At 38.3% G+C, this 121,896-nt stretch overlaps 10 protein-coding genes across 16 annotated transcripts; 8 read left to right on the top strand and 2 right to left on the bottom strand.

The window, feature by feature from the left end:
* The first annotated feature begins 2,082 nt into the window (after nucleotides 1-2,082).
* Nucleotides 2,083-6,085, top strand: mterf2 (mitochondrial transcription termination factor 2). 2 transcript variants are annotated; one of them, XM_079465798.1, is made up of 2 exons: nucleotides 2,083-2,399; nucleotides 2,858-6,085. In XM_079465798.1, exon 2 carries the CDS (start codon nucleotides 2,930-2,932, stop codon nucleotides 4,058-4,060), a length of 1,131 nt encoding a protein of 376 aa, XP_079321924.1. In that variant the 5' UTR covers nucleotides 2,083-2,399; nucleotides 2,858-2,929; the 3' UTR covers nucleotides 4,061-6,085. The 2 variants fall into 2 exon arrangements, with proteins under 2 accessions (XP_079321924.1, XP_079321925.1); XM_079465799.1 differs by having other exon boundaries at nucleotides 2,849-4,938.
* On the bottom strand, nucleotides 5,439-8,542 carry LOC306899505 (dihydrofolate reductase). The gene is made up of 6 exons (XM_079465803.1): nucleotides 8,112-8,542; nucleotides 7,292-7,341; nucleotides 7,059-7,164; nucleotides 6,779-6,905; nucleotides 6,503-6,618; nucleotides 5,439-6,397 (listed from the first exon to the last, which is right to left on the bottom strand). The coding sequence occupies exons 1-6, from the start codon at nucleotides 8,210-8,212 to the stop codon at nucleotides 6,319-6,321; spliced, it is 579 nt and encodes a 192-aa protein (XP_079321929.1). The 5' UTR covers nucleotides 8,213-8,542; the 3' UTR covers nucleotides 5,439-6,318.
* Nucleotides 8,543-9,905: 1,363 nt separating this feature from the next.
* Nucleotides 9,906-15,979, bottom strand: cry1b (cryptochrome circadian regulator 1b; the record flags this gene model as incomplete). Its single annotated transcript, XM_079465795.1, is given in 13 exon segments — nucleotides 9,906-10,591; nucleotides 10,697-10,781; nucleotides 10,899-10,940; nucleotides 11,043-11,120; nucleotides 11,226-11,336; nucleotides 11,669-11,972; nucleotides 12,991-13,022; nucleotides 13,102-13,242; nucleotides 13,352-13,670; nucleotides 13,838-13,980; nucleotides 14,127-14,164; nucleotides 14,167-14,234; nucleotides 15,822-15,979. Coding segments are annotated over 9 exon segments (1,266 nt in total). The 3' UTR covers nucleotides 9,906-10,591; nucleotides 10,697-10,781; nucleotides 10,899-10,940; nucleotides 11,043-11,120; nucleotides 11,226-11,273.
* A 2,115-nt stretch (nucleotides 15,980-18,094) lies between these two features.
* On the top strand, nucleotides 18,095-61,785 carry btbd11b (BTB (POZ) domain containing 11b). 2 transcript variants are annotated; one of them, XM_079465781.1, is made up of 17 exons: nucleotides 18,095-19,124; nucleotides 46,154-46,297; nucleotides 51,723-51,927; nucleotides 52,677-52,829; nucleotides 53,127-53,292; nucleotides 54,451-54,540; nucleotides 55,588-55,689; nucleotides 56,280-56,373; nucleotides 56,484-56,619; nucleotides 56,707-56,927; nucleotides 57,544-57,722; nucleotides 58,789-58,894; nucleotides 59,742-59,844; nucleotides 59,996-60,077; nucleotides 60,202-60,270; nucleotides 60,423-60,536; nucleotides 60,645-61,785. In XM_079465781.1, exons 1-17 carry the CDS (start codon nucleotides 18,260-18,262, stop codon nucleotides 60,852-60,854), a joined length of 3,039 nt encoding a protein of 1,012 aa, XP_079321907.1. In that variant the 5' UTR covers nucleotides 18,095-18,259; the 3' UTR covers nucleotides 60,855-61,785. The 2 variants fall into 2 exon arrangements, with proteins under 2 accessions (XP_079321907.1, XP_079321908.1); XM_079465782.1 differs by lacking the exon at nucleotides 55,588-55,689 and having other exon boundaries at nucleotides 18,104-19,124.
* A 2,444-nt stretch (nucleotides 61,786-64,229) lies between these two features.
* mlc1 (modulator of VRAC current 1) lies at nucleotides 64,230-69,821 on the top strand. The gene is made up of 12 exons (XM_079465796.1): nucleotides 64,230-64,469; nucleotides 66,012-66,256; nucleotides 66,348-66,437; nucleotides 66,528-66,581; nucleotides 66,717-66,818; nucleotides 66,929-67,030; nucleotides 67,368-67,436; nucleotides 67,519-67,635; nucleotides 67,721-67,777; nucleotides 67,978-68,100; nucleotides 68,615-68,770; nucleotides 69,075-69,821. The coding sequence occupies exons 2-12, from the start codon at nucleotides 66,017-66,019 to the stop codon at nucleotides 69,153-69,155; spliced, it is 1,191 nt and encodes a 396-aa protein (XP_079321922.1). The 5' UTR covers nucleotides 64,230-64,469; nucleotides 66,012-66,016; the 3' UTR covers nucleotides 69,156-69,821.
* Nucleotides 69,822-71,996: 2,175 nt separating this feature from the next.
* On the top strand, nucleotides 71,997-75,618 carry panx2 (pannexin 2; the record flags this gene model as incomplete). The annotated part of the gene is made up of 5 exons (XM_079465792.1): nucleotides 71,997-72,225; nucleotides 73,346-74,460; nucleotides 74,597-74,735; nucleotides 75,044-75,235; nucleotides 75,329-75,618. The coding sequence occupies 5 exons, from the start codon at nucleotides 71,997-71,999 to the stop codon at nucleotides 75,616-75,618; spliced, it is 1,965 nt and encodes a 654-aa protein (XP_079321918.1).
* A 2,597-nt stretch (nucleotides 75,619-78,215) lies between these two features.
* On the top strand, nucleotides 78,216-84,215 carry trabd (TraB domain containing). Of its 2 annotated transcripts, none has more exons than XM_079465801.1 (10): nucleotides 78,216-78,603; nucleotides 79,250-79,304; nucleotides 80,884-80,941; nucleotides 81,648-81,814; nucleotides 81,933-82,073; nucleotides 82,224-82,334; nucleotides 82,542-82,681; nucleotides 83,004-83,176; nucleotides 83,371-83,467; nucleotides 83,557-84,215. In XM_079465801.1, the coding sequence occupies exons 2-10, from the start codon at nucleotides 79,281-79,283 to the stop codon at nucleotides 83,726-83,728; spliced, it is 1,083 nt and encodes a 360-aa protein (XP_079321927.1). In that variant the 5' UTR covers nucleotides 78,216-78,603; nucleotides 79,250-79,280; the 3' UTR covers nucleotides 83,729-84,215. The 2 variants fall into 2 exon arrangements, with proteins under 2 accessions (XP_079321927.1, XP_079321928.1); XM_079465802.1 differs by having other exon boundaries at nucleotides 78,233-78,603; nucleotides 83,374-83,467.
* A 2,607-nt stretch (nucleotides 84,216-86,822) lies between these two features.
* Nucleotides 86,823-92,195, top strand: selenoo1 (selenoprotein O1). Of its 2 annotated transcripts, XM_079465787.1 has the most exons (10): nucleotides 86,823-87,002; nucleotides 87,121-87,609; nucleotides 87,966-88,169; nucleotides 88,279-88,456; nucleotides 88,804-88,934; nucleotides 89,119-89,396; nucleotides 89,597-89,768; nucleotides 89,934-90,119; nucleotides 90,645-90,801; nucleotides 90,924-92,195. In XM_079465787.1, coding segments are annotated over exons 1-10 (2,016 nt in total). In that variant the 5' UTR covers nucleotides 86,823-87,000; the 3' UTR covers nucleotides 91,143-92,195. The 2 variants fall into 2 exon arrangements, with proteins under 2 accessions (XP_079321913.1, XP_079321912.1); XM_079465786.1 differs by lacking the exon at nucleotides 86,823-87,002 and having other exon boundaries at nucleotides 87,004-87,609.
* Nucleotides 92,196-92,230: 35 nt separating this feature from the next.
* Nucleotides 92,231-97,823, top strand: mapk12a (mitogen-activated protein kinase 12a). Its single transcript, XM_079465800.1, has 12 exons — nucleotides 92,231-92,496; nucleotides 93,626-93,755; nucleotides 93,865-93,923; nucleotides 94,378-94,489; nucleotides 94,570-94,599; nucleotides 94,852-94,899; nucleotides 95,032-95,146; nucleotides 95,272-95,343; nucleotides 95,470-95,549; nucleotides 95,643-95,721; nucleotides 95,899-96,072; nucleotides 96,259-97,823. The coding sequence occupies exons 1-12, from the start codon at nucleotides 92,378-92,380 to the stop codon at nucleotides 96,330-96,332; spliced, it is 1,092 nt and encodes a 363-aa protein (XP_079321926.1). The 5' UTR covers nucleotides 92,231-92,377; the 3' UTR covers nucleotides 96,333-97,823.
* A 2,727-nt stretch (nucleotides 97,824-100,550) lies between these two features.
* mtss1la (MTSS I-BAR domain containing 2a) lies at nucleotides 100,551-121,425 on the top strand. Of its 3 annotated transcripts, none has more exons than XM_079465783.1 (15): nucleotides 100,557-101,114; nucleotides 104,062-104,123; nucleotides 104,290-104,363; nucleotides 113,630-113,714; nucleotides 114,939-115,030; nucleotides 115,112-115,186; nucleotides 116,205-116,362; nucleotides 117,061-117,168; nucleotides 117,368-117,465; nucleotides 117,605-117,737; nucleotides 117,817-117,891; nucleotides 118,433-118,561; nucleotides 118,841-118,993; nucleotides 119,111-119,279; nucleotides 119,818-121,425. In XM_079465783.1, exons 1-15 carry the CDS (start codon nucleotides 101,046-101,048, stop codon nucleotides 120,606-120,608), a joined length of 2,271 nt encoding a protein of 756 aa, XP_079321909.1. In that variant the 5' UTR covers nucleotides 100,557-101,045; the 3' UTR covers nucleotides 120,609-121,425. The 3 variants fall into 3 exon arrangements, with proteins under 3 accessions (XP_079321911.1, XP_079321909.1, XP_079321910.1); XM_079465784.1 differs by having other exon boundaries at nucleotides 100,902-101,114; nucleotides 117,820-117,891; XM_079465785.1 differs by lacking the exon at nucleotides 118,433-118,561 and having other exon boundaries at nucleotides 100,551-101,114.
* Nucleotides 121,426-121,896: the final 471 nt, after the last annotated feature.

The raw sequence follows: 121,896 nt of genomic DNA on the forward strand, positions 1-121,896 counted from the left end.
TTTAGGCATATTTCACTTGTGAAATGACAGTCCTGAATATTGGTTGTTGCTAACATTTTGAAATTAGCTTTTCTACTTCCTCCGCAAATTGAGAAGAGCAAGACCCCCAGCCCCCATCAGGTGCACCATCGAGAGCCTTATGACTAGCTGCATCACTGTGTGGTATGGCGCCTGCAACGTGTCCCGCCACAAATCCAACGCATAGTGAGAACCGCTGAGAAGATCATTGCTGTCCCTCTCCCCTCCCTCCAGGACATTTATGGAACTCGTCTCACCCTCAAAGCCCTCTGCATTGCAGGTGATCCCACCCGACACACAGCTTCTTCAGGCTACTGCCATCAAGGAGGAGACTGCGGAGTCTCCAGGCCAGCACCAGCAGACTAAAGGAGATCTTAATCCACCAGGCAGTAGGAAGCTAAACTCCCGTCCCGTCCCTTGCCACATGTACCACTGAACTCTAACCTCATCCCCAGGTCCTTCGATCCCCCCCCCACACACACACACAACATACACTGACCTGCACATTATTTTCTATAGATTTTACGATTTTCTTTTTCCGTTTTACCATTTAAAAAGAATAAGCAAGACATGTAGTTTAAATCAAGTAATACTTTTATTTCCTACTGGTCACATCATTAAATGTCATGGAACACAGTATATTTGTCCATTTTAATACCTTTCACAGTTTTGCATTGTTGCAAAGCAGCTTTACAGAAAGAAAAACATATTAACAGAGACATAGGAAAAAGTAAAGAAATCAGTTTAGCCCTTTTTAGCACAAAAGCAGTAGAAATGTGAGAACAAAAATGTACAGAAATAAAAGTATATATCCAACCAGTATGATAAAAATACATGATTACTATTTTAACTGGTCAGCAAGATTATACAGCAAGCAGTGCAAGCATGAAGTCAGACAGGCTAACTGTAAATTGCTATTTTTTAATGTGGAAAGGATTTTAAAAGTAACATGAATATTACCTCAAACATTAAGTATGACATAGTTGTCAGACTTCTGAGTTGAACTGATACTTGGTTAGGACCGCAAGAAATACCTCTTCCAAGTTCACTCCCAGCACAAGGTCATAAACCTTGAAGAAAGTATATTAATAAATAAACCTAAATACAAGTTGTACAACAAACTCTTGAACAAACATCAAGACAATGTGCATGAAATAATTTTTAAAAGTGGATTATGGAAGTTCAACCAGTAGAAGTAAATAATGATTGATGCTCGGGTAATATTGTTAATATAATATTTCTTTTAAATATGAAGTAGAGTATATACATTTGACTTTCATAAATAATTGATAAAGCAGATTCCCATAATTACATACATAACCATAGAATTTCGTAAATTATTTAAAAAAGGCATAAAATATATGATTAAAAAACAGTCTGAGCTGTGTGATGTATCAGTCTGTAGGCACCTCGGCGGGACTGTTAAATCTGTTTGATTCTTTCTGATTCAGGACCAACAACCAACCAGGAGGCAGCTTCTAAATAACTGATTTACTTTAATACTTTAAGGAAAAAATAACTCTTTCCCAATACCAAAACCATTTCAGCTGGAAATGAGTTCTTCAGAAGACATGGTTCTAAATAGAACCTTTACCATCATTAAAGAACCTTTTTTATAGTGATGACCCTGCTCACTTTAAACAGCCTAATAAGCTCTTTGCACTACCTGCCATTACCTATCTTCTTTTTGTCTTTTTAAATATCCCTGCTTGTAAAAGTTGTATTCTACATATATATTACAATTAGTTTTTATCTGAATATTTTCATATATTTAATGTTATTTGTATGCACCATGAAACTGAGAGTAGCGCATCCTTTCAACCCTCCATGCACTGTACGTGTGGCAAAACAGAAAATAAAGCAGAATGTTACTTTGACTATCCAAAATTGTATATATGTATCATATTAATGCTAGTTTTAATATTTCGTATACGCTTGTTTTAGTTAAATGCGTGTTTATTTTGTTTTATTACGTTCTTCCATAGTTCAAATTCCCTATCGAAATTCATGAATAAAAACGATTTATACCAATGATCAGAGTTCCGTTTTCCTCCCGTGCTGACAAGGGCGCTGTGATGCGCTTTCTGCTCGACCGTCGCACCCAGAACAAGAGATGCGATTGTCGGTGGCTTGCTTCGAGTGATGGCGCATTTGAAGGCCACTTTGGGGGGACATTCATGACAGCTATGTTGTTATGTTTATAAACCTAAGTAAAAACGTTGTTAAAACTGTGTTTTGAAGGGCAGTTGTTTGAGACGGCTCTTAACTCTCTTAGCTGTTTCTGATGAGAGTAAAGCCTTCGGAGGAAAAGGGCATAGCAATGATCACTTTTGAATGGAACGCGCCCCACTTCTGAAGATCCCGAAGCTGTCATTGCGCAGGTATATATATATATACAGTGCTCTCTTTAAACATATACTTTAGCAACAGTGGTTAACTATAAATGCACATTTTCTCTGCCTTGAATCAGCTCTTATGTAAAGTTCTCCATGGCTTTATTATTGTGCAGTGTAGTAACATATTTGGTATTACCATAGTTTTACAACAAATGGTTGAACTACAGTATGTCTACTTTAGTAAGACATTTGTTAATTTGTGGCTAGTATGGCTTCACTACTGCAGTAGCCCATGATTGTTAGAAGATTTAGAAATAATATGTATTTCAAGAGCCAGTGATCTGGATGACTGACTGACTGAACATCCGAACACAATTTTCATACATGAATGCTTAAGGATTCTTCTCAACAGCTTTGCATGAGCTACACATGATTGAATGGTTAATATAAAGTTTAAACTAGATGCATACTAAATCTTTTATCTGTTTTTCCATACACCTGAGCATTGGAGGCAAAAGTTCGAAAACATTTAGACGATCAACTAACAGTCTTTGTGGACCTTGGATCGTGCAAGCATGTTGCGAGTCGTCACAGCCTCACTGTACCTGCGGAGCCCGCGACCTCAAGTCATGCCTTTACTTCATGTTCGGCCCTGCACCTCAATCATCCAGCAAGAGAACACTGTTGCTGTGGACGCATTGTACAACCTGTGTGTTGACATCAGCAAAGTTCGGAAGCTGAAGGGTTGGGTGTTGCGACAGAGCCCTGCTTATGTGTCCGAGACTGCTGCCCTGCTGAGGGATATGGGGGCTAGTGAAAGCATCATCGCCCGTGTCTTGGAGCTCTACCCAGAGGCCATCCTCTGCAAGCCTGAGGAAATGGACGAGCAGAGAAAGCTGTGGATGTCAGTGTGCCCCAAGCCGAAGGATTTGGTGGGAATCATTGAAAAATTCCCTGCCTCGTTTTTCACTTCATCTTCTGATCACGATAACCAGAAAGCAAATATTCTCTATTTTCAGAGCATACATCTTAACAAACGTATTATTAGTAAGCTCATGGCCACCGCCCCTCAGAGCTTCAGCCGACCTGTGAAGCAAAATGAGCAGATGATCCAGATGCTGCAGAAGACCTTTTTGGGCTTGGGTGGAAGGGAGGACAATATGAAGGTCTGGCTTCAGAAATTGATCACTCAGAATCCTTATGTGCTTTCAAGGGTACCGGAGGCCTTGCACAATAACTTAGTGTTCCTGCAAGACAATGGCTTCACCAGCAGTGAACTTTTGCAGCTGCTTGCCAAATTGAAAGGGTTTGTCACTGAATTAAACCCCGAAAGTATGAAACTCTCCCTGAGCTATTCTCAGGAGATTCTGGGATGCACAGAAGCAGAGCTCAGGCAAATTGTACTTGAGTGTCCAGCCTTGTTATACTATCCTGTGGCTATACTAGCTGAACGGTTTAAAGATCTCCTCGATGCTGGAATTAGTATCGAGCAGATCATGGAGACGCCCACTGTGTTGGAACTGACAACCCAGATAGTTCAATATCGCATTCAGAAGCTGCGTTCTTATGGCTACGATGCACGAATGGGTAGCCTTCAAGTTCTCAATGGCACCAAGAAGGACTTCGAGAAGAGCTATGGGCAGCTTCATCTCAGGCGAGAGAGACCGCTCTTTAATCCAGTAGCACCTCTTACCGCAGAGGATTAAGGTACATTTGCATTAAGTGAAGACGTGCTACACTCACAGAATATTAAATATCCTTGTTATTTGATTTTATTGCGTGCTTTTGTCAACACGGTGCATGGTGATTTTATCAGTGTGCTATGCTCAAAGGATGCAGTTCGGCCTTGAGTTTATTTCAGACATATATTTTGTGGTTGTTGAATGGCTTATTGTTTGTATGCTCTCAAAAACATAGACATAATAGTTTAATCTTATGAAATGGTTGACAAAGAACCCTGTTTAGTGCCACATTATGAAAATGTATCATTTTACATTTTACTTTTTCCAATTTACTTGTAATTGCTATGAAGATAATGTCAAAATGATAGAAAAATCTTAATATTTTTTTTTTCATTTGGGGTAGAATATGACCTTTACAGTGATATGTACTTCACAGATTTTGTAAGGATGCTAGCAAATAAAAAAAATCTGAATGGTATTTTTATAAAAAGCCTTTAATAATGAACAATATACGTTTCTGATCAATGATGCATCATGTACTGTAGATTAATATTCAGATCAATGAATGTTTACCAGTATGTTGCTGAACTTCATGCTGGCTGAATCTCATTTGCAAGCGTTTCCCTTTATTTTGGCCTCTGGGCAATGTTTTGAGATCATTCAGTGCTTTTTAATGATTAGACTAAAGACTTGGTATCTATAATGAAGTTTCATTACATTCTGCCTTGTGGCGTGTGCTGTTTATGCAGTGGAGTTTATGATTTCATTAATAGTGAAATATTACATTTCACAGGCTTCTAGCCTCAGTTGAATCAAATTGTGGTTGCTTTTTTTATTCTCAAAAACGGATTTCAGTTCACCCGACATTGATTAATTTATGCAGTAATAAATAACAATTTTCTCATCATTTTTTGCTGCTATGGTTGTTGTTTCTGCCTTTTCAGATTTTTCTTTAATCTCTTCTAGTGTAAGGTGCCAACTGGACTTTAGTCTTTAAATGACACTGTGAGTTATGCCCAAATGCATAGAAGGTTAATAAGAGGGGGTATAAATAGCTCTTTTTCATTTGAAATGTGACAGTGGGTATTATTGGCAAATGTTACACACGGATTTTATGGGGCATAACTCAAGAAAAATATGAAAATAGATGACACATGCAATTAAAATCTGTAATTTCCTGTCGTGGGCACTGTGGGATATTAAGGTGGTAAATATTCTGTGTCTGAGGTCATGCAGATGAGGCCGAGCTGATAGCAGCACTGAGCAGCGTTTCGCTGTCCTCTATGCCGTCTGCTCTCAGCTTTGGTTCAGTATTGTGTTCTGAGTTGCACATCTGATGCTTGTTAATGTGACATTTTGGATTCAAACGCACAAAGAGGTAAATTCAGTCAAACGAAGATGTCAAATTTGTAGGTTCTCACCAGTTTTTTTATTTACAGTGCAAATAATAGCAAAATAAATTGTACTGTATAACAATTAATGTTAACTGTTAGCATTCATTTTGTTTATATTAGGTTTGCTTTTTTATTTCTTCACCCCAGACTGACCAGCATATTGGTATGATAGTCTCTTAGCTGCCTGCTCCATCTAGTGGAGAGGAAAATTTTCTCACTGTGAAAGTGTGCTAAATACATAAGTTTCCCACTAGTAAATGGATTACAATTCGAATGGAACTTGAATATAGCACCACATTTCACTAAAAAAAAACATAGTAGTGTCTAGCATGAACAGAATGAAGAAATTAATACATACACATCCCATAGACCGACGTTTGGTATAAATAATAATACTGACTCCAGCAAGTTGCTGAGCAGATATTAAGTAGACAATTCATTTGGGACCCCGACCGTCCCATCCCCCTGATCTGGTTTGAGTGGTAACCATGGTGATATGAGTATCAGTGAATCTGGTGAGTGGTCAGAAACCCTTGCATGTGTCATTGTGAGTGAAGTGGTGTTCATCACCAGTGGAACATTCATCACCAGATATCCATCTGCTGTTTGTATGATGTGATTTCTTAGGTAATAATAAAGCAATGATGATACACCCAAATGGGTATCTTCTTTCATATGGTGTATGTGAAACAGCTTGTTTGAAATTGTAACAATTCGGATGGCAGTGAAGTGCCATAGACATACGTAGAGCCCTTGTGCTAAAGTGTGCAATAATGCTTGGTTAAAGAGAGCTTATGTCTACTGCATTAAAAACCTAGATCATGTAAACATCTATTTCATCTGTCATGTTTGATAGCTTTAAATCGTTTTGTAACTGGTTTAGTCTTATTAGGTTTCCTTCTTGAAGACTTGAAATTGAAATTTGATGCCATTTTCTTCATGGATTTCATCTGGTACTCCAGGAAAACTTGAAGGAAAATCAGCAGTTATTAATTTAATACAGTACAATGCAGTATTAGGAAATGGATATTTATCAGTGGACTTATATTCACAGAACATAGCATAAGCTCACCCGTTTCGTTTCCTAAAAATGTTGCGATTAAACCTCGGGAAAAAGACGTCACAGTCGAAGTCGGCCATGATGTCAGTTAGATAAATGAGATCACACCATGGATGCTCAAGACTTTCCTGATAAAAAATGTAATATCAGTCAATTCAATCTAGACAATAATTCATTTGATTCATTTAAACAAATACCTAAACGTTCTGACACTATTTCATGCGGATAACATTTAATTTTTTGGTGAATCTTATTTAAATTAGAACGAATAACAAGCTGGTCTCTCACCTTATACACTGCCTGACCTCCTAAAACCCAGATGGTCTCCACAATGTGACAAAGAGGAGGTTCAGAGACGAGGCGAATAACTGACCCAAAATCTTTACACAGATAGTGGGCATGTGTTGGCACTGCACTGTAATATTTTAATGCATAACCACACAAATATGTACAAAAGATTAGATGCAATGCATGAAGGCACTTTTACATTTACACTTTTCATGACGTTTCTAAGCATTTCAAGGTACAACTAACCTAACCTGACCTGTGTATAATTGAATATGCTTACGATAGGGTTCTGCTCAATACCACATTGAGGCAATTGGCAAAAGGAAGGATCCCCGCAGGACACGAGAACCAAGAGCCTCGTCCCCAGATAACCAAGTTCTTCTTATCTGTGTTGGACCAGAAAAAAAGTTATACTGAAGTTATACTGTCTCTCATTTTTTCTCATTTATCTATATTCTTGAGGTCAAATGAATGACTCTAAAGTTGAACAAACTTTACTCTTCAGCCACTCACCAGGTGTTGACACAGCTGTAACTGTATCCACAAAGAACTGAAATTCTTTCCTGTGGATAACATCAGCACATGACATGACTATTAAAACATCAGCCTAATTCAACTTCATAGTGGGTGAAATGCAATTTGAAATGCATGATACATGTTTTTGATATGTTAGGGTTAGATTCCTTTGATTCTGGTTTAACGTGTATGGCTGAACAACTTCACCGACACAGTTCTACACCAGAGCAAGACATATACAAAAATAAAACATTACTCCCATCCAAACACCGTCTCAGATATGCTGAGAAGTATAAAGCTTTTAAAAAGGCGGTTCCGGTCCTTGATTATGATTGGATAACCAGTATTACTGCGGCTGCGTTGCGTCAAACACGATAGACCTATACACCGGAAGTAGGGAAAACGCTTCTCTGGTCAATGCGCTAGCTCCGTCCACTACACAGAACAGTTGCGGAGACCTGAAGAAGTTCCCTTTATGTGAATTTGTCTAACATCAGACCTTGATAAGAAATACAGTGCGTTATAATTTCCCCTCGCCAATGTCAATTTAATTCCATCTGTGTCGTTTCTTATCTCGGAGGGGCGGGATCCGGGGGTCTCGATCTTTCCACTCCCTTCAAAACAATTCAATTTCAGGTCCAAAAGTCGATCCAATAGAGCAAAACTTTGTAGATTGATTTGTTAAAATGACACGCTGCGATGTATTAACGTTATATGTTTAACAACAGACAATCGTTTGGGTCGATCAATGATGACGGAGGAACTTGAAAATACAAAGATTCCGTTAAAACTATAATGATAATAATGCATTTCTTACGGGAGACTCCACGGTAGCTGCCCGTTCTTTCCTATGCCCATATTTCTGCATGCAGCCGCGATGAGCCGGATCGGCTTTTGCATCTGCTCACTTTTGTCCATATTTTACACGTTCACTTATAACATTTTAACTAAATACAGATTTACCGTAAGCCAGCGCCTTCAGTGGTCTTTCAGTGTGTAAAGAGACGTCTACTCGTTCTCAACCCGCCTTTATAGGGGGGCGGATCGATCCTGAAGTATGAGGTTGAATCGAAAAGGATCAATCCTCACATACAAATATAGTTAACAATGTGTTTTTACTACTGATTTTATTGATTAACTGATGTTGCTAATAATTGTATTATGAAGAAAAACGATTTCCCATATGCCTACATTTCTCCCCCTGCCCTGCTGTGTTTTGTATTCCGCTATCACATGACGCAACAGCGCAAAGCGCAAGCACGCACGCAGGTGCTGTCTGCGAAAAGAAGAGGCGCAGTGGGCCTTTGGGGGTAAAAAGTCAAAGATTGAGAATGAAAGTTCTTTCATATTTAAGCACTTAAAAAGTGTAATGAAAAGGAAATATTGTTCTACATAATCTAAACATAACACTGAACAAAAACGGAAAAGCAGTTTTAAAATATTTGTTCTTCAGTGATAATTTTGTGCACTTTGTTTCTTTTAAAGCTAGAGAAGTAGCACTGGGATAGGGAGAAATAGTTTTGTAATATATAGTTTTTCTGTTCTTGTAATCTGTTATTGTTACTATTTTCCAGTAATAATTTGGTGCAACGTTCATGTTTGCGAATTCTACAGTGATAAATAAATATATTGATTTGGTTTAAACTATGTCCCAAACATCTACATGATTAACTAGATGAGTTTAAGAGCACAAATCACAAAATATTTTAGTGGTCGTGAAAATGTATTCAGATTAAGCATATGATGCATTCATCTCAAAACAATGACATTTAATTTACATTAAAGTAAAGACTGCTTCTAAAAGTAAAAAGGAGCGGCGGATTGGCCATGGGGCAATTCTGGCAAAGGCCAGAGGGCCCGGGACCATTCTTTAAAATGTGGGCCGGCTGGCTACACTTGTTAAGCTTGAATTACATGGCAGAAATATCAGTAGATAAGGTGTAATTTAAGGTAAACACTGTTCACTTAACAGACTGAGACTGCTGTAGGCTACTTGTGATATAGTATAGTATACACGTCAAATACCTAGAATTAAAGCCGTAGTACTGTGGACATTTCTGATGAATTTAACTTATGCCATAATATTGAAATAAAACAGTGAACACATGCATATACTGTATAGGTTACAGTATATAATTAAACTAGTGTGGAAAATAGGCTTTTTTTACAAGCACATAAATGCAATAGTTAGATGAGGTATAAGCCATTGGCTAACTTATACTCGTTCTTATCTGAATTGTGTGTTCATCTGTTCAAAAAAATAAAATGTTGCTGGACCCAGTGTAGACAGCTGAGTTGTTGCAGTAGAGTCAAGTGCCATAGAGGTAGGAATACAGTAAATATTGGATTACATTTAAGAAATATTAATAATGTAATCCAACCATAATATTGATATATTTACATACTGAACACTAAAAGGTAAAGCTAAAAGCAAAACATGCATTTAAAAACATTTTTGGTGTAACATCCAATGTGCCAATACTTAATAAAATAAATATAATAAACATAAACAATATAAACATATTGTACTAAATGTGAAAGTCTACATCACAAAAGGTCTTTAGACTTTTACATACAATTTGCATGTGTGTGTTCATGCTTTAAACAATCTCACAATAAACTTCATGTTTTATTGGTGATTTATAAAAAACACATTACAATTCAAACAAAAGGTATTGTTTCTCATAAAAAAATATAACATCAGGTCTGTAAATAAGCAAGAAAATCCATGTACAGTGATCTGGAGATTGGTTTACTTTCAAAACATGTTTATATACATAGTACACCTTGGATTCCATGTAAATGTGTTCAAACAAATCCACTTGTGCTTATAAATCACAACGACTTTTCCCTAATTCTTATATTCTGTAATTAGAAAATATTTTTTCAATTAAATGACTTTTTGACCATGTCTAATTTATCACCTCAATAGTTGATCAACATAAACTTCACAATTTTAGGCATGGGACTCCTGGTGTCATTGTATTTCAGGTATTGCCAAAAAGTTAGACAACAGCACAAACAGTGCTGGACACTAGATGGTATGCTAAATACTGTACATAGATTTCGAATAAGAAACTGATGCATGACATTTAGATTATGGGAATACAACAGTGCATGATCAAACATCAAAGTTACAAAAAAATGTCCTCCACAATTCATAAATATACAGTGTGCAAATAATGTAAACATGTAAATGCTGCAACTACACATGATGTCATTTCTCACAGTTCATGAGCCAGGCTTAGTTCACAGTTTCCTCGCACTTCAAGTAACACTTCACTGCAAGCTCAAGCTCTAAAAACACAATCACAAAGGGCATAGCAATGGTATAAAGGAGTTAATGACAGGGATGGTAAACAGGTTCTGTGGAAATGTGTGTACACATGCCGGTTAACAGACCTGAAATGATCAGTTACTGTCCCGCCTCAACATCTTTGATGACTGTTTGAAGTTTGGTTTTGGGTATGGCGCTTTAAAATACTCCCTGAAGACAAAACAAGGTCATAAGACTGTTACAGCACAGACAAAGAAAACAGGTATAAAGACAAACATGGCCACAAGATGAATAGAGAGGGAACCTCAACGTTATGATAAAATGTACCTTATTGTGGCAGTTTGTGAGGTTGTCCCCCTCCGATGTAACCTAAGATTGAATAAAGATGGATGCTACTTAAACAGCCATTATACACTAAAGAAATACAACAAAATATTACAAATGTTTTTTGGACTAGTACTGTGTACACACCTGGCTGTGTTTGCACACTGTTGACGGACTGCTGATCACACGACGTGGCAAATGATGTGAACTGTGCTCGAGAGCTTGCTGGCGAAGGGTGCGCGTAAATAAGTAAAAATAAAGGTAAATATAATCAATGGCATGATTTTTCTCAGAAAAGAGAATAAGCAGAGAAGGTTCTCAAGTGTGTACCTGTGAGAGTGTTCTCCTGTGTGTCACCTACAGAGGAAGGACCTACTCCTAAACCTGCTTCATTACCATCACCTTTGTTAATTGTGATGGATGGGAGAGTTGCAAGGAGCCCTAAGAAGAAACATGAGAAAGTCCATTAAAACTTGTAACATCACAGACTATCCCAACCTCAAGACTCTCGTTCCTTAAAATAGCTTGACTGATCCATTATTCCTCCATTATTCCTCTTTAATCCAACAGCACTTTCTTATGTCACAAATAGAAAAAGTATGAATACATGAAAGACCATCAGCTCGGTCTTCATAATAAGCACATTTTAAATAGAATAATAGGGTATATGGTAGGGATTCAACCTTATATAGTCTCCATTGGGATCTGTACGTCGACCGAAACCCACTGGACATTACCTATGAATCAGAATGTATAAGATTCCTTTGCGCTACCTTCATGCCCTCTTCCCAGTTGATCCATAGGTCTCCACGTGCGAGGAAGCAAGCGACAGCATGGCTGGCCAAATGATGGATCCATCCCTCCTGCATCAGTTGATTCATGATGGCATCAATCCATGGGAAACCAGTGCGACCCTCAGCCCACTTTGCCAAGGCTTCAGGGTTTTTGTCCCATGGGATCTGCACGCAGATGGGATTGCCTTCCATTTTGTCAAAATGTGGGTTGTTAGTAGCAGATGTGTAGAAGAACTCACGCCACAGCAGTTGACCGTCAGAGATGGCAAAAGTACACACATCCCTTACTTAAGTAGAAGTACAGATACTCATGTTTAAAAATACTCTGGAAAAAGTTGAAGTACTGACTAAATTTTTTACTCAAGTAAAAGTAAAAAAGTATGTGCTCTAAAATATACTTAAGTAAAAAGTAGCCATTACTACTACCTGCTTTACCCTATATCCATGAACAACTGCTATAGAGAACACAGGCAGACAAAAGTGAGTTACATTGTTAATTATACTGAAATGCAAACAAGAGTGAAACTATCATTATAATTCACACCTCACCTAGTTTACCAGATGACAGATTAATAGGCCTAGTGAAAATATTATAAATCATTACTGCTCAAATTGGCAACTTTCTAGATAATCCTATTCGCTGGCTTAAACAATTTGTGCTAAAGACTGAATATTAAAGTGTGTGCCAACAGCACGAACAGCACTAGCAACATCCCTTTAACAAAACTGAAAAAATTGGAGGGAAAAACTTAACAACAGATAACAGGCAAGCAACACTACATTAAGTTATTGTGTGTGTTTGCCGGTGAGTGTATGTGTGTGTTCTTTTTCTGGTCAAAAAAGATGCGAAGTGTGAACAATGAAAAACATCTAACTAACACGCTAGCAAAATATGAATTCATGATAACATTACAGACTTAGCAAACATAGAAAATAGACTATAATTAAGGAAAACATTGACTTTGCTTATGACAAGAATTTTAACACCGACAATTTCAAACATCTCCCGAATATATGGCCATGGGTGATTAGGAATGACTCACCTAAAAACCGATATACCAACAGGCTTCTTTTTTAAAAACGGCGCGCATGACAAACAATAATACAGATTTAAGTAACAAGTCTGGTTTGAAAATGTAAGAAGTAGAAAGTACAGATATTTGGTTAAAAGCGTGAGAAGTGAAAGTAAAAAGTTGTCAGAAAAATAAGTAGTGAAGTAAAGTACAGATACCAAAAAAATCTACTTAAGTACAGTAACGAAGTATTTGTACTTCGTTACTTACCATCTCTGTTGACCGTACAGGGACAGAGGTGGGACACTGTTCTTCTTAACCTGCAATCAGCAGAGGAGTAACGTGTCAGAATGTCTGATGGTAAACAGCCATTTATAACTCCCAACATGTTGCATTTACCTTTCTATAAAGGTCTGTAAGTTTGAAGTAGAAAAGTCTGCAGGACAGACAGCCAAAGCGGAGGTAAGGGCTCAGGCCTGTGGGGCTGGCCAACAAGGAATTAGCATTCATTCTAGGACGCTCGAAATTAGCGACCCATGCCTGCAACAAAACATTTTGACTCAACACAATATCAATCAACGTATTTATATTAAAACCTAAACGGGGGTGTAAACCTTATGATTCTTCTAACCATTAACTACATGTTTACCTTTCTCTCCAGGTGTCTCTCTAGTCGAGTAAGCACTTCGGTCTCTCCACCAGGCCATACAGCCGTGGACAGTCCTTCTGTCTCAAAACCTGGAGCACATACAGTGTTCTCATAAGCAAAGTCAGGTGCCTTACCGAGCTCCTCCAGTGAAGGCACACCAAACTTCTCGTCGTGGTCATCACTGATGGGCGTGGCACATTTCCCCATGATGTCAGCTGTGATCGTGACTGCTGGTGTTTCCACAGGCTCCATTCTGCTGATGAGTGCCTGAAATCGTTTATAGGTGAGAGGAGATTGCCCTCCATTCAAATCTATGACCCTACAGCGTGACAGAACCATGATGAATGATCAGGACATATTGACAGGCTGTATGGCAGATGCTGTCATGATTCCGAAATTTCAATTCATTTCAATTTTCAATATTTCAATACCACTGACAGCCACCAGGGATCACAGGGATATGGCACAAATGACAAAAACACTCACTTGTTCAGATCGTAGAGTGTGTGGGAGATCCTGACAAAGACTTCCACCCCTGCCTCAGTGGCCAGCTTCCTAATAGCTGCATCACGATCCTTCCCAAAGGGTTCGGAGTCATACTCATATGACAGTCGGTTGATTTTCCATTCCTAAAAAAACAGAAAGCATGGATTCACAAAGGGAAAGTAAGAAAGTCAAAACAGGAAAAACACACTGAACCGCACTGTCCTTGGCTTTACCCCCACAAATAAACAGAACTGTTCCTTGTCAGATAATTTTGGGATAGTTCACAGACCTTAAATAGCCTTGGAAAGACATCCGTGGGCTGTCCCTGATGACGAACGGGCGATAATTAAGTTTACTAAGGCTGGCATATAAATCCTCCAAACACTGCAGCAAAAACATTCAGACTTATTGTGGTCAGTGAGAAACCAAGGCTTTAACAGATCAGTAAGGTAGGTGGATATTTTGAATTGTTTACCTCTGTCAATATCACACATGCTTATCCCAAATAATGTTTTGTAAGGGATAAAAATCAGACATGCTTGCAGTAAAAGAAGCGTCCATTAGAGGGCACTTATAGACTACTGCTGGTCAAACTTGCATTCTGGATGTCTATGGTTTATTTTATGCAGCAAGAAAATAGTAGGCATTAGGCAACGTCTATATCTCAGCTAGATAGTTGCCATATAATCTTATAATTTTGCATTAAGTGTCTATGAAACAAATCAGCAATGCGATATGCACATACTTTACTTTATGGCATTACTGTATTCTACTATGCGGTGTGCTTGTTATGCTACAGGTGGAAACCCTGCATGAATTTGAGTGTACTGTACCGCACCTTAGTGTATAATAATATAATAATTTTAATAATAGTGTAAAATCCTGTCTGAGCTACAGTTGTGCCGACTAGAGAGGTCTTTCTCAGCAGAACAGCACAAAGCTTAGCCTGTCTGCAAACCTTCCTCAAGATGTCTGATCCCCCAGGTGATCCCCAGGTCAAGGGGAACGTGAAACAAAGCCCTCCTCTCTAATGTCACTGCTTATTTATTTTTAGTATTATCTGTATATAAAACATATTTTAAAGACAGTTGGGACATCGCTGGCTTAATATAACCGAGGTTCCGTTAAGACAGGGCATTCAAGGACACCTCAACAACACGTGACAGCCCGACAAAAAGCCTCTGTGTGGGTTGCAATTTTGGCCTTGAATGTTTAATGTCTACAGATGGAATAAAGGAGTGGTGGTGGAGGATGTTTGAAGCGGGAAAAGTAGGTCATTGCTGCTGAAAGGAGGATGAGGTAATAACATCTACTGACACAATGACCTACTTCTACATGTCCTGTGCTGGGAAGAGGAGAAGTGGCTGAGCTGTTACATCATTACATCAGAGGGGACTCTTCAAGCATTCCACAAGGATATCCCACCACACTTTGAACACACATTGTTCTTTTAAATACAGACAGACCATTTAATGGCCTTGACAACTAGGGCTTTCAAAATGATTACATTTGGCGATTAATTGTCTGTTTAAAAGCTTTGACAATTATAACGATTCATGACAATTAATTAATCAAAGATATATCAATAAATATAAAAGTTTGTAAATAACTTGTAACATTCTCTATATAGTGACCTTAACAGAAAACCCTGAGATATAAGGATGATGTTGTCAATATCATGCTGTTTAGAATCTGGAATATAACCACTTTAAAGAGTAAATTCATCCCTAAATCAAATTTGTGTGATCACTAAACATCATCAACCATGCACCACCATTATACAGTTACGCTTTACATCCTTGCAACTGTATTCCATATTCAAGGCAAGCAATTGGCATCATCAACTAAACGTATTCAGATTTAATAGTTTAGAAGTTGCATATGATTGTTCACATACAGTAGTGCAGTATACATACAGTACCAACGCCACTCAATCTAGGTCCAGGCACACACGTGCAACATGTATGTTTCAAAAGTAACTCACCTCCACCGGCTGATTCCTACATTGGATGATCCTGCAAACCGTGGATCCAGTATGTAAACGCATCTCAGAGTATCCACTCCGATTAGGGAGTCCAGCAGTGGTGGGTTGTCATGGAAGCGTAAGCCCTTTCTAAACCAGTGGACCGTGTTGACCACCATTCTTCCAAATATACTGTAACCTCTTTAAGATCACGAATGTTTAAAAAAACATGTGCCCACTAATGTGAAATCCATACCAATACATATTATGTTAGTAATGCATGCATGTACACTTTTTCACGCATACATATAAACTTTCAGTTTTAGACTTTTAGTTTATATTGTGACTGAAAAATCCCTCCATACACGGCTAATGTTGTGGACCAACATTTTTATCTTCAGTCACTCTTTGTCGTGCGCCTTTTTTAAAAATGCTTTATTGAACATTTTGTTATAACAAAACAATGTTACAACAGAAACTTAACATAAAGAAACACTTGGATTAATGAAGAGAGAGAAAATAAAACATTACCATGGCTCGAAACAGACAAGACAAGACAAAAAATAAAGAATAATAATAAAACAAAACAAAAACAGGATATAATCAATAATACAAAATAAAAAAATTACAAACACGCACGCACGCACGCACGCACGCACACACACACACACAAACACTCAAAGCATCATAGAATATCTTTGTTGTCATTGTACAGCTGTACAACGAAATGTTTGCTCTCCGTACAAAAAAGAGGCAACACACATAAACACATATAAGCAAAGACATCTATAGAAAATATAGAGATATATTATAGAAAAGAATGGGGAGTGTAGACGGTCAAAAACGGTAGTGGTGCAGGTATGCATCCACTACAGTCGAAGCTAGTGTAAATAGTAGTGTATAATGCCTGATGCAATTAATAATGTATATTTTAATGTAACACTGTTGGATAGACACGTCAGACGATTCATGTTGTCGGTAGGCTGAGAACCCTTATTATTTGCGGTTTATATAGTTACTAATTAAACCGTGCCATTTTGTTTGCAATAGTTTGTGAGTTTAGATGAACACTAGATGGCAGTGTACTACGATATTACAAACAGTAATGTCATGTTTCAGAAAACATGTTGTCCCAAGAGGTCACTGTTGAGTAAAATATTGTTCCCTCTTTAGGAAACAAGGATGAAAACACTTGAATGGTGAAGTATAGGCCTACTTCTTAAAAGCATAATCTTGTTTGCATATATGTTACAATGATTTATGCATTTGTAGTCTTAAATCTTCAAACGTCTTCAATCTTCTAACACTATAATTTTGAGTTATTTTTCTTGTGATTTATTTATTATTTCTACTAAGCACTAGCACACATAGCTACATTAAAACGGAAAACAAGAGATGCTGGCTTTCATCTTTATTTTTACATTTAATAAAATGAATGACCTTTACAGACTGTCGGAGTGAAGTTCACAAGAACCCTCCATTCAAGATGACTGATATATTATGCATACTCTTCATTATTAATGAACAGGAATCTCGTTACTCTGAGCTCCTTCTGAAAGGGAGAATGGGTAGAGGACAGGTGTTCATTTGATACCTTTCTTTTTGTCCTCAAACATGCTGCCCGGCTTGGTCTGCTGGATCGGAGCAGTTTCATGCACGATGACTACTAGTTGTATTAAGTCTATCGATGTGTTTTGGCCATCAGATCTAGAGTTTTGTTTTCACTCAGGAGGTCCACTGCAGTTGTTTAACAGATGTAGTTCTCGCTTAATATAAAAGGTTTTTTAATTAACAGTGCACTAATAAATAATATAAACCATCGCTGAAATTCGAATGGATTTATTGCTTTTAATGGGAATTGTATTGGTTTTAATTGAGACTGTGACGGTGTTACTAGCAGGACGGCCCAAGAAGACACACCAAATTATGTGGTGGTTTAAAAAGCTGATATCTCGTAATGGAAACCAAAATGCAACTGGGTATAGAAGTTTCTCAGTAGGGCTTCTAAAAAACTCAAAAGGAATACGGAGCAAATAATTGAGATAACATGAATTTTTTTTACATGGGGTATCTTTAAAGTGAATCACAAGGGTATTTCTAGAAATGGTAATTTCAGTCTCTTTGAACGAGATGTAATCAAATGAACAGTAATGAAACAGAGTCATCATGCAGTCCCATGCAAATTCAAAACCAACTTGGATGCAGTACTGCCTGTGGCTCCTCCTCCAACCGATGCTTCAAACACACTTGTGTGTGCCATAACCACACCGCTTCTCCTTCGAAGTTGGGGGCGTATTTTCAGTGAACGCAACAATTTTGAAGTCGCCTGCATCTATGCTCTTCACTCTCCCGTGTCATTTAAAACATCGTGGATAGCAGATGAAGTCGGACAGTGGTATTTCTTTGCAAAGGAACATTTCCCGTTGGTTTGAGGCTTATGGACAATATGAAGTGCAGTCATGGCAAAAAGGGGTAAATCCGTGGTGAGGACCCTGGAGGATTTGACGCTGGATTCGGGTTACGGAGGAGCCGCGGACTCCTTCAGGTCATCGAGCTTGTCTCTGTGCTGCTCCGAGGCGCACGTCTCCTTTGCGCATGGAGGGCACAGCTGGCATTTGACCGACTCCATGCACAGTCGACACAACAGCCTAGACACCGTCAACACCGTCCTGGCCGAAGACGGCGAGACCCTGGAGTGTTCCGGAAACTGTGCGAAACTTCCCGAGCTTGAGGATGTGCCCTGGAGCCTCGGGGAGGTGGAGAACGCGCTCAACAAGGAGGAAGAGTTGAGGTTCGGGACAGTATCCGCGGATCTGTTGGCACGGCTCTCTGCGCTCGTGACCCGCGCAATGGTGAGGATCGCCAGAGAAGCGCAGAGGCTGAGTTTGCGCTACGGCAAATGCACCAAATATGAAATACAAAGTGCCATCAAGATGATCCTGTCGTGGACCATCTCGGTGAACTGCATCGCCGCGGCGCTCAGCGCGCTCTCCATGTACAACATGAGCACTGAGGACAAATTCAGCCGGGGGAAATCGGAAAGATGCGGCTTGGTGTTTTCCGTCGGGAAGTTCTTCAGGTGGATGGTTGACAGCAGGGTCGCGGTGCGCATCCACGAGCACGCGGCCATATACCTGTCCGCCTGTATGGAAAGCCTCTTCCGAGAGGTCTTCACCCGGATGCTGAATAGCTCGGTGGTGGAGAAAGATAACGGGGTCCCCAAATTTACACTGGAGTCCTTTGAGCATGCTCTGAGCAACGATTCAGAGTTATACGGCCTCCTTTTGCCTTATCAGCATCTAATATGTGGGAAAAATGCCAATGGTAAGTTGTCCACATGAAAAGCAATTTAGCAAAACAAATGTCCCTTTGCTCTTCCAAATTGATTGGATGTTTATTTGTTTTTTATTACTTATTTTCAGGGAGTACACTAATGTTTTATTTTTTAACCGGTTTCTACCTCAAATGTGTAGATTTTAGCTATAGTAATGTACTTTTTTTAAATGATGAAAAAAACGTTACCAGCTCTTGTGTTTATACAATGAAATGAACTTTTAGGCCCATTGCCCAGACACTGACATCATCTGTGTGTATATATTACCCAGTCTCATTAAGAATGTTTGGCTCTTAAAGCTCAGGGATGTGAGATAACTTAATTTTTCAGAGATGTGCTTTGAATATAGATTTGCGTGTGTTTGCGTGCACAAACAAATGTTTGTTGTTGCACTAGGTACATCATAATGTGACAGAGAGTGCTCAGCTGCATTTACATGGTAATTGTTTCACAGTCCCATTTTGTTCTTTTTAAATGTATTAGTTGTATGGTTACAGTATAATCATTCATCATACTGGATGTTTTCAGGCAGTAGTGTTGTAGTTCATGTGCAGTGATGGACCCTGGAGCAATTCAATGTATAGCCTTCCAATAATGTTTGTGTTACAATTTGGACTTGACAGTATTGCAGCACTCAGTAGAGTGATGATATCATTGATTTAATGCAGCTGCTTGGCAGAAGCGCTGCTCTACATCACTGTGTTCTATTGGTGTCCATGTTACGATAATTTATAGACCAGTACCACTTGCAATGATGTCTATCTAAATAAATAAAATATATATATACTATGAAAAATCCATAGGATGTGTCAGGCGCATACATGCTTTGCGAAGTCTCTTTGACGAGTTTTTTATTGGACACACTTTATCCTATTACTGCATTCACTGTGTAGGAATGTTTCATTTTGCATATCTTAAGAGGTGTTACACCGAAACAATTATGAGGAGATTACATCTTCATAGTAAGGCACATTTCCTCCTCAAGGGTTCCTCAAAATGGGTTGCCAGATAATAGCCCACCCTTTGTTCCTCTCAAGAGAGCTGTTTTAATTTAACTTTGTTCTTATATGGCTAGAAAAACAAAAGCACACATCTGTTTTAAGTTGCGTTAGCGGTGGCAAGTGTACATTTTAGCTATACGCAACTGTTACACAATATCTCGATTTCCTTGAATATGCATAACTGCATTAAACGCGTTCCATAATGGAATTTGCGAGCTTCCTCCAGCGCGCTCTTCTGTAGATGTGGAGGCTGTTGGGTTCAGCTGCAGAGGTGGTCTGCTCTGAGTTACCGGGTCTGTTTTGTGCCTTTGCGTTCTGTGCCAGGCACTGAGGGGTGTATTTGTATATGTGTGTTGAGAGAGGCATGTGTTAGGGTGCCTAAGCATGAAACAGCTCTAGTCGTACCAGGCTCCTCCAGGACACAGTAAATTCATTGGTGTCTGGAGATTAGTGCGTTAGGGATTTCGTCTGGGTTTGCCGGAGGCATTAGCACAGTTAAGGTTGTGTTGGAATCTGAGGTAACTGATTTGGACTCGAACATGTACTTTCACAAATTGTTCTTTGGTAGTTTAAATCTATTCATATTTTTAACTAGTCTGAATATATATGCTTGGATTGTAAACTTAAACATTTATTTAACACACTCTGGGCAAAATTCTGTGAACATTTATAAGTCTGTTATAGTCTTGTCATAATCTCATGTCATAAGATTGCAGGCTGCGCTGTGTTATACATTTTTTTCAGGTTCTTTTGAAGGCTTTTGGCCGTCAGATTCTCTGCCCACAGACTATGCTGAAAGTGCAGAAAGAAAATCACTATGAAACTCGCATTCTGCAGTGCAGAAATCCAGCGGGAAAGACAATATAGATAATGCTGAAGTAGAAATACCTGCCTCACTTGACTCTGTAGCGGACGGTTTACCTCATAGCCAGTGGAGGTCATGTGATTTACTTGTACAAACCTGTCACACAGAAACACAATGATATCATATTTTTGTCATGCAGTATTGTGCAATATTACACAATGTTTGTTTTCAAGAGAAGTCATGTGGGTGGGGTGTGACCAAAATCTTACAACACATAATGTATAATTATGTACAGTAATTTTACGTATGTACATAGTATAGTTGTAACTTGTATGGTTTGCTGGACTGTAATGATAATCATTTTACATTTCAAAACCATGTCATATATTATAAACAAAAATAGACAGAAATGTGACTGACAGACACGAGTAAACACATTACATAATAACATTAACAATCAAAGACAGAGATGTAATGTTTTTAATTCAGATTCTGATTCTGTTTATTGAGATCAAGGCCATTGAGGCATGTAAAGGTTAAGAGAGGCATCTCATAGTGGATATGAGAGTTTACAGAGGATGGGATGATGTGGGCAGATTGTTTGGTGTGGGTGACAACTCTTATTGTAGGAATTTTGGCAGGTAGGCCTATTGAGAGATTGGCAACAACCGAGATAAGACGTTTACAAGTCATGGGCCATAGTTTTAGTTAATTTTTTTCAGGAATGTTTTCACTGATCTTTGAGATGAAAACATCCACTGTCAGGTTTCCGACTGCCTAATTTTGTAAACTGTGCAAAAGCTACACTAGACCCAACAGTTCGTCTGTGAGTACTGTTTCATATGAGTGTGTTTACGTAAAATCTTTAAAGGCATAGTACCAAAAAGTGATGTCATTTCTAGGGTCAGAGAAAGAATGGGAAATGGTCATGAACTATACTATGGCATTATAAGCAGACATCAGGGGAAAATGATAAACAAACCTCTGCTTTTAAGTAAGCTTAGTGTCTGTTTCGTAACAAAGTTATACATTTTGTATATGTTAGATTGATACAGTAAAATGATGATCTCTAGCGAGCATGTGAGCTAGACATAAGAGCAAAGCCCAGTCACACATATGTCTCTCAGCATGGCCGATGTGACGGTCCTGAGGGGAGCACTCCTCTATTCTTTGAAATGTACTGAACTATAAAACATAATGAGCTGAGCATTAAACACACTGTTTCTCACTCAAGCACGGCTATGTGGATTCACCCACACACATATGTGCGAGTACACACTCCAGCACCTGTAGATAAACAGACGCACATATGGATGCATGGCAGGAGTGACAGCACCCACGTTTACACAAACAAACACGTTAAAACAAAAACCTTTCAGCTATATGTTTAAACGGTGGACTGACTTGGACATATACATTTAGCTTGCCACATAACTAATAATGTGCTTACAAATAAAAAATGTCATTTTGTTAGTTATAATTTATTATAGTTATTATATATTTATTATAAAAAATAAGATCTGTGATTAACAAATGCTAATGATGTTTACATGTTTTGTCTATCAAGATCATCTTTACAGAAAAACACAATATTAGCTATTTTTGAAGCCTAAATACAATCGCCAGAAGTAAAAAGCTTACACAATGCTATAAACAGACTACACATGGTCGCTCAAAATCAACGTCACCACCACCAAGCCCCCGAGTCGCTTTTAGCAACTTGTTAGCAACCGCCGTTTTAAAGACACAATAAAGGTTTAAAAAATAGCAAGACGGTTATAACTGGTGTGTCTTATGTCATAGATTAAAACGTGAAAATATTTAGAGGTTTTGTTAGCTACAGGCCTTATTTCAAGCCATTTAACAAAAACCCATTCAAAAAGCCCATAGACTTTGGGGATATGAAACCAAAAGTCTTAAAACGCTTACTCGCTTCCCGGGGGTTGCATACAAAAATACGTCATCTCTGAGCCACTCCATATACGTAGCTATATAGTAATTATGTACGTATTTATATGTGTGTGTGTTTAAAATAATATTATTAGTCATTGTAACAGGTCTTTTTCAGTCATGTGATAAGAAAACCATTAAACAGGAGACTATAGCCAGGTCAAGGTCAGCATGCCTCTTTAATCAATACATATGAAATAACCTATGGCAGATAATTCTTAGGCAGTGTGTTAGAGTATCTACAGACACTAAAAGCGTCTCCATGTGATTCCCCAGTGACCATGTGAAGGTTAACGGCAATTCTCACTGCAACACATTTTCCATACAGCGGTTCAGTATAATTGAGGAGATCTTTCTCAGTTAAATGTTTAGACTATTGTTATCACCATTACAACAGTTTATTGAAGAATAACACTTAAGATGGAGCACTATTAGAACACTATTAAGATCAGCCTCTCTTAACGCACAACATTCTTTCAAGCCAAGGTCAGACAGCCTCCTTGAGTAGGAATCAATACCACTGATGGTTTCGGCTTTCTAGTTTGTTGCTATGTTCAATAAATCTAACAAGGTTCTCATGGTATGTTCTATTAGGTGTATCTTTCTGTATTTCTTTACATCGTATATTAAAAGAATGTTCTAGGGTCAACACAATTCTTTAAGAGCATCTGCGACATGCTGTCGATCATCACAGATAATTTCAACTTCAGTATGTTAAAACAAGCAATAATTGTCATTTACAGTAATGCACCTACAGTAATAATAGTGGGGGTAATGTTCCAGACCAATTTAAAGGTAAAATGACTAGCTCGCATATACAAATATCTTTTTATAAAAATGTGTGAGGGATGAGTCAAAGATGTAATATTTATTAAAGAAAAGTTGAAGTTTGAATGGCCTTACACCTGTTTGATTTGTTACTAGATGTTCTCTACTTATCTGGAAGATGAAGTTACTGCTCTCATCCCGTGGAGATCTCTTCTCTGTGAGTGAACAGAGTGGTGATCTTGTGAGAGCGAGACACAAAGAAAACAGAGACAGAGGTAGAAGTCTTTTCTCACATAAGGCAGGTACTGCAGATTGCCTGCACACAAAAAAGGCTTAATGGAAAAAGAAAAATACAACCTTTTCTTGTCAGAGTACCAAAGTGTGTGTGTATTTAGTTCATGAACGATTTATGTGTGGGAACCTGCCACGTGCACGTTATAAATTGCCTAAACGTCCATACCGAATCTAAACAACAGAAACCAAATACCATATTAAGATGAATGTACAGTTCTTTTACTCCTGACTTGGAAAAGCAAAAGTGAATCGTCTTGTTTGACCGATGGCCACGGCTTCATCCTGTGCAGCTGGCATATGGTTTATATTATTTCAAGGTGTGTGTGCATGTTTTTGTCTTGTTTAAGGACATCTTTATTGCAAACACATGCTCTATCCTGAACGAGTCTTATTTCATGTAAAATGTGGTGCAGCTTTAAAGAAAGTGGATTAAGTGAACATGATAAGGCCTGTAGCATCATAGGTCACTTTTTAGAGAGAACTGACGCTGATGCCTTCAATAAATGGAAAGATTTACCACAAGTAATACTGCTGGAAATTAAGTTTAAAAAGAGACTACTTCTCTTCTTCCCCGTTCACACAAGAAATCAGTTTTGCAATCAATGAAGTTGGCCTGTGCTTTCCTTCATTCTGTTTTTCATTATTGTGGCTACTAACTACCGTCCTATTTACTTGCATACTCTAAAGGCATCAAGCATACAGTAGATGGAGACTTTTTTGAAAATGTTGTAATATATTTTAAGGGTCAGATTTTTAGTGCCAGAGGTGCTGTCATTTATACTTATTTTATACATCTGAAGCACTATAGGTGCTGCCATCTATAATTAAAATTATTTCTGATATAATATGTTCTTATATTATACATCTTATTCCTAAAAGTATTATTTTATATTGTCTGTGATTAAGTGGAAGTCAACTAAAGTTATGTGTATCTTTTATATTGATATATTCCTTATAACTTAAATTCAATGGCATAATTGTTTTCTGTATATTTCTTTACTGCATTAGATTGACAGCCAATTAGAATTTTGTAGAACAAAAATATGTGAACTCCCAAAGTTTGGGACACATGTCTTAGAATACTGGCTTTTACCTCATCTGCAAGTCGCTTAGGACCAATGCGTATGCCTACTGAGTAAATGTAAATGTCTTGTCAAAGGTCAGTTTATCTTGGATTTTTATCACAAACTGCTGTCAATTCTTTAGCCCGTTGTGGGGAAATAGGGTGTAAGTGTCATGGGTACAGTATCATGTCTTGAGATGCAGTGTTTGTGTAAATGTTCAATTCGTGTATGACATTTACATTTATTCATTTGGCAGACGCTTTTATCCAAAGCGACTTACAAGTAGTTTTATACAGTGGCACATTACTGCAGAGCAATCAGGGGTAAGATGCCTTGCTCAAGGGCCCTTCAGTCATGACCTGCTGGCACTGAGATTAGAACTGGCAACCTTCTGATCACAAGCCTGCTGTCTCTGATTGATGACAGAGGGTGTGATTTATGCAAACAGAGAATCCATTAATGACTCAAATACTGCAGCACATTGTCTGCATTGTCAAACATGTCCGGATCAAAGTTAATTAATTGTTTATGTTTGAGTGTGACTGACTGGAAAAAGTTCTTTAGATCTGTTGTGACCTTTTTTAAAATGACAAACAAGCATTTGGTGGTCTTTGTTGTGTGTACTGTACAAAATGGAATTGCACGAGGCAGGTCTAGGGCTAGAATCGCAGATACTAGCTTGTGAATTATTTCATAATATTTTCTATTCAGCGTTGTTGTTTTTTCAGGTTAAACAACGTTGCTGATCTTAAGAGTTTGGGATTCCCTAATAATATATTTTGTTTACCAGTTTGCTCTTATTGTTATTATTTATTATTGTGAATATGTTGTTACCTTTAGTTATTTGTTGTGTGGCGATGTTGAAATCTCAGTTTGTTTCTTTACTTACCAGTGTTTGTTGATTGTGACCATCGTTGAGGTTTGTGTGTTTAAGTGTCTTCTTGAAAACACTGCATTTGTATCTTTGCAAGATGATTGCTCTATTGAAAGCATGGCATCATTTCATATAAGAATACAATAGTTTTTTATATTGGCTTGTTTAGAATTGAACGTTGAAGATACTGTTGTTGTCTTGACAAAAAGTAACTGGATAAATGAGACATTTAGTATTGTAACAACAAACTTGGCGGAACAAATTATTTTTACTTAATATTATTAGATCATTTATAAGATAGCTCAGAAATCCCAATGCATCATGTTGCTTTGATTTTTTTGTGTGAGGACTACATAAACAAAACTAATTAAATGTCATGATCTATTCTGTTGCCTATTTTTGGTGACTCAGAAATGTAAATGCCCCTCATCCTCCTTTATTCGCTCACTATTATTAGTTCTGTAGTGTGGGCTGAATTTATGAAGTCGTTCTCACATGTTACAGATGTTTCAGGGATGAATGTGTACATTTTACTGCATAATCGCTTGTCTGCTTGTCTTTGATGTAAAAAGTGGTCTACATGGCAGATGGTTTAAATCATCTTACCAACATTAATCGTGCATGCGGCCATCATTCCTAAAGTCTTGCTGTTTTCCTGTTAAACAGCTGTTTGAAAATAAATCCTACATGTGACTAATGATTTTCATTTCCCTAGTTATGTAACACCTTCTATAGGCTTTAGTTGTCTCACTCTGAATTTAGTTTACGATGCAGCCTTAAAGCAATACTCTAACACGCGAGCATGCAAATAAATGACTGCATGTCCGGGCAAGCTAGCTAATGTAATCCGTAGCATGCTGTTTAATATGCATCATCAGAGGTGTACGGACTCGTAAAGTCAGTATTGATCTGAGCAAAATATTTTCAATAATTCTAGTCTACCAGATCAAAAGTAAAAACAAAATTCTCCCCAAAATTAAAGGTTATATTGTAAAAAAATGGCAAATCCTTTGGAGCTGTGGATCATGTTGACTCAAGGCTAACTTAAAAGGATCGTTCACCCAAAAAAATAAATTCTGTCATCATATACTCTCCCTCCTGTCATTTCAAACTTGTTTGACTTCTACAAAAAACAAAAGAAGATATTTTGAAGAATGTTGGTAAATGAACAACAGCAGTACCCATTGACTTGCATTGGTTTTGTGACTATACAAGTAAATGGGTACCGCCGTCGATCGTTCAAGCTATTTTCTTTTGTGTTTTGCATGTGAAAGAAAGTCAAACAGGTTTGAAATGATAAGAGGTTATAGTTAATGATGACAGATTTTCATTTTTTTCATTTTTATCCCTTAATGCACACTGAGATTATTCCTTATCTCCATATCAACATACTTCCATGATGTAGTTATAGCCGCACTCTTTCAGAAAGGTACTTAACTTACTTGCTCCATCTGTCTAAAACTAAAAACGATAAACAGCTTTTCTGCTCATGTGTATACAGAAAACTAGACTGTCATTCTGCATTTGTCTCCAGACGGTATGCTTGCTGGGTTTTTGTGCCTTTAGGATCTAGGTTATAGTCTGCCATTGAATAAGAAAGAAGTTATATTCCTGTGTATGTCTGCCTGACCAACCAAAAGCCTTGTGGTGAACTGTAAGAGTTCCTCGCCTGCACAAATGAGTAAAAACGTTTCCATCCAATTTAGCCCATTCACTGTCATAGCCGAGGCCGAAAGTAGGCCAGCCAATGGCTCAACACTGAGCTGAATGCTTTTTTTCCCAAGGGAATGATGGAGTTGGAGCTGGCAGTTGTTTTGACCTGGACTGGATGGTTGCGTAGTCAAATGAAACATATCCACAGAAAAGGCGCTCACCGTAGCTTCACATGCACAAGACCACATTCTTTATTGCGGCTGTCAAAAAGAGAGTGACCATCTGGAAACAAAGTATTTCCTTTATCCACATCAGTTTAAAAGTGGGCAAAACTAGCAGGCAGGGTCATATTATGCGGAATCCAAAAATGCTTCATCTATTGAAATGAAGCGGCTTGACATAATGCATAGTGTAACCTTCCTTTGTGAATGCAAAAGCGCATTACACATACGAAGAGGGCGGTTACATGAAAGTTTTAAAAGTCCAGCAACATAAAATGCATCGTTTAGTTCTAAGCACCAGAAAGATGGTGGAAAATGGTCATAAAAATGTTAAATTATGATTTCTTTTGGCGCTTAAGCTTTTGAAAGTTGTGAGTGGGCCTCAAGAATAACAATTTAATAATAAAAAATGTATGATATGACACCCTTAAGACAAAAGTAAATAGACTTAATAAAAGTAAAAAAACTTGTCTTGTTGCACACTTTTATAGTTACGAGTGAGAAAAATAAAGTAAATTAAAGAGAGCAGCTTCGGTTAATTGTAGATGGTTGAAACCGTGACTCAGATCCACTCTCCTCCCACATGAACAGGCGTTCTTAAGTGACAAACGTGTGATTTCTGTTTATTTTCCTGGGGAATTTTGCCATTGTTACAATCGATGACAAAAGCAAGATATTGCACAAGATCAGTCACAAGAGGAAGAAGTTGTTAACTGCTTTTGATTTGCTCTGTTCTGTTTTGTGTTAAGATAAGTGAGGGAAGTGTACTTGAAATACGGTTTGACTCAACCAGAAATCACCTTGTGCTGATCAGATGTTTGACTCAATAAAGGAACTTTCAGGGCTTTCTTAAAAGAGAATAAGAGGAAGAAGCAGGGTTTCTCAATTACTGAAGTGCCAATGAATCTCCCTTTATGGGCTTAAATATACAGCAGTTAGATCAGTGAATGTCATCGTCTGTGACATTATTTTCGTACTATGAGCATGATACCATGTTTGTACCATTCTGTGACATGCTTTAGAGTACTTGTAAAATGAAATACCATGGTACAGTACATGAATGTGTTAAACTTTCATGGTATACATCAAAGCACCTCTGATTCCATCACTGTACAGTACCATGGTATACAGCAGTACAATTTGTGTAATGGCGGAATAAAGTTCTGCTTTAGAAACGGTTCATGTTGAACAGCGTTTTCTGTATGTGGTGTGAAATCTTTAGGTGATCACTGTCACTTTAACATTCGGCCCAAATGTATGATAATTAGAAAAAAATCTATATTCCAGTGATTGAACATTCATACTTGACCTCTACCAGCTGAAGCATGAAAGTATAATCATTTTACATTAATGTCCGATCCATTCCAACAGTAATACCATTAGTTTTGTAATTGGTTGATTAGCATTAGATTCGGTCGAGCGTGAACTTTTTAGTTTCTGTAGGATATCAAGCACGGCAACACAATGTGTCAAAAAAGAACACACTCAAATCATTTGCAGATTTCATGTTGCATGCACATTGATGACAAAGTAAGTTGAAAAATCTTGGGTGCGTTTAAAGGTCCAGTGTGTCATTATGTAGAGGATCTATTGACAGAAATCCAATATAATATACATGAATATGTCTTCAGAGGTAAAAAAAGACCTTACATAATGAAGCGTTATGTTTTATTACCTTAGAATGATCTATTTCTATCTACACACACCGCGGGTCCCTTTGCATGGAATTCGCCATGTTGTTTCTACAGTAGCCATAAACGGACAAACTCTCTACAGAACGCCATTCGTAAATACCTTATGTCTTTCGGCAAAGAAATGAAAAAGTGACGACATCTTAGTTCTTTGTCAGCCACCGCAGAGGGGTGGAATGAGCCATGAGTTGCAATATGCAACCTCATCACTAGATGCCGCTAAATTTCATACACCGGACCTTAAAAGAGATCAGTTCTAGTAACATTACAATATTTATTTTAAGTAATTCTTTCCCCTCTTTCTTGTCTTTCAGGAGACATTTGAGTCCCTCCTTTGAGAATGTCGATAGATGTTGACACACAAAAAATAGCTCAACGTGCTAAAGGGGCCCATGTCAAAAGACATCAGTGAACAATAAAGCACAGCCTCAGCCAATCCCTTTGGCTTATATTCAGGACTCATGCAACCATCCCATCTGTCCTAAGATGCTCCCCCTGAAACCCTCCTGCCTGGCTCCCTTCTATATTAATCTTCCTGCCAAGCACAGCATTTCCCTACGGTAGAGTTGCACTGTATATTGGAAAAATGTGTTGTGCGTATGCTAATGAAGAACCACGCAAAAGGCCTTTGTGAGGTTTCATCTTCATCTCTGCAGTAAGATGCTTTAAAGCCAATTCTTTTCAGGTACGCCTGAACTGCTGTCATGTACTTGATTCAGGATAGAGCGTATGTGAAGGGGATTTGGTTATAATGGTTTCAGCATGAGAATGCGAGACAGATATTCATGCATGAATTCTGTCCGACTGAGGATCTTGTGCGAGAGACAGCCGTGCCTGTCAACTAGCAGTCTCGCTTCGATTTTGTTGTTAAACATTGTTTTTTATACATTGCCTGAAATGGTGGCATATCCCCTTCGGATAAACTATGTAGAATAGTTTGGTTGAACATAAGTTATGTCACTGCAGCTTTTTGACATGTTTGTGCATTTTTCTGTTACAGAATATTTTACAGTCTCTTGATGGTTACAGGAGAGAAAAACAAGCTACAGAAAACTTATTTTTTCTGTAATCAGATACTTGCAAGACTGATGTACGCTCTTTTTTTTAAACTATTGTTGCTTGTCAGATTGTACGATCTGTCCCCATTGGGATCTTGGGTAAAAGCCAGGACAGACTCTGACATTAACTGTCTTGCACATCAGACTGTGCGAAATACATCTTAACTAAGCCAGGCTTTGGTTGTGATTGACAGCATCGACTGGGCTGTCTGGTCTTATTTGAGACACAAAATTGAAAAGGCACTGCACAAACCCGAGCAAGCCTTTAAACTAATCTTGGCATTGTTTTGCATGAAAAATTTTAAAAGCTGAACAGAGTGCACAAGCTAGTGCTTTTAGCATTACATGATAGTATGACTAAAATGTAAAGGGATCTCCGTCACATAGACAAACTAACATCAACATTTTTTCAGTTCAGTTTATTTGCTCACTCGGATTCAATTTAAGGGTGCTTTATTGCCATGTACAAGGGTCAATAGCGTATAACAGGCACTTATCATGTGGTACATCAATAATATTATAAAATTATAAGTATAATATATCAAAATTTTGTGGCTGACATCTGAATCTCTGATATTACTCGACTCTCAATAGGTAACCAATTAAAATATTTAAAAATGAAACTATATCAACAACTAATAAAGCCAATAACTATCCTTATCAATTTATTTTAAAACCTTTGTAATTTATCTGCCCAAGCACAAGACAAATCAGACATCCATGAAATACACGCATATTCAAAATGACATTGCACAAGACATGTTGCTAGTAGTTTAACACTTTGTTTATATAAAAAATAACGGATATTCCTGGCTAGAAATGATGTAGAAATCCTTGCATTCATCTCACCCAAAGTTTTTAAATCCATACTTGCACCACTCAAATCATTATCAAGGACACAACGGTAGTTTCCAGGATCATTTCTATTTCCTTTCTTGAACAAGGGAATTATTTTAGCTAATTTCATGTCAGATGGGACTATACCTTTTTGTAGAGAAAGATTCACAATATAGGTAACTACTGGGGCAATAATATCCACAGCATCTCTTAAAAATCTTGCTGGAATGCCATCTAATCCTGTTGCCTCAGACACCTGAAGATGTTCTAACATCTTAAAAATGTCATCTACTGTAACTTTGTTAAAAACAAAGGAGTTTGTGCAGAAATAGTGCAGAAAAAGGAAAACTATAAATGTATGCAGTGCAAAATTAACGTGAAATAGTAATATACAGAAATATATAAAAAACTGAATCTCTCTCTCTCTCTTACACACACTGAACAAATGTCATCAGCCGTGTTTCTCTTCTATTACTCCACTTGCTTTCTAGTGTAGTGACCTACAGTGCACAGGGTCGTTTTTTTACCTGAGTTAACATACGCCATTTTTGAGATTGATTCCTGTTTGTTTGACCACATACGGCTGGCTCTAAAAATAAACCACCGACAAGCTGCTCCTCCCCTGCTCAGCTCAATGTTGTGGCATTTCTCTGTGATCTTATTAGGTGTCCTCTTCTTGCTAATATTCATTAAATAGAATGTTAAACATAAAAGGTTATACACACGTCTTTTTGTCTGTCGATCAGAGATTATAAAATGAGTCAAAGTCTTATCTTCATTATTTGATAAAACACAAATCGTCATGCTTGATTGGTTGATTTACTTCATTTCTGTGTTGGATTGTAGTCTAATGTTAGTCATTCATCGCCGGCGGCGGAACTTTAGCAACATTTAAACTCCATTTGGGCAGCATGAAGCGCTATTAACATAATCCTCAATTCGATTGTAATTGCTTCATTTACAGTTGAATGAAAAGAGATTATTTATTTGTGGTTGCATGCTAGCAATTCAGACTTTCGATTTAAGCTTTTGGCAAAACCTTAAAGCCTAAAGCTGCAATGCACTTATAGACGGTTCCTTCATTCAGAGGTCTGCGTTTATGATTAATGTTATATGGGCGATACATTAATTTAGCTAGGCTCCCTGAAGCTTCATTCGTTTCTGATGTCACCAGTTACAGTATTCCCTCCTTTTGGAATGGCATGGAAAATTCCGCTTCTGTGGCCGCACACACTACATGACTGGAAACCATTGAAAGAATCTCTTGCTGACACCCAGCAAAGTTACATCATCACTTAAATATCCCAAGTAAACAAAATGTTCTGTAGTACACCATACGAACTTAGTTTGTTCAGAAAACGCAGTGGAATTTACAGCCACATTATGTGTTGTTGTTTCAGAAGTGGATGGATAAACCACTGCTTATTATACAGTTGTAAAAGTACATTAGATCCTGACTTTGGGGTTTCTGAGGTTCCAGTGTGATGGTGATGATGTCATTACGGGCTAAACCCAAAACTCTGAGTTAGACTCTCTGTTATAGTTTCTCATAAGAGGTGCGTATCTGCTAAAGTGGTACTGATGTTGCTGGTTTAAACTGTTGGTTTTGAATGCGTTCTGTTGATGTATTTAAACGATTGAAAAACCACTGAGAACGACTTTTGCCCTTACGAGGTCTATCGGATGCTTTTTCTGTAACAGAAAACAAAAATAGCTTGTCCTTGATTTGATCTCCAGAGGCTGTATTTATTCCTGTTTTTTGTAAATATGCCTGCACCAGGCTGGTTTTCCCACACTGCTGTCAGTGCCATATGGAAATTATTTTCCTATCCACCTGGCACCACGCTGAGCCAAAACTGATAAAAAATATAAACCATAATCTAACTGGACATTTGTGACTTTATGAAACCTAGCAGAGCAGCCGTCGGTACATAATGATGAGGAGAACATACTGTACGTGTATCCAGTGCTCATGTACATGCTTATGTTTTGTCTTTAAGAGCATCACAGATAAGAAATAACCAGGGTTTCTCAATCATATGCTTATCACTTTGAGTATATGAGACTTGAATTGTATCATCAATAACGGCCAAAGCTGTGTCTGTCATACTTGTGGCTTTTTCATTACTTACTGGCCAATCCCGAGTGCCTTTCGGTAAATGACCTTTTGGGGATGTCAGCAAACTCAATTAATTCAACAAGGATGACCAGACTGTCAGGTTTTCCAAGCACAACCTCATTTATAAAAACTCTTTCATAACCTAATTAAAATTTCTCAGTAGATGTACTAAAATAAAGACGTGTATCAGACATGCAGTGACATGTGAAAATAGTCTGAAATATTGCATTGGTGGGAAAACAGAATGTCTTATCAAACTCATCTCAACGCTGTGTATTTGATGTGCCTTAATGGGATTTTGCCTTTATGACTTTGAATGTAAACGCTCTCCTTTTCTCATATATTCTCAAACTAAATGATAAAATTAAACAATGGATTCGTTAGACAGATGCGTTTTGTGAAGGTCAATGAGGTTTTTTTTTGTTTTGTGGTTTTGAAAACTGCTGATGCACTCAGCACTGCAGCTGACAAAGGGCTGATTGTATTTCATATGCTCCAGCAACAAATCCCATGCTTTTCTGTGCAGGCAAACCTCATGCTTTCCTATGTAGACTTTTCTTGTTTAAAGGGTAGCGATTAGCTACCTTGCGTCTCAGCTATAATTTAGCACTACCCACCTTCTCATAGCATTTTGTAGGTCACCATGAGGTCAAATATCCTCAGAAAACCCTTTTGATGGTCTGAACAAGACCAAGCTCTTTCTGTGTGAAATTTGTAGCTGATAAGCATCTTTAGAGAAGAGGGACGGATACATACCTTTGTTTGGCGGCCCTGCGTTCATACAATTATAATGTTAGATATTTGCATAAACAGTAATAGTTAAAGTAATGTTTTAGCATCTGAATCATTTCTGTGTATGACAAGAACTGTAAGTTACTTAAGGTCTCGCTACTTAAGCCTTTAAAGGGATACCTCGCTCGAATATACAAAGTCTGACATCATTTATTCACAAAGAAAATATTTTGAGAAATGTTTCAGTGGTTTTGTGTCCTTACAATGGATGTTGGGGTCCAGTATTTTTTGGCTACTTCACAATAGTGCTGTTCCACGATCAATCACAAATAATTGCATCCAGAATAAAAGTATGTGTATTAATTATAATATATATCTGTGCACTGTGCATATTATTATTGAATTTATAAACACATACACATAAATGTTTATATTTAAGAAAGAAATGTGTTACACTTTATATTAAAGTACAGAAATTCACCATTAACTACTTGCTTATTAACATGCATATTAGTTGTATATTAGTATGCATAAAGTACATATAAATGCCTTATTCTGCATTGCTTTATTCTACATCCCTTAATCCTTCCGCATACCTAAACCTAAAAACTACCTTATAAGCAGTACTCAGGGGTTTATTGAGGCAAAAGTCTTAGGTAATTGTTTGTAAATAGTTAGAATAATCTTCTTTTATGTTGTGGAAGAAGTCAAACAGGTTTGGAATCACATGCGGGTGAGGAAATTATGAAGGTCTTGGTTGAACAATCCCTTTAACAAGCAGACAAATGTCCACAGAGGATCTGGAACGACTGTATTTCCCATTTGTTATAAGTTAAGGCCCGCTAAAAATACTGTATAAATATAGGCAATGTTTTGAAGCTTTATTATGGTACAATTTTTCAAGCACGTCTGCAAGTGATTCACCTTTCCCTTGGGGTGTTTGATATCATCACCTTGTGTAAAATATTTTTTCATTACCATGCGCTACTGTATAAGCAGAGAAGATGTATTGTGTAATGGTTGTTAGTCATACCCTCTTCTCATTTTTATTAATTTGTGCTGTAATACACTGTTTCTCTACACTGCAATTGAGCAACTCGAAAAAAATGACTCAATAAAGCTCTCTGCTCTTCGAAAATACAGCAGTTGATAAGACGTCATGTTAACCTGAAGATGAACTGTAACGTTACGCGTCTCAACAGAAACGCTGATGCTAGGTTTACATCTTTCTTGATTAAACGTTCAATGATTAAAAAGTTCAAAAAATGTTTAAGAAACATTAAAAGCAGAAGTAAAATCATTAGTCATAATTTATCCCGATGCTTATGGCTTGTGGTTTGAAAAAAGTACATGACACTATTTCTATTCACACTCGTGGCTTTACCAGGTACTGTATTTTGTTTCAGCAAATGTGGTTTGTTGATTCAATTGAGACCTTGAGCTGAGAGAACACGTTTTTTCCCATTATCAGCCTCTGTTTTATATTAAATGATTGTGAATTATGAGCTATTTTAATCTTAGTTTAGTTAGATCTATCTGTCATAATAGACTAGTATGCATTATGCTAAATAGTTAGACATTAAAAAAAACAATTTAAGTAGCATTAGATAACCATCAAATCCTTGCCAGGATAAAATGTGTATAGATCAATCACGCTTAAATAAAAACACATTACTTTTAATTAAAACAGGACCTGTGTCTGTCCTCAAGTGATGTATTTTGTTTCAGACCGTGTGGTACGTTAATTGAATTAAGACCAGAGCTGGAAGCACAGAACATAAATTTATCCACAAACACTGTTTCCATTTATAGACCCTCTGTTATGAATTAAAATGGTGGATTTGTTGCCATAGACTCTAATCTGTATTTACTAGTAACATCTCTCAACTCTCATCATTGAAAATTTAAGAAGACTGTCATTTAAACAAGTTCAGTCAATGGGACCTTTGTGGACCGACTGTCCATCTCAAGAGTCTGTTACACTGCACAGTAGGGAGGACGGATGTCATGTCTCATCTGACAGTCACAACCCTATCACATTTAAATAGTAGACGTTTCACTCTTTTTGACTGTCTAATGCAATGACTCTTAAACAAACAAGACGACTTAGTTACAAAGCATATTTAAAAAATCCCCAAATTATGTTCATATAAAATCCAAGTGTACCCAGAACTATAATTGATGTGTTTTACTATTTGGCATGAGCTGCACAGGTCTGCTCTTTGTTCTTTGTGGGTTTTCTCTCCACTTCTCCACACCTCTGGAAAATCCGCAAAGCCTTCCAACATCAACCTCTGCTGTAATGGCTCAACATTAAGCCGGTCTCAGCACCTCCAAAAAGTCCTTTATTATTCAAGCATTTTCTACAAATTCTGTACCTTGTAATTATAGCAACTTTTCCCAGCCTTATTCATTGCCTTTCATGCCTCATAATTGCTGCAATCACGTTTTATGAAAAGTGTGGTTTGGACTATACTGTCTAAGCATAGTGTGTGTGTTATTTGTGCTTGTGGAGGGTGTAGGCATCATAAAATGTGAAGGATGGGATGGGAAGGCATTAGCCGTCACCGAAGCAGAAGCCTTTCTTCACATGCTGTCACTTACACACGCTAAGCCGCAAAGCTGTTGCTCGTGGGTGTAAACAATACCAAAAGCAGCGTGGCACCCACATGTAATAAAGACAGGGAGATGTTTTGTGTGAATGTACGAGCAGGGTGTCGCTCCAGGTGCTCTTTGTGTAATTTTGACGTTGGGTCTTTCGCTTTAACTTCCACTATTTGGATAAAATATACACATTTCTGTCTTGTTCTTTCTAAATTGTTGTGTCAGAGACCTTTGCAAATCTTTTGGTTGCTCATTCAGGAAGCAATTTATGTAATTTCTATGCTGTGGTTTTTTAAACATCCCTTTTAAAAATATTAATGTTGCACAATTCGTTAAAGGGGAAGTTCACCCAAAAATCAACTTTGTGTCATTTTTTACTCACCCACATGATGTTAAACACGTTTAGAGAACTTCCGGCATCTTCGGAGCACAAATCAAGATTTTTAGATGACATCCAAGAGATTTTCAGGCCTCCTCATAGACATAATGGTGTCATTTTTTGCCAAGGTCCAGAAATGTTCTAAAGATAAATTGGTCCATTCGCGTGGCTCAATTGAATTTTTTGCTTTATGTGCGAAAAACTAACCAAAATCCCAAATTCTAGCGATGTATACTCATATATATTGTCAGTGTACGGAGCGCATTCACGAGAGCACTTATTCTTCATCTTCTTCTTGGATGAGAATACACATGCCTTAAAGTGCTCTCTTCCAAGAAGAAAATCGATTAAAGTGTGTATTTTGGTATGTTTTTCACACATAAAGCATTCTGATCGCTTCAAAGAAATTCAACTAAGCCGATTGAATTAAATGTGCGGATGGACCAATTTAACAATGTCATCTCCTTGGCAAAAACTGACACCATGATGTCTATGAGGAGGCCTGGAAAACTCTCGGATGTCACCTAAATATCTTTATTTGTGCTCTGAAGACGCCAGAAGATCTCTAAACATGTCTAAAGTCATGTGGGTGAGTCAAAAATCACTCAAAAATGATTTTTGGGTGAACTTCCCCTTTAAAGCATGTTGTCACCACCACAGAGCTGCAGTAAATACATTGTGAAGCTATTCTGTGAGCTTGTACGGTTGCCAAATGTGTCATGCAATTGAAAAACTACATTAAAAGGAAAAACATACGATGGAAATGATGTAATCATTTTGCAGTTCTGCTTAATGTCTACAGACTGTGAGGTTTAGAGCTGGGATCCAAGGGTTGAGAAATATTAAACCTTACAAAAATCACATTAGAGAAAACCTTTTGATCCTGTTATTTGACATATAATGAATTACATGATGTAATTTGTTGAGCTTTTAGAGAGTTTAATACTTAAGGCTTTAGGATTGAAGTTCATCGCCCAGACAAGCAAGTTAAAGGTTGATGCATCAAACAAGCCAACTAAACGCACGTTTCCAACAGCAATAATGTGTGTTTTGATTTGACAGATTATGTGGAATAAAGGGAGTTAAGGAAGGTCTACATTTTGCCTAAGCATATATGTATGAGTCATTCCATTAAGTCTACATGACTTTAAATGGAGAGCACTAGAAACAAAAATGCTGTTAAGTGCTTTGATATTTTAATTCAAGAATTTTTAATAAATCCACTGTGTAAATTATATTATAACTTTTTCAAGTTGAAGTAACATAATATATCCATTCAAGCATTTAATAGACATACAAATCATTTTATTTGTTTTTGCTATTAACTGTTTATGTCATATTATTCATCTTGAATTCTAATCATTTACATTAATACATTGGCAGACGCTTTAATCCAAAGCGATTTACATTACATAGTAATATACTTTTGTTTCTGACTATGTGCAATCCCCTGGGATCGAACCCATGACCTTGCCGTTGCTAGGGCCATGCTATAACAACTGAGTCAAACAGATCTCTCCTCTAATGAGATCTGCTTGATAACATTTATTTAGCAAATGTGTTTATCCAAAGCAACTTGGAATTGTGAGATTATTTAACATTAATGAGTGTAGGGTACCATGTTTACAAGTAGTAGATCTTAGGCTGAAGCAAGGGAATATGAACATCAAAGACATAGGCATAAACAGCTTTTTTTAAAGAGAGCAGCTGTCATTTAGTTATTCAAACATATCGTTTTTTATCAAATTAATTGGTGAAGGCAAAATGTTATCTATTTAATTCAAACCACCTTAGATTGCTTTTAGATGTTTAAATGTTTAAAATCATAGATCCTTTAAAAAGCACCTTTCCAAGACGGAAAGGGTTGTCGGTTAATAGATGACACAAGCTAGCGTTCATACACAGAGGTCTGTTGATATGAAGCCCACACGAGCCCACAAATCTAATGAGCAATCCACAAAATTTGATCTGCCCGAGATGAGGCTTCAAATTTGGAAAAACTCCTGGAGACTTTTCTTAAGGGATTTCCACCCTCTTTTCAAACAACATTAGCTGTGACCTGTCTGGCAGTCAGTTCGGTATTATGTAATGCGTGTGAATATGCCATTGAAACAGTTTTAGCTTTAATGTTTTTGGCCGTCATGAATAACACAAACATTAAAACCCAGGGGGGGGGGTGTAAAAACCTCAAATGCCTAAAAACACATTTCTACCTTGAAACATTGCCTGTTTGTCATAAAAAAGTTCAGCGGGTGCAAATATGTTGACCTTTAAACTGTAGCTAAGATGCTCTGTTTCCAAGCATATTTTTCAGTGTTGTGTTGTACAAACCTCACCCAGTTTTGGCTCATAGCTTGGGGAGTTTGCTTAAAGGGTAGAAATGAGGGAAGATGAACATTTGGAAAACAAGTTAACACTTCATCTACTTGAGTCTTGGGTTTGGATCTGATTACTGTTAGACGACATCTACAGCCAAACGCAAGAATCAGGATGACGCTGGTTGAAGATCTGCTTCCAGGCTGGTACGTTCTGAAATGTCCAACAGATTGTTACTTACACTTTTGTTCCACAAACACACTTGTCGTAATGGACAGTTTAAAGCCCCTCGCTTGCCATAGAGCAGCAGCTGCTGTTATACACGCTTAGCTAACAATATAGAGTTTGAGTCAGAAAATGTGTGGTGTCTCCGAGCACACCAGAGCTTATTCACACCATCAGTCACATTCATTAAACAAGCACAATTTACCAGCTGAGCCCCTTTATTCTATCACACATTAGGAGTTTTACATGGGAATTGAGGCATAGAGAATATAACAATTATTCCTTTTGGTCATCTGTATTGTCTGTGTTTGTGTTGGTGGGAGGCTTGGTTAAGAGAGAGCTTAGTTTTGCTATAGTGACATGCTTTGTTCAAGAGAAAACCCGTCATAAACTATGACATAAAAATCCTTGATGCTATGAAATAATCATCTAAATCCACATTGCTTAACAATATTTTTCTGTTTTTCAACAATCCCACCTCATTTCTATACAAACCCTCACGTCATTCCAAACCGGTGTGACTTTCTTCCCCAGAACACGAAAGAAGATATTTTGATGTTCCACAGAAGTAAGAGTAATCTACAGCGATCCGAGGAGTTCAATGTAGACATTGTTAGTTTTGGTTGAGCCCTCCCTTTAATGCCATTCATTTAAAAAGCTTTTGTGTGTTCATTCATATTTACTACTATACTTTCAGCTCATTTGAACACATTTCAAAAACCCTTTCCTCAAAATTATACAGATTTTTCCGCAAATCAACTTTTAATAGAATTTGATTTCCAAGCCCAAGGCCCTTTGAAATACGTCAAATGACCATTTTAACTGAGATTGACATGAGAGGTGTGGGTTATTCTTCTGTAACCGGGGCTTGGTTTCAAAGGTGCCCCTGAATGCATGAATCAAATCACTCTCTGACGTCGCGCTCTGCCCACGTTTGAAGCCCAGCAACACCAAGCGCAAGTCAAAATGATGAATTGCACAGATCCAGTCAAACAATTACTGTGCAATTTGGGGCACAGTTGCTTGCAAATTACCACTCCACACTGGGAAGAATGCAAAGAGTAATGAGCGTAGACTCGAAGGAAAATAAACTTTTCAAATATGAATGCCTCGGAGGAAATCCGTTAGCTCCTCGGAACTGTATTGCCATCTGGATCGGGAACATTTCAAACAGAACATCTTTCTCTTGCGAGTTCTCTGAAATCTTTTGGCCCTCTTTCTGAACGCCCTGAGATTGATCTCGGAGGGGGTCTGTTGATATTTCTCAGTCCCAGATTGCTGATAAGAGGACGCCGCATGTTTTTTACTGTAGGTGACAGGGAGGCTGACATCAGCAGGGGAGAGAGGACAACACGTGTGTCGTTTTTGGTGATGTAATCAGGGTCACTGCAGGAGGCAGTGCTTTCCATTACGAGTTGTTTTGGAGTTTCCGGAGTAAAGTACCGCAGGGCCTCCGGGCTGCCTATGACACAGACACTTAGCTTGGTATCACTTTGGCACACGCAGCAGGTGTACGCAGCATGGTCAATACCTAGGAACCATTGGCAGGGCGTGATAGCACTTGTCAAAATGAGCCTTTCATGTCTTCTGATAACAGTTATTGCGTAATTTTGCAGAGGCGTTGCCTGTGAATTAATTTTGTCTCTGACTGTGTGCATTATTTTATTTCTGACTGTTTCATTCACTAATCCGCTGTATTTTTCTGTTATATCTATTGTCCTGTTCTGAATTGTGCTTGATTGATTCGGTATAAAACTATCAATGACAAACATTTTGAAAAAAACATTCGGAAAAGCAGTCCCCTTTAATGACTAAGGGAAAATAGACACTTTGCATTTAAATAGAAACAGTTAGTGGGAGCGGAAGAAGAAAACAAAGCTTTTGTGAGCCCCTGTGTTTGTGACCTGCAATTCAAGAGAGAAGTTTGGGTTATACAAAAGTCAGCACACTAGCTGTTTATATAACCCACAACTCACAGTCAATCTTTCTTCCATTCATGTTGTCTCTTATATTTCCCTTGTGTTTGATTTCCTTAAAGTGATTTTGTCATCATTTATTCACCCTCATGTCATTCCAACCCTGTATGATTTTCTTTCTTCTTCAGAACACAAAAGAAGATATTTTGAAGAACGTTGGGCCCCCCATTGACCAACAACATAGGCCCCCCATTGACTTCCATTCTATGTTCACAAAACCACTGAGACATTTCTCAAAATTTCATAAGATAGGACATAAGGAAGACGAGTTAAATAAAGATTTTTCAACTATACGTAATGGTAAATAAATGATTGCAGTATTTATATTTTTAAGCAAACTATCCCAATAATATGTGAGAAGTTCATGTATGTGTGTGTGCTTTTGCTTTGAGGGAGTGTTTAGTGGATGTGTACTGACTGTTTCCCTGACAGTCATGTAAGTATTAAATTCAAACAGACGTGTGCCGTCAGCAACAAATCCGATCCAAGTTTCTGATCACTGAACAAATCTACGGGTCTGCTTCTAAAAATCATTAAAGGGCTGCGGTCAGCCAGCGCCGGAGCCATACTGTGCAGTCACACGGCGATTGTAGACACGACTCACGTACCTCCCCTCAATCCCCGCCCCCTCCCCTGTCCAGAAATGCAGTATTCCGCATTGCTTGTACATATGGCCTCCATCTGCTAAGGGTTGCCAATATGATACTGGGACCTAGAGTCGGTCGTCTCCATGAGCATGTGTGATTTAACCTATTTCAAAAACACTCTGAACTTTTGTATCAGTTGTCTGCCACACGTTTAAACGGACGCAAAGATTCAGGTTGGAAGGTGTTTATTCTTGGCGTAGGAAAGACCACCGTTGTGTAGTTATTGCACAAGTCTTTAAATACAATCCTGTGCAAGAAATATTGGATATTATTTTACTCATGTGTGGGTTTAGTAAAGCAGTTGACCAAGCACATAGCTTCATGGGTTGTTGTGGGTGTAGCTTTACATGGTGTTGCTTGAATCGCTTTCTTGAGGTTTTTTTATGCTGGCATTACTCTGTGAGAAATTCCCTATGTCATTTTTCCACATTTCTGTTGGAAAGCGAGAGAGAATGTGTGTGAATGCATCTGTGTAAGTAGAAACACTCAGGCTAAAAGAGGATGCCAGGCTTTACTGGCCTTTAAAATAGATTTAAATACAGAGACAGAGGCCCAATGAGGTCAGTGGCGTATCCGCACTCAGCACGCGTGCCTGGGAAAGCTGGGAAAACTGATCTGGCCCAGTGGTTCCTCCCCATGGACTGCTCAAGCTTACAAGCCCGTGCTAATGTTCTGTTGTCGGCCTGTCAAAGGGTTTTTGGGCAGCAGGTCCGCTTGGAAGCATGCAATAAGTAGTGTAATGCAATTGTGGCACACTGGAGGTAAAATGTAAATCATTTTCTAGAGCCTCTTATCTGAGCCAACCTGACTCTCCTATGGATGCTGTGTTTTTCCTAACCAAAGCATGTGATGTTAGCTAGGATGATGCACGTTTTGACATTGTTGCCTGTTTAACCACAATCCTCTGCAGGCTCAAACCTGCTGCACGTATTTCTCAAGCTTTTATTAGACCTTGTGTTCATTGCGTTGCAAGATACAAAACATTGGTCTACTGTAATGAAACTACATTACATTAAAACTACATCACATTCTCTCACTCTTATCACTGCTTGTAATAACACAATTGAGTCATTATGTGGGATCTAAACCACAGTCCAGACTAAGGAGGTCTGTATCTTTGATGGTAAAATGAATGAATCCATTAATGACCATTCAAAACAAGCAGTATACTCAGTAAGTACTGTAAGACTAGAGAAAAAAACACCCGAAGCTGAAGTTTAAGCTGTCTCCTCATCTCTCTATATCACTACACAGACTTGTTGAGAATACACACTTTGCAGTATGGGTATCACTTTGAACATGCTTTTAATGGTTTTTTCAAACCCACAGGCAAGTTGGAGAAGGTTAAGGTCTTAATCTACAATGACACTGGCAGACACTGCACACTTGAGAAACACGAATAAGGAGCTTGGGGGACAAACATTTCACTTCATGACTCTGCGTCATGATCATTCATTTAGTACTATGCAGCATTATGCAAATGCATTTACACACTGATCTCCATAACTCTTCACACCCGTGACTGATGTAGAGCAGGCACTCCATTAATGAAAGAGTGCTTTCAGGGCGTTGGGGATTTTTTTTCTGCGCACTGATGTTTAGTTTGTTCCGCTAGGTTAGTCCATTTTATATTCAAAAATACACATTTCTAATGAATAATACTTTCATTTTTGCAGCCATTTTGTCAAATTAGTCTCAAGGTCATTTTTAGTAAACAAACTCGGTTGCCTTCTAGTTCAGTCTGTAAACAGAGGTGGTGGATTTACTATAACTGAAAATTATTATTGAACAATTTTTTAATAAAATGCTTCGCATTAAGAGTTCTCGTGCTTTTTTCTTTAAAACAAATGACTCATCATTGATCTGATATTTTATTATCTAGTGCAATGACATTCATGCCTTTTTATCTTTGATCCGAGTGTTCACATACATTTGGAGCCACTGTGAAATCCAGCCATAATAAATGATTCAGCACAATTTCTTTTCAGCAAACAGAATCAAACAACTCAAGTATTCGGGGGAGACCAAGCGAGCCAGTGTGTGCGCACCTATCTGCGTGTGAAGTCTTCATAGTCGTCCTGACCAATGTTTGAGGAAGTGTGGTTGAAATAAAGCAAGCGAGATGCCAGTCTTACCACCCGTCGCTTTAAGTGTTTCACGCTGGCTGCCACATTTATCTGTTACAAAAACCCGCTGAGAGTTTTAATAAGGGCTATGAACTCGAGATTCCAGGGAATGAGGGGGAATTCTGCTCCGCTCTGGGATTTTTTACACCTGTCAGTCATTTCTCATTTAGCTAAGAGGTGGGAAATGGATCGAGAGGTTTTTCCAGAGGTATTTAGAGCATCTTCCGTGCTGGGTAAACAAATGTCTTGCGTTGTGCGATTTCTTGAAACAAATTCAGTTTGATATTATACAGTATTGTAGGGTACTAGGCCTAGAACATAAAAACGTGAGGTGTGGCCTTGCATCTCTAAACACCTGTACTTCCTCCCCTGCCGCAGGCAAGTAACCATGACTCCACCCTAGCCTTGTCTCCATGGCAACCTGGTGCAAGGGTTTTTTTTAAGCACTTTACTGTAAGATAGATCACATCATCTACAACACAGCAATTATGTAAGCGTGCTTTTTTAATCACATCAGTTAGAAGCGCTATAATGACTTTGTCAAGAGATATGTATATTTACATTAAAGTAAATAATGTATAATGCCATCATATCTCCGCAGGGAAACTGATTTGGGATTTACATCATTCTTGTTCTCGCAGGCAGCCCAGAAAATTACATTTGCCTCACGAGAGTAAATGAGACGGATCAGACAAAAGCCCTGCTGTCAGCGGACAGCAAAATAAAGTAATTTGTTTCCGCCACATCATAATTTAACACACTGCCGGGTCCAGAAGTGCTCTGTAACACTGCAAGTGATGGAAACACTAAGATGAGAAAAAAATCTAATTTTCGTGGAGACCACCCATCCTTTTAAAAACAATATCCACTGTGATACCAACGCTAACAGAGTCTCACCTCAGCGGTTTGAGTGAAAAACGGACGAATGGCTTTGTGGAGGTGCAGCAGAGCCTTCAATGATTGAGCCTTCAATCTAACGGTTTCTGATTTCTAACACTGCGATGTGGAGGGTGTTATCGGTACAATGTAGAACCTATTGATGTGCCATGAATGAAACCTTAGCTTTAAGATACTGTATATGTGTCTACACCCTAGTCTGCAACCACAATAAGAGCATGGCAGCTCTTTACAGTAATTACTGGTTGTCCGGAAATGTGATACTCCACTCCAAGGCAAACAACACGCCAAGTTTCTCACCTGTTACCGACTGCTGTAGGTCATAGTCCTGCCAGACCTGGAGATGTCTTGTTTTTAAGATAGCCTTGGGCTGGATGAAAGGATCAAGGGGGGCTGGTGTCACAACCCCTAACCGAGCCGCCAATGTGACGCCCTCTATAAGCTCATACTGTCCATAATGTCTACTATACATTTAAGAATATTTTGCATTGGTCCAAACACAGAAAACTGAACTAAAACTGTTTAAAAAAAGGAAATGAAACCAACATTTTGGGTTTTGATAGTTAAGTAACTTCCAATGTCAGTTCTCAAAAGCAATACAACTTAAGCGAAATAGCTAAAGAGTCAAAGCATCAAATAAATGATGACTCATAAAACCAAAAAGCAAAACAGTCATAAAATCATTGAATTAAAAGAAATAAAATAAGTTGAAGTTTTGTTATGTCTGTTTGTTTTCTTTTCCTTGCTGAATTTCTCTCCCTTGCTTTGATTGTTTTGTCCAGGAATCCTCAATTTGCCGGACAGTTTGAGCTTGCACAGGAATCAGCAGCGTTCGGGTAAAGCCGGAGATGCTTACAGCCAGTCGGAGCAGCGTACTATTGAGCAATCCCTGCTGGCCACACGCGTGGGTAGCATCGCCGAACTCAGTGAGTAATCGATCTGCTGTTTGCTGAATAATGGTACCTCTATTATATCAATCATACCTTAGAAGTTAGAACAGCTCAAAAATATATAGTGTAAAGTGATGATTCACCCAAAAATGACAATTCTGTCATCATTTGCTCACCCTTTTGTCATTTCAAACATGTATGACTTTCTTTTTTCTGCAGAACACAAAATATATATTTTTTAAAGTTGGTGAAAAAACTGTGCCGGCACCCATTCACTTCTATTGTATGGACACCAAAACAAATGCAAGCGAATGGGTGCCAGTTAACAACATTTTTCAAAATATCTTCTTTTTTGTTATGCAGAAAAAGAAAGTCATACAGGTTTGAAATGACAAGATTGTGAGTAAATGATGACAGAATTAAAATGTTGGGGTGAACTATAACTTTAATATTGATGACTGATTTACGAGCTTTTCCTCAGTACAGCAGTATGTGTGGTGATATACAGCTCAGATTTTTATGTACAGCATGTATTTATAGTACTCAGGAACTGCCTTGTAGCGGTCAGACTCTTGAAGACGTAAATTTTGATGCAAATTCACTTTTCGTTTGAAGTACTAGACCCAGGTTGCAGTCATTTCACAGTGAAGCGGTTTGCTTATAGAAATGCATCTGGTCAGGAGTCTGGTCCACCCCACTCTCACCTCAAATTTGCCCTTAGCTCTAGACATCCCATGTAACACAATCCACTTTAAAGACTTTTAAGTGATCTCGTAAAAGGACCATGAACTCTATTTTTCAACCCATTTCTCTAGAATTGCATTTTTTCCAGGTACTGAGTGGTTCAATAAACCCCTTAATAAGACAGCGTACAATTTATCCTAATGTAAGTGCGTCTCAACCTGGTTCTATTGATTTACTGCATAAAAAAAAGAACATGCAACTGAGATATAGGGTATATTATTAATCTATAACTATTATTCTTGACACACGGTTTGGTATCGATGTTGACTTTTTTTACCCTCTAACTGTGAGTATTAAACTTCCTAATAAATTCAACATGAACTGCCTAATGTACTATAAATACGCCATTAAAACTTTTGCAAATAGTTTAATTGTTAGTGTATCGGCTTTAGTTTTTGTTCATCAATTTACAATCAGTCAAAAGTTCTCATCAAATAGCTATGATGATTGTAATTGTTCATCAAATTTGCACTTATTTAATCATGTAGAACTATATATAATAGAGACCTTTACTGTGCACAGTGACATGCATCCAACTGAAAACAAGACATGTGCCGAGCGCCATGACAATGGCAAAGAGGCGCTTTTGCTGCATTTTATTTATGCCGAACCAATTCTGAAACCCAAGCTTACCTAAACATTCAACACTAACCTTTTGGTGCTGTGCAAACACTGATATTTCCTTTAGGAAATGCAAATGTAATCTAATGTGAATATCTCTTACTCAGGAGATTGGTCTTGGTAATGTGATTCAATGTGTTATACATGAGCTTGTTCTATTCTTGAGAACATTGATTTTAAACGTAATACTATACGTGCAAAACATGGCCACAGAATAGAAATGTAAATTTAAATGTCTAGAAATATAGACTCAGTGTCTTGCTTTTTATGAACTCTGTAGCAATAAAGACAAGGAACAAACCAGAAACTGTGAGAATAAGTGAGAACTTTGGACCTGTAATGGAAAAGTTTCCACGGGTAGTTGCAAATTTGCACAAAAGTGCGTTTCTTCAAAAATGTCTCTGCTATGCAAAACTTAATTTTTAGTCCAACAGTACTTTTTATAGACACTGTATCCATGGAGATTTAAATGAAATGTTTCTTCTATTTCCAGCATGTGTTTTCTGTCCATCTCGGTCTTTCTCTCGTTCCCTGTTTCTCATGAATGTCCTCAGTGCCCCTCAGGCGAGGTTTAGGGCAGTCTGAACTCTGGGTAGGACAGCAGTTGTCCGTTGCTTCGCACATTCAGGCTGCAGCCTCTGGCAAGGGCAGGAACAGCATCAGTCACAAAGAGACTCTTTCTGAATGCGCACATTCAGAACAGAGCACTCTTAAAGGGCACGGCTTATTTTAGAAGGCTGAACTTGCAGAATGCAGATCTAATTATTAATTTCTTTGTTATAATGGCATTGATACATTATTACAGTTTACTTGTATAAGCATCCTTGTTACAGTTTTGCCAGTTAAATGGCTTCGTTCTGTTGTCAGTTTCAGGTAAACTAACCCTTAATACCTATAGTATTTAGCAAAAAATGGCAACACTTTAGGGACCAATTCTCACTATTAACTGGTTGCTTATTAACATGCCTATTATTAGCATATTGCCTGTTTATTAGTACATTCAAAGCACATATTCTGCATTACCATATTGTACATCCCCAGTCCTACCCAATACCCAAACCTAACAACTAGCCTACTAACTATTAAAAAGCAACAAATTATGAGTTTATTGAGACAAAAGTCATAGTTAATGGTTTGTTAATAACGAGAATTGGACTTAAAAATAAAGTGTGACTGAAAGAAGAAATGCTAGATATTTCATGACGACAATTCCAGAGGAACTGTATTACATTTTATAGGCATTTTCAAATCGATTTGCTTTTATAAAAGTTTGATCGAAAAACACTTATTGTCTTCTTTAACGTTATTCGCTTTTAAGAATTTTACCTTGGGCTACGGCCCTTACTCATCCATTAACGGCTTATTGGGCATTGTACGTTTGTTGATACTCATTTTTGCATTAGTCTCCAGGGATTTTTAGAGCAGCCCCTAAAGGAGAATCGCTTCTCATGCAGATTTAATAGGTGTTTATGTCTTGTCTGTTGGGCTCTGGCTGGATAAAACCACCCAGGCAAAGTACGAATTTTTTTGTGTCAGCCAGATACCAGTCAAAGCCTTTCCTGGCTGGATTGTCATTCCATGTCACACGTATAATTTTTTCTCTGTTTTCCTGTTTCTTAGCTCTCATTTGTTCCCTCCTGCTCCATAAAACACTCATTAGGCTTCATGGCTCTGCAGCGCTTCTGGTGCCTAATGATTGGTTCCTAATTATTTGTCAGCAGCGCATGATTTCATGAAGAATTTCCTTTAGCTATGAGGGATGAAGGGATATATGTTTCTTGGGCATTTCTGGAGAATCCAGGTGCGTTATATTGCTGGGAGGGGACCCAGACTGAATGATGAATGTCAAAAATTTGGCTTGAATTTCTAGGTTGAATTTACCCCCCCCAAAAAAGAGAAAAGAAAACAAGAATTTATATTTTGTGGTACGAAAGAAATCTCAATCTGAAGTAATACAGTATTCCTATACATTGGATGCTTATTGTTTGCTCCTTAGACAAAATGTATAGCGCTCTTTTGTTACGTTTCTTTGGATAAAAGCATCTGCTACTGTAAATGTATAAATGTAAACTAAATGTAACATGTGGAATGTAAAGAATTGTAAGTGTTTTTTTTTCAGAAAACATTCATGAGAACTGAAAAGAAAATGTGATACTGTACTGTATCATATCACAATGCCATACATGGTCTAAATAAAACATTCTCTCTTATCTTTGGGATGAAATATAACCTGAATATGGTCTTTATAGGATCCGTTCATGTTTTATAAAAAACAATTCTCCAACATAGGATGCAATTCAATTTTTCAAACATTTCAGATAAAACAACTACATTCGTTTGAGTGATCCATCTAATCCCCAAGTTCTTAAAAGGCCACAAACTAAACAATGCACCTTCCTCTGTCACTTTTCTCACACGCCTTTTCTTTGTAATTTATGTTGTGGTTGAGGAGAAGACAGCCAATCGATTCTCCTCATTTTTCACAGTAAAACAAATTACTGTATCCTCCGTTCCCAACCTCTCGTTCTCAGGCTGGAGATGAAGGGCACCTTGCATGCTATTACAGATCACAGTATCACATTTATCATGAGACACACAGTCAATGTGTTGTGTTTTCTTACATTGCCATGTTTATTCATTCAAATAGCCTGTAGGACCTGTTGTTCGTTTGGTAATGAGGTGTACAGTTGTGCCATCTAATAAATGAAGACCTTTTGCCAGCATTGCGTTTGCTTAGAGGGTTCATCTTCGGCATATCTCTCAGTCAGTTTCAGCGCGGTGCCTCTGACTTGAGGAAATGTCACACGCTATCATGAATAAGATATGAGTGTCGGTCACAGAAGAGCCCCAGGTGGCTTCCAGCTCCTCTCGAGAACCTCCTTCCACCACCAATGACTGTAAACGGGTCTATTCTTACATTTAATTGTTTTGTGCATGGAAATGCATTGGCTCCTGACATTGTCTGCATAACCTTACAGGTTACATAACCTTACTGTATAATGTCAATCTGCTGCGCTGTCTCTAGACCCCATAGCCTCCATTCAAACCCATCACTACAGTGGCTCTATTCTTGCTGTGTTCATTGAACCTAAAGTCCTGGCATCAGAATTACCATTGTAAAACAAAACATTTCTCTAAATGAGTGACTGTCTCGCAGGCGGCTGCTCTGGTCATTCATCTGGAATTACAATGATGTGAAATGTGAACAAGTGTGACTGCTGCAGTTAAGTTGCAGTAATAGAGGCTGTTTCCCAGCATGCTTTGCAGATAGACAGCTCCTTACTGCACTGAATGGTGACAGCAGTGCAGTGGTGTTCAGTTGAATGCGCTGAAGACCTCGCACATTTAATGTAACCATAGATGACCTGAATGCTTTCTCTATGAAAAGAATTGGCCATTAGCACAATAGTGGAGTGTTTAATGTGTGTTATGAACCTGGAGCTTGTTTGACCCCTGTTTGAAAAGAGCTTTGTGACATACCTTGTTTTTAACCATTAAATAGTCTAAACTTCTTGTCTCTTTCAGATATGCACACAAAATACATGTATAAGCAAATCTAGTCTGTTTTATGTTCTAATGTATTGTAGATAGAAAGGATAAAGGGGTAGTTTCTCCAAAAAAGAAAATGATTTCATTGTTTATTCACCCTCATGTATGGCTCAATAGAATATATTTTGAAGCTCTTTGGTATCCAAACAACATTAGACTCATTGACTTCCATTGTACAGTCACGAACTACCAAGACATTTCTTAAAATATCTGCTTTTGTGTTCCACTGAAGAAGAAGTTATATACAGGTGGAGTGACATGAAGTTGAATAAATGATGACAGTATTTTTATTTTTGGGTAAACTGTCCCTGTGTGTTATAAGATATAACAGTTATACCATGGCACTGTTACATAACAGGTCTGGGTGATATTCACCTTGATGGCCTGTTTGAGAATTTCATTACCATCAAAACTACAAACAGCTGACTTGCAGACAAAGATTGACAGCGTGGCTAATTGTTTATGTTGTAACATCAATGCAACGACAGCACTGTCCTTCATCGTCTACATAATTTCAGCAAACCAAAGGTCTGTTGTGCCCTGGCAGGTGATTTGGTGTCCAGAGCCATGCATCATCTCCAGCCTCTGAGCATAAAGAACCACAGCAATGGCACGCCGCTCCCCCAGAAGAGCACTCTGATCCACTGGGAGCCTGAGGCTTTATATACACTCTGCTACTTCATGCACTGCCCTCAAATAGAGTGGGAGAACCCCAATGTGGAGCCCTCCAAAGTCACGTTACAAATGGAGAGGTGAGGGACTGTAAATATGGCTTTTTCTCTGGGTGTTTTCTGAATAATGCAGGATTTGCTCGGGGCATTTACCTTCAGCGAAGTTGTTGTTTATTCAACTCGACACAGTAATGTGATGAGATGCAAAATAGTGGGAATGAGAAATGTTTTGCAATCGACTGCAAGGAAAAGGAAATGCATTGAAATAATGAAACATTATGAATAAGTGCATTACATCCAAAGCAGTCACTTCCTGTATCGGATGCAATATACATTCATTTTAACATTGTTAACATATTTATTGTATTATTTATTGTATTTATTTATGTATTAGTCTACTGTATGTATATATTCATAAATGCATTGTTCATTATTTGTTCAACTATTACTATTAACAAAGTTTGATTTAAAGGGATAGTTCACACAAAAATGAAAACTCTGTCACCATTAACTCACCGTCTTGTCATTTCAAACATGCATGACTTTCTTTGTTTTCCGCAGAACACAAAAGAAGATATTTTGAAGAACAATGTTACCGAACAGCGACGTCACCCATTCACTTGCTTTGTTTTTGTATTCATACAATAGAAGTGAATGCGCGATGGCGCTGTTCGGTAACATTGTTCTTCAAAATATCTTCTTTTGTGTTTTGGGTTTGAAATGATAAGAGGTGAGTAAAAGGTGACAGAATGGCTATTTTTGAGGGAACTATTCCTTTAATATATAGTTTTTTTTTAATAAGAAATGTCACGTTTTGTCTCCATCTGCAGGCCGTTTCTAGTACTGCCTCCTCTCATGGAGTGGATACGAGTGGCTTTGGCACATGCTGAACACCGCCGTGGCTTTTCAGTGGATAGCGATGATGTTCGGCAGGCAGCCAGACTCCTGCTGCCCGGGGTGGACTGTGAACCCCGCCAGCTGAAGTAAGCATGTTGCCATTACACTAACATCCAGCTACCAGATATCAATACCCATCATGAGAAATATTAAAATTGCTCATAAACAGTCTGTGCAAGTAAGCATTCCCAGTCCACCCCACCTAAACTATTAACTGCTTCAAAACCGCTGTTTTATTGCTATTACCCAGAGATGAAATAATAAAATGTGTTTTAATGAAAGAGAACCTTTAGAGAACATGTTTAATTTGTTCGTAATACGTGATTCAAGTTTGTTGCAGAGGATAAAGATGTCAGAATGATGTTATTGTGTTTGTGCCTCAGGACGGATGACTGTTTCAGTGTGTCACGTAAACTGGATGCTGCCTCCACAGAGGCCAAGTTCCTGCAGGATCTGGGCTTTCGAATGCTCAACTGCGGCCGGACTGACCTTGTCAACCAAGCCATGAATTTACTAGGGCCAGGTGGAATTAATAACATGAGTGAACAGGTTTGAATTGAAAATGCACATTGAATGTCATTGCACAAAAAATGCTACACGCACTACTCTTTGCTTGTGTTAAAGGGATAGTTTACCCCAAAATGAAGTTTTTCAAATCTGTTATTAGATATTAAATCTTGATATTCTGAAGAATGTTTGTAACCAAACAATTCTGAGGCACCATTGACTTAGTTGGAAACTATAACCACTATGGTAGTCAATTGTGCCCCAAAATGGTTTGGTTTCCTACATTATTCCAAATATCTTATTTTGTGTTCAACAAAACAAAGAAATGTATACAGATTTTAAACAACTTGAGGATGAATAAATAATGACAGAATTTCAATTTTTGGGTGAATTAACCCTTTAACTAGTCTACTACACATTTCACAAACAAAAGGACATTCTTTCATTATTTACTCCCCATCTTGTCATTTCAAATCCATATTACTTGCTTTCGTCTGCAAATCACATAAGCAGATACTTTGAAGAATGTTGGTAACCACACAACATTGACTTCCATTGTATGGACACAAAACCATTTCATTTCTCAAAATATCTCCATTTGTGTTCTGCAGAAGGAAGAATGTCATACAGGATTTGAAGGACATATGGGTGAATAAGTGACAGAATTTGTATTTTTGGGTCCACTATCCCTTTAAATGCGCTACATTTCCACAGCTATTGTCCGTTTCTCTTTGTAGAATCAGTTGGTGCTGCCGATTCCTCTCTAATAATCACAATGTTTTACGGTTGACTGTGTTAATCGGAACCAGCTTGTAGGGAATACACTTGCTCTTTTTCCTTTACTGATTGCTTGGCTGCATATTTGAGATCATTGAGTGGAAACATTTGCCATTTCCATTGTGTTTAGCTGATCACTCCTGTCATGTGATTTTCCATCTCTTGATTTGAGTAATGCTAAGGCTTTCCGGGAGATTGGTTTATGTCAACGCAAGGAAAGCTATTTTATTGCTCAGATTTATGGTTTTGTCCATGTAAAATGAAGTCATCTATTTTAATTATATGCAGCATATTGTTACCTATAAAGTCGGTTACTGTTATTGGCCTATAATCAGAAGACATAAAATACACTATCGATCAAACCGTGCCTCGCCAGAATTTTTATAGGTGTGATTTGATTGTTGGTCTTTTTGTCCTCTCCAGGGCATGACCCCTTTGATGTACGCATGTGTCCGCGGTGACGAGGCCATGGTTCAGATGCTGCTAGACGCGGGAGCTAACATCAACAGTGAGGTCTGTGACTACATCTTAACTGCTTTCCTGTCTTATATAGACATTCACTACACCCATCCTGTTCGTTCTCATAGTACCTTGTGTATTTTTATGTATAGTGTTTGTGTCTTCAGTGTTGTGCTTTGACAGGAGAAAACACATTGCTTTGACTCAGAGACATTTTTTTAAATCTCCAGGTGTTCCCAGACTCTGCCCTAGATGCTAGCACAGACAGATATTCCTCTAATGTAAACATTCACTATTCGTCACTGTTTTCAGCTTGAAGGAGCATGTTTCATAGTAGTCATAGTTTCGGTCACATGCAAGGAAATCAGATTGTTTCATATTTTGAAACTTTCGTAGACATCATTTATGAATCAGACTGTTTCCACTTACTCACAAAGATCAATACCTATAGAGATTCTCAGACCTCAGAAGTTTAGCTTCTCAGAAGTTTAGCTGTCGGTTTTAGGTTATCTGGACCTTTTACAGTACTTACAGTCTTTGTTTACAAATGAACAAAAGTCCAAAAAAACAAATCCCAAATAAACGTTTTTTTTATTGAAATGAGACAAAAGATGCTATGTTTTCAGATCACGAATACTGCAAAAAACTATTTCAATGCTAATAATGTTTAACATGGATTTTTAGTTCAGTTCAAAATCAATATTTGATGAAATAAGCCAGATTTTTACTCACAGTTTTTATGTCTTGACATTCTGTCAGTGTTTCACATTGCTGTTGGGTATCATTGTTTCTTTTGAAATTGACACTTGACTGAAACTGATGCAATATGTCTAGAAATGCTTATTAAAAGTAAAACTGGAGTAGTCCAGTTAATTTTTTACAGTAGCTGGATATATAAAAACATGTATACATTGCCAAATATCCCAACACCCAGTTACAGTGCAGGCATTATTTTAGAATACAGCATCTTTAAAGAGGCAGTCTCCTCTCCTATTTCCATCATTCCAGCTTAGCGCAGCATCTGTGCTTTTCCCAGAACAGGACTTCAAAGGTCTCCATCTCTCTCTTTTTGTCCTGCTCTACCCCCTGTACCTCCCTTAGGTGCCAAACACAGTGCACAAGTTCCCCTCAGTCTTCCCAGAGACCCGGCAGGCCACGCCTCTCACCTTCGCCGTGCTCCACCAACACATCCCCGTGGTGCAGGTAGTGACCTCTTTCGCCCACCTTGACCATTCGGCACAGATTGCGAGCTAATGAACTTGATAGAGTTGTTACCGTTATAAATGCAAAATCTGTAGTATGCATCAGATTTCTCCTGATAGTCTTGTCTGCGTGTATTAGGTGCTTGGTGTCCTCATTTTGTCATTATGTTCCATTTAAATTCATTATGCATTCGGTTATTAAATGTTTTTCATTGTCACGGTCTCTAGAAGCTTCATTACACTGGTATAAGTTATATTGCATAAGTTGCAAATTGCAATTTGACTGTTAAATTACTGTGTCGACGAATCACAAAAAGACGGTCAAGACAATAATAACATTGGCCAGTTATCTAAATAATGTACACGAAAAATTGAATCTCTTAGTATGAATTATTATTATCAATGAATGTTTGAAAGTCTTCATGAAATTGCGATGTTGACAGTTATGGTTAATAAAAGTGAACAAGGAATTATTCAATTAATTGTATCCAATAAACATAAAGTATCTCAATAATGATTTTAAGTGTTTTCAGGTTCAAGCAAGCAAGGTTTAAGTTTGGTAACCCAAGTACTCTCTCCCTTTACTCTCAGCTCTTGCTGGATGCTGGAGCTAATGTCGAGGGCTCTCTGCAGGACGGGATGGAGAACTACACGGAGACGCCTTTGCAGTTAGCTTCCGCTGCAGGTAAGAAAGCTCACGCTGCAGACTGGAAATCAGTGTCTTTTCCTTCCCGGATTACATAATTATCGGCCGGCAAAGCCACAAGAGAAAACTCAGCACTTTATTTGTTGTAGGGAACTTTGAGCTGGTCAGTCTGCTTTTGGAGAGAGGAGCAGACCCCATGGTTGGGACCATGTACCGCAACGGCATCTCCACTGCGCCACAAGGTGACATGAACTCCTTCAGCCTGGCCGCCGCACATGGACACAGGTACAGCACACAAACGTGCACACGCAGGCTCTTCATTTATTTATTCAAATCAAATCAAATTCCTTTCATCTTTTCCTTGTGCTGCAGGAATGTGTTTTGCAAGCTGCTGTCGCAGTCCGAGCAGGGAAAGGCAGATGTGCTTTCTCTGCAGGAGATCTTAGCTGAGGGTTCAGATATGGAAGAAGGGAATTCCCTAAAGAGGGAAGCAACCCGCACGGGGAAGGCCAAACTCAAAGCTCTAAGAGAGGCAATGTATCATAGCTCTGAACACGGCTATGTCGACATCACACTGGATATCAGAAGCTTAGGTTAGTGACCACAGTATCTACAGTTATCTTATAATACTACCACAATGGATTTATAGCTCAATTTAGACACAATACTCTGGTAATGCTTAAGTGAAATTGCATTTATGAACTAATTGCATATGACAAAGATGAATTACAAGCATAAGCTTGTTAAGGCATCGTTGCTAATGATTGTGTTTAGGGATTTGAACAAACCCACTAACCAAAAATATTAAACTTTGTAACATTTTTAGGTGAACTGTCCCTTTAAGTAGTGTGCAAAGTTTATGAAAACATAGCCCTGGGTAATGACTACAAACCTTTACCACACAAAATGAGATTAACAAATATTAATAACAGATAAAATTAAAATAAATCAATGAAATATGCACAAATAAAACCTGGTTTCACTGAATTTTCTCATTTTGCTAAATAATATTGTCCAATAAACACCTTCAAAGTTAAGTGTTTTATAAATGTTTCCCCCTCATATACTTCCTATTTAAATGGTTTAATCCCACCTGAGAGGTCATCAATAGCAAATATTATACAAATAACATCGCTTTTGGCCGCTACTGTCGCTGGTCACACAAAACTACTTATTAAAAGTATACGCGTTGTTGGTGGTTCATAACAGGGGTGCCCTGGACGCTGCACACCTGGCTGGAGTCCCTGCGAACTTGTTTTCTTCAACACAGGCGACCGTTGATTCAAGGGCTGCTGAAGGAGTTCAGTACTATTGAAGAGGAGGAGTATACAGAGGAGCTCATAACACACGGCCTCCCACTCATGTTCCAGATCCTGCGTGCCAGCAAGGTGACCACGTGCAAAATTCGCCACAACAAAGTGCATGTTTCCACATCTTGCATTACAGTGTTAAATTCGGCACACACTTCTGTTCAGAACAGCTTACAGTGCAATCTTGGTATTCACTTGTATTTGTGTATCTGAATAGAACCTCTGATCCCTAACCATTGCAGAGTCATTCACATAGTCTCAAATACCCAGATATGTCACAATTTGATTTGAGCACTCGAATTGGTCAGCAAGAATAATGCCCTTGGGTACATGCTGGATCTCTAGAATAGGACGTGATGGAAGAAGCTCATGTATTTTAGATCGAGCAGCATGTGGATATCCTCCTACAGTATTATGTAATACTAAGCTTAAAAGCTCTGGAAAGTGTCCTTAGCTGTGTTTACAGTACCGTTGACATTGAGACTTGGACCTTCCCCATATGTCCATATTTACTGCTTCTAAAGGAAAGGAAAAATAAAGGCAGCTGTTTTAGCGGTGGCTCAGGGGGTCTTGGTTTATACTGTATATTTATGATATATATGGAAACATGTTTGTCAGGATTGATATATGGTGGAGTCAGACAGCTTTACTCTGACCCCAACAGAAATGACTGACAGTTTCTGCTCCCTGCTCAGCCTTCACAAATAGTGTGTATGCTTGTTAGAACAAAGAGAGAAACAGAAAGGCACAAAAAGAGAGAGAGAGCAGTACAGTGCTGACAGCAGGTGATTTAAAGAGGCAGAGGCAGGCAGGGTGAGAGAAATGTCAGTTGATGAAGAAAGTCGTTCAGAAAATCTTTCAGAGAAACGGATGCTGCCAGCTGCAAAGAGAGTGATCTGGCAGGGATGTATGCGCCATCCTGCGTTTTGGGTATTTCACCTAACCTAGCAGCGGCAGTGTGCTTTTCCGAAAAACATCCTGCATTTATACTTCACAGATGCTGAATGCTGTCATTTTGCTATGTAGATGATGCACGAATTCAAAACATTTCAGAAGAGGCATTTAACAACCTCAACGCTGACATGTTATTTTGTAATGGTGCAACATAAGAGAGGTTTTCCTGTTATTTTCTTATGGGTTACAGAATGAAGTGATTAGTCAGCAGCTGGCTGTAATATTCACTCAGTGCTACGGCCCGTATCCCATTCCCAAACTGACAGTGATCAAGCGGAAACAGAACTCAAGACTGGGTATGTATTGCTAAACAAGTTTTTTTTTTGCTGTCTGTATAATATAGTGAGATGTGTGCTTTAAATCAACATTATTAAACATATTTCAAGCTTACTTTATTTTAAAAAGCCATTTAATTTTCTATATGTGACCCTGGATCACAAAACCAGTCTTAAGTAGCACGGGAACATTTTTAGTAAAAGCCAAAAATACATTGTGTGGATCAAAATTATAGATTTTTCTTTTATTCCAAAAATCATCAGGATATTAAGTAAAGATCATGTTCCATAAATATATTTTGTAAATTTTCAACCCAAAATATATAAAACAACTTCAAAGGCGATTTTCTCAATATTTAGATTTTTTGCACCCTTTACTTCCAGAGTTTAACACTCTTGTATCTCCACCAGATATTGTCCCATCTTAACTATGCAGCTTTCAGTTGATGTAAAAATCTCAATTTCGAAAAATTTACCCATAAGACTGGTTTTGTTGTCCAGGGTCACATATTATGTTAGTGTGCCTACACGCTAGAGTTAACATTGCATCACCTGGGTTTAAAGCAATTTAAGGGACAAAGGAAAGTTTAAAACTATTTAACCTATGCTGCAATGCGCTGTGTAGGCATCCGTTGACCCATGATTATATCAAAAGGGTGGGATGAGCTGTGATATTCCTTTACATTCTTGTGATGTCCCATTCTTATCAAAAATATGTTTTCTTTGCAAATAAAAACCATGCCACACATACAATACAATATAAAAATACAAATAAAAACCACCCTACACAAAAGACGTGCCATACAAATTATTGCATTTCTTTTAAACGTTCGCTTCTATTGTTGTACGTTTGTGTTTTGTGAATCAGATCCCCATTTTCTAAACAATAAGGAGATGTCAGACGTGACCTTCCTGGTGGAGGGAAAGCCATACTACGCTCATAAAGTTTTGCTCTTTACCGCCTCTAACAGGTCAGTCAGTGTACTGCATCCAACTACAAGTGCTCGTTCATACTGCAACTACACATCCATATAAATGACACATATATGTTCTTAAGTTGAATTGAAGCAGCATGTTGAGCACCGTTTGTTAATGTCGTACATTTTTAAATTTTTTCTAAAGGTTTAAGATGCTTTTAGCAAACCGACCGGCTGCAGAGAACACCTGTATTGAAATCAGCCACGTCAAATACAACGTATTCCAGGTACAGTCAGACTGCATTTCCACAATGTTTTTTATTAAACTGTTATTTCGTATTTTCCTTTTTATGGTCTATTGATGAACTGAAAAATAAAAGTCATACTCTATAAATCTGCTTTCTCCTGTAGCTGGTAATGCAGTATCTTTACTGTGGTGGAACAGATGCCCTACACATCAGAAACACAGAGGTTATGGATGTAAGTACAACAGTATTCATTTTATTTTAGTCTTATTAAATTGATTTTACCCAGTATAGCGAACACATTTTGTGGATTATTGTATTTATGATAATATTGAGTAATATTGATATTGACATGCGATTCCTCTGATTTCTGCACTTCTCTTCCAGCTTCTCTCTGCATCTAAGTTCTTCCATCTGGAAGCATTACAGAGACACTGTGAGATCATCTGTGCCAAGAACATCAACACGGAAACCTGTGTGGAGATCTACAACCATGCTAAAGTAAGACCTATCCATGCTCAGCTTTCATGTCATCACGTTCACTTTTTCTCAAAAACTATTAATAGAATTAAACACTGCAAGTATTGTCTTTTCCCTCTTCACATGTAGTTCCTGGAAGCACCTGAACTTTCGGCCTACATCGAGGGCTACTTTCTGAAGAACATGGCAGTTCTCATAGAGCTGGAGCCTTTTAAACAGCTGCTGTATAACGCCCCGGTGGAGAACTGCTGTCCCGATGTGCTGCATGACCTGGAGAAGACCCTGGCCACACGCATCCGCTCCATTCATCTGTCCTCATCTAAAGGATCAATTGTCTGATTGTCTCTAGTTCATATCAAAGCATGCGGAGAAAGTGTGTGCTCCCTTCAGAACTCTAGCAGTGCAGTCTAAATGTGTTCTGTTAGTGGCAGTAGCAATGCACTTCAGCTGAGTGTTCAATTCATCGAAGACTCTGGTGTCTTAGTACTGGCCAGATAACTTGAACTGTGCTTTAGAGTACAGCCATATAGATAACAATGGCATTTAACATACATTGCATAACACCTCTGACAGAACGTGGTTTTTGTTGGATGGCGTACTAATTTTTGTGAAATGTTGTACTTTTAGTAACTAAATCTAATGCAGAATGATGAAATATTACAGCAGCATACCACTTAAAAGTCAGCAGATTATGTCTTTTTGGTACTACACGGGTGTTGATAGTGAAAACTAAATTCACAATCATTGTTAGCACTGATGTTCATAGATATTTAGTAATTCACACAGAAGTTCTGCCTCGAAGCTGTACAGTTATTGCTCTTATCATGAATAACCATATGTTTTAAAAGAAGGCAGATAATGTGACTGCCAATGTAAATATCCACTCGAAGTCTCTCACAGGAATTATTGACTTCCAGCTGTAAGTAGATGTAAATAGAGAATGACGTCATCTTACGACTTCCATCAAGAGCTTACAATATTGTACAATAGACGTGTTCTTGAAGTCCCATTCACTGTTGTAAATGTAGAAGAGCATGTAAGTATTTTCCAGCTGTCATGTCTTGCATTGACTAACACTCGTACGTGTGTGTGTGTTGGGGGGGTCTTTTTGTGTGAGAAAGTGAACTATTATCCGCATGGAGTTGCAGAACTGTAGCTGTGAAACCCCTGGACAGATGACTGATTCAGAATGTGCCTGCATATGTTCTGACGTGATGTGTCCTGAATGTCACTTTGTGACGAAATCAGTGTTCTTTATAAAGATTACTACAAAATACACATGCGCCCTCTGTTTTTTTACAGCTTAAACTGGAAATCCATGTGTTTGTTAAATTGCTTGTGTAGCAGAAGCTGGTAAAAACTGTAATGTTTGCTGAATTTCAATGTCGATAGCTGATTCAGCAGTACTGTGATTTTCTCCTGCATGCATGCTGTTACTCTCTTCTACTGTTTGTTTGGAGTGCAATTCGACATGCCAGTTGTTGAAGTGTGTGAGGAAGGTTTAATCTCTGAAAACCAGATGATGTTAATGGGCGGTAGATATGGAGGTTGGAGGGGAGCATGAAGTGCTGCTATAAAAAAAGGCAGAGAGTTAGAGGTGTGAAGAACAGGGGATTAAAAAAGGTAACAGTTGCCGGCCCAGTGAGTATGGGTCTGTTCTGCTGATACAAAGTTTACTAGGCTTATTTCTAGCAAAATGGGGAGAAGTCCCTTACACACCACAAATGTTGGGTATTTCAATCCAGCATTGTCCATTAAAAATGGACAAACCAAACTGTTGGGTTAAATTAAGCCAGCAAATGGTTTATATGTGACCCAACAAAGGGTTAAAAACAATCCAGTATTTTGGGTTGAAACAACCAAGGTTTGTACATTATCAAAAGTTTGTACAGTATCGACCCCTCCTCTGCTCCTCATCTTCATTCCCAGTTCTCTCCAACATTCATTTATTTGATCTCTCTAGCCCTCTTTATAGGTTAATTTCTAACTCAACGATTGGGTTTGTTCGTCTTTGACCCAATGCTGATTTGAAAATAACCCAAAATCTTTAGTGTAAGAATGTGGAATATACTGGGTGATATAATGCAATACATTAAACAACACATAAATTAGAACCAGGTGCTGGAATTTTTCTAAATAAGAAAAGTGGCAAGTCCTTATAAATAATTGAATATATTGTATTCTCTTAACAAAGTTTTATTCTGCATATTTTCAAATATGTATTGTATTGTATTAAACTCCCTCCGTATTGCACCATTGTGATTTAGCATCGGGATATTTCACCTAAAAATGAAAGTTGTGTAATCAGTTACTCACAAGTTGCTCCAAACCTAAATAAATTACTTTAACCTTTATAACAGGAAGATATATGGAAGAATGTAACCAAACAGTTCTGGGTCACTATTGACTATTTATACATAAAAGTATGCATTGCTCTCCTTGCTGGTCTTCCTGCAAAGGCTATCAAGCCACTTGAGCTGGTTCAAAACGCAGACACGGTGTTAGACTGTTTGTTGTGTCCCTCCCATTACCCTATCCGTGTTGCAGGGTAAATATAATTTTGGGATTCATGATGTCACACTAATTCAGGAAAAAGTTTGTTGCAGTCCTGTTAATTTATCATGGCTAAAAGTAATGCTGTAGTGAGCAATCAGCATCGATGACCAGTTCTACTCTTTTTATAAAATTATATTTGTGAACATAGGGAACATTTGTGTTTGAAAAGCATAGTGCTAAGGACCCATGTTCGGGGTACCCCAAGACTTTTAAACTGCAGTTCTTTTGACACCAGCCCCCATTTGTGCATTAAAGGTTCCCAGTGGAACAAAATGGAGTGACTGTCTTTATGATATCGGTACGAACAAACAGAAACTAAATTCACGGCTCACTAACTTTATACTCTTAAACTCATAATCTGGCTTATGAACACAGAGTTACGGTAAATCAATTAGTTTTCTGCTGGGATGTCAGTCGATTGGAATGCCTCTGGTGTGTTACGTGTGTATCCACACGAGCTGTGATCTTTGTGTCGAGGATATTTTTGCGGGCCAGTGAAGTGTGGTGGACAGATGAAGGGGGCTTTTTAAAAGGTATCCATGGATACGGCTGTTCAAGGACACTTTTGAACAGTAGCAATGCTGTGTAAAGAATAAATAGGCGTGCAGAATCTTGTCTAAGTCACTTTTTATACCTCTGTACATGTATTTGTAGAGAATCGCACAGCTGAGTTTATGGTTCTAAAGGAGACGGAGCCAATCACTTCAAAAGCATATGAAAGTGCTGAATGTTTTGAAATGTCTCGATCCGTTTCATGTGGAAGAATCTGTGATTGAGCACATTGCCCTCTGGTTACAGATTTGTGTGGGACATCTAGTTTCACTGGATTGTTTTGTCCCCCGACGCAGAGGGTGGCCGGGTGGGTGGAGCCAAGAGACGACTGCAGTACTGCAGGCTTTGAACTTGTTGTTCACAAGATTCCAGCAACTTTGTGTGTGTGTGTACACAAACACATCATACATTTACATGGCCTTATTTGTTTTCATGTACTCGTGCATTTGTGTGCATCTGTTTCCATGTGGAAAAACAACATTCCTGCCTGTTTTTTTTCTGGCTATGTCAGTGAGGGGGTGTTGATTTATGTGTGAGACCCCTCAATGAATTGAACATAATTGTTAGAGGGGTTAGACCCATGAGCCCCCTGTTCTGAGCCCCATCTCTTCCTCCCATTGGCATTCACAGGCTGGCTGGCAGGGCAACACGCTCAACTTTGTTCCACCCTTTGAACCGTTCCAAAAGTTTTTTATTGGCTTGGAGTGGAGGAGACTGGGTAAGAGAGGAAAAACAAGCAGAAGACGCGTAACAAAGTAAAACTTAGCCTGTAGACCCGCATCGCAACAGCAGAAAGGGAACAGGTGGGCTTAAGCAGAATCAACACAGGCTCAAAGCTAGAGGCAGGTGAGTGGGAAGCACATTAAGATAAAGAGGGCCAGAGAGATAAAATGAATGAATGTTGGCGAGAGCTGGGAATGAAGATGAGGAGCAGAGGAGGGGTTGATAATGTGCAAACTTTTGATGAATCACATTGCCTTCATGCATGTACCCTGCACTCTTTCCTCTTTATTGCGTTGCATTCCTGTGTCAGTTACGTAATACAGTGAATGTGCTTTGTGTTGTAGGTGCGTGTGGGTTTTTGAAGAGGGAGCTGCTTGATTACATTTTAATTCTTCATCATTCAATGCAAATGTTCCTTTTTTCACTGTTGGTCTCATGACATTTTTTATTGCAAATACGAGAAGCTTTAAGTACAAAACAGACACTTCTGTGTCACTTCTGGAGCACCTTCAAACCCTGCTGTTTCTAAATTGTAAAGAATGCATTTTCAAACGCTTGTCACGGAGCGTAAAAGCTCTCAGTGTGTCACAGTTGTGTTACAGTAAACCCAGTTTTAACGGACCATATGTTTTCTGCGCTGCGGCTAATTAAGAAAATACTCATTGCAAGATGTTGAAAATGTGGAAGATCATTCGGTTTCGCTGTTGTTTTCGTTTTCTTCATTTCAAATATTCAGATGTTATTTACAAAGTTATGCAACATCAAGATGGATGAATTAGAGTCTCTGATTGATGTAATGTTGATATCTAATATATATATATTGAAAAGCACAATTGAATATAAACAGATTTTATGGATCTGTACTGAAATTGCATCAGCTAATTTTAACACAATTGTCTCTCTGTTTGGCAGTAAGCTTTTATCAGAGCAACCTTCTGGGCATTCTTTAATTGTTACATTTATCTTGGTCAATAGTGGTCCGAAACGATTTTCTTGCTATCACTTTTATAAAGACCCGACAAAGGGAATAAAAGTAAAAGCAAAAATGTATTATAAAAAACAATTTTATTTGAACAACACCATTGCATGTTAAGTGTGCCCAAATATCCTTTTGCGCCAAAGTAGTTTTGTGACTGGTTGACGTTATTGCATTTATAAAAATTCAAATGAATCTGAATTCTTGTCATTTTAAACCTGTCTGACTTTCTTTCTTCTGCAGAACACAAAAGAAGATATTTTGAAGAATGTTGTTTTAAACATATCTTCTTTTGTGTTCTGCGAAATTCATAAAGGTTTGCAATGACAAGAGGGTGAGTAAATGATAACAGAATTTTAATGTTTGGGTGAACTGTCACATTATTGTCAATAATATGTAAGCCTTATGATGTAGCTCTACTTTACTTCGTGTTTCCATACTTAGTCAAAGTCAATATATGAGAGTTTGGTTCCAAAATGAAATTTTCACAAATCATGTTTTTTTATTATGTTATCAAGTTTTTATTGTGTTAGTTAGCTTTACTTTTTTAATGATTGTGGATTGAATCAAAACAAACCAAATGCACTTTGATTGATATTAATGGGAGTGCACAATAAAAAAACATCTAACCGAGTTACATCACTTTGGAACCAAATTCTTCATATTGGCTTTGTGGAATGTATTTCTAGGGGTCATGGATATCAGGATGCAACGGGAGGAGGCATCATCCCAGGAGGCGTTCAGCTATGCCCAGATGTCAACCCTAGAGCGAAACAGCGGAATAGGGACTCTGAGTCGGCATCTGGAGAGAGAGAGATTGGAGAGAGACAGTTACACGGTGGATGTCAGGGCCAGTGACCTGCAGCTGGATAAACCTGGGCCATTGCATCCATGCTTCAGCTACAGAGTCTGGCTTTACAGCATTGTCATAGGGGTAAGGACATTCTGGTTGATCAGGCTTAAAGTCTTGAACACTTTAGTTTTTGGTCTCTTGTGCTCAAAATGTTTTTCCATCTGATCCCCAGAGCAGCTTGCTGGTAGCTGCAGTTTTCTCTCTCTATATGGGTAACGTGTTTCCAACTGCAATGGATTACCTGCGGTGTGCTGCAGGATCTGTGAGTGCCTTTCTTCAGGCTTGTTCTGAAAACACTTTTATTCTCCTGGATGCATGAAATTGATCTTACAATTACATTTCCACACTGCAGAGTGTACCAGCTGCAGTGGTGAGCTTTGCTATTGCCAAGAACAGACAAGTTGCTGTAAGTGAGGATATAAATTCTTTATAATTCCATCTCTCAACAAATGAATATATGAGCCAAAGAAGTGCTTTTGAAATATGGATACAATTATTTGAATACTGTAACAGCAGGATGTCATCTGTATTATGTTTCTAGGTCTCAGATTTTCAAATGGTCTATGTGTCATCTTTTGCTGTTACAACAACATGTCTAGTGTGGTTTGGATGTAAGCTCGCCATTAGTCCCTCCGCCATCAATGTAAGAACTTTATTCCTTTTTAGCGTTTCTTTATTTATAACTCAACATGTGGACTACGCCCTCTCTACAATACAAGTTATATAATAACATTACATGCTGTCATTTTATAGATTAACTTTAACCTGCTCCTGCTCATTGTGCTGGAGGTTTTGACGGCAAGTGCTGTTATCCTATCAGCACGCTCTGCTGAGGATTGCTGCAGTCACAGCAAGGTGTGTATGTGTGAGGGAATGTGTGTAAAGACTGTCTGCAGTATTAAAATTATTATATTATTAGGGATCAGAAAATGCATTTTTGTCTTCTGTGAAAGATGTTAGATTTTTGTGAACTTCATGAAACATAGGTATGTTTAAAAAATCCTCTACATGTAAATAACTGACATTTTATTTCATTACTTAGGTAAAAAGGCACATTGTAACATTTAGTTTATACTTCTTTAATCCACTGTTTTGGTCTGTAGCACATTTGTTTTGCATTGTATATATTGTAAGTCCTCTCGTTCTCCTAACTATGTTGTTCTTGTTGCCATCATCCATCTCTTTCTTCCAGCCGGTGTATAATGGCCCTGTGCTTGTGACCCCGGCGACATTCCCCACCCGTCTTCTCAAGGTTTATTCCGTGAGTCGACTGCAAATACGATTGTGTGTTTGGGATACATATACAGGAGGCATACTGTTGATCATGTGATTTGTTAAAACAGGTAATTGAGGTTATAGTGGGCATCTCTACTGTATTTGGAGGAATTATTGCTCTGAATCTGGGCACTCTTCTCCCAGAACCGTACCTTTCTGTCACTTTCTTCTGGATTCTAGTAGCTGTAAGTTAGGTTTAGGATTTAAAAACTTATATTATATATATCATTGTTAGCAGCTAAACTGTTTATGTGCCTGAAAAACCTGCAGTGTTTCCCCAGTGCCATTGCCAGCCATGTGGTGGCAGAATACCCCAGCAAGAGCTCGGTGAGTCACCGTCAGGGTCTCTCCAGCACTAAAGCAGTCCAGACAAGTGTCCTAGAGGACATTCACTGTCCTCATAATTTAGCTTGTCTGTCTAGTTTCTCTGCAGGGTAATTGTTAAGACTTTCTCCTTTTTCTTTCTTGTTACCCTTGGTCTTTCCCTCGCTATTTCACCCCGTCCTCTCTCAATTTTTCTACTATAGGTGGAAATGTTGATTGCTATAAGTAGTGTGACCTCACCACTGCTTTTCTCAGCATCTGGGTTCTTGTCCAGCAGTGTGATTAATTTCATTGAGATCTTTCTGCATGAAGTGCCATTAGCAAAGGTGAGTTCCAAATCATTCTTGTGCACCAAATTGAAGCACTTCCAGTATGTCGGGTCTAGAACGCTTTAAGGAACAGTTCATGCAAAACATTTATATTCAGTCATTTTAAATGTAATTTTTCATGGAACATAGAAGGAGAATGTGCTTTTTTAAATCTTAGTTTTATATGGACACCGCTCTTCATGTTTTTGTTTTCCAGCCAATGTTAGCAGGTCTTATTATTTAAATTCCTTTATGAATAAAACCTTGAAATTGTATGTAGAATATTTTACTGATGTTTACTCTATCCCAAATACATGCAGCATAAATAATACATTTTAAATAATCTGTGAATAAATATAAATGTCTGAGGCTAAAAAGGGTTTCACATGTTTTTAGTAAACACTGAAAACATAGATTTAAACACCACACAAAGGTTAATAGTCATATGCAATACATATGCTGCTTTTTAATGACTTTTCAGTTTGTTTGTTGTTTAAAGTGTTAAGTTTGTGAACTTATGCTGTGCATGCAGCTGTCATATGACATATTGCTGCTCATCCTGATGGGGTTGCTGCTGGTACAAGCGGTGCTGACATTAGCCACCATAGTACAGTGTGCTTTATACAAGAGCCAACTCCGCATGGGACCACCTGAATGGAACACACTACAATTGCCAAGACATTGTGAGGTAAACACAAGCATATGCCCATAAAAATGATTGACAACTCAATTTACAGGGAGTGTGTGCTTTGTGTATTGTACGGCCCTTGTAATTGTGCACATGATGTTGGCAAAAAGGGACTAATAAACATAAAACCGTGTACTGCACCCACTGCATGTGATGAAAACACCGTCAGCCTGGAATAGCTGAGCTGTTCTGCCTCTGTGATAACACATAGAATTTCTTTAGATTGACAAAGGAAAATCCCAAGGTGGTCTGCACTGGAGAATGCTTGAGTCAGCACACTTTCCCTCTCATTCTTTTCTTACAGCAACAGACGTCAAATGGCACACTACGGGAGTTTGACAAAGACAAGGCCTGGAAGGCAGTGGTGGTCCAAATGGCCCAGTGAGCAAAGAAACATGGAACAGAGGGGAAAAGCTGGATAAAAACCTGAAAGACACAATTGTGTGATGTACAAAGATGGAGGATAAAATATCAGCAGGAGAAATGAGCTGGACTGAAACCTATGGATGATGAGAAGACTGAATGTTAAGGACAAAATATTAAGCATTTAATCATTTTTTTCTCAGAGGTGGCCTGTCATTTATTGTATAAACAACTTTTCTCTCACAAAATCTTCAGAATCAATTGCAGCGTAGGACGTTTAGCTTTTTTTAGCTTTAGACGAAGGCTTTTGCAAAGATTTAAAATATAAATATATGTGCACATTCAAGAAAATTATCATACCTGTTTGAATGTAGAATTTCATGTGATAAGGAAATGGCCATGCAACAGATTATTGCCTATGCAATTTAATTGTGAACACATCATGCATGTACAATCCAGTACACTGTATATATACTGTATAAGAGTTTAACAGAATAGAAAACTTAGTATATGATGCTATTTACTTCTTACACACTGTATTCCTTACTACAGTTCGGTCTCTATTTAGCAGTATGTGACGTTCTGTTTGATTACATTTTTGTATCATTTTAAATATGATGCTATTGCAGATCAATAAAATATTAAGATATTGACATAAGATTGGATTGCAGTAAATTGAAAAGGTTGGAAACACTGCGTCCTTTATTAATTCTCAATGTCGAAGATTTTTCCTTTAATACGCGCATTCGACTGCCATTTAGAGGCATTCATCTTTTTGAAGGTCTGTCTGTGGACCATCGTGGAGAAGTCGGAGTGATTTGTCATGGGCGGGTGAAAACATGGCAAAAGGCGGAACAAACCGGTGTGTGTGCCCGGATTCACGCTGTAGCGGCTCGCCCGCACTGCAGATTAACTCTTGAGCCGCCAGAGATGTTCAACACTGGGAACAGAAGCCTCTGCATCGTCCTTTGTTTTTTAGCAACCTCTCGTTGCGCGTAGACATTTCTTGATATTGATGATTTGAGCGTCGGCTTCAAGCTGTTACCGTTTATAATCGAGAGAACCGGCACGTGTATGTGACATCATGAAGATGATACTCTTTGCAACTCAGTCTTCACTCGTGCATTCACACTATATGAAGGATAATGTCTTTGATCATAATTGTGTTTAAACTCTTCTGATTGATTCGGACCGGTAATGATGATGCTGAATGACAGGATGGCTTCAGCACCGGTGAATGGACAGCTCCTCGTTTGAGCGTAAGTGATGTGCACTGCATGACATGACCTTTAATGCCCATGATCATAATCTGTCATAATGTCAATATGTCTGTCTCTATCGTTACACCGGTGTCGATAAAGCAAGAAAACTATATAGATTATATCCGAGGCTGAGTTTATTGTGGTACATCCTGTACTGGGCTGTTGCTGTAAGTTTGCTCGACAGATTCATCAACATGAAAGTTCCCGTTTTGAAAAACATAAAGGTTCCTGTCTTTTAGAGTGTGTCTTATTTTCCCAAGTAGGCCATGATTAAGAAAAGTTAAGGAGTTTAAGTTAGGAATGAAGTAGCCAATCAGCATTTTGAAGTTTATTTAGTTATTATTTAATATGCTGTAGTCAGCATTATATGCCTATAACATGCCTAAAAAACTTAATATGAATGAAAGATGCAGCATCAGTGAGTAACAGAGAAATGGTTATTCAAAGTTTTGTTAATCCTTGTTTGAATCTTGCAGTTTGCTAAAACTGTTAGACTAAAACCTAACCTTAAGGTATAGGGAGGGCATTCTGGAAATAATACACATGTAGTTTTTCAAATAAGCATGGTTTATTATCTTCAGTAATAATTTTTTTTGCTTTATTGCTTTCCCTATTCTTGTAAATCACTTTGGATCAAAGTATTTGCTAAATGCTTAAATCACACGGAAGTCACACAAAAATATAGAGATATGACAGGTGCATCGACAGATGTTTACGTTTTTTTACATCAGGTTAACACGTCTTTACGTTCAAAAAATTTGATGTATTCAAAATCTGAAAAGAAATGGATTTCAAGGCAAAAATAAATGCACAGATTATGTCAGCAGAATTTTTGAAACAGCAATGTTTCATTTTCCTTTCTAGCAAGTTTTTCTGTGTACTTGCTAGAAAGCTGTACCATTGTTCTTAGCTCAAAGCAAGATATATTGATTTTATAATTTACGACAGCTCTTTCGTTGTCTGTGTTTTTTATGTTCTGCACCAGGATATTTTGTGATATATCATACTTTCATTTATAGCTGACAAACATTCATTTAACCCTTTAAATGACTTTATTAATTTAGCCCTGAGAATTTCAGTTCGTCCTTGATGTGACTTCCAAACGCTAGCTCATGCTCTCAAAGGACTCTGCAGATGTGCACACTCCATTGGTCAATGAATTAAAGCAACATGTCTCAATGAATGAACAGAATAATATCAAGACACTTTTGGGGGTTATTAGAAAAAAGTTTCTTAAAATATTTGTATCTGTTAACTCTGAATAAACTCTTCTGTTCATTTACAGGTTTATGTAGAAGTGTAGCAGGTGACAGATTCATCTCAGCTCTCCAAACAAACAAACAGGATAAATCAACTCCATCTACCTCAGACAAGATCAAGCTCCACACAATTTATCAACAGACCCGCCGGCTTGGGATCAACACAATGCTTTCTTTGTGACTAAGAAGATCCACTTTTATCCTTCAACACCTCTTAGATATAACATAACTCATTATGTTGTTGCAGGGAACAGCCCTCAGCCAATCGAGTGGCTGACGGGGTAGAAGGAGTAGCCATCAGGAGTGTTGTGAGGTAAGTGGTGAGCAGGCTGCAGGTGCCGAATGCAGAACATCCTTGAGCAGAACTTGGACATGGCCACAGCTCTGCTTGCGGGAGAGAAGCTCAAGGAATTGATCCTGCCAGGTTCCACGCAGGATGAGAAGGGCGGGCTACTCGCAGGTCTTATGGTGCAGCTCAAACTAGAGTTGCCCTTTGACCGGGTTGTCAACATAGGAACTGTCATCATCCCTATACTGTTGGTCACATTAGTTTTCACACGGAACTTTGCAGGTTAGTATGTTATGCAATATGTTTAATTTGATACCTTGAATAATATCAAGGCACTTCAGGGTGAAGTATCTGGTCCTTGCTTTGTAAGCAAAACATGAACCTTTATACAGCTTTATGTAATATTTCATTATACACTTACTGTCTCTTGAATTGGCATTGGTGACAGTCATGATAACAGACAGTTTGTCCCTTTATAACAGCTACCCCCACACCTGCTGTTCACCGTTGTCCAGCAGAAGAAGGGTTAATTGACTTTTGGTAGAGAGAGATCATAGGGTGATTAAGTAGGAAATAGAGAGAGTTTGAAATAAGGATAAAGAGAGGTTGTGTAAAAGGGGAGTTTACTATAAATGCTGAGTCAGTCTTACTGCATAGCAGCATTAACTGGATGTTACTGAACATCGAGAATCCTACCGATGAGAGGCATGCAACAAAGTTTAGATATGCATAACTTTTAGAAATATAGTGTATATAAACATTCATTCTAAAGGAGGTCGTAGCTTTAACTTACCAGTTGAATATGTTATAAGTGTCATGAACGTTTTGAATGATTTTTTTAAATTCTGTGGAATTCCTCGGGTGTAGATTCCATGTGTAGATCACGAACGAGGATAAATGAAGTTTGAAGCCTCTTCGTCCGTTTGGCTTTTATTTGATCAAATTCCGGGACATTACATCCAATCCAATTAGTATCCCAAGTACTGAGAAAAAGAAGAGCCGATATGCATAAGGTGATGCCTGTAAATGCAAACTATAAAGTATGTAGACAGAATCCTGCTTAACTTACATTATTGATTCTGCACCTCCCGAATTGTTCTAGCTTACCGAGTATAATTAAACAAGACACAGTAAGAGCTACAGCAGCTGTGAAAGAATTACCTCTATCTCGGTCCAGTTGGCAAAGACAAATGTAACATTTGTTGTATCGCTGTTTCGTCACTAGATTGGCCTGCACAGCTTATATTGTACAGCAAACCGATTTTATTTAATAGAAATAGACGACGGCTCATTACTAGAAACACGTCCCCTCTGATCGGCCGGTTTGGCAGAAACCTTTGTGTATCTCATTGCTATGGTCATGCTATAATCCTGATTATTTTGATTTCCTTCTTCATTTCAGAGGAATCTATATATTGCTACACACCTCACAACTTCACACGAGATCAGGCCCTGTATGCCAGAGGCTACTGCTGGACCGAGCTGCGGGATGCGCTGCCCGGCGTTGACCCCGAACTTCGGCCCTCCCTATTTGAACACAAGTTCCTGCCCTATGCTCTGATGGCATTCGCGGGTATAATGTACATACCTGCCCTGGGATGGGAGTTCATGGCTTCCACTCGCCTCACCTCTGAGCTCAACTTTCTCCTTCAGGAGATAGACAACTGCTACCACAGAGCAGCCGAGGGCCGTGCACCCAAGATTGAAAAGCAGATTCAGTCCAAGGGTCCGGGCATCACAGAACGCGAGAGACGCGAGATCATCGAGAACGCTGAGAAGGAAAAGAGCCCCGAACAGAACCTTTTCGAAAAGTATCTTGAACGCAGAGGGCAGAGTAACTTTCTAGCTAAGCTATACCTGGGGCGACATTTAGCCATCATCTGCCTCAGCTCGATCCCAATAACTTACCTGAGCACGTACTACGCGCGGCAGAGGCAGAACGAGTTCACCTGTGCGTTGGGTGGGCCGCCGGACACAAGCAGCAATCCCAACCTGCGGCTAAACGTTAATTGCAAGCTGCCAGCCGTGCAGCTCCAACGCATTATGGCTGCGGTAGACATAGCATTGCTCTGCACCATGAACCTCATAATCCTCGTCAACCTGCTGCATTTGTTTGTTGTGCGTAAATCCAACTTTGTGTTCGACAAGCTGCACAAAGTGGGCATTAAAACACGGCGGCGCTGGCAGAAGTCACAGTTTTGCGACATCAATATTCTGGCCATGTTCTGTAATGAGAATAGAGACCATATTAAGTCTCTCAACAGACTGGATTTTATCACTAATGAGAGTGACCTCATGTATGATAATGTGGTGCGGCAGCTGTTGGCAGCGTTGGCTCAGTCCAACCACGACTCCACTCCGACAGTAAGAGAATCCGGAGTGCAAACGGTTGACCCTGGCATGGACCCCTCCGTGCTTGGTGTGGGAGAACTAGGGGGAGAGCCATCGGTATTCAAAAGACCACGCAAGAAGATAAAGTGGATCCCCTCATCTAACCCTTTGCCACAGTCCTTTAAAGTACGATTTTATCACATTTTGGTCACTGCTTAATGGTCTTAAACCCCTGTAGAATAAGAAAGAATCAAGTATTTGTGAACAACCTTATATGATCCTAAAATTTGTGGAAAGTTACTAAATTTCTGTGTTTGTACAGGAACCCCTGACTCTAACCAGGCTAGAGAATAACCATAAAGCAGACAAACCTAAACCAGTGCGGAGGAAGAATATACCAGATAGCATTATGGCTCCATTACTTGACACTAAGAGTACACAGCACCCTCCTTGTATTAAAGGTAATCTCAGAGTCAGCATACACAAAATACTGGATAATTTTCAACCCAATCTTGAGTCAAAATGGACAAACCAAACCGATGGATTAAATTAACCCAGAGAAAATGTGTATTTTACCAAACAACAGGTTTAAAGAACCCAGAATTTGGGGTTGAAACCACCCATCATGGGTTCGTTTATAACACAACTGTTGGGTTCGTCCTTTTCGACCCAACACAGGGCTGAAAAACACAGTATTTTTTAGTGTAGGTTACTTTTTTGTGTCACAATCCAAAAAATCTTCAGATCCTGTATTTATTTATTTTTTCAGCTGCTGAAGCAAATAATATAGAGAAGAGACAAACTCTTAATCTCTCGCTGGATGTTCATCCTTACATGCTAACCATCCAGAAAGCAAAAGCAGAAATGGCCAATCCTGAGTCATCCCCAGCTGAACACTCTCTCAGCAAAGTGTATTTAGAGGGTCCACATACAGTTGTCCACGTCTCTGCCTCTCTAACCAGTATGTCACCGGGACACCAAACCTTTTTGTTCTTGTTCGAATGGCTGTAAGTCAGTTGCTGATTATTCTTTGTATATCATTTTCCCCCCTCAGAGACGAAAGTATCTCCTCCACTGTCCACCACCACTGCCTTCTCCACAGATACTCTCTCCACTGCATCCTATCTGAATGCCAGCACAACCAGCGTTCATCCTCCAGATTCCCCAAAGGTCACTGATCCTCTCAATCAAGGGGCCGAGCCTGAGAGCCAGCCTGTAGCTTTCAGCAGAAACCCTTCACACTCACTGCTGAACATCCATCACAACTTGTATGAGGAGGAGGAGCAAAGCAGAAGGGACAGACTGGCCAGAACCGGCGAGCTGATTGCTGCTGGAGAGTGTTGAATGCAAATGCGAATTAACATCCACCAATGCAAAAGCACTTAGTATTTGAATTGACACGCAAAGTGATGTTGTTTTTTTAGAGTAGTTATTTTATAGACACGCATACATATAAGTAAGACACTCAATCACATGGATTCACTCAGTGATGTTTATACAGTATTGCAATACAACAACATAAAAACGTCAGCATGGATGCAGCATCATACAACAGTTTTTTTAGTTTTCTTATTTGCAGTAAGCCTTCATTACTTTATTCAGCGAGCAAAAGCAGCGACAGCGGGCTAACTGAGGTACAGTATATGTAGTAGTATTCGGATGGTTATATGATCTTATTACACGGCTCATTGGAATGCTTGATTCTGATTGGCCAGTCGCAACATTCGTTATTCTCAGATAACAACCTCTCAAAACTAATAACACCCGGATGTAGCAAATCGTTTTGACAAATGAAATAGAAATATGTCTGTTAATAACAAATATGATATTATATTTACAAATGATTAAACCAAATTGCCTGTTCGTTTTTGACCTCAAAACCAAAAGTAAACGGATCTTCCTCACTGATGGTTCGGTAAAAATGAATTAATAAAATATTTCTAATTCACATTTCATGTACAGTTTTTTCTCATGTGGCAAGTAGCCGTGTAATAAGCGGGATATAGACATCCGGCTTCCTGTACATTACTCCTTACTTAATATGTTTGCTCTCATAGAGTGCCCCACTCCACGTAGAAATGCAGTTTTTGAAAAGTTTTAAATGTAAAATATATTACTTAGTGCTTAACTTTTTAATAAGAAGAAAATTCTGTCTGCACCTTTAAACTTCATCGCCAGCCTTACACCCACCTGTATTTGGGAATATGTATGAACATGTACTTCCAAGGGAATTTAAAACACCTAAGACCTTGGTGCTCACCCAATGGGTTCATGAGTCCCCTGTGACATTCCAAAAGATGAATTGAAGGAGGCATGTTTAATCTTTTACACAAAGCACAATTTGTAAATTTTTATCATTAATGGTTTCATGTTCTTTTTTTTACCATGCGTTCATCATCTTTTTAATAGATGTTTCATAGCAATACATTTGTTCTTAATATATGCAGCCTTACATTGTTATTGGTGCAATAACGGGCATATAGAGTATGTATATAAGCTGTATTTAAGGAATAATAGTTCTTACCTAGTTACATCTTAAATGTTCTTATGTGAAAAACTGTAGACATTAAAAAGATTACAAGATCTACAGCTTGCTTATCCCCACACCTTTGGTGCACTTATTTACCCTGGGTCTTCAGAAGAAAAATGGATTCATATATCAGCTGTTTTAAATAAACAGAAGTGTGACAGAAGGATTTCAAAGGATCTGGCAAACTGAAGAGGACACATAAACATGCTTTTGATACATGGCTGCACCATCACTTAAACCACAATGTGTGTATTACAGTCAGTCTACCTTTTTAAATCCCACTTAAAACCTTTGATATACACTGATGCACCTTCTGATGATGTACACCAAATTGCCTGCCAAAGCACACTACTATTGCTCTCTTATTGTGAGTGGATACAAATAGTACACAATAAATAAGAGAATCCAAGAGCACAACAAGGTAACGGCTTATATTGAGCAGGTAGCTGCAGATAATTGTTGTTTTTCTCCATTGTCCAAGTGTAATGTTTTATGATGCAGGTATTATATCATAAATACATCATAAATGATAATAGCATTAAAAGATGTATAATAATTAAATGTCATGACGGCTAATTGATTTTATAGGCTTGCATTTTAGATCAGAAAATAACCTCATGTAATTGCATAAACTAGTATAGGATTGTTAATGTGTTTTGCATTCAGTCTTTGAGCCAGCATGTCCAAGTAAGACAAGGTATCAAAGTTTTGCCCATGTTTTAGACTATTGTTGTTTTTGTTTAATTTGTGACATATCAACTGTGATTTTAATCACGTATCTTAGATATATTTATGGACCAGCAGCATTTCAAGCATTCTGCTTATAGAAATCAGGTACAATGCCTAAAATGTTTTTAGTTTTAGGCCTATCACATGGGTTGCATACTGCATGCTCAGTTTATGTTCAGCTCTTATTCCTGGATTTGACCAAAACATTTCACATAGCATGTGATTTAAAAGCACACAGTACAAAATGTGTTTAGAGGGTCTCTGGTGAATTCAGAAAGCATTATAATATACTGTAAGCATTTTAATACCACACATACAAACTCTCTTAATAGCTGACATAGATATGTCTTGAGCCTGACGGCATGAGGGCGTGTCGTTGAAGGCGTGGTCTAGCACAAGTTGCCATTTGTCAAAAATGTTGAAACTTGCAGCACCTTCGTTCATATGACTTTTGGGAAAGTAATGAAATTTATTTATTGAGTAATAAACACTTTTAGAAATCGCTAAAATTCATATTAACTACTTAAATATTATTTAAAGAAAATATGATAATGTTGTTTATTCAAGCAATGTTTTAATGTTTAAATAACGTTTTAAAACGTGAGATAAACATATCTGGTTCAGGTATACAGGCACGTGTTTACTTGTTATACTACATTTCCCAGATAGCATTGCGTCTATAGGCGGAACTACAGATTCACTACATGTAAGAAGCTGACTGTGGCAATAACTTTAATCAGTTCATTTTTCCCCGAGGCTAGCAATCAAGCAACAGTCTCGCCGGTTGCGTTCGTATCTTTTATCATGTTTTCTGTCGAATATGCAAAGTTGTAGTCGTGACAAGTAGAACCAAGAAACAAACCACACTAACTTGTTCGGTTTTGTGAAGTTTTTAAAGGGGGTTATGCTAGCATAGCTTCAGCTAACAGCTGCGTTTGAGTGTGCGCACTGCTGCGCAGTTAGCTTGTAACGTTAGCCAAACTGTCCATACAAGAATCATCACTCTCTGCAGCTGACAGTCCGGTTCGTTTCTGGGGCAAAGAGTTGGCAAGCCGTCTACTAAGTCAAATGTAAGTGTTTTTATATTGACTTACTGAGATTGCATCTTTTCTCTCAGACTGCCGTGTAGTTTTGTCTGCTATCTGCACTCGTGTCAGTGAATATATATTCAACACTTTTATGTTGAATTAACATTACGGGGTAGAGTTGATCAGCTTTATTTATAATTGTTTTAAAACGTCTTAAAAGCTAAAGACTGTAAACTCTTTGAACTGTCTTTGATGTGCTAACCAGGTGGTCTGATGACAGCAGGTTGCCACCTTTAATGTCTGACTTTTGCAGCTTTAGATCTTACGTGGTGCCAACATAAAATGTATTCTGATGTCCAAGCCTCCATTAAATCTGATTTTAGTTCATCTTGAAATGCTGGAGTAACAGTAGTTGTTCCGATAACAATACGTCGTATAGTCGGAGTCAAGATGGCAGGCGCATAATAGAGCTGTGTTGTTCTAATGATGACTCCCTTTACTCAGCCATACCTTTCAGCACAACTTTTAAATCCTTTAATGAAAGTGTCTGCACACCTACGTTGTTACACAAGGGCTGTAAACATCTTTCAAGGGAGTTTTCAGCTCTATTGAATGCCTTACCTTGTTTGGTTAATATTAGCCATATGTTGGTTGTTTACTCATTTACTGGTTTTCATGATCATTCTAGGTAGACAGTTGAGTTCCTGAAACAGCGCAAAATGGAACAAGGCAACGACGCGGAGGTAAGACTTGGACAGAAGCAAATCCAGAATATCTGCTTTGAGATGCATTGGTTTTGCTTTGACTTTTGTTGAAGGGTGGACTAGAGGCCTATTGCAAAATCATGAAAGAAATCTCATGAATTCAAACACCAGGCAGGGATAAACACTAATGCAGGGAAAGTTTGAGAAGACAACTACTGACCATATTAATGCAAGTGAATCAACTGAATTTGACCTTTTTGTAAACCTTTATAAAATATTTAAAGGAAAACGCGTATGCTTTATTACTTAAAAGCTAAACACTGTATATACTGAAGCTTGTATTATACATACAGTAAAGTTTGTATTTATATTAATTTAAATGCTTCATTTGTTATTCATTTACTTATATTTATCAGTTCATGTAATAATTATATGAGTTATATGAATTACACATAACTATAATAAATAAAATGTAAATATAAACAATTAGCAGCAATAGATTTCCTTCTAATATCTTATCACTTTAAACAAATTTTAATTTGGAGTGAGAGACAAGTGGAGTGGCTTCACTGCGTCAGATGTGTCACTTTTCTCAGAGCTGATGGGTCCAGTTTTGGTTTGAGATCTCTTACCTAGAAGAGAGAGGATCAGAGATGACGTATTTTTGTATGGAAAACCTGGAAGCTAGTTAGCATTTTAGGAATTCTGGTTCCATCGCTCCAACGGCTCTGGGTTTTTGGTAAATCGGCCAAAATAAGGTCTGTCATAAACAAAACCTCTAAATATTTTCAGGTTTGTCTATCAAGATAATCTTTACAAATCATACCACATTTGTTACTTTGGAAGCCGAAATACAATCGGCAGAAGTAAAAAGCTAACATATAATGCTTAGCTTTTAGATGCTACACTTAAGGTCGCTTGATATCAACGTCACCACCACCAAAGCTCTGACAACTCTTTCAAACTTGAAAAGAGCTTATTGTTTGCGATCTTCCAAAAGTCTATGGGAAAAACACATAGGCTTTAGGTCGATAGCGCTGACTTTCGTGTTAGCCTACAAAAATACATCATCTCTGAGTATGTAAAAAACGAAACCGGCTTTGTGATATAGGCCTCAGGTATATACTTACATAATTTCTACACCGGATGGGACAGGCGCGACATGACAACTTGCTTTTTGTGCGGTCATGACGCATCCAGTGTAGACATAGTTTTTAATTATAATGGCTTCTAATGCGTTTCTTTTGACATGTCGTGCCGGTTGTGTCCGGTGTAGACACAGTTTTATAGTTATTTAACTATATGATTGTGTGTTTCCAGTAATTCTCCCGCTGCAAATGCTATTACCCTTTTACGGATTTCTTGTGGCTACTGGGACAATGTTTATCTTGTGTTTATTTAGGTGGGCATTTCCTGCGGTGATTAAATATTCACAGCATTTGCAGTGTTTTTGTTTTTGTGAAGCTTCACATCTGCTTAAGTTATCATTCATACAACGAACGTAAAAAATGAAGAAGAGATTTCCAGTCTTCATAGAAATGAATGTTGAGCTTGTTTTCACTCTTCTGTGAACATTGATAGTGTGTATATGTAAAGTTTTTTATGTTTTTGTTTGTAGGTGGACTCAGTTGGCCCAACGGAAGATGGCACACAACCAGCATTTCCTCTTGGACTCTGTGAGTAATCCGTAAAATAAATGTATGCATTTGGCAGACGATTTTATCTTAATCAACCTACAGTGTTTTATGTTAAACAACCTACAGTACATTTTGTGGATTACCTGCATGGGAATCGAATCACTGATAACATAATGCTCTAGCTACAAAAACAATTTAAAAGGTTTATAGAAGCTTTGACAGTCTGATTGGCAGGGATGTTCAAGTCTGCTGTTATGGAATGATAGCACAGCATTATTGTACAATGCATAATCCCAACAAAGTCCTTGTCAGAATCCTACTGCACAAACCTGCTTGGTGTAATTGAGCCAAGTGAGAATATTTAATTGTTAAAAAAACAGACTAGATATTAAGCATTTTTCTATTATGGTACATAACCATAGAAGATCAGATGTTTTATTAAGCTTCTTTCCTCTGTTTGTTGTGGCTTTGTTTGAAAGGTCACATGACATATTATTCGTTTTTTTGGTTATCAGCTCATATGGAGAGAAGGATATTTACATGGTTTTGTTTACTGCTAATTTTACGTTTCTAATATACAGTGATGAATTTAAATTCACGAAATGCATTTTCTGGTAGCTACTCATATGTCTTTGCTAGAAAGCAATATAACAAAAGCGAAATTGTCATTCTCATCTTATTTTAAGTCTAATTACTAAATATTTGCAATTATACTTCTAATATTTGCAATGCTTTTTTTTTTAAGCGGACTCTGAGGCGGTGGAAGTGTTGTGGCAAGTTCGTGCTCAACGTCGCCAGGCAGAGCCTGATCTGCCAGACACAGTTACACGTCTTACCACACCTGAGGGCAGTATTGTCTACCTGGTTGGCACGGCTCACTTTAGTGACAGCAGCAAGAAGGATGTTGCCACTGTAAGAGCTGTCTTTGTCTTTAGATTTGTGTCAAACACATTACATAATTCCTATCTAACAATTGTATTAATTGTTCAATTAGATGTTAACTGTTTTAATTTAATGAAACGTGCCTCAGACAATCCGAGCGGTCCAGCCTGACGTGGTGGTGGTAGAGCTGTGTCAATACAGAGTGTCCATGCTAAAGATGGATGAGAAAACGCTGCTAAAGGAGGCTAAAGACATTAACCTGGAAAAGGTCCAGCAGGCCATTAAACAGGTCAGCCATAAAACCAAAGACTGAAGATATGGTTATTTTATTGTCAAGGACAATTTTCAGAATCTTGTTTGTACTTATGTTTAGGCAGGTCACCATTGTAGCTTATTGTTAGTCTTTCTGTTTTGTCTTCTCTCTGTTTCCTTGTGTCAGAACGGAATGATGTCTGGCCTCATGCAGATACTGCTGCTCAAAGTCTCTGCTCACATTACGGAGCAGCTGGGAATGGCCCCTGGAGGAGAGTTTAGAGAAGCCTTTAAAGAGGTCAGCAACATGCTCTCCCTCACCCACACATGCATTTCTGATCCATTTGCTCCTGATATTACTGTAACTGACACACATATGTCGCCAATTATCTTAGTGCAACGCATGCACGAAACCTGAAACTTGTGGACACTGCAATACGTGTCTCAGCTACAGGTGCTTTACACAAAGTTAATATGGCTTGCTCTCTTTTTTGACCCATTTCAGGCTGGAAAAGTGCCCTTCTGTAAGTTTCACCTTGGGGATCGTCCCATTCCGGTAACATTTAAACGTGCAATAGCTGCTCTGAGTCTCTGGCAGAAGGCTCGTCTGGCTTGGGGTCTGTGCTTCCTCTCCGACCCCATCAGGTATCAGTCCAGTATCATCCAGGAACCTATGCGCACATTGTTTGCGTTGTGTTTTCTGTATAAATGGCACCTAACATGATGTATTCACGTTTTCAAAGTGAAAGAAATACAAAATATTTTCCATGAAGAAAATCCATTTACTTTCATTTTTAATTGATCATGCCTTCCATAACCGTTATTAGATCATTATTGTTATACAGTAAAAATCACCTTGATTTAACTTTTCACTTGTCATTGTAGCTAAAAAATAACACAGATGTTCATGACAGCTTTTGTGAGACTTCCTTGTAAACTGAATCTGTTTGTGTATTTGTGTTCTTAGTAAGGAGGATGTAGAAAAGTGCAAACAGAAGGATCTTCTAGAGCAGACCATGTCCGAGATGATCGGCGAGTTTCCAGCCCTCCACAGGACTATTGTTGCTGAGCGAGACATCTACCTCACACACACACTTAGACAAGCTGCACGTTGCGTGGAGGCGCCTCCTAATGCTGAAAGTGAGTAATGCAGGAATATTTAATGACGCAGTCCTTTGCATAGGTCAGATGAAAAGTCCAAAACCACTTAATTCGAATGGGAAAAAATCCTGAATAAAAAGATATAATTGGGCTTGTCCATGGAAGAAAGTAAGGAGTCATGTTCTTTGTTGTTGTTATATGATACCTGTTGTTCATTGTTTGCTTTTCCTCAGAAGTCCCTGCTGTAGTGGTTGGAGTGGTTGGGATGGGTCATGTTCCAGGCATTGAAAGAAACTGGGACAAAGAACTCAATATTCATGAAATCATGAGGTTTGTATTTACAGTCCTGGATGTATGTACTGTAGTGCTAATATACAAAATGTGTCATAACAAATACAGTTTTTTCTCTTTTCTTTTAGCGTGGCGCCACCCTCTCGCTTTGGCTTTGTGTTACGCAACGTGTTCAAAGGAGCCTTGTGGGGCCTTCTGGGTTATGCATGCTTCCGTGCCAGCAAGGGCATGGGGAAGGCATTACTCACTTTACCTGCAGTTCAATCATTGCTTGAAAATATACGAACGCCTGCCGTTTGACCATTATTTTTATCGCCAAAGACGTTTCAACAGTGGGATCAGGACGTCACACTGAACACCGATAGCCTTAACTATAGGATGGAGAGGGGAAGATTGGGGCAGACATGGTCTCCATCCCATATGCATGGAAGCCTTTGACTAGCTCTCTGTCAGCCCTCTTCCTATCTGCTCTGTGGACTTGTGGATGCAGAGTTGTACTGCCAAAGAAATCAGACCATACTTCTTATCACTTTTTCTTAGTCTTAAAGTATAATTCACTAGGACATTAGCCGAGGCTGCATTACCTTTCTTCTCAATAAATATATATATATACATATATATACACACACACACACATCTCCCTTGACTTGAATGAAGATTTCTTGTCCTGTGCTCGCTCTGTTGGTTGACTCCCTGAACAGATACAGATTAGCAGTCCAGTATTACTTTACCTCTCAGTCCACATCTAAATATGATATTCTCTGCCCACAACCTGTAGTTTTTTTTTTTAATAAATAGAAAAGCCACCTCTTTTATGAACAGCATCCCAGTTAGAAGTGATTTGTAAACACCTGCACTGTGCTGGAAGTGCCATTAGAACCATTTATGAAGACTGGTATAAATCAAGTTATGTTTGGATTAATACTTGTAATTGACATTGCAACATTACTATCAGCAACGTTTTTTATGGTTTGCAGAAAACTGTTTTGAATGAAATCGTAACAACCACAAACAGTGTTTCATAGCTTGAAGTCACACCCTGTTCATCACTCTTTGTATCTGTGGTGTTTTGTAGTTTCCTGGTAGAACCCAATAGAACATTTGCCCATATTAGCTATCAAGTGCCTCCTACCACATGACCTGGAAAGGGCTAAAAGTAGAAACTGGTCAAACTAATTTGATCGGTCTCAATATGGTCATAATAAATGGGTATTCTTAAATCTGTTGTCCTCTTTTTCATACACACAACCTCTATGTTCCTCAGTCTGTGGAAAAAACATACTTGCTAATAGCATGTTTTTAATTTGACATAACCTGTGAAATATGCACATACTTAGACATATGTTTTTAAGTTGTGTTTTCAGGCATTATTATAAAGTGAAACGATGAAGTGTGCATGATTCACTCAGAACTATAGTACCTGGAACAGTCACAAAAACTTAAAGCTCCTTGTTTTAAGTTTTGCAATGCTAAATCGTATTTAAGTCATCCATTTAAGAACTTTTTAATTGAACATGAATCTCTCTCAAACCGTCACAAATTAGACCATCAAAATTACTTGAAACTTTGCTGCTTTGAGAATTGAGAACCGTTAATTTAGCTAGCCAGCCATCACTAGCAAGGTCCATATAGGCACAATTCAGGAATTATGTTTTATATACATTTGATGGGTGGAAAATGGGGTGTTTTTGTGCTTAAAGCCTTACATTGCTGTTACTGCTGCCTTTACCTGTATATCACATTTTGGATTTGTTTTGTTCGTGTAGTTTTTACATTGGTGTCTAAGGATGGCTAAAATCAGTTTTACAGGTGACCAGGTCACAAGAATTAGTATTCTTAGTATTAACCCTTGTTAGTGTGACATGAGTTTTTCTCCCAACAGCTGTAATGTTTGAAATGTTGGTGTTTCTTGGGGCAGTGAGAATTGTAAACTGGGGGGGGGAAATGCCTTTGTGTGTCCTCTGTGGCCCTAGAGAAGATCAGAGTGATACTTTTCATGTTTCCAGTTTGTTTGTGAAAGATTTTTTTATGTAATTGACCCCATGCTCTAGTTCCAAGGTTTATAGTCAAAAGGTTTCTCACAAATGATACTGTCTTCCTGTAAACTAAAACGCTGCAATGTGTCTTAAACTTACTGTCTTCCTGTAAGAAGGCTACTGCTGTTTTCAATCAAACAAACAGATCCAATGCAGTTGTGGAGTGAAGAAAGGCAATGTTACAAAATGCATGGGCTACATTTCCTAAAACTTTCCTTTTACATTTTCCTTTTTTCCCTTATCGTGTTTTAACATTGTGTATATATTCCTTACGAACACGTGTTAATAAGCCAAACAGCTCATGTTTAAATTCATCTGAATATTATCCTGGAACTTTCATCTCATCAAATTTGAAATAAAATGTACAACATGTGGTGCGTTTATTTGTACTGACCTCTTTACCAGGAAAGTGTATGAATAAGTTTGTAAAGGCTTTTAGTCAACAACATTTAAGCTATATTTATGCTGCGTTCTACCTATGCTGCCTTCAGGTTCTCTAGGAATTTTAAAAAATATGAGTTTTCGAGGTAACATTTGCAAATGAACGCCATAAGATGTCGTGTTTCCAAATGGGAAGTTGGAAAGCAATTTTGATACCCGAGCTGTGCGGGCCAACAATCAACACGGCGAAGGGGAGACGGATTTCTGCTATGATTTATTAGTTTTTACGCAGATGTTTCATTGCCCACTTAAATTGGTACATATCTACATATATGAATAAGTCAAGTCAACTTTATTTATATAGCGCTTTTCAAAATTTTCATTGTTACAAAGCAGCTGTACAAGAAAACATATTGACTATAAGCAAAACATATAAGGTTATGCAAGTCAAATATCAAACAGACTATAAATTCCTATATGCAGCGTTAATTTAATAAAACTATAAAATTCTAGCAGCCCCCCCCGGCCAGGCAAATAAGTAGGCCTATGCAAACGGTGGTGAGGAATCCCCAAAAATGGTTTCACACACTGCGAAAATAGCATGCATTTCACCACTATTGCAGAATAGTCAGCAAGGATGTACTATTGAAAACTATTACCATATACAATTTTCCCAAGACACACGCAAGCATGAATGGCGTCCTCCATTATTTCCGACAGCAAAGCACCTGAACACAACCAGTGCGGAATCATGACATCAGATGTGGGAATTACCTAATTTCCGACAGAACGTGAAGGCAGCATGTGTTTCCTCATTGTGAGAACCTCTTCTCAGTGGTAAACACGATATACAAGGTGTTCGTGTGCAACTCGAAGGCAGCACCAGACACCTCGGATTTGGGAATGTTCCGCCACAAACCCGGAAATAACCTCTGGATTTACTAACATTAAAACATCGATGTTGCTAATTATCTAACAGCATTAAACATTACAAATATTTAGTAACATGTAAAGTGAGAAATGTCATAAATCCGAGTAGTCTTAAAATCTTGAACTGTTCCCTATTCGTTCCGAGGTTTTGGTTTCCGGACGGAAATAAAACAAGGACGGACAGGATTTCTATGGGCGTTTTAAAACAACTTAGCGTTGAAAATTATGTAAGCATGACATACAGGCAATTGTCGTTTTCTAACAAGCTTTGTCTGTGTGAATGGCTTTAATCGCACCCCGTTTAACAAGGATTTACATTTTATACTCTGGGACAACTTTCCGTAGGTCTCTTTTACATTCAGAAATGGGCGACATGGACATAAGCATGAGTCGTTCTTCTATTGAGCGGCTTCAGTTTGATAATGTTGCCCTTAGAAAGCTTCCGCTGGATCCGTCCACCGAACCTGGCGTCCGACAGGTACGGAGTGCCTGCTTCTCCAGAGTTCGACCCACACCTGTCAAGAACCCGAGGTTTGTGGCAGTCTCGGGTCCAGCTCTCGCCCTTCTGGGTCTTGATGCTGAAGAGGTCTTGAAGGATCCACTGGGCCCAGAATATCTGAGTGGGTCAAAAGTCATGGCGGGGTCAGAGCCGGCTGCTCATTGCTACTGTGGGCACCAGTTTGGGCAGTTTGCAGGACAGCTTGGTGATGGAGCTGCATGTTATCTGGGAGAAGTGAAAGCTCCAGCTGATCAGAACCCTGAACTACTACATGAGAATCCTACTAGGCGCTGGGAGATCCAAGTAAAGGGTGCCGGGCTGACACCATACTCAAGGTAGGGCTTCTGTGGGTAAGGAATGCTGTAAATGTTGTTATTGCAGCTTTCAGTATAAATGCAGGCTGTTTATGTTGTCACAGCATGTTTTCTGGCTTTTTACATTTGTTAATATGGTAAAATTATTTATTTAAACATTTTGTGGTTTGAAATAATATACAGAACTGTAAATTACAACTTTTACAAAACCTCTTGTATCAAAATTCTCATGTTGTGAGAACTGTTAAACGTACAAATGAAACACTTACCTCCAATTTGGCATACAACAGCAACACACCTACAAAGGTAAGCTGTAGTATAAGGGCTGACGTTCAAATTTGTTAATTTGTTCGGCTCTGTTTATTGGGATTTTTCAGACAAGCAGATGGACGGAAGGTTTTGCGATCCAGTATCCGGGAATTTCTTTGCAGTGAAGCAGTTTTTGCTTTAGGAGTGCCCACCACAAGAGCTGGATCAGTAGTGACTTCAGATTCACGGGTCTTGAGAGATATCCTCTACGACGGGAATCCACGTATGGAAAGATGCTCTATAGTATTGCGCATTTCTCCCAGCTTTATCAGGTAAGATTATTAGTGGACATATTCATTCTGAGTTTAAAGATGTATCCATGATCTATCATGTGCTCTGAGACATCTCGCTGTAGTTGTTCTTTTCCTGATTCTCATGCAGGTTTGGATCATTTGAGATCTTTAAAAGAGCTGATGAGTTCACTGGACGTCAAGGTCCCAGCTATGGTCACGATGAGATCAGAACTCAAATGCTGGATTATGTCATCGAGACCTTCTACCCAGAGATTCATCAATGTCACTCAGACATCATGGAGAGAAACATTGCCTTTTTCAGAGAGGTAGACTAAGATCAAATTGTTACTTGTAATAATCAGTGCTGTGAATACACGATTTTGGCTTTGACTTTTAGCTTTTGCAATTGTGGGTTTAAATTAGGGTTTTTAACACGAGGCAGGCAGGGATTAAGGTTTTTGTTTTAGAAGTCATTCTGCATTATAAAGTTTTGTTTATACAACCAGAAAAGTGTTAAATATTTTACCCCTTAACCCCAAAGTAATAAATTCATAGTGCCATGCTGTTGCAGTATCATGTAAAAGTTTTATCATGTCAGAATCAGGTTGTAGTTTGTGTTGTACTGTAGTTTATAGTGTTTTTTTCACACGTACACATGCATCTTGAATAATAGGTGACTGTACGTACAGCACGACTGGTGGCTCAGTGGCAGTGTGTTGGGTTCTGTCATGGAGTCCTGAACACAGATAACATGAGCATCCTTGGTCTTACTTTAGACTATGGACCTTTTGGTTTCATGGACAGGTAAAAACACACACACACCATTTTGTCTTTTTGAAAGGTTTTCGATTTACACCGTGCACATTTAATTAACATGGCAACTATGATTAAACCAATATTTAAATTAAAACCATATTCAGATTATTCCTTATTTTAACAGTTCAGTTTTGCATTTCACAAATCATGTAATACTTTTTTTTCTCTTAAGGTTTGACCCAGATTTCATCTGTAATGCCTCAGATAACTCAGGCCGGTACTCTTACCAGGCCCAGCCAACCATCTGCCACTGGAATTTAGCTCGGCTAGCAGAAGCCCTGGACCCTGATTTACCTCCAGAGAAGGCCAAGCAGGTGCTGGATGAGTACCTGCCTCTCTATAATGCATTTTATCTAAACAACATGAGGAAGAAACTGGGTCTGTTGAGGAAGAAGGAACCAGAGGATGAGACGCTCATCACAGAATTAATGCAGACCATGCATAACACTGGTATGAAGGTCATACAGGAGAGAATTTGAGATTTAACAGATTAATAGCATGTTATCTGGTTTTAAGATATAAATGCCTTATCTTTCCTAGAAAACTGTGTTTTAATTAAACGTTTAATTCAACAGTTGTAGGTTCGACTTACAAACATATACTTTGAATCTTTTTGTCTCTGGATTGTTCCCTCATCTCTTTAACTTCAGGTGCGGACTTTACCAACACATTCCGCAGTTTGAGTCAAATTTCCTGGCCAATTCAGGAGGTAGGAGAGGAGGATGAATGTGAGGCTATTAAACAAGCCACAGAGCTGCTCTTGCAGCAGTGTGCCTCTCTAGAGGAACTCAAGGCCGCCAACAGACCTACTATGGATCCACGGTAAGAAGAGATTGTCACACTTGTCACAAAAAGTGACTTACATGTGAGACTATAAAAAAGTATTTTAAAAAGATTTAAAAGGTGACTCAAAATCCATGCAATTCATTAGGATGTTAAAATGTCACTGCGTTTAAAAAGGAATGTTTTATTTCATTTTCTATATAGTGAACTATCAATGCTGCTGTCCATGGCTCAGAGTAACCCTGCCCTGTTCCAGATGGTGTCAAACAGGAGCACACTGGTGCGACAGCTGGAAAAACTTTCAAGACTGAAGGAGATAATGGACACCAATGAAGAACAGCAAAGGGCCAAGCATGCTGAAGACTGGACCTGCTGGATAAAAAAATACAGGTATTAATAGACATTTTTGAATGGTTTTATTATTAGTTTTAAGGTTAATAAAGAGATTGAAAAGAACTTGAGACACCAAAAATTAAAGTTTTGTCTTCATTTACTCACCCTCACATTGTTCCAAATCTGTATACATTTCTTTATGACAAACACAGAGATAGACATTTGATGGAATGGAAGAATCAAAGAGTTCTTGACACTATTGACTACCATAGTAGGAACATTTTCTTTACAAATTTGTTTTATCTGTTGAACACAAAAGAAGATATTTTGAAGAATGTAGGAAAGCAAACGGTTGTAATTTGTCAATGGAGGCCAAGAACTGTTTGGCTACAAGCATTCTTCCAGATAACTTTCTCTGTGTTCATCAGAACAAAGACATTTATGCAGATTTCGAGAGAGTCTCGAGAGTGAGTAAATGAAGACCGAATGTTTATTTTTGAGTTAACTGTCCCTTTTACACCAATATAAGATGGTTTTAAAACTCTAAAATGTACAACATATATTATCGATTGGACTCTTAAGGCAGCGGCTGGCCCGTGAGTGTGAGCCAGGGGTGGATATAAAAGCTGTGCAGGACGAAAGAGTCTGCGTGATGAACAACACCAATCCACGCGTGGTACTTAGAAACTATATTGCCCAGAATGCAATAGAGGCAGCTGAAAATGGTGACTTCTCAGAGGTGGGTCTTTTTTTTAATGAAACACTGTCACATAAAATCTCAGTTGCTTTTTGTTTCTTTCAGAAACATGCATAATGACACAAATATTTAAAAGCTGCCAAAACTTATCTCAAATCCATTAGGTGCAGCGAGTTCTGAAGGTGTTGGAAAAGCCGTTCTCTGTGCAGGAAGGCATTGAACAGCCAAACTGGGTGGGAAGAGGAGGAGTGGACAATCCTGGAGAGAGAGATGAGACCGGAGAGGAAGTGAACACTTCAGGATCAGCTGGAGCTGAGCCTCGAGGACTAGTCCCCTATGACAGCAAGCCCCCTGCTTGGGCCAATGAGATCTGTGTCTCCTGATCATCCTAAAACCTTCATGACAACGAACCTCATTTACGCAGAGTAATCTGGTTAGGGGTCATTGAAGGTATTTAAAGAGAGGTATTAAACTCCTGCCCACCAGTTCAAAACATGCATGGAGATAATTATGTAGAGGCTAGTTGTTATCCTCAGAATTTACTGTTTATCTCTCTGTATGTTTGAATGGTTATGAATGATGACTTAGACCACCAGTCTAACATTGACCGGTCTCAGTCTGAACAATAGAAGTTATGCCTCAATATATTTATATTATGACGACTTTGAATTTGAACATAGAACGATGTTCGTAATTAAACGCACAAGCCATTGAGCAATAAAGCTCCAAAGCTTAAACGCACAAGTAGACATAGCCTTTTTTTGATAGAGATATGTCTAACTTTAATTTGTGTATTTAGTATATATCACTGACTGGGTATCTAAAACTGCCTGTATATGTATAGTTTCGAACACAAATAGGCTTCAGTCTAAAACAGTCTTTCTCTTGTAATAATCTTAAACTAGTCATCAATAAATCCTTTTGAATGTGTTATTGAGGGAACAAATGTGTGGAATTTGACATTTTTATTACACGTTTGTTTTGGTTTAATAAAGGAAGTGTACTAATATCCAATTTTGATCACTTTTTCAGTGTGTTCAGTATGAACATCTGCACAGAGTTTTCTGAAGTCAACTTATTTAAAAGTCAACCCTAAATAATGTGCAATTTCTAAGATACAATACATTTGTCATATCTGTGTTCCAGTTTTATCCACCAGGATGGTGTTTTTAAAGCTACATAAAACCGTTTAAGGGTTAGGGTGTGTGGGGAAGAATGTCGTCCCCTGGGGCTCGATACTTTGAGAACATGTTAAGGCAGGTTAAGGAGCGCGCTTAAGAAACTCCAAAAAGTTAAATGTTTTTGCACAATATATAAGAAGAAAGAAACGTTTTTGCTTTATATTCTCATTGACTGTGTTCTGCAGGACTCCCCCTGATCATGTTTAATACATTGTCAAGGCTCGGAATAATAAACATGCAACATTTTTCGCATTCACTTCATGTTATTGAATGTTTTGTCTCGGTGACGTAACACACGGCCACGCTCGCAGTAGAGGGAGCGGTTACGCGCACACGCGCAGCCTGAACGTGCACAGGTATACTGCTTTTATATGTGTTCAGGTGAGCGTGGAAATCACGGCACTCGAAGTAACACATTTTAAGGTGTATTTACAACTATGACAACCCGCTCGAGACCTGGCTATTATCGCCAAGAGGTGAATAAAACCGTCTGGGAGGTGCCGGATAGATACAAAGATCTAAAACAGGTTGGGACGGGAGCTTATGGTACAGTATGGTGAGTGAGTCTTATTTTCTCAACTTCCTGATATCCACCTTGCATAACATGGGGTCTATCTTTGAAAATACGAGTGCATGCGTTTGACCATAAGTGAAAGTTTCGTGTTAGTTCGTAATTACGATCCCGAAAGTGTTAATGTGTTTCAGCTTCTGTTACATAGTTGCATGCCAGGTGTCTTTCTAGATGATCATAAAAACAAAGTAGTTTCGATAAGGAAAAGTGCAGGCCATTAAACATCACCATCAATTTGGCGAATAGTTATAAAATGGCAGCTATGAACGAACCAGGCTGCGGTCAGGTGAACAAAATAGTTTAGCGCGTGGACTGTTCATAACGTAACTTGTCATCGTTTTGACGTTTTATACTGAACTTCCTTATAACGAGTGCGCTACTAGCTTTTGGTCTCTCTCTCTCTCTCTCTCTCTCTCTCTCTCTCTCTCTCTCATAAATTTTGATCAACTTTGGTTCTAACTTAAACAAATAAAAAAAGTTATTTAAAATATGAGTGTGACTATTTTTGTAATATTTTCTATATCAAAAATGGTTTAACTTATTAAATTACTTATTTCTTTGTCTTCTTCAGATTCACTTTAATGAAGTTTTTCTTGCGATTACAAAAATATTTTGATCTAAAATGAGTTATGTAGACAAAATATATTTGTTCTGTATAATTTTTTTTATTACAAAGTTATTACGGATTTTGTGAACCAAATAAAGAAGAAAAGCTCAGAAAAAATGTGTATATTTCAGCTAAAAGAACATACACAACATAATTCTAATGTTTACATTTCAATTCTATTCTATTTTTTGTTAGGTTTGCTATTATTCAAATTGTTTTGAACAGTGGTATATTTGAAGATTTTGTTTCCAAATTGAGATAAACATTTTCAAAAATCATGTTTTTTTATTGTAAATTCCAATTAACATAAATCAACCTGCAGTTGGTTTGTTTGGATTTAAGCCATAATTACAAAAAATACATAAAAACATGTTAAAATAATAAAAAACGTTTTTCTCATTTTGGAATCAAACTCTTCATTTGTTTTTATTTAGACTTGCAGGATTCTACCGTGTGCTGTTATACAGTAAGTGCATTAGCATTTTTAACTGATACTCTACTCCTCAGCTATGCATTTGACCGGAGGACAGGGACAAAGGCGGCCATCAAGAAGCTCCATCGTCCATTTCAGTCAGGCCTGTTTGCCAAAAGAGCTTATCGGGAGCTCAGACTGCTCAAACACATGAAGCATGACAATGTAGGAAACCAAAGAATGTTGAGGGTTTCCTAAATTAACACGTTTGCAGATTTTCTCCCTTGCTTAGTTTGCTAAGACTTGCTTAGCGCTGTCTCTCTGTTAATTATAGGTTATCGGACTCCTGGACGTTTTCACTGCAGACCTGTCTCTCGACAGATTTAATGACTTGTAAGTATTTACTGCCTTTTACACCTGGTACACACTGATCATTGGTGATCATTTACAACTGGTACAGTAGGAACATGAGTTTCATATACAAACCCTTTGTTCACCAGTGACAAGATTTTAAACTTATTTACTCACTCTCTTGTCATTTCAAACCTCGAGGACTTTCTTTCTTCTACAGAACAAAAAAAGAAGATATTTTCACCCATTCACTTCTATTGTATGCACACAAAACCAATGCAGGTGAATGGGGTCCGGTTAACAACACTTTTCAAAATATCTTACTTTGTTTTCTGCAGATGTTTGAAATTACAAAAGGGTGAGTAAATTATGACAGAATTTTAATTTTGTGTGAACTACAGTATCCCTTTCAAAGGGATCTGTGACAACATATCATTAGCTCAAGTATGCTTTTCATTCATAGGCCCTGATTTAACACCCTCTCATTTTTGTACAGTTACTTGGTCATGCCCTTCATGGGCACTGATCTGGGGAAATTGATGAAGATGGAGAGGATGACAGAGGACAGGGTCCAGTATCTGGTTTATCAGATGCTGAAAGGGCTTAAAGTGAGCATTGTACCGCTTTAGTATTGTGTTCTAACACTCTCTTAAGCATATTATCATAATGGATTTCTTTATGTTTACAGTATATCCATGCTGCTGGAATTATTCATAGGGTAAGGTGTTTGTTTTTAACAACAGGGATCTTAAAAATACACCCCTAGTTTCTATACCCCTCGGTCTATCCGCATGCTATGGACATATTTGAGATGTTGAGTCATGTTCTGATCCTCTCTTTCCTGTCTACACCTTTCTTTCCTCTAAAACTCAAGGCACGGCCAAACATAAAATATCAAATTCAAGTTTAATATTTAATTTGTCTTGTTTCTTTATGCAAAACAACTGACATTGTCTCTTGAAACTCGCAGGATCTTAAACCAGGCAATCTAGCAATAAATGAGGAATGTGAGCTCAAGGTATTTAATTCTGTGTATGTATAATAGTGTCAAATGTATTATATGTGTTTAATGCAGTAGCGTCCTCTACATTCATGCTGTATGACTTTATTTATGAGTACTGATCTTATTAATGAGAACTTAATGCTATAGATCCTGGATTTCGGGCTAGCGCGGCAAGCAGACACTGAAATGACAGGCTATGTCGTGACACGCTGGTACAGACCACCTGAGGTCATTCTTAACTGGATGCATTACACAAAGACAGGTTAGTTACACATCACAGGTTACTGGTCCCTCCTGTAATCAATTCAATTGATTATTGAAATACAGTCGACAGGTAAACATTTGATAATACAGAGGTTTGTTTGTGTTTGATAAAATTTCCCTCAGTGGACATCTGGTCGGTCGGTTGCATCATGGCAGAGATGCTGCTAGGAAAACCACTGTTCAAAGGAAACGATCGTATCCTTCCTCAATTGCCAATCGCAGCTCGCAGATATTTTGCCAATGCAGTTTGGTGTAATAAATGCTGCTTTTTATGTCATGGCCATCCCCATGTTATTTTAGTCCTTGACGCTTTTCCTTTAGACCTGGATCAGCTGATGGAAATCATGAAGATTACAGGCACCCCCACAAAAGAGTTCACTGCCAAATTGCAGTCTGAAGATGTGTGTTTTAAATTATTTTCTCACTCAGACTAGCCTGTAGAACACTTACTAGGAATATAATGCATACTTACAATCATGTGATATCTTTTTTAGGCTAGAAATTACATTGCAAAGTTGCCAAAGCTTAAAAAGAGAGATCTTCGGATATTGTTACCAGCTGTTAATCCACAAGGTAAACTGATTTTTAAATAATATTACCTTGCTAAAATGAAATTGGATGTTTATGTCTAACTTAATCTGATCATACTGAAGCCCAAGATACATTTTAGTGCGATTAATTAAATTATAATACATATAAATATATTGAATTTAAATAAGTTGCATGATTCTGTTTTGTCCTCCCTCTTAGCGATTAATGTGTTAGACAGTATGTTGCTCTTGGACCCTGAGAGTAGAGTAACTGCAGCGGAAGGTCTGGCTCTTCCTTACTTCTCCGAGTTTCACGAACCAGAGGAGGAGACCGAGGCCCCACCATATGACCATTCATTGGATGAGGCTGAGCAGTCAGTGGACCAATGGAAAAGTACGACTGGGGAATGGGTTTTTTCACACATAATTGAAAACAATAGCGATATTTGGGTTAGACATCTTGTTGAAACATTCAAACAAGCTTATCAGTCATTCTATAGGAAATAGAGATCACAAAAGAGATATCTAAATAAGTATATATTCATTTATTAATTTCAGTCTCTTCCTTCTTGTTTCCTAGGACTGACCTTCACTGAAATTTTGACTTTTAAGCCTCCAACATCAGTGGCAGAATCTAAAGAGACAGCTCTCTAAACCAGCAGTCTATTGCACATTCCAGTGTCAACAAAGCTTTATGTTTCATTTACCATTTCTCACACATATGCACTCTTATGTTTAACTACAGAGTTTCCTCTGTACTATTTTCGGTTTCCAAAGTGACATACTACAATTTGTTGTGCCCCAGTTTTTAGGCCCATTTATGAATTAGACATTCATGTGCACTTAATTAGATTCTTGCATAAATATTGGCAATTATGGAATTATAGTACCTTTTTTCTCCTTCCAGAAAATTATATTGGACAAAAAACTCCCAGCATAATTGTACACTGGAGTATTACAATGTCAATATATACATTTTGCTTTTATTTCTTTGTCTTAATATGGTTTGTGTATTTCAATCAGCACCACTACAGTACATTTCCAGTTTTGCAAAACCCCACAGCAAAGACTACAGTATAACATAACGGTAGCATGTTCAATATGTACGTACAATGTACAGTAGTTTGCTGTGTAACTGTTGAATTATTAGGTACTAACCGTGAACCAATAAAGTACTCATACTTACCAGCATTTTGTTGGCTAGGTGCAATGTATGTACAATTAATGTGTACATACTAATACAAATAAAGTGCAACCAAATAACCGTAATTGCATCAGTATTCAAAACACTTTGTAAACCTGCCGCATGCATTGACACATGCAGAAACCACAAAAAAAAAATTATATAAACAAATGACAATCTACAATTATTGATCACATAACAGTTTTGTTGTATTGTAATTTTTGTATTTTCAAATGGGAAAAAGATTATGAAAATTTTGAATTAAAATGATCAACAGACAATTTGAATCCTTTTAATTTTGATGCTCATTTTTCTTCATTAAAATGTTATAAATGTTTTATATATGCAAATGGTTTAGAAGTTAGTGGTGTTCTGAGCATTTTTCGTGACATCCAGCAGAGGGCAGCACTGACAAGTTCTTTGCTCTCTCAATGTTTCACAGTGATGCATTTTCAGTCAGACAGCTGTAATATTACACTAGGCAGTCTACTAGTCTATGTAGACTTTAGATCCCTAGACATCTCTTACTCCTTTGTCCTTTTTTATTATAATGTGTCATTTTGGATTAAATTATGCTGCTTTAACAAAGGCCATAAAATGATTATTTTTATTGAAGACAATAGAGGGTATATTTTAGTTCTGCAGCTGACTTCTTGGCAGCTCAATTTAATGTCATAGAAAGAGGAAGAAGCACAGGCAGCAGTCAAGACTGCAGTGTTTCGCCACTATTGGTTTATTTAAAGAACTTCTCTGATTTCTTCCTGTGTTTTCAAGAGCATAGAAGGAAAATAATGATAGATAATGTTTAATCTCATTATTGCCTTTTTGGTTTCTTTGTGGTTTGTTAATCAAAGGATTCTTGGTTTTGTTTATACAGCTTGATGCTTGTATTATAAATATTTGTAATGTTCCTGTTTTTAAAACCATATTTCAACAAATAATAAAAATTGTTGTCAAGAATTCCCATGTTTCCCTCTGTGAAACAAAAACGATATTAGATATAATGTTTGTTTCTCCCACCATTCACTTTCATTGTAGAGAGCAGTGTACCACAGAAGGAAGTCATTCATGTTTGGAATGACATGAGGGTGAGTAAATGATCACAGTATTGTTATTATTGTGATAAATGAGTTAATGCACGGCTATAATATAATCTGTTATATAATATAATCTATAATCTCTTACTGTTTGCTTGCTATGTCCATCATAATTACAGTGTGCATCTAAATGTAATCTGCTTCATGTGTTCGTGTATTTTCTGTCTCTTTCACGAGCACAGGGAGGTGAACGTGCCTCCTCGCTGTTTAGCAGATCTTGAGGAATCCTTTAGCTTCGCACACTGCACAAGAGGAAATTCCACAGGCTCAAATGTTCTCAGTAAAGACCCCAGTGTGGATCAAGGACCTGGAATCCCTGCAACCCACCGACTCCTCTGCAAGGCCAGAGAGGGGACGAAGACCAATGAACGTGATGGTATGACAGACAGTTAGCTCCCCCAGCTGACAGACTATGGTTAGAAAGTTATTCCAAGTATGCCCATGGTCATTGAAATATCAGTTAACCGAAGCATATGTGCATAATCTTAAGAATGGAACACAGAATCATGCATGTCGTAATTGCATTTTTTGTGATTATTTTGGAGATAAAAGTAAATATTTACATGAGAAGATTGAAAGTGTTCCTCCCAGATCGCTCATTATATACAAAGGATACGGAATATTTTTACATCGAGAGTTCACAGAGGTATAGACTGGACACTTCTTTCTTTGCTCAACCAAATGTGTTTAAATGATGAGGTTTACAGCTGCCTAAATACTTAACAGGTCAGAGGTCGCACCCTAACTTTATCTTTTGAGAGAGTTAAGATGTTTTAAGGAACAGAATGTTCCTGGTCGTAATTGATGTTAAGGGAACAAAACAACATTCTCCTCCTTTTGGAAATGTTCTGGGGGGCTTTTAGATTTCTTAAGTATTACTCCAGGAAACTGTGGTCACTTTTGCACTGTGGTCAGATGTCTGAAGTTGGCTAATACACTATATCATAAGTATATATCAAACCAGCTTTTGGTTTCATCTGACATTTGCTGAGTTGTCAGCAGAATATTTTGTTACTGAAATTCAATTTTAGTTTAGACACTGTAGTATTAAAAAAACATGTCTAGGGAAAAATTATCATTTGGATTTTGATTGTTGTTTTTGTGCACACTTTTGGCACTAGCTTTGAAAATTTTAAATGAGCTGTTGAATAATATAATGCAGAATATGCAGAAGACCATGCAAAAAAACGGAACAACTAAATGATCACTATTAATAAAATAGAAACATAAATGAAAGAATATTAAATATTTTTTTAAAATTGGTTTTGGAAACTTGTTCATGCCACAGTCACAAGCTACTGTATTCTGTAGTCATGCTAAGTCATTGTAGGTTTAATTATCCTTATTAAGTGCTTGACTAAAATCTATAAGTAATAATGTGTTTATTAGATATGGGATAGTCCTTCTGTTTCTCAACTGTATGGTTTCGTAACTCACTTATATCCTTTGCAGAATTTGGGAAACAAAGGTAAATCTGAATTCTATGATTTAATGGTCATATACCTGGACACATGCACAACATATGTAAAATTATCTCATACAGATGGGCAGAGGGAGACAGACAGATATGATTGTCCAGGCAAGGACCGTACTTAATCTTTTCGCTGTCAGGCAACAGTAACCGTAATATTTTTAGCTCCTTTGCTCACTTCAAGTTAAACTAGAACTGCACAATATGCAAACTAGTTTTCTCTGCTCAGAACTTTAAATATATATTTTTCTGGCCCTCCACTCCCCTTAGAACCCTACAGCCGTTAACACAGCTGCCTTTTACAAATCATTGACTTTGCCTTATGAATTCTTTTTTATGAATACGATTGTTTGTTCTTGCTATATAAAGGTCTTCATCCATGTTATATGTATATTTTTATTGATATTTTACATGACATGTCAAGCAGGAAAGTGTCCTGAAACATACAGAATACACTGTTCAAAAAAGTGGTTTATTTCCTTTTATCAAATGTTTCTATAACAGCATGCATATATTTCACATTACATTAAAATTTACAATTTGACAACATTTGCCACTTCTTTATTTTCCTCCTTGGTAAATAAAACATGGTTTTATTATAGAAAAAAGCAATAATTAATTTTACACGTTTTTTTTTTGAAGATTACTGACCATTTTCCTACCACAGTTTTACTATAAATATTTAGTTTTTTTATAAATATGTTAAATGTTTTATAAAAATGTATTGTAGGCATATTGTTTATAGGTTGATGTCATAATTTTGCACTGTTGAATGGAGGTTTTTAGTCTATGCCATGAACACCATTCTTAGACATTATAAACTAACACCTTCGATGTAAGGTTTATCTCCGGGCTATATTTGTAATCTTTATAAAATTGCTGTCAGTTCTGTTTACGTGTAAATTCGTTTTTATACGACTTGATTGCCCAATGCTGTTTCCCTTTTAAAAAGTGCACTGTTCGTATAGTGGCATGCAGTGGCAGCTGTGCTGTTAACTTTGTCCCTGGCAAACAAAGACACTTTAAAGCTACTTTAAAGGGACCACCGTTCAATTGTCCTCTCCCTATACACACACCAACTTGCCATATGTCTACCCCATAAGCCACGCCCTCAGCCCCAAGAGACCGCCCACCAACCTGGAGGATCGAATATCACGTCCGTCTTTCGCTGCATCACCCCACTCCTTATTTCATCCTAAAATCGCAAATATTTTCGGGTAGCTTAAAGCAGGAATCTCGTGTTAAACTCGTTTTGTATTTGACACATACAGATTGCTATTATGATACACCTTTTGTACTCCGTATCATTTGGTGTAGCCTAGACTGGGGGTTGGGAAAGGAGAATCAGGTCTTTTGACCCCAACCATCATCATTCCCTGGATAACGGGCACGGAAGCACCCGACAACCTCAATTGTTATTTTCTTTTTCCGACATCTGCTGTATATTGCTTACATTCTCGTCCGATGGAGAACGCCGTCTGGATTGAGATGTGATGGACCACTTTCATCATATTCCTTAAAGAGGAAATCGTTTGATTTGGATCGCAGCATTTTATGTAGTTTAGTTCGTCCATTCAGAGTAGGCTATAATAACAAAACAAGGACTTGGTGACATAATGGAGAGTGTGGAGAAGGAGTGCGGAGCTCTGGGTGGATTATTCCAGGCGATCGTCAATGATATGAAGGTACCGGCGTTGTTTCATTGATGCAAAGTATAAAATACGTTGCAAAGAGATGCATGCGTTTTACTGCCTTTGTTTTCATTAGGGGTCCAGCTGCCTGCACCACTGATGCTGTGATCAATGATATGTGCTTCTCAGCATGGAGGCTTTGTTGTGAAATCAGAATTGAACCCTTTCGTAGATGTTAGAACTTACAATATGCTAAACTATTACTTTTATGATTTTACATTTTGAGGAAGAAATATGTAAAAATAGATACAATTCTTTTTTTCAAAGAATATGGGCCCAGATGAGATCTCAAAAGCTTATTTATATATTTATCAGATTTGTTCCCCATAAATGTTTCCCCTTAATAGGCTACATACTTTTATATATATATATATATATATATATATATCACAGCCACCACCCATTTCCCCAGAAACAAGTATAACATTATGTTTTCCTACAAGTGCGTTGTATGTTATGGCATGTTGAGGTTAATACTAAGACGCACAAAGTGTATTTCCAGATCCAGGGAACAAAAATGGACATGGTTCTCGTTGTTTTGTGCGTTGGTTAGCTATTGACTAGTTATTGGTTGAACAATGAACATAGGATTTATACCTGGAATATTGATGCTTTAAAAGCAATGTTGATGTTGGGTCATAAAAGATGCGTATCAGAATGATCTTACATTTTAACCTCAGCTAAACTTTCACTTGCTCAGAGCCCTGTTGGGATTGTCCAGTGACACTTAATATGTGTAAATTTAGTTATATTAAACAGGCTTGTGAATATTTGATTTCTCTACAGTTAGCAGCAGCATTTATTTAATCCTAAAGCATGATGTCATCAAAAACAGGATGCACTTTGTTGATTGTCTTTGCACATTCAAGTTATATACAAATCTGATCACTTGTAAAATGTTTAAACTCGCAGCCTCTTATGACTGTGTCTGAGATATGATCTCATATGTGACAGCTATTTGCAAGTTTTTTTGAAGTGTGTGGCAGCCAGTTGTGTTGCTGTAGCAGAACCCTGTGGTTGCATTTGCTGTTCCAAAAATGGTTTCCATGTTCTCATGCGGCTCCAGTAGTGAATGTTATTGTTAAAAGTTGGCGTTTGAGTGAAATTCAGTGGCCAGACGCCAGATCTGGAGTTCATACAATGTGAAAGGCTGCAGACTTGGCTCAAGGCCAATCCTGGGCTGCTCAGCTTGTTTGACATATATATAGTCAACACTTGTAAAGAGGGTTCAGCCAGAGAGTGTTGTACTATCAGAGATGATTTGAGTCAGATACTGATTTTAAATTATTTTCCATAATTATAATCATTGCTACGCAAACATTAATTTGATGGAGTTTATTTTTAGCTAAAATGTGATTATAATTATCCTTTAGCCTGTTACGAAATATACTTGCATTTTTATTAGTGCAATGAATGTCGTATTTGTCTTCTATACTTTATGCATCCAACATTAGAAAGCAACTTGGTCACAGTAGTTTTGTCAAAATTACACGTGAAAATAAGAACAGTATTAAAGCAGTGATTATAAAAAATAAACAAGCTAAATAGTGTTAAAGCACATTGTAAATTATGCAATTATGTAAATGTGATACGAGCACAATATGAATATGCCAAATAAATCATTGAAATCTATTACGGACTTGGAGTGCATAGTAAATAAACTGACCAACTTATGCGAGTAGGCCATTGAAAAGGTTTTATTGGTAATAGTTGTCCAAAAGATGTTCAAAGATAAAAAAACAGGGGATCTTCCTGGATTTAAGGATCTCCACGTGGTCCTGCATGTCCATACTGAAAGCTTATTAGCCACATCTGGCTGTTACAACATATCTAGACCTGGCTGTTCATGAGAGTAATAGCTAGCATTAAGAGTCAAATACTTCTTCATGCAGTATAAGTTTTGTTAGATACACTAAGGGGTTAAGGTTGTTTTCAAGATTAGGCCGTGCGGATATCTGAAAAGAACTGAGAAAGTTTGTGTGAATCCAAGGGTACAAAACTATGTAATTTTATCTGCACAGTGGCCTTTGGAGCAGATTTCTTCAGCAAAACATGAGAAAACCTTGATTTCCAATGTCGACTAAATGAATTTGGAAGATTTTTTAACTAAATTAAACTATTTTTTGCTTCCTCCGTTTACTTATTGTGTTTGACCTGCACCTAGAGGTTATTTTCACTAACCTGACCGCTACTTTTTACTCAGTCGCCACACTCTAAGACTGGATGATCTTCATTTGATTGATTCTGAGAATTTCAGATGCACTGCACACATGTAAAATCTGTTTTGAGGTTGGATACCATGGCTTGTCAAACTTAAAATAAAACAGGCAAGTGCAGGTCGCAGGGGGTAGTCTTTGGTGTGTTTAAGTGGTAAGCCTTAAGGTATCTTGAGAAAACATAATAGTTATCAATCAAAAGACACTTTTAGACCATGACATGAGAGCGAGAGAAAAGATAAGCAACCCCTTTCCAACGTCTTCAGTTTTCTAAGACAAGTCAGCACCATTAATAAAAACACACGGCCGTGTGCAATGCCTAGAAATGTTAGTTTATTAAAGACAGGATTTTCTTAAATTGATCCAATGTTCATGTTAAGCTATAGGCCTATGACAGTAAAGTGTTGTATCGAAAATAGTAAAATAGTACAGTGTTGTATACAAAATCATCTTCAACATATCAAAATAGTTTAAGTACATGATGACAAATATGCTGTTCATAAGTGGACATTATTCATCTTTAGTCTCTCTCAACAGTGTCACAAGTGTTTGTGCTTTAGGAAACATCTGGTCTTCATTTGATATGTTGTGCTTGATTTTTGTGGTACATAAAGATCTTAAAGTGTTTTTGCATGTTCACATATACTGTATTTATGCAATATGATGATATGTGAAGCTTATGTCAATACTAACCCTCTTCTCTTTCTTTTAATCCTTTTCTGTAGTGCTCATACCCGGCATGGGAAGACTACATTGCGAAGGCCACAAAACTACACTCCCAGCTAAGGTGATGACTTGAAGTTGACACCGCACAGGTTTAAAGTTCAAATGCAGCGATGGGATAGTGCCACAAAATCTTTTAATAAAATCAGTTAATAGTTATCTTTATTGTATTGTTACTTGCAGGATTGGTGTTGACGTCTGTAAATGTTTTGCTGTTTTCTTCCTTGCAGGACCACGGTGTTGGCAGCGGCAGCTTTCCTGGATGCCTTTCAGAAGGTGGCAGATATGGCAACCAACACAAGAGGTAAATGCTTGCAATGAGCTAGAAAATGCCATTCAATTACACCCTCCAACGAGATTTTTCCAATCCCATTGAATAAAAATTCTAAAATTCAATCATTATGCATCACATTGACTTTGGGGTTCAGTTTGTTGTTCATCACTCAGTGTCTCTCATTGCCTATTTGGACCGAAATGATTTAAGAGTCATATTTCTACAAAGTTCAGATGTGCTTATCGCTTGCTGCAACTGGATCTCTGAAACCGAATCCTTCCTGTGCCATTAAAATCCTTCCATTACTGCCTGCAGAGACCAGACAAGGCCAAACAGATCTAGTCTTCATCAACACAGTTTTTGGATGTGGGTCAGACATAGCTGTTGGCCTGGAGCAGAATTACTCATTGGTATTTGTGTTATAAATTGCACCACATGTACACAAGTACATGGAAATGTTAGCGTCCCATGTTTTGTGTGTGTATTTGTGTGTTCTAGCTTGTGTGTGTCCAACCGCACTAGGCAAAGGTGCCTGTTGCTATTGACTACCAAAATCTGCAAAGCTACAGCACTTGCACAAGAATATTACCTAGATACCTGCTTCACAGAGACCAATGCCTAAAACACATATTTGCCTTGTGTCAAAACATAAGTTTATGAAGGAATAGATACGATTAATTCATGTTTTGGTTTGGGGTTTGAGGTAAGAGATAATGGTTTTGTGTTGGTTAAAGAGGCTCAGGCAGTGCTGAGATCATGTGTTAGATGGACCATAAACCATTTCTACCCACTTTCAGTGATTTTAGTAGAGATGTACATGTGGTGATTAACCCTTATTTTTACTTTGTATCATTTAATACTCTTGGCACATCTCTCTATAGCTATAGACTGCTTTCAGGCCGCTGCCATGTTGAAAGGGAGGCAGAGGTGGGAAGAAAACCGGAAAGACGGATAGACTGCAATGCAATGGTTTGTACAACCAACCTGGATGGATTATTAAAACGATTTATTATCTTAAATGTGACAATATAAGCATAGGATGCATGTCACACGAGTTGTTTTACTTGACCACTTAAGCCGTACCATCACATATTAGTGACATATGAGTTTAAACTGCCATAAACGACACACACCGCCAATCTAACGTTGTTTTTAAACGCATCTTTTGTTTATTCATGTCACAGACAGTCGATGGTAGTCCAAACCGGTCCTTCCGATTTTCTTCCCACCCCGGCCTCGATGTCAACATGGCAGCGGAATTAAATCAGTCTATAGCAGCTGGTTACATCATACAGAATAAAATAGATAAAACACAACCAGTTTTTAGGAATTTATGGGATGAAATTATTTGGTAAAAAGGCAAATGGGTAGTTGACAAATAAACTGTACATGTGTACTTTGGTATTGTTTAGAAAACACTGTTAATAACAACTTATTAAACATTTTTATGTATAACGTTTTTATTTTGCTATTTCTCACCATAGGACACATGTAAAGTTTATTTGTCAACTACCCCTATACTGGAAATATGGTTTTGTTCTTATATACAAAAATGCATAGAAAAACAAAAGGGTAAACGAAGCATAACTTGAATAAAATCGTATCTGTTAAATATATTTGTTGATCCTCTCTTGTTGTGTGTAGTCAGTCTGTCGTGTGTAATATTTTGCAGAGCCTCCCTAAATTCCTCTCAAAGCTGAGCTTCAGTTTACACTTCAAACACACCAAAGCAACATGCATACAGTTTTTAATGTATCTTTAATAATATTTTGAATAATAATGAACGCTCAATTGTTTAATGTTTAACAGCATTTTTGGAAAATACTACATATGTTGTATAAATTTGGACAAAATTCATTTTTCTGTTTCAATAAGAAATATCGTTGCTGTCCTTCCGAAACCTCGGATGTCCAAATTCGCTGTTTTTCAGGAAATGGAAATGTAACTGTACTTTTTAAATAGTCACTATATGATACTTTTGTGTAAGTTGAAAAGCGCATTTTAATACGTTTTAGCGGTTTGATATTTGCAAACCCCAGTGACAAACATAAAGGATGACTAACTATAATGATTAATGGGAAAAATAAAAATCACGGAATATGGAGATACAAGGTTTCAGAACGACAGTAACGATATGCAAAGACACTTCAAGTGTAGTAAAGATAGAAAAGACTTCAACTTAAATTCAGTCACCTATCCACCTTCATCATTGTGCCCAGTTCAGAATCATTAGCAGATGTCAGTGAACCAGATTGAATCCATTTGTCCTGGGGGGAAGCTTTGTTCAGCACCCGACTCCAAACTCACAGCGCTGCCATAAATTAGTTTTTGGTGAGCTGTCAATACTTTTACTGGATGGCTGTCATTGGAGCATTTTCACCTCTGACCTCGTCTGACTAAGAACAGACCGCTGTTTATGACTATCCATGATATAACATTTACAGATTACACTACAATATATACTGTAGTTTATCAAAAGACCTTGGTTAATGACCTTTGGGTTGTTTTTAGAGAAAAATTCCATTGCCAGTTCCTTGCAGTTCCAGTATTATTTTGTGTTTGGGCGATGGCCTTGTTTTTTCTTTTTCCTTAGCACCACGCTGAAGTAATATTTTCCTCTCCACCAATGAGCTTTCAGTATATAATCCCTGGTATTAAGTGTCAGCAACAGTAGGCATGCATTCTTTTTGAATTAGGGACGGGCTGGGGGCACTGGCACAGCTGGAGATCTTGCTAAAACACCGACATCAGACGGATTCTAGTGACACACATTTTCCCCCCATCACCCCAGTCAGCCAAATTTACAGTGATCTGAAATGTTTGAATACGTGGTTCATCTTTCAACCTCATATGAACACCGGAATTAGATCTGTATGTCCCGGTCTAGACCAATTTTAAGGTTTCAAGAGATTGAAACTGCCCTCCAGAGGTCAAATTCGAATGCTCTCGCTTTAGAAACATCATGGAGGATCTAATTTTTCAATTTCTGAAGTATTTAAAAGAAGTATTTGTCAAAAAAGGTCAGCTTGAGCTTAATAGGCTTGTAAATGTCAATACAGGGAACACTAGTATGGACGGAAAGCTTACACACTCTCCCTCTCTCTCTCTCTCTCTCTCTCTCTCTCTCTCTCTCTCTCTCTCTCTCTCTCTCTTTCTTTCTTTCTTTCTTTCTTTCTCATGCCTTCACAATGTACAGTACTTTAACTCCATGCCTTTGATAGACAAGGAGTCCAGCTGTCTGGCTTGTGATTTTTATAGTCATAGTGTCATAGCCAGCATTTTATAGAGCAGATGTGAAATTCGAAAGCACGTGTAGGACAGGGATCAGAGTGTTTGATGTGTGTTCGACTAGATCTTGGAAGTCTGGACTCCGAGAATAGCCGCATTTGTTTACATTCACATCCAGTGATGAATGTTGGAGGAGGGATGTTTACTGGAACACACTGAGTTAGAATGACACATGCTTTGTTTGTCTAGGTCTTCTCAATCCTTGTGTGTATATGATGTCAGCGTTTATATGATGAAATTTGCCAGCCCAAAGTGATTTCATTTGGTGTGTAAGTGTATAGTTGGTCTTACGGGAAATTTCTTATGTTTTGAGAGATAACACACCAGGGGAGACGGTCACCAACCTCTCTATCATGGGATCGGAGTGAGTCGTGTTTTAATGATGGCTCTTGGGTCTGTATTTGTCTGTTTTTCATTTATTTTTGTGACAGTGTATATATGTGCGTGAGCGTGTATGTCTATACATGGTAGTAGTTGGGAGGCGATTTCACCGGCTTGCAGTGGCGAAGCAGAGATATTTAATCCTCTTTTCCTCGTTCTGACACACAGACTGAGTTTGTGCATGTTAGTGCGAGTGTGTGTCAGTGGGATGTGGTGGGCTGTTAATCTTTCCTGCAGCTCTGGACTGGCAGATGGCATGTATACGTGCCAGCCATCTGGAGTGTGGGGCACGGGCAAGAATTCGCCTTACTTGGCATCGTCAGATTCACACTTGCTAAAATGTACCCATTTCTATTAAGTCATACCTTTTTTAGGTCTGTAGGTCACCAGACTATCCCTGAGGTCTATCCCTCAGGATTTAGCACCACTTAGCATGTGACCATTATCCTTGCTAAACTAAAGCTTAGATTAGTTGTTTGTGTATACACTGGTAAACATACTCGTAACCTGTGTTTATAAAAGGGCTATACAATTGAATTGTTCATATACAGTACACAGATGGATTCCAGCCATTACATTAGTATGCATGAGTGGATTATATTTGTTTAAGTTTTATCTTTTGAGAACTACTGTAGTTGTTTAGACTACCGTGGCAATACTATGTTTTCGTTGGCCCATGGTACTACCATGGGTTTTGGGGCATCCAAGGTAGTGATAATGCATCTACACGCAGTAACCTGTTTTGTTGGTGTATTGGTGTATGAATATGGAAGCATTCTGTATTATAAATATATACCATTCATGGAAATACAAATTAATTTGGTGGTTAAATGAAATGAATGTTGTAAATAGATGGAAACTATACTTGTAATTTGTTGAGGAACGAATAAGCACCATTAAATCCTACACAAATAGGCCCAAAACAAACTACATGAAAGAATTTTCGTACTGGCTTTTAAGGTCGTAATGATTTCTGTATAGCAGGAATGGTATATATCAAAATATCCTGTTATTTCTATCGGGGACCATCTCTGCCCCATGTGGTGAAAGATTACTAATGTATAACATTATTTGATATCAGGAGAGCAATAACTCTTATAGAGCTTGTCAATCGACATCACAGTTGAAATTGCATGCTGGGGCGGCGGCGCCATCTTCGGAGGTTGTTTACTAGCCATTGTTTTGTTTTACTACGGCTCTCATCCTTGCTTTTTCATACTGTTGTCTAAACAGAATTAGAGCGGTGGAAAATATGAATAAATCAAGTCAAACGGAACAACATTGAACTGAATTCACTTGCAGAAAAGAGCCACTACCACCTACAAATATGGACCAGCATGCAACACGGTGTGACGTCAGCGCCACATTCTCTATAGCAACTTTCACCAAAATTATTGTCCCAGTAGACCTATTTCACAGCGTGAAATGTACGAACCGGAAGTACGGTGCTTGGCCGGACAATAGAGGCAATACATTCAGGTAAACACAGATACTTATGAAACCTATTCAAAGAACAGAACATTATGTTGAGCTACGTCCTGTTGAAAAATGAAATGAAAACACACTAGGAATACACAGGAATGTTAGAACGAGAAATAACAGCATTAACAAAGTGTGTTTACTGTTCGTGCCACAGCGCTGTGTCTTGAACTGTGAGCTTGTTTACCACTAAATAAATTGATAACAATGCATCTGAACGATTCACATTTGCATTTGTTGTAGATTATATTGAGAACATTAAAACAAACTATGTTCCGTATATATGAAATATGTTACAGAATAGCCATTGTTATTTATATTTTGGGATAGATGATGATGTCTTCATTTCTCTCCCACTGACTGAACTACCGTCATCTAATAGAAAGTCAGATGGATAAAGAGAAAGGACGACACACACACACACACACACACACACACACACTCAAGGGGCACCTATTACTGTATGTGTGTTTGGGAGCTCCACAGTAAAATGTGCGAGTGTGCTATGTTGAAACACTAATGTGAAGCACATCTGGAGACTTTAGGGTATTTTTAGCTCCAATGCTCTATCCTCCAGACAGGAAGTCTTAGTGGCTGTAAACACGCACACGCTAGCACACAAATCCATACACACATGGGTACCTTTTATGTCCCCTCCCCGTGCCAGGAGAGAGTCGGGGCAGTCTGGAGTAATTGAGAACAGATACAGTGAAGGCAGGGGGCTAAGCTCAGCTTTGTTGTCGATGGTCTTCCTGTCTCTGTCTAACTGTCTCTCTGTGTATCCATGTTGAACTAGACATGCAAGAGCGCTTAAAGGGGGGCAGTTCCACCCCTCGCTGGCTTTGACATTCAGTCTTTCTTTTTATTAGTCTGCCGGCTTATTGGATTGTTATATAACCTCCGGAAACATTTACAGACATCTTTACATTTACATTTATGCATTTGGCAGACGGTTTTATCCAAAGCGACTTACATTGCTTTATCCTATATATTTGTTTCTAAGTATGTGTGATCCCCTGGGGTCGAACCCACAACCTTGGCATAGTTAATGCCATGCTCTTACCACTGAGCTACAGGAAAGAAACATCTTCAGGCAACTAAAAATGTGAGAAGCGGGGAATAGCTGTGGATGTTGGGTTTTACTCTTGTGTAATAATGCTTAAGGTTAATGGTGGACCTTGTGGCGGTGTTTACATTAATGCATTAAGAAAGCTGCTGCATGAAACTCTCTCCGGTATATTCTTTGCCGTATGTTATTTTAAAGAAACAAAGAGAGAGCGTGAAGAAAGAAGAAAAGAAAGTAATAGTTTTCTACCAATATAATAGTTTTGGCAAAACTGTAATTTTTGTGTGAAATACTGCTGAATATATTTTGGTTGTGTTGACAGCAGTTTGCATGAAGCTGGATTTTTGTGGTGATCTGTGAGGAGACTGAAGTTAGAAAACGCTATGAATAATAATGTGCAACTCTCTTACGACGACGGATGCAGTGCCAGCCATTCACCGACAGACCCAATCGGGGAAAGAGAGAGAGAGAACATGTGTTGATGTAAAGAAGTTAAAGAGTCACCCATGGACACTGCTTCTCTGTTCTGATATCTTAGGGACATTACTTTATCCGATGTTATGGCTGGAACAATGAAAACGTCTTATCTTTTTGTTTTCTTTTACATAAACAAAGTATCCTTCCCACCATTTAATCACACATCAATTAAATTAATGGGGTGAGCTTTTGGTTACAAACGCATTCAGATTCATGTCAGATTTTCAGTGGAAAATATTAATATGATTATATGAAATAGAATTTTAAATCTGCTCTTGTTTGAAAATTCTTTCATTTGTTGAAAAACAAACCAAATTTGTTTTAGTCATACAGGTTTGACATGAGGGTGAATACATTGAAGAGTTTTATTTTTAGGAAAACTATCCCTTTAAGAATTCCGGATGGTTCTCAAATGTGCAGATCTGTGCTGGAATAGAGCCGCTCATCACATGAATTAATTCCTCAGGGATTCAATGCCTCTGCTGCCACAGATCTTCTGATAGTTTCCCAGCCGTGGGCAGGTGTTGGCTGCCTGAAAGGAGCATCTGAAACTATGGGTCGTGTGATCTGAAAGGGAAGGCTGTGGGAGTTGCGCGTGTCCGGTCAGGGTGGGAGGCCAGGGGACTCGTGGATACAGGAAGTCTCTGAAAGCTTTCAGGATGGAGCTGTCAGCTGATCCCTTGAGGGAAGGGAAGAGGATGCTGGCCGTGTATGTAGCGTATCATCTTGACTTTAACAGTGACGTTGAGACTGTCTGTTTTTGAGATAAAAACACTTTTGAGCTAAACTGCAGCTGTGAATGCAGCGCCGAGCCGTGTGTGTGTCTTTGTGCAGATTTCCATGTGTGTGAGAGTGTATCTCAGATCTGTTACGCCTCGACACCGGCAGAAAGTGAACTGGATTTGATGTGATGAAGAACAGTGAGAAAAGGATGTGAGATGTCCATGCTGCTCTTGGACAAGCACACAGTGTGCTGACATTGGTCTTTGCTCAGCAGACAGACACTATAAATGAACTTGTGGGTCTGGGCCAAGTGGGAGATACAGAGATTTTTTTCAGTATTGTTTCCTGAGTACAGCCCCTTAGAGCAGGGTTTCAGCTGGAGGATCTTTAACCTTTCTTTCCTCTTACCGTCACCTGGTTTGGCAGCTGGTCAATGTGTCTCCACCCAACATGCCAAACTGTGAATTGTGCATTTGTGAATAACATTGACGCACAGAGGATTTTATCCACAGCATCTTACGGTCGTTTCAAAGTCATACATTCGATCATTCATGCGTTATCCGGGAAACAAACCCATGACCTCTACTAGCTATCAGTTACATACGCACACGTCTTGTTTATTATCTCTGTGGGGACAGTCCATAAGTGTAATCATTTTTATGCTGTACAAACTATATATTTTATCTCCTAAACCTAAAGATCATAGATTTTTTTAAATATTTTAACACACATTATAACACACACAAAATAAACTTTTTACAAAATAAACTTTTATACCAATCAGAATTTGAAGAATATTCAATATATTTCATATTTGTACTGTGGTACTTTTCTATTACTGGGAATATGTCCAAAATAACTAATATGCCTGTTTGGGATGAACTCACGTATGATGCAATTTGTTTTTAATGTTTTCAGTTTTCAGTTCTCCAGCTTGTCTTTGTCTGTCTATGTGTGTGGTTATAACAGGGCAGGCTATTGCTGGCCTCTCTCGTTCTCTCCTGTAATAATAGTGTTTGGGAAACATGAGAGACAGGAAAGGCAGATACAGAGTGGAAGAATAGAGGGATATCCCTTTACCGGGCTCCCTCCTTTTCCCTTTGGACCAGGCTCGATGGGATGGAGAAGGTGCAGTGCTGTTCTTCAGGGCTGCTCCCATTTCTACTCCTGTACACTGAGAGGCAACGCGCACAGACTTGTATTTGGCATGCTAACCAAAACACCTTATGGAGAACTACATCTTCTCACCCAAACCATAAAAACATAAAAACATATTTTTTCAGGTACTAAATGTACTTTTTCTTCACCTCCTCTGACAATTTGAGACATTGACATCTCATATAACACATTGCCCTTAGAGTACTGTGTGTGGGTTCTTTGGCCCGGCTAAACTGTGACCTGGACATCGGCAGAGTTAAACCTCATCAGATATGGTGCGATTGGATGAAAATCTTGGCTGAGCTGTTTGTGTCAAGGCCCAAACGGGGTGGACTTTACAACTTAAGACCCCATTTTAATTACACTTGGCTGGAGAGGAAAGTTAACACCGCTAAGTAATTACTCTCATGGCCATCAATCTGAGCATTGCTTGATGGATCTGGGCCATGGGGTTTGCGGAGTGCACCATTTGTGGTCTTTGAAGCTCTGTCTCTTGTGAATATAGTGCAATTATCTCACATTTTCATAAAGTTCTTTCTATTGGACCTGCTTCTGATTATTCCGCCCCCTTGTGGCCATTGTATCTTCCTTCAATCTAAATGAAGTACATGTGAACAATGTTTCCAAATATTAAACTTGCTGTTTAAAAATTTAAACAGCAACATGTTAAATACGCCCTTTTTCCATATATTGATTATTTTACATTTATTTATTTTGTTCCCAGGGGCTACCAGGGACATCGGCTCCGCCTTGACTCGGATGTGCATGCGGCACCGCAGTATCGAGTCCAAACTGCGGTACTTCACCAAGTGAGTGATCGACCCGACTATGGCGTGACTACTCTACTCATGCCTTACTCCCCGCCATTCAGACGGCAGAGATAGAAATTTATACGTCTGTGCCAAGCATTGATTTTCCACTGCAGAAATGAGCAAATATCCATAGATCAATCAGCCTCCTCTAAGGCTTTAATGTGTTGTCTTTAGAGAGACCAGATTAGTTTGCAGTCTAACGGAGGACTGTATGTATTGCTACTGTAAACAGAGCTTGAGTGCTTACCTTAAAGCAAGTTCACTCAAAAATAAAAATCCTATCAGTATTTTTTAACCCCTTTGTTGTTCCAAACCTACAGTATTTTACAAAAAATATCATACTGGACAGAAGGTTTACACTGTTTTCTGTCCAATAAAAGTGAATGGGGACTGTTACTGTCATGATATATTACAAGTGTTTGCGTGAGAAACATACAAAAGTGTTAAAGGCAGAATGCACGATGTCTTAAGGTGCTAACTTTAGCCTGCTAGCACTGAAATCATGATCCCACCCACCATGCTTATCGCCTTCCAAAGCCACGCCTCCTCCAAAACACCAATACATTTTTAACGAAGCATGTACATACCTGTCCAAAAGAAACAGAGCAACCATGGTATCGTCGTTCATACCCTTTTCCTCCCGGAGCTCTGTCCATTGCGTAAGCTGCACTGATGTTAATTCGAGTTTTTCCTCTTTCATGGTTCAGACGTTTTTTCATCACTGCTTTTTAAAATAATGTCTTTATTTTTTTATATTTACTAGTTGAGGGTTCCTCCGGTAAGTCAGGTTTTTGCTGCTTCTCGGCCATTCTCTATATTTAAACAGCGGACGTGAGAGCACTGATGACATATGATGTCTGCGTAAACTGGGTGCGCAGTGGGATGCAAATTACGTTGGATGAATATGTAAACACAACCAGTCTCAACCAATGTCTATCAAAACGTCCGGCCAGACTGTTCTTAATGGTTGTTTTTTTGGTCCTACGCCTTTCACAGACGACATATAAATACCAAAGAATATTTGACCACAATACTTCTTGATTGCTATCAGGATGTGAAGAGATTTCTAACCTGCATAACAAAAAAATTCTGAACAGAATCATGCATTCTGCCTTTAAGTGTGCACTGTTCCTTTAAATAATACTATGATGCTGCCTGACCCTGTTTTGACCCCCATATTCTTTATGTTGTTGCATTCTCCCCTGTTTGGCTCGCACCTAGCACTCTTATGGAAAAAATGATCGCCCCACTTCAAGACAAGATAGAAGAGTGGAAGAAAACCGCTGCCCTGCTTGATAAAGACCACGGCAAAGGTGAGCCTGATTGATCACAATTGTCAATAAAAACCTGTTCAGTTCGAACATCACAAGTCACGTCTCCTTTCCGTTCACCAGAGTACAAGCGCTCTAGGCAAGAGATCAAGAAGAAGTCATCTGACACGCTAAAGCTGCAGAAGAAAGCAAGAAAAGGTTGGTCTCTCTTTTTGCCTGTTGTTTTCAAAGGATTATGGCTCTCAGTATTAGTGAATATGTGTCAGTGCTGGGGCCTTACCCCGCTCATGCATGGTGAATTCTGATGTCAACATTAATTAGGTCAGAGAAAGATTACGAGGTTCAACAAGCAGGTCAAAAAGGTCACGGCAGCCTTGTTAAATCAGATAATGGTGGGCAGTAAACCGTTACAGTATCCAGTATTTTTTTACTGCAAATTTAAAGAACAGTTCACTCAAAAATGTAAATGATGTCCTTCAAGTTGTTCCAAATGTAGTATAGTGTAGTTCTAGAACTCTGTTGTCTATTTTTGAATTTGACCACCCTTGATCACTATGTACTTTCTTTGGATGACATTTATAGTCACTAAATAATGACACGTTTTCTTCATTTGAAGCTAATGTATGCATAGTGTATGAGTAAATGTAATGTATCATAAATGTGTTGTCTTTAAACGTAGTAAACAGATTTGCTCGCAATTGCATTTCCCTGCCTTCCCAGTTTTGCAATCTCTTCATGCCAAATGCTCTTTTTCCCTTTACCTTTCTCTTTTTCATACTCGCTTGGCTTCTGCTTATAAACTGTAGAACTACCAGGTATGTATTCAGGCTTCACATAAACTGTCCCCATTTCATTGTCATCCATTCCATCAGACATAACAAGAATCTGTGTTTCTAGAATACATGATAATGTAAATTCATGAGATATTAGGTTCAAACCTTAGGGTGTTTAGATACACATCGACTCTATTGATGCTTTTTTATTTGTATTACATTGTTGTGAAGGTTTTTTGCATGAGGTCATTATCCATCCTTCTCTAAATGCTGACCTATGGGACATCTGTGTTGATATCTACATCATACGTTTCATGCATCATGTAGTGAACATTAGCCTTTTAGTTCATAATTTACTTAGTGCACCTTGATATTGTTTTTAATGGATTTATATTGGTTTATTCGTCTCCATGTCTCATCGTATGTCTCTCTCATCCTCACAGGTCGGGGAGGGTTACAGCCTCAGCTGGACAGTGCTATGCAGGATGTGAGTGACATGTACTTGCTAATGGAGGAGACTGAAAAGCAGGCCGTGCGACGAGCCCTCGTTGAAGAAAGGGGGCGCTACTGCACCTTCATCAACCTTTTTCAACCAGTAGTGGTGAGAATGCAGGCACAGCTTTTGGGTTCTGAGTCTATAGCTGTATCCCAATTCGAAGGTTGCAACCTTCTAAGGTCAGGAACTTAAAAACGAGGACTTGGTCTTTAAAGCACGCAGCCTCAAAAGTCGACTGAAAGCGAACTGAAAGGAGACTGTCTAACCTTGAGTAGGATTTCCTAACTGCGTCACCTGCTTCTCCTGTTGCCTGGTGACAGCAGTGGGACACAGCAGAGACGCTTCTGACTGATTTAAACAAATACGGAGCCAGAAAATTGCTTATTTATTTGAGAGAATATGAAGCATTAATGTAGATTCAAACAGTATATTGAATAAACCAACCATGGACATTTAAAACACAATAATGCACCAATAATGTTAACGGACAACATCATATATAATATTAAAACACTGACAGGGAAATGTTTTTGCAAATTACACAAGATTATAAAAATATTTCCAGCCTTTACAGGTACGCACCGCCGCGCAAGGAATCTCGGGATAGCAGGATCCATTCGTTCTATCCATAAAAACCTGTGGAAATAAGGTGTATTTTGAGGCTGCATTTTAAGCAGCCTTTGAATTGGAACAATCTAACCAGCCTCGAATGGGGACACAGCCTATCAGTGTGTTTGTTTTTAAGGGTTTTGTTGTTGATTAGTTGTAACTTGGTTGTAAAGGTTCTATGTCCTGTTTTTCAGAACGCTGAGATTTCCATGCTGGGAGAAGCCACTCACCTCCAGGCCATCATTGATGACCTCACGGTGTTGACCACTGACCCTCATAAACTACCGGAGGCCAGTGAACAGGTGCTTAAATACACAAAATCTATGCTGAAATCATGTGCGTATGCTAACACATTACCACCTAAAATGTCTTCACGGGTCTATTTACTTTATTTTTAAGAAAGGACATTTGAGAATGTGGCCCTCACAAGAATGAAAAAAACTTGCTCTCACAGACACACACAGACATGGTGTCTTGAAATAATTTGATTTCTTCCATTAGGTGATTGTGGATCTTAAGGGTTCTGATTACAACTGGTCGTATCAAACTCCTCCTTCATCTCCTAGTAGTATAGGCTCCAGAAAAAGCAGCCTTTGCAGGTACTTTCCTCTCTTTGTTAACTACTCTAATAAAATGCATATTTCACAATTTTCAGTTGCATTTACGTTGTGCTTTTCATACATTGCATGCGTTTATTTGGAGAGCAACGCTGAATAGTTTTCTTTGTCTGACTCGCAGTTTGGTGCATCTGCCACCCGGTAGCGCCCATCGCCTGAGCAGCGTTTCCTCTCACGATTCCGGATTTGTCTCACAAGATGCCAATGCACACTCCAAACCTCCCTCTCCTATGCCGTCTGACATCACCAGCCAGGTTATTAGCCAGTTTGTCAAGTTTCCTGTTGTTTTTTGTGGTCTGTTTTGTTTTTTGCTGACCTATCTCTTTTAAACAGAAGTCATCCAGTTCTGCATCCTCAGAGGCTTCAGAAACCTGTCAGTCAGTCAGCGAGTGTGGCTCTCCCACAATAGTAAGTATTGTTAGTAAATATTATTTCTGTTATCTAGTCTCTAATTATTTTCTATGATTTTGCATAGCCTAATCTTTAACTTGATCTTTTATTTTATTTTATTATTAAATGCTTTTAGTTTAAACTGTCTAGTAGCTTTAGCTTTGATGCGTCAGCTCTTTATAAACAATTTTGTTATATTGAATGAATATTAAAAGCAGTATCTCTTTTCATCTTTAATTTGTAAACCAAGTTATGTGTATTTTTCTTTGTGTTTGAAATGTTGCCAATAATTCGAGTCAACAAATATTAAATCAAAATTGAACGTATTTACTTTCATGTTCTGGTATTACTTCGCATATGGGTTGTTTTCATTTTAATTCATGTTTTCTATGATGAATGATTTATATGCCTTTTAATTTTTTTATAAAGAGCATATCATGATCTATTTTTGAAAAGTTCATGCAGGGTTAAACTAGCGATCATAGTTGTATATAATTATGCTGTTTTCATTTTTATCCTACATATTTAATTTCGCCATCCTGTCATTCCGTTTCCACAGTTCGGCTCATCCTTTGCTACCTTTCGCCCTGCTCACTGTTTTAATGACTCAATCAGGGCTCACTCTTACATTCTTCCTGCGTCCCCCTCAAACTCCCCTTCACCCACATCAAAGGTTCCTTACTGGAAGGTTTGTTTTTCATTTTGACCATTCGGTCACCCTTTGCTTTATTTTGTTATGCTCTGTGCCTTACAAAACATTATTAGTTTTATTTTGTTTATTTGTTTTAATCCAATATATCATCCGCTTTCCATCATTGACTAACATTCGGCTCGGGTTTGTTAGTTATTTTAGGTCATTTATTCAAATAAATGTCTACTAAGTAAGTAAACTGAAATTGCTGGTCTGTGCGCAACGTTGTATTCAGCCTATGTTTTCCATAACGTGAAAGAAACGTTTCTCTTGCAGCAGGACTGGTCCAAGGCAGGTCAGAATGAGCTGACAGCCCGACGGCGCAGAACTGAAGCCGCAGAGCCCTCTAGTGGTGTTGGCGGAAATGGAACAATTCACTCTGAAGGTCCTTATAGGGCAAGAATAAGTTCCAAAGACATTACAGTAAAGGTACCCTGGAAAATGGAAAGATAATTAAAGCAATTGTACTTTTATAACTGCCATTAAAATGCTTCTTTAGCCCATTTTTTATGTAACCCTTGGCATCGTTCTCTTTATATCTCTTAGCATGGTAAACCAGCGTCATCTGCCGCTAGTGAGCTGGCAATGGTTCTGACTCGAGGACTCAGTATAGAACAGCAGCAGAAGAGCAGCTGTGACTCTCTGCAGTACTCTAGTGGATACAGCACACAGAACACTACACCAGCATGCTCAGAGGACACTATACCATCACAGGGTAATCTACAAAAAAATACACGTTTCATGCACCTTACTGCAATGCACTTTGGGATTACCTTCTTCATGAAAAAGCCATTCAGTTCTGTTTTTAAAGGCAGAATAATCATACTTCCTACCCACTCATAAAGCATTATACAGACTTACTCTATAATGCATTAACATATTTTGCATTAACAAATTTAGTTTTTGCATCTTAATTTATTTTAATATAATATTTTATATAAATTACATACACATTCTTGCTTAAATGTCCTATGAATATATTATATAAAACAACATACAATTATTGTTATTTAGTTTTTCTTATGTACAATGTAAATTTCTTATTTATTTACTCGCTTTTTCCTTAGTACGGTCTCTTCTTATTTCTATTTATTGTGCACAATTGTAAAAAGGGCTATTCAAATAAGTTTTAGTTGAGTTGACATTTTTAATTTAGTATGCCAAATTTTGGTCGACTCTAAAAAGAAATACACAATAATCGTCCATGGTTTTATATAATCAATAATTCATTATATCTCCCCCCATTTTTGCAGGATCTGAATATGACTGTTATTCTATGAACGGGGATGCTGAGAAAGATTCACAGACAGACTTTGACAAGTCCTCCACCGTTCCTCGCCATAGCAACCTTGCTCAGAACTACCGGCGTATGATCCAGGCCAAGAGGCCTGCCAGCACTGCTGGGCTGCATGGAGGACTGGGTGCCCAGGGAGTTTCCACATCCAATGGGAAAGCAGGAAGCAGCGTCATATCCTCAGGAACGGCTACCATTAGGAGAACCCCGTCATCCAAGACGAACGTAAGACGCACACCCTCCAGCGTGGGTCCGATCCCAATCCGACCACCTATTGTCCCCGTAAAGACCCCCACTGTCCCCAACTCACCTGGATTTCCCAGCCCTCCCCCCGACCACAACGGAAGCGAGGAGAGCATTTACAATGTAGATTCATTGGAAATACTGGACTGCAAAGGTTCCCCGAAGCGAATGAGTCTGCCCGGTCCTGCATGGGGAACCGGAAGCGGACTGGATAGAAGTGTCTATATGCAGCAACCCGGAGCCGTGGGGTTCAGTTCCGAAGAGGACCAGATACTTGCCGCCAATCGGCACAGCCTGGTGGAGAAGATCGGAGAGCTAGCCGCCAGTGCTAATGCCTTCGGTGAGGGTCAGTTCCCATTTCCAATGGATCCTGGGCCCAGACAGGGCCAACAACAGGATCAAGGACACGAGAAGGAGGGAGAAGACTTATTGAAGACTATCCGCAGAGGGGTGCGTCTCAGGAAAGCGGACTGCAATGACAGATCAGCACCGAGGATCTTGCGGTAGTTCAGTACTGTCTGCTCCTACAGGCCGATGAAGAGTGAGAATATATGTGACCCTTGACAATAAACCAGTCTTTTTGGTCAATTTATCGAAATTGAGATTTTGCATCATCTGAATGCTGAATAATTAAGCTTATTATTGATGCATAAGAGGGTAAGACTCTTTGTAAGTCGCTTTCGATAAAAGCGTCTGCTAAATGACTAAATGTAAATAAGATCTGATGGAAATGCAACTGTTTAAAACTCTGGAATCTAAAGAAAAATAGATCATTTTGGCCCATACAATGTATTTTGGGTTTTTTCAAAAAAAATTCCCGTGCTACTTAAGACTGGTTTTGTGGTCCAGGGTCACATATGGTCAAAATATGAAAATATTGTTTAAAACTTAAAATCTGACATGTTAACAACTAGGTCGTAAATCAATTTTACATGAGTTGAGTGTATATGGACTCATCTTGACTATTATTGTTGTAACTAATATCTGTTTCACATGCATATTATGATGGACATTTTATGACCTTAATGATGAGAATGTAATGTTTAAAATGTGTATTAATATACTAGTTACACCAGTTGTTCCTTATTGGAATTCGTAATGTTTACTTGTAATTATAACTATGTAACTGCTATTTTAGGAAGCTTTGAGAAATTTCTCCTCCCAAATGTAAGTGTTGTAAAAAGCCAAAGTCTTGTTCGCAATTGAATAGCTGTTTGGAAAAGCACAACATGGCTTATTACCGCAGCCTAGACTCAGATGGACCACACAATCAAACCACCGCACATGCTGTAAACTGCCAAATAAAGCACATCAGTTGTACTACAGTAGTGGAAAGGTTTTCTTGGGGGGGGGGGGGGGCAATAGAATATGAGACCTGTGGCCGATTTCAGCTTGTGTGCCTTTTTCTGGATGCATTTTCAAGTTCCTCCAGCAGATGGCGCAATATACTTAATAAATGTCTACACAGCAAAGAATATCTACTTCGCCTATGGTTTACATTGTAAGGTCCATATGGCAAATTTAAGATGTTATTAATAATAATAATATTACATAGTTTATTTATTACCAGATATATTAGATATTTACATAAAGTATTTTAGTTACGCTTTTGTTTTCACAAACACCCAATTAACACAATATTATTTATAGATATGTAGGTAATACCACAGGACAGGCCTCTGAACTTTATATAGTCCCATTTTATGTATGGGAACACAAATATTTACGCATTAAAAAAAGCGATCTGTAATCTTATTTACTCTATTTCACAGTTATTTTGTTCACCAAATCGGTC

This window comes from Barbatula barbatula (genome assembly GCF_947034865.1).
Source record: "Barbatula barbatula genome assembly, chromosome: 10".
Taxonomy (NCBI): Eukaryota; Metazoa; Chordata; class Actinopteri; order Cypriniformes; family Nemacheilidae; genus Barbatula; species Barbatula barbatula.

Bases quoted from the DNA above. Each gene is read 5' to 3' on its own strand.
- mterf2 (XM_079465798.1), top strand. From the start codon at position 2,930: ATGTTGCGAGTCGTCACAGCCTCACTGTACCTGCGGAGCCCGCGACCT.
- LOC306899505 (XM_079465803.1), bottom strand. From the start codon at position 8,212: ATGGACAAAAGTGAGCAGATGCAAAAGCCGATCCGGCTCATCGCGGCT. The intron at 6,906-7,058 runs GTAAGCATATTC...AAAATATTACAG, and splicing joins GTATTGAGCAGAACCCTATC to TGCAGTGCCAACACATGCCC. The intron at 6,398-6,502 runs GTGAGCTTATGC...TTTTCCTTCAAG, and splicing joins ATTTTTAGGAAACGAAACGG to TTTTCCTGGAGTACCAGATG.
- btbd11b (XM_079465781.1), top strand. From the start codon at position 18,260: ATGGCAAAAAGGGGTAAATCCGTGGTGAGGACCCTGGAGGATTTGACG. The intron at 46,298-51,722 runs GTGAGTAATCGA...GTGCCCTGGCAG, and splicing joins GGGTAGCATCGCCGAACTCA to GTGATTTGGTGTCCAGAGCC. The intron at 60,271-60,422 runs GTAAGTACAACA...CTTCTCTTCCAG, and splicing joins GAAACACAGAGGTTATGGAT to CTTCTCTCTGCATCTAAGTT.
- mlc1 (XM_079465796.1), top strand. From the start codon at position 66,017: ATGGATATCAGGATGCAACGGGAGGAGGCATCATCCCAGGAGGCGTTC. The intron at 66,438-66,527 runs GTGAGTGCCTTT...TCCACACTGCAG, and splicing joins TGCGGTGTGCTGCAGGATCT to AGTGTACCAGCTGCAGTGGT. The intron at 67,031-67,367 runs GTGTGTATGTGT...TCTTTCTTCCAG, and splicing joins ATTGCTGCAGTCACAGCAAG to CCGGTGTATAATGGCCCTGT.
- trabd (XM_079465801.1), top strand. From the start codon at position 79,281: ATGGAACAAGGCAACGACGCGGAG. The intron at 79,305-80,883 runs GTAAGACTTGGA...TTTTGTTTGTAG, and splicing joins AACAAGGCAACGACGCGGAG to GTGGACTCAGTTGGCCCAAC. The intron at 81,815-81,932 runs GTAAGAGCTGTC...AACGTGCCTCAG, and splicing joins GCAAGAAGGATGTTGCCACT to ACAATCCGAGCGGTCCAGCC.
- selenoo1 (XM_079465786.1), top strand. From the start codon at position 87,056: ATGGCTTTAATCGCACCCCGTTTAACAAGGATTTACATTTTATACTCT. The intron at 87,610-87,965 runs GTAGGGCTTCTG...GGGATTTTTCAG, and splicing joins GGGCTGACACCATACTCAAG to ACAAGCAGATGGACGGAAGG. The intron at 88,457-88,803 runs GTAGACTAAGAT...CTTGAATAATAG, and splicing joins ACATTGCCTTTTTCAGAGAG to GTGACTGTACGTACAGCACG.
- mapk12a (XM_079465800.1), top strand. From the start codon at position 92,378: ATGACAACCCGCTCGAGACCTGGCTATTATCGCCAAGAGGTGAATAAA. The intron at 95,147-95,271 runs GTTAGTTACACA...AATTTCCCTCAG, and splicing joins GATGCATTACACAAAGACAG to TGGACATCTGGTCGGTCGGT. The intron at 95,344-95,469 runs GTATCCTTCCTC...CTTTTCCTTTAG, and splicing joins ACTGTTCAAAGGAAACGATC to ACCTGGATCAGCTGATGGAA.
- mtss1la (XM_079465783.1), top strand. From the start codon at position 101,046: ATGGAGAGTGTGGAGAAGGAGTGCGGAGCTCTGGGTGGATTATTCCAG. The intron at 117,738-117,816 runs GTTATTAGCCAG...TCTTTTAAACAG, and splicing joins CGTCTGACATCACCAGCCAG to AAGTCATCCAGTTCTGCATC. The intron at 118,994-119,110 runs GTACCCTGGAAA...TATATCTCTTAG, and splicing joins CCAAAGACATTACAGTAAAG to CATGGTAAACCAGCGTCATC.